The sequence below is a fragment of the Leuresthes tenuis genome, unplaced genomic scaffold, assembly GCF_036924035.1.
Source record: "Leuresthes tenuis unplaced genomic scaffold, fLeuTen1.0.hap1 SCAF_5, whole genome shotgun sequence".
Taxonomy (NCBI): domain Eukaryota; kingdom Metazoa; phylum Chordata; class Actinopteri; order Atheriniformes; family Atherinopsidae; genus Leuresthes; species Leuresthes tenuis.
Genome location: NW_027325359.1, coordinates 25925759 through 26069625, shown reverse-complemented (window position 1 = coordinate 26069625; position 143867 = coordinate 25925759). Strand labels below are relative to the sequence as shown.

The 143867-nt window shown below is 44.7% G+C and overlaps 20 non-coding genes across 20 annotated transcripts; all 20 read left to right on the top strand.

Moving 5' to 3' along the window:
• Positions 1–23913: 23913 nt before the first annotated feature.
• Positions 23914–24027, top strand: LOC140307820 (U5 spliceosomal RNA). Its single transcript, XR_011915850.1, has one exon. It is a non-coding gene; the product is annotated as a U5 spliceosomal RNA (small nuclear RNA).
• Positions 24028–24335: 308 nt separating this feature from the next.
• On the top strand, positions 24336–24526 carry LOC140308026 (U2 spliceosomal RNA). Its single transcript, XR_011916037.1, has one exon. It is a non-coding gene; the product is annotated as a U2 spliceosomal RNA (small nuclear RNA).
• Positions 24527–48792: 24266 nt separating this feature from the next.
• Positions 48793–48906, top strand: LOC140307807 (U5 spliceosomal RNA). Its single transcript, XR_011915838.1, has one exon. It is a non-coding gene; the product is annotated as a U5 spliceosomal RNA (small nuclear RNA).
• Positions 48907–49214: 308 nt separating this feature from the next.
• Positions 49215–49405, top strand: LOC140307869 (U2 spliceosomal RNA). The gene has a single exon (XR_011915894.1). It is a non-coding gene; the product is annotated as a U2 spliceosomal RNA (small nuclear RNA).
• A 411-nt stretch (positions 49406–49816) lies between these two features.
• Positions 49817–49930, top strand: LOC140308344 (U5 spliceosomal RNA). Its single transcript, XR_011916300.1, has one exon. It is a non-coding gene; the product is annotated as a U5 spliceosomal RNA (small nuclear RNA).
• A 23277-nt stretch (positions 49931–73207) lies between these two features.
• Positions 73208–73321, top strand: LOC140307806 (U5 spliceosomal RNA). Its single transcript, XR_011915837.1, has one exon. It is a non-coding gene; the product is annotated as a U5 spliceosomal RNA (small nuclear RNA).
• A 285-nt stretch (positions 73322–73606) lies between these two features.
• Positions 73607–73797, top strand: LOC140307991 (U2 spliceosomal RNA). The gene has a single exon (XR_011916006.1). It is a non-coding gene; the product is annotated as a U2 spliceosomal RNA (small nuclear RNA).
• A 411-nt stretch (positions 73798–74208) lies between these two features.
• On the top strand, positions 74209–74322 carry LOC140308249 (U5 spliceosomal RNA). Its single transcript, XR_011916213.1, has one exon. It is a non-coding gene; the product is annotated as a U5 spliceosomal RNA (small nuclear RNA).
• A 12057-nt stretch (positions 74323–86379) lies between these two features.
• LOC140308248 (U5 spliceosomal RNA) lies at positions 86380–86493 on the top strand. The gene has a single exon (XR_011916212.1). It is a non-coding gene; the product is annotated as a U5 spliceosomal RNA (small nuclear RNA).
• Positions 86494–86778: 285 nt separating this feature from the next.
• On the top strand, positions 86779–86969 carry LOC140307867 (U2 spliceosomal RNA). Its single transcript, XR_011915893.1, has one exon. It is a non-coding gene; the product is annotated as a U2 spliceosomal RNA (small nuclear RNA).
• A 411-nt stretch (positions 86970–87380) lies between these two features.
• LOC140308247 (U5 spliceosomal RNA) lies at positions 87381–87494 on the top strand. The gene has a single exon (XR_011916211.1). It is a non-coding gene; the product is annotated as a U5 spliceosomal RNA (small nuclear RNA).
• Positions 87495–87802: 308 nt separating this feature from the next.
• Positions 87803–87993, top strand: LOC140307946 (U2 spliceosomal RNA). The gene has a single exon (XR_011915964.1). It is a non-coding gene; the product is annotated as a U2 spliceosomal RNA (small nuclear RNA).
• A 411-nt stretch (positions 87994–88404) lies between these two features.
• On the top strand, positions 88405–88518 carry LOC140308342 (U5 spliceosomal RNA). The gene has a single exon (XR_011916299.1). It is a non-coding gene; the product is annotated as a U5 spliceosomal RNA (small nuclear RNA).
• A 29248-nt stretch (positions 88519–117766) lies between these two features.
• LOC140307814 (U5 spliceosomal RNA) lies at positions 117767–117882 on the top strand. Its single transcript, XR_011915844.1, has one exon. It is a non-coding gene; the product is annotated as a U5 spliceosomal RNA (small nuclear RNA).
• Positions 117883–118188: 306 nt separating this feature from the next.
• On the top strand, positions 118189–118379 carry LOC140307943 (U2 spliceosomal RNA). The gene has a single exon (XR_011915962.1). It is a non-coding gene; the product is annotated as a U2 spliceosomal RNA (small nuclear RNA).
• Positions 118380–118790: 411 nt separating this feature from the next.
• LOC140308246 (U5 spliceosomal RNA) lies at positions 118791–118904 on the top strand. Its single transcript, XR_011916210.1, has one exon. It is a non-coding gene; the product is annotated as a U5 spliceosomal RNA (small nuclear RNA).
• Positions 118905–119212: 308 nt separating this feature from the next.
• Positions 119213–119403, top strand: LOC140307955 (U2 spliceosomal RNA). The gene has a single exon (XR_011915974.1). It is a non-coding gene; the product is annotated as a U2 spliceosomal RNA (small nuclear RNA).
• Positions 119404–119815: 412 nt separating this feature from the next.
• Positions 119816–119931, top strand: LOC140308381 (U5 spliceosomal RNA). The gene has a single exon (XR_011916333.1). It is a non-coding gene; the product is annotated as a U5 spliceosomal RNA (small nuclear RNA).
• A 306-nt stretch (positions 119932–120237) lies between these two features.
• On the top strand, positions 120238–120428 carry LOC140308028 (U2 spliceosomal RNA). Its single transcript, XR_011916039.1, has one exon. It is a non-coding gene; the product is annotated as a U2 spliceosomal RNA (small nuclear RNA).
• Positions 120429–120816: 388 nt separating this feature from the next.
• LOC140308341 (U5 spliceosomal RNA) lies at positions 120817–120930 on the top strand. The gene has a single exon (XR_011916298.1). It is a non-coding gene; the product is annotated as a U5 spliceosomal RNA (small nuclear RNA).
• Positions 120931–143867: the final 22937 nt, after the last annotated feature.

The following is a 143867-nucleotide window of genomic DNA, read 5'->3' as shown; positions in this document are numbered from 1 at the left end:
TGCGTCAAATGATAAATTCTGGTCAAAAATAACTCCAAGGTTCCTCACTGTAGAACTAGAAGCCAAGGAAATACCATCTAGAGTAACTATATAACTAGACAATTTCTCCCTGAAGCGCTCAGGTCCAAAGAGAACAACTTCAGTTTTGTCTGAATTTAAAAGCAGACAGTTCTGAGTCATCCAGGTCTTTATGTCTTTAAGACAGGCTTGTAGTCTGACCAACCTGTTGGTTTCATCTGGTTTCATAGATAAGTACAGCTGAGTATCATCAGCATAACAATGGAAATTTATGCCATGCTGTCTGATAATGTTACCTAATGGAAGCATGTATAAAGTAAAAAGAATCGGTCCAAGCACAGAACCCTGAGGAACTCCATGACTTACTTCAACGTGTGAGAAAGATTCTTCATTTACAAGAACAAACTGGAATCTATCAGATAAATATGACTTAAACCAGCCTAATGCAGTTCCTTTAATCCCAATAACATGTTCAAGTCTCTGTAACAGAATGCTGTGATCGATCGTATCAAATGCAGCACTGAGATCCAACAGGACAAGCACAGAAACAAGTCCGCTATCAGAAGCTAACAGGAGATCATTGGTAACTTTCACCAGTGCTGTTTCTGTGCTATGATGCACTATGAATCCTGACAAGTATGGTGGAGAAGAAGCTGTGAATGGCCGACCATAGTAAAAAGCGGGTGAGAAAAAGTGCGAATGTCAAACCATACATGATCAAAACAGGGAGCGGAGGTGTTTGGCTGCGACAAGGAGTGAATGTCCACCCATAATTAATGAAAAGCGGGCAACAAGTAGGTTCGAATGCCCAATCATACATCATCAAAAGCAGGAGCGGAGGTGTTCCGCTGTAAGAAGTTATGAATGTCCGAGCATAGTTTGTAAAAAGCGGGTAAGAAAAGGTTAGAATGCCCGAAAATACACCATCAAAAGAGGGAGCGGACGTGTTCCGCTGTAAGAAGGTGTGAATGTCCGACCAGAGTTGGTAAAAAGCGGGTAAGAAAAGGTTAAAAAACCCGACTGTACACAATCAATAGCGGGAGCGGATGTGTTCGGCTACAAGAAGGTGTGACAGTCCGACCATGGTTTGTAAAAAGCAGGTAAGAAAAGTTGCGAATGACCGACAATGTATGATCAAAAGAGGGAGCGGAGGTTTTCGGCTGCAAGAAGGTCTGAATGTCCAACCATAATTTGTAAAAACCGGGGAAGAAAAGGCTCGAAAGCCCGACTATACACCATCAAAAGCGGGAGCGGAGGTGTTCAGCTGCAAGAAGGTGTGAATGTTCGACTAAAGTTTGTAAAAAGCTGGTAAGACAAGGTGCGAATGCCCGACAATGTATGATCAAAAGTGGGAGCGGAGGTGTTCAGCTGCAAGTAGGTCTGAATGTCCATCAATAATTGCTAGAAAAAATTAAAGTAAAAATTTCGAAAATCAAACCGCACATGATCATAAGTGGGACAGGAGGTGTTCAGCTGAAAGAAGGTGTGAATGTCCATCCATAATTCCTGAAAAATGGGTTAAAAAAAGGTGCGAATGCCCAACCATACATTATCAAAAGCAGCTGTGGATGTGTTCGGCTACAAGAATGTGTGAACGTCCAACCAAAGTTTGTAAAAAGCAGTTAAGAAAAGGTTTGAATATCCAACCAAACATAGTCAAAAGTGGGAGCAGAACTGTTCGACTGCAAGTAGGTGTGAATGTCAGATCATAATTTGCAAAAAGCTGATGAGAAAAGGTGAGAATGCCCGACTATACACCATCAGAGTTGTTCGTCTGTGAATAGGTGTGAATCTCCGACCAAAATTGCTGAAAAATGTGTTAGAAAAGGTAAGAATGTCGGTCCATACATCATCAAAAGCGAGAGAGGTGGTGTTCTGCTGAAAGTAGGTGTGAATGTCCAGCCATAATTACTCACAAACGGGTAAGAAAAGGTAGTATTGCCAGACCATACATGATCAAAACAGGGAGCGGAGGTGTTTGGCTGCGACAAGGTGTGAATGTCCACCCATAATTAATGAAAAGCGGGCAAGAAGTAGGTTCGAATGCCCAACCACACATCATCAAAAGCAGGAGTGGATGTGTTCGGCTACAAGAAGGTTTGAATGTCCGAGCATAGTTTGTAAAAAGCGGGTAAGAAAAGGTTCGAATGCCCGAAAATACACCATCAAAAGAGGGAGCGGACGTGTTCCGCTGTAAGAAGGTGTGAATGTCCGACCAGAGTTGGTAAATAGCGGGTAAGAAAAGGTTAAAAAACCCGACTGTACACAATCAATAGCGGGAGCGGATGTGTTCGGCTACAAGAAGGTGTGACAGTCCGACCATGGTTTGTAAAAAGCGGGTAAGAAAATGTTCGAATGCCCGACAATGTATGATCAAAAGAGGGAGTGGAGGTTTTCGGCTACAAGGTTTGAATGTCCGACCATAGTTTGTAAAAAGCGGGTAAGAAAAGGTTCGAATGCCCGATTATACACCATCAAAAGCGGAAGCGGAGGAGTTCCGCTGTAAGATGGTGTGAATGTCCGACCATAGTTGGTAAAAAGCGGGTAAGAAAAAGTTAAACTACCCGACTGTACACAATCAATAGCGGGAGTGGAGTTGTTCGGCTACAAGAAGGTGTGAAAGTCCGACCATGGTTTGTAAAAAGCGGGTAAGAAAAGGTTTGAATTCCCGAATATATACCATCAAAAGCGGAAGCGGAGGTGTTCGGCTGCAAGAAGGTGTGAACGTCCGACCAAAGTTTGTAAAAAGCAGTTAAGAAAAGGTTCGAATATCCAACCAAACAAAATCAAAAGCGGGAGTAGAGCTGTTCGACTGCAAGTAGGTGTGAATATCCAGCCATAATTACTCACAAACGGGTAAGAAAAGGTGGTATTGCCAGACCATACATGATCAAAACAGGGAGCGGAGGTGGTTCAGCTGCAACGTGTGAATTACTGACCATAGTTTGTAAAAAGCGGGTAAGACAAGGTGCGAATGCCCGACAATTTATGATCAAAAGAGGGAGCGGAGGTGTTCGGCTTCAAGGTCTGAATGTCCAACCATAATTTCTAAAAACCGGATAAGAAAAGGTTCGAAAGCCCGACTATACACCATCAAAAGCGGAAGCGGAGGTGTTCGGCTTCAAGAAGGTTTGAATGTCCGAGCATAGTTTGTAAAAAGCGGGTAAGAAAAGGTTCGAATGCCCGAAAATACACCATCAAAAGAGGGAGCGGACGTGTTCCGCTGTAAGAAGGTGTGAATGTCCGACCAGAGTTGGTAAATAGCGGGTAATAAAAGGTTAAAAAACCCGAATGTACACAATCAATAGCGGGAGCGGATGTGTTCGGCTACAAGAAGGTGTGACAGTCCGACCATGGTTTGTAAAAAGCGGGTAAGAAAATGTTCGAATGCCCGACAATGTATGATCAAAAGAGGGAGTGGAGGTTTTCGGCTACAAGGTTTGAATGTCCGACCATAGTTTGTAAAAAGCGGGTAAGAAAAGGTTAGAATGCCCGATTATACACCATCAAAAGCGGAAGCGGAGGAGTTCCGCTGTAAGATGGTGTGAATGTCCGACCATAGTTGGTAAAAAGCGGGTAAGAAAAGGTTAAACTACCCGACTGTACACAATCAATAGCGGGAGTGGAGTTGTTCGGCTACAAGAAGGTGTGAAAGTCCGACCATGGTTTGTAAAAAGCGGGTAAGAAAAGGTTTGAATTCCCGAATATATACCATCAAAAGCGGAAGCGGAGGTGTTCGGCTGCAAGAAGGTGTGAACGTCCGACCAAAGTTTGTAAAAAGCAGTTAAGAAAAGGTTCGAATATCCAACCAAACAAAATCAAAAGCGGGAGTAGAGCTGTTCGACTGCAAGTAGGTGTGAATGTCCAGCCATAATTACTCACAAACGGGTAAGAAAAGGTGGTATTGCCAGACCATACATGATCAAAGCAGGGAGCGGAGGTGGTTCAGCTGCAACGTGTGAATTACTGACCATAGTTTGTAAAAAGCGGGTAAGACAAGGTGCGAATGCCCGACAATTTATGATCAAAAGAGGGAGCGGAGGTGTTCGGCTTCAAGGTCTGAATGTCCAACCATAATTTCTAAAAACCGGATAAGAAAAGGTTCGAAAGCCCGACTATACACCATCAAAAGCGGAAGCGGAGGTGTTCGGCTTCAAGAAGGTTTGAATGTCCGAGCATAGTTTGTAAAAAGCGGGTAAGAAAAGGTTCGAATGCCCGAAAATACACCATCAAAAGAGGGAGCGGACGTGTTCCGCTGTAAGAAGGTGTGAATGTCCGACCAGAGTTGGTAAATAGCGGGTAATAAAAGGTTAAAAAACCCGAATGTACACAATCAATAGCGGGAGCGGATGTGTTCGGCTACAAGAAGGTGTGACAGTCCGACCATGGTTTGTAAAAAGCGGGTAAGAAAATGTTCGAATGCCCGACAATGTATGATCAAAAGAGGGAGTGGAGGTTTTCGGCTACAAGGTTTGAATGTCCGACCATAGTTTGTAAAAAGCGGGTAAGAAAAGGTTAGAATGCCCGATTATACACCATCAAAAGCGGAAGCGGAGGAGTTCCGCTGTAAGATGGTGTGAATGTCCGACCATAGTTGGTAAAAAGCGGGTAAGAAAAGGTTAAACTACCCGACTGTACACAATCAATAGCGGGAGTGGAGTTGTTCGGCTACAAGAAGGTGTGAAAGTCCGACCATGGTTTGTAAAAAGCGGGTAAGAAAAGGTTTGAATTCCCGAATATATACCATCAAAAGCGGAAGCGGAGGTGTTCGGCTGCAAGAAGGTGTGAACGTCCGACCAAAGTTTGTAAAAAGCAGTTAAGAAAAGGTTCGAATATCCAACCAAACAAAATCAAAAGCGGGAGTAGAGCTGTTCGACTGCAAGTAGGTGTGAATGTCCAGCCATAATTACTCACAAACGGGTAAGAAAAGGTGGTATTGCCAGACCATACATGATCAAAGCAGGGAGCGGAAGTGGTTCAGCTGCAACGTGTGAATTACTGACTATAGTTTGTAAAAAGCGGGTAAGACAAGGTGCGAATGCCTGACAATGTATGATCAAAAGAGGGAGCGGAGGTGTTCGGCTACAAGGTCTGAATGTCCAACCATAATTTCTAAAAACCGGGTACGGAAAGGCTCGAAAGCCCGACTATACACCATCAAAAGCGGAAGCGGAGGTGTTCGGCTTCAAGAAGACGTGTACCTCCGAACAAAGTTTGTAAAAAGCAGTTAAGAAAAGGTTCGAATATCCAACCAAACATAATCAAAAGCGGGAGCAGAGCTGTTCGACTGCAAGTAGGTGTGAATGTCAGATCATAATTTGCAAAAAGCTGATGAGAAAGGGTGAGAATGCCCGACTATACACCATCAAATGCAGTAGCGGAGTTGTTCGGCTGTGAGTAGGTGTGAATGTCCAGCCAAAATTACTCACAAACGGGTAAGAAAAGGTAGTATTGCCAGACCATACATGATCAAAACAGGGAGCGGAGGTGGTTCAGCTGCAAGAAGGTCTGAATGTCCGACTAAAGTTTGTAAAAAGCGGGTAAGACAAGGTGCGAATGCCCGACTATACACCACCAAAAGCGCGAGCAGAGGGGTTCAGCTGCAAGAAGGTCTGAATGTCCATCAATAATTTCTTTAAAACATGAAAGAAAATTTTCCAATATCAAACCGCACATGATCATAAGCGGGAGAGGTGTTCAGCTGCAAGACGGTGTGAATGTCCACCCATAATTCCTGAAAATTGGGTAAAAAAAGGTGCGAATGCCCAACCATACATTATCAAAAGCAGGTGTGAATTTCAGATCATAATTTGCAAAAAGCTGATGAGAAAGGGTGAGAATGCCTGACTATACACCATCAAATGCGGGAGCGGAGGTGTTCGGCTCGGAGTAGGTGTGAATGTCCGACCATAAGTGCTGAAAAATGTGTTAGAAAAGGTAAGAATGCCAGACCATACATCATCAAAAGCGAAAAGGTGCGAATGCCCGACAATGTATGATCAAAAGAGGGAGCGGAGGTGTTCGGCTGCAAGGTCTGAATGTCCAACCATAATTTCTAAAAACCGGGTAAGAAAAGGCTCGAAAGCCCGACTATACACCATCAAAAGCGGGAGCGGAGGTGTCCAGCTGCAAGAAGGTGTGAATGTTCGACTAAAGTTTGTAAAAAGCTGGTAAGACAAGGTGCGAATGCCCGACAATGTATGATCAAAAGCGGGAGCGGAGGTGTTCAGCTGCAAGAAGGTCTGAATGTCCATCAATAATTGCTAGAAAAAATTAAAGTAAAAATTTCGAAAATCAAACTGCACATGATCATAAGTGGGTGAGGAGGTGTTCAGCTGCAAGAAGGTGTGAATGTCCACCCATAATTCCTGAAAAATGGTTAAAAAAAAGGTAATATTGCCCAACCATACATCATCAAAAGCAGCTGTGGATGTGTTCGGCTACAAGAAGGTGTGAACGTCCAACCAAAGTTTGTAAAAAGCAGTTAAGAAAAGGTTCGAATATCCAACCAAACATAATCAAAAGCGGGAGCAGAACTGTTCGACTGCAAGTAGGTGTGAATGTCAGATCATAATTTGCAAAAAGCTGATGAGAAAGGGTGAGAATGCCCGACTATACACCATCAAATGCGGGAGCGGAGGTGTTCGTCTGTGAGTAGGTGTGAATATCCCACCATACTTGTATGGTGTGAATTGCTGACCATATTTTGCAAAAAGCAGGTTAGAAAAGGTGCGAATGTCCAACCATACATGATCAAAACAGGGAGCGGAGGTGTTTGGCTGCGACAAGGTGTGAGTGTCCACCCATAATTAATGAAAAGCGGGCAAGAAGTAGGTTCGAATGCCCAACCACACATCATCAAAAGCAGGAGTGGATGTGTTCGGCTACAAGAAGGTTTGAATGTCCAAGCATAGTTTGTAAAAAGCGGGTAAGAAAAGGTTTGAATGCACGAACATACACCATCAAAAGAGGGAGCGGAGGTGTTCCGCTGTAAGAAGGTGTGAATGTCCGACCAGAGTTGGTAAAAACCGGATAAGAAAAGGTTCGAAAGCCCGACTATACACCATCAAAAGCGGAAGCGGAGGTGTTCGGCTTCAAGAAGGTTTGAATGTCCGAGCATAGTTTGTAAAAAGCGGGTAAGAAAAGGTTCGAATGCCCGAAAATACACCATCAAAAGAGGGAGCGGAGGTGTTCCGCTCTAAGAAGGTGTGAATGTCCGACCAGAGTTGGTAAAAACCGGATAAGAAAAGGTTCGAAAGCCCGACTATACACCATCAAAAGCGGAAGCGGAGGTGTTCGGCTTCAAGAAGGTTTGAATGTCCGAGCATAGTTTGTAAAAAGCGGGTAAGAAAAGGTTCGAATGCCCGAAAATACACCATCAAAAGAGGGAGCGGACGTGTTCCGCTGTAAGAAGGTGTGAATGTCCGACCAGAGTTGGTAAATAGCGGGTAATAAAAGGTTAAAAAACCCGAATGTACACAATCAATAGCGGGAGCGGATGTGTTCGGCTACAAGAAGGTGTGACAGTCCGACCATGGTTTGTAAAAAGCGGGTAAGAAAAGGTGCGAATGCCCAACAATGTATGATCAAAAGAGGGAGCGGAGGTTTTCGGCTACAAGAAGGTTTGAATGTCCGACCATAGTTTGTAAAAAGCGGGTAAGAAAAGGTTCGAATGCCCGACTATACACCATCAAAAGCGGAAGCGGAGGTGTTCCGCTGTAAGACGGTGTGAATGTCCGACCATAGTTGGTAAAAAGCGGGTAAGAAAAGGTTAAACTACCCGTCTGTACACAATCAATAGCGGGAGTGGAGTTGTTCGGCTACAAGAAGGTGTGAAAGTCCGACCATGGTTTGTAAAAAGTGGGTAAGAAAAGGTTCGAATAACCGAATATATACCATCAAAAGCGGGAGCAGAGTTGTTCGACTGCAAGTAGGTGTGAATGTCTAGCCATAATTACTTACAAACGGGTAAGAAAAGGTAGTATTGCCAGACCATACATGATCAAAACAGGGAGCGGAGGTGGTTCAGCTGCAACGTGTGAATGTCTGACTATAGTTTGTAAAAAGCGGGTAAGACAAGGTGCGAATGCCCGACAATGTATGATCAAAAGAGGGAGCGGAGGTTTTCGGCTGCAGGGTCTGAATATCCAACCATAATTTCTAAAAACCGGGTAAGAAAAGGCTCGAAAGCCCGACTATACACCATCAAAAGCGGAAGCGGAGGTGTTCCGCTGTAAGAAGGTGTGAATGTCCGACCATAGTTGGTAAAAAGCGGGTAAGAAAAGGTTAAACTACCCGTCTGTAGACAATCAATAGCGGGAGTGGAGTTGTTCGGCTACAAGAAGGTGTGAAAGTCCGACCATGGTTTGTAAAAAGTGGGTAAGAAAAGGTTCGAATAACCGAATATATACCATCAAAAGCGGAAGCGGAGGTGTTCGGTTGCAAGAAGTTGTGAACGTCTGACCAAAGTTTGTAAAAAGCAGTTAAGAAAAGGTTCGAATATCCAACCAAACAAAATCAAAAGCGGGAGCAGAGCTGTTCGACTGCAAGTAGGTGTGAATGTCTAGCCATAATTACTTACAAATGGGTAAGAAAAGGTAGTATTGCCAGACCATACATGATCAAAACAGGGAGCGGAGGTGGTTCAGCTGCAACGTGTGAATGTCTGACTATAGTTTGTAAAAAGCGGGTAAGACAAGGTGCGAATGCCTGACAATGTATGATCAAAAGAGGGAGCGGAGGTGTTCGGCTGCAGGGTCTGAATATCCAACCATAATTTCTAAAAACCGTGTAAGAAAAGGCTCGAAAGCCCGACTTTACACCATCAAAAGCGGGAGCGGAGGTGTTCAGCTGCAAGAAGGTGTGAATGTTCGACTAAAGTTTGTAAAAATCTGGTAAGACAAGGTGCGAATGCCCGACAATGTATGATCAAAAGCGGGAGTGGAGGTGTTCAGCTGCAAGAAGGTCTGAATGTCCATCAATAATTGCTAGAAAACATGAAAGTAAAAATTCCGAAAATCAAACCGCACATGATCATAAGTAGGAGAGGAGGTGTTCAGCTGCAAGAAGGTGTGAATATCCACCCATAATTCCTGAGAAATGGATAAAAAAAAGGTGCGAATGCCCAACCATACATCATCAAAAGCAGCTGTGGATGTGTTCGGTTACAAGAAGGTGTGAACGTCCAACCAAAGTTTGTAAAAAGCAGTTAAGAAAAGGTTCGAATATCCAACCAAACATAATCAAAAGCGGGAGCAGAACTGTTCGACTGCAAGTAGGTGTGGATGTCAGATCATAATTTGCAAAAAGCTGATGAGAAAGGGTGAGAATGCCCAACTATACACCATCAAATGCGGGAGCGGAGTTGTTCGGCTGTGAGTAGGTGTGAATCTCCGACCATAATTGCTGAAAAATGTGTTAGAAAAGGTAAGAATGCCGGTCCATACATCATCAAAAGCGAGAGAGGTGGTGTTCTGCTGAAAGTAGGTGTGAATGTCCAGCCATAATTACTCACAAACAGGTAAGAAAAGGTAGTATTGACAGACCATACATGATCAAAAGAGGGAGCGGAGGTGGTTCAGCTGCAAGGTATGAATGTCCGACTAAAGTTTGTAAAAAGCGGGTAAGACAAGGTCCGAATGCCCGACATGTATGATCAAAAGAGGGAGCGGAGGTTTTCGGCTATAAGAAGGTCTGAATGTCCAACCATCATTTGTAAAAAACGGGGAAGAAAATCCTCGAAAGACAGACTATACACCATCAAAAGCGGCAGCGGAGGTGTTCGGCTGTAAGAAGGTGTGAATGTCCACCCATAATTTATTGAAAAATGAGTAAGAAAAGGTGCGAATGCCCAACCATACATCATCAAAAGCAGGAGTGGATGTCTTCAGCTACAAGAAGGTTTGAATGTCCGACTATAGTCCGACTCTAGATAGATTTCAACAAAAAAAACAACGTTGTATTTTGCAGTGAAAGAAAGAAAGTTTTAGAAATCCGAGAAAAAGCTTTTCATGAGTTCTGCATGATTTCGGATTTTGCTTATAAAATGCATTCCTTCAATCAAACTGTGTTAAAACTGCTTATTCCTTCCATATTTATCAATGTCGAGATAGATTTAAACAAAAAAAAAAACACTTTGTACTTTGCATTATAAGAAAGAGCAACACTGAAGGATCAGGAATCCGAGAATAAGCTTTTCATGAGTTCTGCATGTGTTGGGATTTTCTTTTAAAATGAATTCCTTCACTCAAACTATGTTAAAACTGCTTTGTCCTTCATATGTACCCATTTTTACATATATTTCAAGCATAAACTTCCTCATATTACCCTGAATGAGAAAGAACCACACCTGTGATTAAGCCCCTTTTGAGGAGTTCTGCATGATTTGGGATTTTATCTATAAAATGAATTCCTTCACTCAAACTATGTTAAAACTGCTTTTAAGTTCATATTTATCAATGTCAAGATCGACTTCAACAAAGAACAACATTGTATTTTGCAGTAGAAGAAAGAGCAACACTGAAGGATCAGGAATCCGAGAATAAGCTTCTTTTCATACGTTCTACATGATTTGGGATTTTATGTATAAAATTAATTCCTTCACTCAAACCAAGTTAAAACTGCTTTGTCCTTCATATTTATCAATGTCTAGATCGACTTCAACAAAGAACAACTGTATTTTGCAGTAGAAGAAAGAGCAACACTGAAGGATCAGGAATCCGAGAATAAGCTTATTTTCATACGTTCTGCATGATTTGGGATTTTATGTATAAAATTAATTCCATCACTCAAACTATGTTAAAACTGCTTTGTCCATATTTATCAATGTCTAGATCGATTTCAACTTCTTCTACTGCAAAGTCCAATGTTGTTCTTTGTACTTTTTCACACATTGATAAATATGAAGGTAAAAGCAGTTTTCACTCGGTTTGAGTGAAGGAATTTATTTAACAGCAAAATCCCAAATCATGCAGAACTCCTCAATAGGAATGTATGGCTTAATCACAAGTGTGGTCCTTTCTCATTCAGGGTAATATGAGGAAGTTTATGCTTCAAACATTTTTAGACATGGATAACTATAAAGGACAAAGCAGTTTTAACATAGTTTGAGTGAAGGAATTCATTTTAAAACAAAATTCCAAAACATACACAACACATGAAAAGCTTATTCTCGGATTCCTGATCCTTCAGTGTTGCTCTTTCTTATATTGCAAAGTACAACGTGGTTTTTTTTTTTGTTTAAATCTATCTCGACATTGATAAATATGGAAGGACAAAGCAGTTTTAACTTGGTTTGAGCAAAGCAATTAATTTTATAGCAAAATCCGAAATCGTGCAGAACTCATGAAAGCAAGCTGACACTCGGATTCCTGAAACTTTAGATTTGCTCTTTCCTTTACTGCAAAGTACAACGTTGGTTTTTTTTGTTTAAATCTTTCTAGACATGGTAAATATGAAGGACAAATCAGTTTTAACATAGTTTGAGTGAAGGAATGCATTTCATAAGCAAAATCCCAAATCATGCAGAACTCACGAAAAGCTTTTTCTCGCTTTTCACTGCTTTTTACAAACTTTGGTTGGACGTTCACACCTTCTTGCAGCCGAACACCTCCGCTTCCTCTTTTGATGGTATATATTCGGGCATTTGAACCTTTTGTTTCCCGCTTTTTACAAACCATGGGTGGACTTTCACACCTTCTAGTAGCCGAACAACTCCGCTTCCGCTATTGATTGTGTACAGTCGGGTATTTTAACCTTTTCTTACCCGCTTTTTACCAACTATGGTCGGACATTCACACCGTCTTACAGCGGAACACCTCCGCTCCCGCTTTTGATGTTGTATAGTCGGGCATTTGAACCTTGTCTTACCCGCTTTTTACAAACTATGCTCGGACATTCAAACCTTCTTGTAGCCGAACACATCCACTCCTGCTTTTGATGATGTATGGTTGGGCATTCAAACCTACTTCTTGCCCGCTTTTCATTAATTATGGGTGGACATTCACACCTTGTCGCAGCCAAACACCTCCGCTCCCTGTTTTGATCATGTATGGTTGGATATTCGCACCTTTTCTCACCCGCTTTTTGCAAACTATGGTCGGCAATTCACAGCTTCCTCTCCACCTACTTGTATGGTGGGATATTCACACCCACTTGCATCCGAAGACCTCCGCCCCCACTTTTGTTGATATTTAGTCGGTCATTCGCACCTTACCCGCTTTTGGCAAACTATGGCCTTCTTGCAGCCAAACACCTCTGATCTCGCTTTTGATGATGTAAGGTTGGGCATTCAGACCTTGCTTCCCCTGCTTTTCACCAAATGTAGTCGGACATTCACACCTTCTTGCAGCCGAACACTTCCGCTCCACCTTTTAGTGTTCTATCACACCTTTTTTTCACCGCATTTTATAGATTATGGTTGGAAATTCTCAACCAGTCTCATCCGAAGACCTCTCCTCCCGCTTTTGTTAATATATTTGAACTTTAGTCGGACATTCACACCTTCTTGCAGCTAAACCACCTCCGCTCCCTGTTTTGATTATGTATGGTCTGGCAATACTGTCTTTTCTTACCCATTTGTGAGTAATTATGGCTGGAAGTTCACACCTACTTGCAGCCGAACACCACCTCTCCCGCTTTTGACGATGTATGGACCGGCATTCTAGTCTTTTCTAACACATTTTTCAGCAATTATGGTTGGAGACTCACACCTACTCGAAGCTGAACAACTCCGCTCCCGCATTTGATGGTGTATAGTCGGGCATTCTCACCCTTTCTCATCAGCTTTTTGCAAATTATGATCTGACATTCACATCTACTTGCAGTCGAACAGCTCTACTCCCGCTTTTGATTATGTTTGGTTGGATATTCGAACCTTTTCTTAACTGCTTTTTACAAACTTTGGTCGTACGTTCACACCTTCTTGCAGCCGAACACCTCCGCTTCCGCTTTTGATGGTATATATTCGGGCATTCGAACCTTTTCTTACCCGCTTTTTACAAACCGTGGTCGGACTTTCACAACATCTTGTAGCAGAAATACTCCGCTCCCGCTATTGATTGTGTACAGTCGGGTATTTTAACCTTTCCTTACCCGCTTTTTACCAACTATGGTCAGATATTCACACCGTCTTACAGCGGAACACCTCCGCTCCCTCTTTTGATGATGTATGGTTGGGCATTCGCACGTTTTCTTACCCATTTTTCAGTAATTATGGGTGGACATTCACACCTTCTTGCAGCTGAACACTTCCTCTCCCGCTTATGATCTTGTGCGGTTTGATAATCGAAAATTTTCTTTCATGTTTTCCAGCAATTATTGATGGACATTCACACCTTCTTGCAGCCGAACACCTCCGCTTCCGCTTTTGATTGTGTACAGTCAGGTAGTTTAACCTTTTCTTACCCGCTTTTTACCACTTATGGTCGGACATTCAGACCTTCTTGCAGCTGAACACCTCCGCTCCCGCTTTTGATGGCGTATAGTCGGGCTTTTGAGCCTTTTCTTCCCCGGTTTTTACAAATTCTGGTTGGACATTCAGACCTTCTTGCAGCCGAAAACCTCCCCTCCCTCTTTTGATCATACATTGTCGGGCATTCGCACCTTTTCTTACCCGCTTTTTACAAACCATGGTCGGACTTTCACACCTTTTAGTAGCTGAACAACTCCGCTCCCGCTATTGATTGTGTACAGTCGGGTATTTTAACCTTTTCTTACCCGCTTTTTACCAACTATGGTCGGACATTCATAAGTTCTTACAGCGGAACACCTCCGCTCCTGCTTTTGACTATGTATGGTTGGGCATTCAAACCTACTTGTTGCCCGCTTTTCATTAATTATGGGTGGACATTCACACCTTGTCGCAGCCAAACACCTCCGCTCCCTGTTTTGATCATGTATGGTTTGACATTCGCACCTTTTCTCACCCGCTTTTTACTATGGTCGGCCATTCACAGCTTCCTCTCTACCATACTTGTATGGTGGGATATTCACACCCACTTGCATCCGAAGACCTCCTTCCCCACTTTTGTTGATATTTAGTCGGTCATTCGCACCTTACCCGCTTTTGGCAAACTATGGCCTTCTTGCAGCCAAACACCTCTGATCTCGCTTTTGATGATGTAAGGTTGGGCATTCAGACCTTGCTTCACCTGCTTTTCACCAAATATAGTCGGACATTCACACCTTCTTCACACTTCCGCTCCACCTTTTAGTGTTCTATCACACCTTTTTTTCACCGCATTTTATAGATAATGGTTGGAAATTCTCAAACACTCTCATCCGAAGACCTCTCCTCCCGCTTTTGTTAATATATTTGAACTTTAGTCGGACACTCACACCTTCTTGCAGCTGAACCACTTCCGCTCCCTGTTTTGATCATGTATGGTCTGGCAATACTACCTTTTCTTACCCGTTTGTGTGTAATTATGGCTGGACATTCACACCTACTTTCAGCAGAACTCTACCTCTCTCGCTTTCTATGATGTATGGACCGGCATTCTTACCTTTTCTAACACATTTTTCAGCAATTATGGTCGGAAATTCACACCTACTCACAGCCGAACAACTCCGCTCCCGCATTTGATGGTGTATAGTCGGGCATTCCCACCCTTTCTCATCAGCTTTTTGCAAATTATGATTTGACATTCACACCTACTTGCAGTCGAAGAGTTCTGCTCCCGCTTTTGATTATGTTTGGTTGGATATTCGAACCTTTTCTTAACTGCTTTTTACAAACTTTGGTTGGACGTTCACACCTTCTTGTAGCCGAACACATCCAGAGCTGCTTTTGATGATGTATGGTTGGGCATTCGCACCTTTTTTTTACCCATTTTTCAAGAATTATGGGTGGACATTCACACCTTCTTGCAGCTGAACACCTCCTCTCCCACTTATGATCATGTGCGGTTTGATTTTCGAAATTTTTACTTTCATGTTTTCTAGCAATTATTGATGGACATTCAGAACTTCTTGCAGCTGAACACCTCCGCTCCCGCTTTTGATCATACATTGTCGGGCATTCGCACCTTGTCTTACCAGCTTTTTACCAACTATGGTCGGACATTCACAACGTCTTACAGCGGAACACCTCCGCTCCCGCTTTTGATGGTGTATAGTCGGGCATTCGAACCTTTTCTTACCCGCTTTTTACAAACTTTGGTCGGACGTTCACACCTTCTTGCAGCCGAACACCTCCGCTTCCGCTTTTTATGGTATATATTCGGGAATTCGAACCTTTTCTTACCCGCTTTTTACAAACCATGGTCGGACGTTCACACATTCTTGTAGCCGAACAACTCTGCGCCCGCTATTGATTGTGTACAGTCGGGTAGTTTAACCTTTTCTTACCCGCTTTTTACCAACTATGGTCGGACATTCACATCGTCTTAGAGCGGAACACCTCCGCTTCCGCTTTTGATGGTGTATAGTCGGGCATTCGAACCTTTTCTTACCCGCTTTTTACAAACTATGGTCGGACATTCAAACCTTCTTGTAGCCGAAAACCTCCGCTCCCTCTTTTGATCATACATTGTCGGGCATTCGCAACTTTTCTCACCCGCTTTTTACAAACCATGGTCGGACTGTCACACCTTCCTGTAGCCGAACACATCCGCTCCCGCTATTGATTGTGTACAGTCGGGTTTTTTAACCTTTTCTTACCCGCTTTTTACAAACTATGGTCGAACATTCAAACCTTCTTGTATCCGAAAACCTCCGCTCCCTCTTTTGATCATACATTGTCGGGCATTCGCACCTTTTCTTACCCGCTTTTTAGAAAGCATGGTCGGACTTTCACACCTTCTTGTAGCCGAACACATCCGCTCCCGCTATTGATTGTGTACAGTCGGATATTTTAACCTTTTCTTACCCGCTTTTTACAAACTATAGTCGGACATTCACACCGTCTTACAGTGGAACACCTCCGCTCCTGCTTTTGATGGTGTATAGTCGGGCATTCAAACCTTTTCTTACCCGCTTTTTACAAACTATGGTTTGACATTCAAACCTTCTTGTATCCAAAAACCTCCGCTCCCTCTTTTGATCATACATTGTCGGGCATTCGCACCTTTTCTTACCTGCTTTTTACAAACCATGGTCAAGCATTCACACCTTCTTACAGCGGAACACCTCCGCTCCCGCTTTTGATGGTGTATGTTCGGGCATTCAAACCTTTTCTTACCCGCTTATTACAAACTATGCTCGGACATTCAAACCTTCTTGTAGCCGAACACATCCACTCCTGCTTTTTATGATGTATGGTTGGGCATTCAAACCTACTTCTTGCCCGCTTTTCATTAATTATGGGTGGACATTCACACCTTGTTGCAGCCAAACACCTCCGCTCCCTGTTTTGATCATGTATGGTTGGACATTCGCACCTTTTCTCACCCGCTTTTTGCAAACTATGGTCAGCAATTTACAGCTTCCTCTCCACCATACTTGTATGGTGGGATATTCACACCCACTTGCATCCGAAGACCTCCGCCCCCACTTTTGTTGATATTTAGTTGGTCATTTGCACCTTACCCGCTTTTGGCAAACTATGGCCTTCTTGCAGCCAAACACCTCTGATCTCGCTTTTGATGATGTAAGGTTGGGCATTCAGACCTTGCTTCACCTGCTTTTCACCAAATATAGTCGGACATTCACACCTTCTTCACACTTCCGCTCCACCTTTTAGTGTTCTATCACACCTTTTTTTCACCGCATTTTATAGATTATGGTTGGAAATTCTCAACCACTCTCATCCGAAGACCTCTCCTCCCGCTTTTGTTAATATATTTGAACTTTAGTCGGACACTCACACCTTGCAGTTGAACCACCTCCGCTCCCTGTTTGATCATGTATGGTCTGGCAATACTACCTTTTCTTACCCGTTTGTGAGTAACTATGGCTGGACATTCACACCTACTTTCAGCAGAACACTACCTCTCTCGCTTTTGATGATGTATGGACCGGCATTCTTACCTTTACATTTTTCAGCAATTATGGTCGGAAATTCACACCTACTCACAGCCGAACAACTCCGCTCCCGCATTTGATGGTGTATAGTCGGGCATTCTCACCCTTTCTCATCAGCTTTTTGCAAATTATGATCTGACAATCACACCTACTTGCAGTCGAACAGTTCTGCTCCCGCTTTTGATTATGTTTGGTTGGATATTCGAACCTTTTCTTAACTGCTTTTTACAAACTTTGGTTGGACGCTCACACCTTCTTGTAGCCGAACACATCCAGAGCTGCTTTTGATGATGTATGGTTGGGCATTCGCACCTTTTTTTACCCATTTTTCAAGAATTATGGGTGGACATTCACACCTTCTTGCAGCTTAACACCTCCTCTCCCACTTATGATCATGTGCGGTTTGATTTTCGAAATTTTTACTTTCATGTTTTCTAGCAATTATTGATGGACATTCAGACCTTCTTCCAGCTGAACACCTCCGCTCCCGCTTTTGATCATACATTGTCGGGCATTCGCACCTTGTCTTACCAGCTTTTTACCAACTATGGTCGGACATTCACAACGTCTTACAGCGGAACACCTCCGCTCCCGCTTTTGATGGTGTATAGTCGGGCATTCAAAGCTTTTTTTACCCGCTTTTTACAAACTTTGGTCGGACGTTCACACCTTCTTGAAGCCGAACACCTCCGCTTCCGCTTTTTATGGTATATATTCGGGAATTCGAACCTTTTCTTACCCGCTTTTTACAAACCATGGTCGGACTTTCACACCTTCTTGTAGCTAAGCAACTCTGCTCCCGCTATTGATTGTGTACAGTCGGGTAGTTTAACCTTTTCTTACCCGCTTTTTACCAACTATGGTCGGACATTCACACCGTCTTACAGCGGAACACCTCCGCTTCTGCTTTTGATGGTGTATAGTCGGGCATTCGAACCTTTTCTTACCCGCTTTTTCCAAACTATGGTCGGACATTCAAACCTTCTTGTAGCCGAAAACCTCCGCTCCCTCTTTTGATCATACATTGTTGGGCATTCGCACCTTTTCTTACCCGCTTTTTACAAACCATTGTCGGACTGTCACACCTTCTTGTAGCCGAACACATCCGCTCCCGCTATTGATTGTGTAAAGTCGGGTTTTTTTAACCTTTTCTTACCCGCTTTTTACCAACTCTGGTCGGACATTCACACCTTCTTACAGTGGAACACCTCCGCTCCCTCTTTTGATGGTGTATGTTCGGGCATTCGAACCTTTTCTTACCCGCTTTTTACTAACTATGCTCGGACATTCAGACCTTGCAGCCGAACACCTCCGCTCCCTCTTTTGATCATACATTGTCGGGCATTCGCACCTTTTCGCTTTTGATGATGTATGGTCCGGCATTCTTACCTTTTCTAACACATTTTTCAGCACTTATGGTCGGACATTCACACCGACTTGGAGCCGAACAACTCCGCTCCCACATTTGATGGTTAAAGTCGGGCATTCTCACCCTTTCTCATCAGCTTTTTGCAAATTATGATCTGACATTCACACCTGCTTTTGATAATGTATGGTTGAGCATTCACACCTTTTTTTACCCATTTTTCAGGAATTTTGGGTGGACATTCACACAGTCTCGCAGCTGAACACCTCCTCTCCCGCTTATGATCATGTGCAGTTTGATATTCGAAAATTTTCTTTCATGTTTTAAAGAAATTATTGATGGACATTCAGACCTTCTTGCAGCTGAACCCCTCTGCTCGCGCTTTTGATGGTGTATAGTCGGGCTTTCGAACCTTTTCTTCACGGTTTTTACAAATTATGGTTGGACATTCAGACCTTCTTGCAACCTAACACCTCCGCTCCCTCTTTTGATCATAGTTTGTCGGGCATTCGCACCTTGTCTTACCCGCTTTTTACAAACTTTAGTCGGACATTCAGACCTTCTTGCAGCTGAACCACCTCCGCTCACTGTTTTGATCATGTATGGTCTGGCAATACTACCTTTTCTTACCCGTTTGTGAGTAATTATGGTTGGACATTCACACCTACTTGCAGTCGAACAGCTCTGTTCCCGCTTTTGATGGTATATATTCGGGAATTCGAACCTTTTCTTACCCGTTTTTTACAAACCATGGTCGGACTTTCACACCTTCTTGTAGCCGAACAACTCTGCTCCCGCTATTGATTGTGTACAGTCGGGTAGTTTAACCTTTTCTTACCCGCTTTTTACCAACTATGGTCGGACATTCACACCGTCTTACAGCGGAAAACCTCCGCTTCCGCTTTTGATGGTGTATAGTCGGGCATTCGAACCTTTTCTTACCCGCTTTTTACAAACTATGGTCGGACATTCAAACCTTCTTGTAGCCGAAAACCTCCGCTCCCTCTTTTGATCATACATTGTCGGGCATTCGCACCTTTTCTTACCCGTTTTTTACAAACCATGGTCGGACTGTCACACCTTCTTGTAGCCGAACACATCCGCTCCCGCTATTGATTGTGTACAGTCGGGTTTTTTAACCTTTTCTTACCCGCTTTTTACCAACTCTGGTCGGACATTCACACCTTCTTACAGCGGAACACCTCCGCTCCCTCTTTTGATGGTGTATGTTCGGGCATTCGAACCTTTTCTTATCCGCTTTTTACAAACTATGCTCGGACATTCAAACCTTCTTGTAGCCGAACACATCCACTCCTGCTTTTGATGATGTGTGGTTGGGCATTCGAACCTACTTCTTGCCCGCTTTTCATTAATTATGGGTGGACATTCACACCTTGTCGCAGCCAAACACCTCCGCTCCCTGTTTTGATCATGTATGGTTGGACATTCGCATCTTTTCTCACCCGCTTTTTGCAAACTATGGTCAGCAATTCACAGCTTCCTCTCCACCATACTTGTATGGTGGGATATTCACACCCACTTGCATCCGAAGACCTACGCCCCCACTTTTGTTGATATTTAGTCGGTCATTCGCACCTTACCCGCTTTTGGCAAACTATGGCCTTCTTGCAGCCAAACACCTCTTATCTGGCTTTTGATGATGTAAGGTTGGGCATTCAGACCTTGCTTCACCTGCTTTTCACCAAATATAGTCGGACATTCACACCTTCTTCACACTTCCGCTCCACCTTTTAGTGTTCTATCACACCTTTTTTTCACCACATTTTATAGATTATGGTTGGAAATTCTCAAACACTCTCATCCGAAGACCTCTCCTCCCGCTTTTGTTAATATATTTGAACTTTAGTCGGACATTCACACCTTCTTGCAGCTGAACCACCTCCGCTCCCTGTTTTGATCATGTATGGTCTGGCAATACTACCTTTTCTTACCCGTTTGTGAGTAATTATGGCTGGACATTCACACCTACTTTCAGCAGAACACCACCTCTCTCGCTTTTGATGATGTATGGTCCGGCATTCTTACCTTTTCTAACACATTTTTCAGCACTTATGGTCGGACATTCACACCTACTTGGAGCCGAACAACTCCGCTCCCGCATTTGATGGTGTATAGTCGGGCATTCTCACCCTTTCTCATCAGCTTTTTGCAAATTATGATCTGACATTCACACCTACTTGCAGTCGAACAGTTCTGCTCCCGCTTTTGATTATGTTTGGTTGGATATTCGAACCTTTTCTTTACTGCTTTTTACAAACTTTGGTTGGACGTTCACACCTTCTTGTAGCCGAACACATCCAGAGCTGCTTTTGATGATGTATGGTTGGGCATTCGCACCTTTTTTTTACCCATTTTTCAGGAATTATGGGTGGACATTCACACCTTCTTGCAGCTGAACACCTCCTCTCCCACTTATGATCATGTGCGGTTTAATTTTCGAAATTTTTACTTTAATTTTTTCTAGCAATTATTGATGGACATTCAGACCTTCTTGCAGCTGAACACCTCCGCTCCCGCTTTTGATCATACATTGTCGGGCATTCGCACCTTGTCTTACCAGCTTTTTACAAACTTTAGTCGAACATTCACACCTTCTTGCAGCTGAACACCTCCGCTCCCACTTTTGATGGTGTTAAGTCGGGTTTTCGAGCCTTTTCTTACCCGGTTTTTAGAAATTATGGTTGGACATTCAGACCTTGCAGCCGAAAACCTCCGCTCCCTCTTTTGATCATACATTGTCAGGCATTCGCACCTTGTCTTACCCGCTTTTTACAAACTTTAGTCAGACATTCACACCTTGCAGCTGAACCACCTCCGCTCCCTGTTTTGATCATGTATTGTCTGGCAATATTACCTTTTCTTACCCGTTTGTGAGTAATTATGGCTGGACATTCACACCTACTTGCAGCCGAACACCACTTCTCCCGCTTTTGATTATGTTTGGTTGGATATTCGAACCTTTTCTTAACTGCTTTTCACAATCTTTGGTCGGACGTTCACACCTTCTTGCAGCCGAACACCTCCGCTTCCGCTTTTGATGGTATATATTCGGGCATTCGTACCTTTTCTTACCCATTTTTCAGTAATTATGGGTGGACATTCACACCTTCTTGCAGCTGAACACCTCCTCTCCCGCTTATAATAATGTGCGGTTTGATATTCGAAAATTTTCTTTCATGTTTTAAAGCAATTATTGATGGACATTCAAACCTTCTTGTAGCCGAACACATCCACTCCTGCTTTTGATGATGTATGGTTGGGCATTTGCACCCTTTTTTTACCCATTTTTCAGGAATTGTGGGTGGACATTCAGACCTTCTTGCAGCCGAAAACCTCCGCTCCCTCTTTTGATCATACATTGTCGGGCATTCGCACCTTGTCTTACCCGCTTTTTACAAACTTTAGTCGGACATTCACACCTTTTTGCAGCTGAACAACCTCCGCTCGCAGTTTTGATCATGTATGGTCTGGCAATACTACCTTTTCTTACCCATTTGTGAGTAATTATGGTTAGACATTCACACCTACTTGCAGTCGAACAGCTCTGCTCCCGCTTTTGATGGTGTATTTTCGGGCATTCGAACCTTTTCTTACCCGCTTTTTACAAACTATGCTCGGACATTCAAACCTTCTTGTAGCCGAACACATCCACTCCTGCTTTTGATGATGTGTGGTTGGGCATTCGAACCTACTTCTTGCCCGCTTTTCATTAATTATGGGTGGACATTCACACCTTGTCGCAGCCAAACACCTCCGCTCCCTGTTTTGATCATGTATGGTTGGACATTCGCACCTTTTCTCACCCGCTTTTTGCAAACTATGGTCAGCAATTCACAGCTTCCTCTCCACCATACTTGTGTGGTGGGATATTCACACCCACTTGCATCCGAAGACCTCCGCCCCCACTTTTGTTGATATTTAGTCGGTCATTCGCACCTTACCCGCTTTTTGGCAAACTATGGCCTTCTTGCAGCCAAACACCTCTGATCTCGCTTTTGATGATGTAAGGTTGGGCATTCAGACCTTGCTTCACCTGCTTTTCACCAAATATAGTCGGACATTCACACCTTCTTGCAGCCGAACACTTCCGCTCCACCTTTGAGTGTTCTATGTAGCATTCACACCTTTTTCTTCACCGCATTTTATAGATTATGGTTGGAAATTCTCACCCACTCTCATCCGAAGACCTCTCCTCCCGCTTTTGTTAATGTATAGTCGGGCATTCGAACCTTTTCTTACCCGCTTCTTACAAATTATGGTCGGACATTCACACCTACTTGCAGCCGAATACTGATACTGATCCTCCCGTAATAAAATGGTCGGATCTTATCAAACACACTTTGTTTCTTGTGACAATCAAGTCAGCGAAACAGCGTATACACGTCAAGACACTGAATCAAGTTTGCCACAAGAACTCATAAGTTTGGCAGTATTGCTCTGCCGTCAGCAATCATACACCCATTTTATTTTCGTGAGACATGTACAGGCACCTGTTCATCTACTGTTCTATCACTATGAATTAGTTTATCTATTATCAATAAGGATACTTCTACAACTACTATCAAAGTATGTCCGGACTTCTTATGTTGTCAGTTGCTATATATGAATAAGTGGGTAGCTACTGACAAGCATTAAGCATGTCACACATCCCAAACATATAACATTTCAGGACACACCACACAGTTAACAACCACAGTGAAGCGTGTCAAAGCCCAAACATGTAACATTCAACAGGACACTTACACAACACATTCAAATCAAACAGTCAGACAACATACAAGAACATATACCCCAGCCAGCATTGCTCCCTGCCTATTTTCCTACAGCTCACTATGTGTGCGCACACCTTTATTCACAAACTCTTCAACTTATACTCTTTTACCGAAGCTACTACAGCTCGATTGGCCGAATACCCTTAGATCCTATTTCGGTGAATTTGACATCTGCCTTACATGTAACAGATTAGCGGTTTAGCAGTTTTAATTTATTTTGAGTGAAGGAATTCATTTTATAGCAAAATCCCAAATCGTGAAGAACTCATGAAAGTAAGCTTATTCTCGGATTCCTGAAACTTTAGATTTGCTCTGTCTTTTACTGCAAAGTACAACGTTGTTTTTTTTGGTTAAATCTTTCTAGACATGGTAAATATGAAGGACAAAGCAGTTTTAACGTAGTTTGAGTGAAGGAATTAATTTTATAGATAAAATCCCAAGAGTGCTGAGAAACAAGAATGAATGCGAAGTAGACTTTAACACGGCTCTGGGAGCGAGCCGAGTGTGGGCTAACCGGGAGAATTGCTTGAAAGAAACGTGACACCGAATGAGCGGTCAGAACAAAGCCTCAATACGGTTTTCCCGTGGTGTTTTTGTTGCTGCCTTGTCTTTTGCACAGAGTAAAAGACAAGGCAGCCATAGAATAGGGCCCGTTTGTTCCTACTTGGTCAGCTGAGAAGCAAGGGGGCAGAGCAAGCGTCTCAACCAATCAAAGCTCACCATGGGGAAGGTGGCTATGCCAACTAGCCTGATGCCCCGCAGTGACGGATAATCATACTCTGGTTTCTCTTCATAACGTACAACTTTTTCGCCTTTTACTAAAGACTTCCGTGGAAAGCAGCACTAATGAGTTGTTTCTATTTTTGGCAGGCTTTACCTTTGCGGGGGAAGCCCTTTCAGTCTGTGCAAAAGAAATCTTTTTACTGTGCAGAGTGACTTCTCTGAGTAGAGTCGCCTTACTTGTTGCGACTGTGCCGATGTTCGAAGCTGGAGTGCAACGTTGTTGCTTGGATGGTGCTTGCTGGAGCGTGCGGGAGTGCAAAGTTATACCATTTAAAAGGGCTGAAGAGTGCTCAGTGCAGCGGGTGGGCGGAGGTGCAAAGTGACACTCTGGCCACCTATGGCCATAAAAAGAACACCGCTACAAGTGCGCATTGTGCCAGGAAGGGCCCTCGGACGTGAACCAGTGGACAGTTATCGCTTCTCGGCCTTTTGGCTAAGATCAAGTGTAGTACCTGTTCTTATCAGTTTAATATCTGATATGGCCTTTGTACGAAGACTACATATTAAATGGATTTTTAGCAATAGGAGTTGAAAAAGGAGCTTGCTCCGTTCACTCCAAGCATCGACACGGTACTGCAGTGCCGCTGGGAACGGTGCGCTCTTCTCTGCTCTTGTGAAAAAGCAAACAGTGGTGCAGGATGGAAGTTTCAGGGAGCCCAAGATGAAACTTTCTTTTAGTCTGCTGAGAAAAGAGAGTGAATGCGAAGTAGACTTTAACACAGCTCTGGGAGCGAGCCGAGTGCGGGCTAACCGGGAGAATTGCTTGAAAGAAACGCGACACCGAATGAGCGGTCAGAACAAAGCCTCAATACGGTGTTCCCGTGGTGTTTGTGGCTGCCTTTTCTTTTGCACAGAGTAAAAGACAAGGCAGCCATCGAATAGGGCCCGATTTTTCCTACTTGGTCAGCCATTTAAAAGGGCTAAAGAGTGCTCAGTGCAGCGGGTGGGCGGAGATGCAAAATGACACTCTGGCCACCTCGAAAACCGAGGTTACATCCAGTACCAGGGGCAGCCCAAGCTCTGCCGCAAGTGCGGTGATCATGGGCACCTGGTTGAGGCTTGTACCAAGGTGATATGTGGGAAGTGCAAAGAAATAGGGCACACTTTTGGAGAGTGTCCAAATGGCAGGAAATGTAATCTCTGTGGAGAATTAAATCACCTCTTCTGAGATTGCCCTAAATCTTTTGCCAACAAATTAAAGACGGTAAAGCCACAGTCAAGCCAACAAAGAGAAGGACCAGAGGTGGCAGTTGGTGAACAAAGTGAAGAGGTTGACCCAATAAATTCAAACTTCCCGCCAAAAGCTTGGATTGGAAGTGAGGAGCAAAAAGGAGAGGGGCCTGTAGAGGCCTCACCACTCAGTGCTGAAGTCTGTGAGAATTCACAGGCAGAGGGTGGAGCTACGCTAAATGAGGAGGAAGAGCAGACAGGTGAGTCTAGTGAAGGTACTCACCTCCCCGAAGGTCAACAGCCGAAGAGGACGGCATCTGAGTTGTCCTCTGATTCCCTTTAGCTCTGCAATCAACCCCCAGGGACTCAAAGTTAAATGCAACATTGCATCAGAGGCCAACACCGAGAGTCCGAAAAGGAGAGCTAGTTTCCCAAGAAATAATCTGAGTCTGTAATTTGTTTTGATAACTTAGAAAAACGAAAATGACATGCCTACTTTCCTTTATCCTTTTAATGGTTCTAAACTTCTCAACACTAAATGTGAGAAGTGTGAAATCAAAGACAAGAGCCCAGAGTATTATATCCTTCTTAGACTCCATAAAATCAGATGTGTTTTTAATACAAGAATGTGGACTATCTCTTTTTAAAAATCATAGACAATGGGAGGAAATGTGGCCCCATTTATCGATATGGAGTGGCTCAAATCAAAATAAAAATGATGGTGTGGCCATTCTAATTAAAAATCCGCATGTTCTGGTGTGAGACAGACGGGCACTTTTAGCACACTTGAATTTTATGGGGCAAGACTTTAACCTCTTAAATATTTATGGTTTCAATGGAAAAAATGACAGGTATGACCTTTTAGAAGATTACTCACAAACGGGTAAGAAATGGTAGTATTTCCAGACAATACATGATCAAAACAGGGAGCGGAGGTGGTTCAGCTGCAAGGTGTGAATTTCTGACTAAAGTTTGTAAAAAGCGCGTAAGACAAGGTGCGCATGCCCAACAATGTATGATCAAAAGAGGGAGCGGAGGTTTTCGGCTGCAAGGTCTGAATGTCCAACCATAATTTGTAAAACCGGGGAAGAAAAGGCTCGAAAGCCCGACTATACACAATCAAAAGCGGGAGCGGAGGTGTTCAGCTGCAAGAAGGTCTGAATGTCCACCAATAATTACTGAAAAATGGTTAAGAAAAGGTGCGAATGCCCAACCATACATCATCAAAAGCAGGAGTGGATGTGTTCGGCTACAAGAAGGTTTGAATATCAAATGCGGGAGCGGAGGTGTTCGGCTCTGAGTAGGTGGGAATGTATCCGAATGTATCCTTCTTGCAGCCGAACACCACCTCTCCCGCTTTTGATGATGTATGGGCTGGCATTCTTACCTTTTCTAACACATTTTTCAGCAACTAGGGTGGGACATTCACACCTACTCACAGACAAACACCTCCGCTCTCGCATTTGATGGTGTATAGTAGGGCATTCTCACCCTTTCTCATCAGCTTTTTGCAAATTATGATCTGACATTCACACCTACTGCTTTTTACAAACTATGGTCAGACATTCACACCGTCTTACAGTGCAACACCTCCGCTCCCGCTTTTGATGGTGTATAGTCGGGCATTCAAACCTTTCTTACCCGCTTTTTACAAACTTTGGTCGGACATTCAGACCTTCTTGTAGCCGAAAACCTCCGCTCCCTCTTTTGATCATACATTGTCGGGCATTCGCACCTTTTCTTACCCGCTTTTTACAAACCATGGTGAGACTTTCACACCTTCTTGTAGCCGAACACATCCGCTCCCGCTATTGATTGTGTACAGTTGGATATTTGAACCTTTTCTTACCTTCTTTTTACCAACTATGGTTGGGCATTCACACCTACTTACAGCGGAACACGTCCGGTCTGTCTTTTGATGGTGTATGTTCGGGCATTCGAAGCTTTTCTTACCCGCTTTTTACAAACTATGCTCGGACATTCAAACCTTCTTGTAGCCGAACACATCCACTCCTGCTTTTGATGATGTATGGTTGGGCATTGGAACCTACTTGTTGCCCGCTATTCATTAATTATGGGTGGACATTAAAACCTTGTCGCAGCCAAACACGTCCGCTCCCTGTTTTGATCATGTATGGTTGGACATTCGCACCTTTTCTCACCCGCTTTTTGCAAACAATGGTCAGCAATTCATAGCTTCCTCTCCACCATACTTGTATGGTGGAATATTCACACCCACTTGCATCCGAAGACCTCCGCCCCCACTTTTGTTGATATTTAGTCGGTCATTCGCACCTTACCCGCTTTTGGCAAACTATGGCCTTCTTGCAGCCAAACACCTCTGATCTCGCTTTTGATGATGTAAGGTTGGGCATTCAGACCTTGCTTCACATGCTTTTCACCAAATATAGTCGGACATTCACACCTTCTTGCAGCCGAACACTTCCGCTCCACCTTTTAGTGTTCTATAACACCTTTTTTTCACCGCATTTTATAGATTATGGTTGGAAATTCTCAAACACTCTCATCCGAAGACTTCTCCTCTCGCTTTTGTTAATATATTTGAACTTTAGTCGGACATTCACACCTTCTTGCAGCTGAACCACCTCCGCTCCCTGTTTTGATCATGGTCTGGCAATACTACCTTTTCTTACCCGTTTGTGAGTAATTATGGCTGGACATTCACACCTACTTTCAGCAGAACACCACTTCTCTCGCTTTTGATGATGTATGGACCGGCATTCTTACCTTTTCTAACACATTTTTCAGCAATTATGGTCGGAGATTCACACCTACTCACAGACGAACAACTCCGCTCCCGCATTTGATGGTGTATAGTCGGGCATTCTCACCCTTTCTCATCAGCTTTTTGCAAATTATGATCTGACATCCCTCCCTCCTGAGCTGTCACCTTATCGTGGTGGGGGAGTTTGCGTGCCCCAATGAGTCCGGGAGCTATGTTGCTCGGGGCTTTAAGCCCCTGGTAGGGTCACCCAAGGCAAGCAGATCCTAGATGAGGGACCAGACAAAGAACAGCTCAAAAGACCCCTTATGATGAACAAAAAATTTGGACCTCGTGATCCCTTGCCCGGATATGGGACACCGGGGCCTCCCCCCGGAGCCAGGCCCGGGGGTGGGGCCCGGCAGCGGGCGCCTGGTGGCCGGGTCTGTGCCCATGGGGCTCGGTCGGGCATAGCCCGAAATGATGACGTGGGTCCCCCTTCCGACGGGCTCACCACCCGTGGGAGGGGCCAAGGGGGTCGGGTGCGATGTGAGCTGGGTAGCGGCCGAAGGCAGAGGCCTTGGCGGTCTGATCCTCGGCTACTGAAGCTAGCTCTTGGGACGTGGAATGTCACCTCTCTGTTGGGGAAGGAGCCGGAGCTGGTGCGCGAGGCTGAGCGGTTCCGGCTAGATATAGTCGGACTCACCTCGACGCACGGCTTGGGCTCTGGAACCAGTCCTCTTGAGAGGGGTTGGACTCTCTTCCACTCTGGAGTTGCCCGTGGTGAGAGGCGCAGAGCAGGTGTGGGCATACTTATTGCCCCCCGGCTGTGTGCCAGTACATTGGGGTTTACCCCAGTGAACGAGAGGGTAGCCTCCCTCCGCCTTCGGGTGGGGGGACGAGTCCTGACTGTTGTTTGTGCCTATGCGCCAAACAGCAGTTCAGAGTACCCACCCTTTTTGGAGTCTCTGGGGGAGGCACTGGAGAATGCTCCTACCGGAGACTCCCTCGTTCTGCTGGGGGACTTCAATGCTCACGTGGGCAATGACAGTGAGACCTGGAGGGGTGTGATTGGGAGGAACGGCCCCCCCGATCTGAACCAGAGTGGTGTTATGTTGTTGGACTTCTGTGCTGGTCATGGACTGTCCATAACGAACACCATGTTCAGACATAAGGGTGTCCATATGTGCACTTGGCACCAGGACACCCTTGGCCGCAGTTCGATGATCGACTTTGTGGTTGTATCATCGGACTTGCGGCCGTATGTCCTGGACACTCGGGTGAAGAGAGGGGCGGAGCTGTCAACTGATCACCACCTGGTGGTGAGTTGGCTCCGCTGGTGGGGGAGGATGCCGATCAGACCTGGCAGGCCCAAACGTATTGTGAGGGTCTGCTGGGAGCGTTTGTCAGAATCCCCCGTCAGAAGGAGCTTTAACTCCCACCTCCGGCAGAGCTTCAACCATATCCCGGGGGAGGTGGGGGACATTGAGTCCGAATGGGCCATGTTCCGTGACTCCATTGCCGAGGCAGCTGATCGGAGTTGTGGCCGTAAGGTGGTCGGTGCCTGTCGTGGCGGCAACCCTCGAACCTGCTGGTGGACACCAGTGGTGAGGGAAGCCGTCAAGCTGAAGAAGGAGTCCTATCGGGCCTTTTTGGCCAGTGGGACCCTGGAAGCAGCTGATAGGTACCGACAGGCCAGACGGGCTGCGGCTTCGGCGGTTGCTGAGAAAAAAACTCGGGCCTGGGAGGAGTTCGGTGAGACCATGGAGAACGATTTCCGGACGGCCTCGAAGAGATTCTGGTCCACCATCCGGCGTCTCAGGGGGGGGAAGCGGCTCACAGTCAACACTGTTTACAGTGGGGACGGGGCTTTGCTGACCTCAACTAGGGATGTTGTGAGTCGGTGGGGGGAGTACTTCGAGGAACTCCTCAATCCTACCAACACGTGCTCGGAAGAGGCAGAGTCGGAGAGCTCGGAGACGGGGCCTCCCATTTCTGGGGCTGAGGTTGCCGAGGTGGTCAAAAAGCTCCTCGGTGGCAAGGCCCCGGGGGTGGATGAGGTCCGTCCTGAGTTTCTCAAGGCTCTGGATGTTGTAGGGCTGTCTTGGCTGACACACCTCTGCAGCATCGCGTGGACATCGGGGACAGTGCCTCTGGACTGGCAGATTGGGGTGGTGGTCCCCCTCTTTAAAAAGGGGGACCGGAGGGTGTGTTCCAACTATAGGGGTATCACACTCCTCAGCCTCCCTGGTAAGGTCTATTCGGGGGTATTGGAGAGGAGGATCCGTCGGATAATCGAGCCTCGGATTCAGGAGATGCAGTGTGGCTTTCGTCCTGGCCGTGGAACAGTGGACCAGCTCTATACCCTCGGCAGGATCCTGGAGGGTGCATGGGAGTTCGCCCAACCAGTCTACATGTGTTTTGTGGACTTGGAGAAAGCGTTCGACCGTGTCCCTCGTGGAGTCCTGTGGGGGGTGCTCCGGGAATATGGAGTGCCGGACCCCTTGATAGGGTCCGTTCGGTCTCTGTATGACCGGTGCCAGAGTTTGGTCCGCATTGCCGGCAGTAAGTCGGATACGTTTCCGGTGAGAGTTGGACTCCGTCAGGGCTGCCCTTTGTCACCGATTCTGTTCCTAACTTTTATGGACAGAATTTCTAGGCGCAGCCAGGGCGTTGAGGGTGTCCGATTTGGCGACCTCAGAATCGGGTCTCTGCTTTTTGCAGATGATGTGGTTCTGTTAGCGTCGTCAGGCCGTGACCTTCAGCTCTCACTGGAGCGATTCGCAGCCGAGTGTGAAGCGGCTGGGATGAGAATCAGCACCTCCAAATCCGAGACTATGGTTCTCAGCCGGAAAAGGGTGGAATGCTCTCTCCGGGTCGGGAATGAGATCCTTCCCCAAGTGGAGGAGTTCAAGTATCTCGGGGACTTGTTCACGAGTGAGGGACGAATGGAGCGGGAGATTGACGGGCGGATCGGTGCGGCGTCTGCAGTGTTGTGGGCTCTGCACCGACCCGTCGTTGTGAAGAGGGAGCTGAGCCAGAAGGCGAAGCTCTCTACTTACTGGTCAATCTACGTTCCCATCCTCACCTATGGTCACGAGTTGTGGGTAGTGACCGAAAGAACAAGATCGCGAATACAAGCGGCCGAAATGGGTTTCCTCCGCAGGGTGTCTGGGCTCTCCCTTAGAGATAGGGTGAGAAGCTCAGTCATCCGGGAGGGGCTCGGAGTAGAACCGCTGCTCCTCCGCATTGAGAGGAGTCAGATGAGGTGGCTCGGGCATCTGGTTAGGATGCCCCCTGGGCGCCTCCCTGGGGAGGTGTTCCGGGCACGTCCCACTGGGAGGAGACCCCGGGGAAGACCCAGGACACGCTGGAGAGACTATGTCTCTCGGCTGGCCTGGGAACGCCTCGGGGTCCCCCCGGAAGAGCTGGAGGAAGTGGCCGGGGACAGAGACGTCTGGGTTTCTCTGCTCAAGCTGCTGCCCCCGCGACCCGACCCCCGGATAAGCGGCAGATGATGGATGGATGGATGGATCTGACATCCACACCTACTTGCAGTCGAACAGTTCTGCTCCCGCTTTTGATTATGTTTGGTTGGATATTCGAACCTTTTCTTAACTGCTTTTTACAAACTTTGGTTGGACGTTCACACCTTCTTGTAGCCGAACACATCTACAGCTGCTTTTGATGATGTATGGTTGGGCATTCGCACCATTTTTTTCCCCTTTTTTCAGGAATTATGGGTGGATATTCACATCTTCTTGCAGCGGAACACCTCCTCTCCCACTTATGATCATGTGCGGTTTGATTTTCGAAATTTTTACTTTCATGTTTTCTAGCAATTATTGATGGACCTTCAGACCTTCTTGCAGCTAAACACCTCCGCTCCCGCTTTTGATCATACATTGTTGGGCATTCGCACCTTGTCTTACCAGATTTTTACAAACTTTAGTCGAACATTCACACCTTCTTGCAGCTGAACACCTCCGCTCCCGCTTTTGATGGTGTAAAGTCGGGCTTTCGAGCCTTTTCTTACCCGGTTTTTAGAAATTATGGCTGGACATTCAGACCTTGCAGCCAAACACCTCCGCTCCCTCTTTTGATCATACATGGCAAATGGATTTAATTTTAACAAGTCAGGGGTGAAACTGTTCACCTCCAACATATTTTATTTCCTACGTCATCCATCTGTGCTCGGGGCCAAGGCTGAGATAAACAAGGAGTTATCTCATAGAGAGGAACAAACAAATCCCAGCAGAAACCTTGAGGAGGAACTCCATCTGCCCCCACCCAAGAGGAACTTTGGAAAGGAGAGACATCAGAGGCAAGAAGAGAGGTCTTTATTTGCCCCAAACCCTCTCAACAGCACTAATGACCAGGACCAGGGACCAGGACCAGGACCTTCCCCAGCCCCCCAAACCCCTGACAGGTCATTGTGCTCCTCACCCTCCCTTTCTCCCTCCTCCTCCCCTCACCTGAAATTCACTGAGGAGATGATGGAACGGGTCAATGCTGGGCTTAGATCTACCCCCCAGCCCAATCCCTTTTTATCCCCCATAAACCCCCCACCAAAGCAGCCAAAGGTTCCCCGCCGAGCCCCGCCCCTACTAGAGCAGCCGAAGCGACGGAGCCCAGCCCCACCCCCTTCTGTCCCTTCACGCTGCCACCATGTACTGTCTCCGCAGTCTGATGTGTGATGTGTGAGGGGTCCAGGCTGTGTGAATTCTGACAGTCGTGACTTTTCCCAGGACAAGCTGGGACCCTGTTTATTAGAAGATCTTAAAATTTCTGTACTTTTAGGTGACAGAAGGAGAAATGTGACCCAGTCAAAACACAGAGAGTTGCACTCAAAAAGATCTTTAAATAAAGTAAACATACCTTGTGTGCCACAGACTGCACCCAAACACGAGGGGGCAAATAATACCTCTAAAACACTTAAGTTGGCTTTATTAAATGTTAGGTCTTTAGCTGGGAAAACATTCTTAATTGATGATTTTATCACTGAGCACACCCTGGATTTTATGTTTTTAACTGAAACTTGGTTGGAACAAAATAACAGTGCTGCTGTTCTTATTGAGTCAACCCCTCCTGGTTACAGTTTTATCAGCGAGGCCAGAGTGAGCAGGAGAGGAGGAGGGGTCGCAGTCTTATTCAATGAATCCTTTCAATGTAAGCAGTTATCTCCTGGAAGTTTTCAGTCCTTTGAATATATGGCTATACAGGTGAAGGCCTCACCCAGTGTCCTGTTTCTGAATATTTACAGGCCCCCTAAATACTGTTCAGATTTTTCTGAAGACCTCAGTGAACTGCTGTCTATGATCTGTGTTGATTTTGACTGTATAATTATTGTTGGTGATTTTAACATCCATATGGACAATCCTCAGGACAGAGGGACTAAAGACCTGAGTAACACTCTGGACAACTTTGGGCTGACTCAGCATATAACAGAGCCTACGCACAATAGGGGGCACACTCTAGACTTAGTGATCTCCAAGGGTCTAAGCATTTCAAAGATTACTGTGTCTGATGTGGGCCTGTCTGACCATTCCTGTGTTTTCTTTGAGAGTACGATTTCAGTGCACACAAATGTCTCAACAGCAGTGATCTCAAAACTGAAAACAGTAGAAAGATCTTTAACCAGGTTTTCTCCTTATCACCTGCCCTGTCCGGGGGTTCAGTCAGTGAGCTCGTCAGTAGCTTTAATACTAAAATGTTAAATGTTATGGATACTATTGCTCCCATTAAGGTGAAGGTTATCTCTGGAAGGAAGAAGTCTCCATGGCGAAATTCCACACTGGTGAAAAATGGGAAAAGAGTGTGTCGGAAAGCTGAGCGCCGATGGAGAAAAACAAATCTCCAGGTTCATTATGACATCTATAAAGAGAAACTTCACTCTTATAATTTACAACTGAGGAATGCAAGGAAATCCTACTTCCCTGACATCATCACCAAAAACAGTCATAATGCTCGGGCCTTATTTGCTACAGTTGACAGGCTAACAAACCCTCCTGTGTCAGTGGCAAATGAACTCCATTCCACCATGGCCTGCAATGACTTTGCCAAATTCTTCATAGACAAAGTCCAAAATATTAGACAAGCAGTTGGTACATCAGCAGCAGGTTCAGCATATGTACTGTGTCCACCGAAAACCGGTTTAAACACCATGACACTATTTCAACCCATTAACAGTAAAGACCTGGAGGACATCTTACGTCACCTGAAGTCCTCCTCTTGCTGTTTAGACATCCTACCAACAGGTTTTTTCAAAGGGGTCTCAAAGACTTTGGAGTCAGACCTGTTACTGATTGTGAACCTGTCCTTAACGTCAGGTGTGTTTCCAGAGCCACTAAAAACAGCTGTAATTAAACCTCTGCTGAAAAAGGACAATCTTGATAAGACGCAAATGAACAACTACAGGCCCATCTCAAATCTCCCATTTTTAAGTAAGATCATTGAAAAAGCGGTTTTTCAACAGCTTAATTACTTTTTAACACAAAATAACTGCTATGATACCTTCCAGTCAGGCTTTAGACAGCACCACAGCACTGAGACTGCTCTGACCAAAGTGTTTAATGACATATGTCTGAATACAGACAGTGGAAAAATGTCAGTCTTAGTTTTACTGGATCTCAGTGCTGCCTTTGATACAGTTGACCACAATATATTACTCAAACAACTGGAGAACTGGGCTGGTCTTTCCGGAACTGTACTAAACTGGTTCAAAACATACTTAGAGAACAGGAAGTACTTTGTGTCAATAGGTAACTTTACATCACCTAGAAATTCTGTCCATAAAAGTTAGGAACAGAATCGGTGACAAAGGGCAGCCCTGACGGAGTCCAACTCTCACCGGAAACGTATCCGACTTACTGCCGGCAATGCGGACCAAACTCTGGCACCGGTCATACAGAGACCGAACGGACCCTATCAAGGGGTCCGGCACTCCATATTTCCGGAGCACCCCCCACAGGACTCCACGAGGGACACGGTCGAACGCTTTCTCCAAGTCCACAAAACACATGTAGACTGGTTGGGCGAACTCCCATGCACCCTCCAGGATCCTGCCGAGGGTATAGAGCTGGTCCACTGTTCCACGGCCAGGACGAAAGCCACACTGCATCTCCTGAATCCGAGGCTCGATTATCCGACGGATCCTCCTCTCCAATACCCCCGAATAGACCTTACCAGGGAGGCTGAGGAGTGTGATACCCCTATAGTTGGAACACACCCTCCGGTCCCCCTTTTTAAAGAGGGGGACCACCACCCCAATCTGCCAGTCCAGAGGCACTGTCCCCGATGTCCACGCGATGCTGCAGAGGCGTGTCAGCCAAGACAGCCCTACAACATCCAGAGCCTTGAGAAACTCAGGACGGACCTCATCCACCCCCGGGGCCTTGCCACCGAGGAGCTTTTTGACCACCTCGGCAACCTCAGCCCCAGAAATGGGAGGCCCCGTCTCCGAGCTCTCCGACTCTGCCTCTTCCGAGCACGTGTTGGTAGGATTGAGGAGTTCCTCGAAGTACTCCCCCCACCGACTCACAACATCCCTAGTTGAGGTCAGCAAAGCCCCGTCCCCACTGTAAACAGTGTTGACTGTGAGCCGCTCCCCCCCCCTGAGACGCCGGATGGTGGACCAGAATCTCTTCGAGGCCGTCCGGAAATCGTTCTCCATGGTCTCACCGAACTCCTCCCAGGCCCGAGTTTTTTTCTCAGCAACCGCCGAAGCCGCAGCCCGTCTGGCCTGTCGGTACCTATCAGCTGCTTCCAGGGTCCCACTGGCCAAAAAGGCCCGATAGGACTCCTTCTTCAGCTTGACGGCTTCCCTCACCACTGGTGTCCACCAGCAGGTTCGAGGGTTGCCGCCACGACAGGCACCGACCACCTTACGGCCACAACTCCGATCAGCTGCCTCGGCAATGGAGTCACGGAACATGGCCCATTCGGACTCAATGTCCCCCACCTCCCCCGGGATATGGTTGAAGCTCTGCCGGAGGTGGGAGTTAAAGCTCCTTCTGACGGGGGATTCTGACAAACGCTCCCAGCAGACCCTCACAATACGTTTGGGCCTGCCAGGTCTGATCGGCATCCTCCCCCACCAGCGGAGCCAACTCACCACCAGGTGGTGATCAGTTGACAGCTCCGCCCCTCTCTTCACCCGAGTGTCCAGGACATACGGCCGCAAGTCCGATGATACAACCACAAAGTCGATCATCGAACTGCGGCCAAGGGTGTCCTGGTGCCAAGTGCACATATGGACACCCTTATGTCTGAACATGGTGTTCGTTATGGACAGTCCATGACCAGCACAGAAGTCCAACAACATAACACCACTCTGGTTCAGATCGGGGGGGCCGTTCCTCCCAATCACACCCCTCCAGGTCTCACTGTCATTGCCCACGTGAGCATTGAAGTCCCCCAGCAGAACGAGGGAGTCTCCGGTAGGAGCATTCTCCAGTGCCTCCCCCAGAGACTCCAAAAAGGGTGGGTACTCTGAACTGCTGTTTGGCGCATAGGCACAAACAACAGTCAGGACTCGTCCCCCCACCCGAAGGCGGAGGGAGGCTACCCTCTCGTTCACTGGGGTAAACCCCAATGTACTGGCACACAGCCGGGGGGCAATAAGTATGCCCACACCTGCTCTGCGCCTCTCACCACGGGCAACTCCAGAGTGGAAGAGAGTCCAACCCCTCTCAAGAGGACTGGTTCCAGAGCCCAAGCCGTGCGTCGAGGTGAGTCCGACTATATCTAGCCGGAACCGCTCAGCCTCGCGCACCAGCTCCGGCTCCTTCCCCAACAGAGAGGTGACATTCCACGTCCCAAGAGCTAGCTTCAGTAGCCGAGGATCAGACCGCCAAGGCCTCTGCCTTCGGCCGCTACCCAGCTCACATCGCACCCGACCCCCTTGGCCCCTCCCACGGGTGGTGAGCCCGTCGGAAGGGGGACCCACGTCATCATTTCGGGCTATGCCCGACCGAGCCCCATGGGCACAGACCCGGCCACCAGGCGCCCGCTGCCGGGCCCCACCCCCGGGCCTGGCTCCGGGGGGAGGCCCCGGTGTCCCATATCCGGGCAAGGGATCACGAGGTCCAAATTTTTTGTTCATCATAAGGGGTCTTTTGAGCTGTTCTTTGTCTGGTCCCTCATCTAGGATCTGCTTGCCTTGGGTGACCCTACCAGGGGCTTAAAGCCCCGAGCAACATAGCTCCCGGACTCATTGGGGCACGCAAACTCCCCCACCACGATAAGGTGACAGCTCAGGAGGGAGGGATGTCAGATCATAATTTGCAAAAAGCTGATGAGAAAGGGTGAGAATGCCCAACTATACACCATCAAATGCGGGAGCGGAGTTGTTCGTCTGTGAGTAGGTGTGAATCTCCGACCATAATTGCTGAAAAATGTGTTAGAAAAGGTAAGAATGCCGGTCCATACATCATCAAAAGCGAGAGAAGTGGTGTTCTGCTGAAAGTAGGTGTGAATGTCCAGCCATAATTACTCACAAACGGGTAAGAAAAGGTAGTATTGCCAGACCATACATGATCAAAACAGGGAGCGGAGGTGGTTCAGCTGCAAGAAGGTGTGAATGTCCGACTAAAGTTCAAATATATTAACAAAAGCGAGAGGAGAAGTCTTCGGATGAGAGTGTTTGAGAATTTCCAACCATAATCTATAAAATGCGGTGAAAAAAAGGTGTTATAGAACACTAAAAGGTGTAGCGGAAGTGTTCGGCTGCAAGAAGGTGTGAATGTCCGACTATATTTGGTGAAAAGCATGTGAAGCAAGGTCTGAATGCCCAACCTTACATCATCAAAAGCGAGATCAGAGGTGTTTGGCTGCAAGAAGGCCATAGTTTGCCAAAAGCGGGTAAGGTGCGAATGACCGACTAAATATCAACAAAAGAGGTCTTCGGATGCAAGTGGGTGTGAATATTCCACCATACAAGTATGGTGGAGAGGAAGCTATGAATTGCTGACCATTGTTTGCAAAAAGCGGGTGAGAAAAGGTGCGAATGTCCAACCATACATGATCAAAACAGGGAGCGGACGTGTTTGGCTGCGACAAGGTTTTAATGTCCACCCATAATTAATGAATAGCGGGCAACAAGTAGGTTCCAATGCCCAACCATACATCATCAAAAGCAGGAGTGGATGTGTTCGGCTACAAGAAGGTTTGAATGTCCGAGCATAGTTTGTAAAAAGCGGGTAAGAAAAGCTTCGAATGCCCGAACATACACCATCAAAAGACAGACCGGACGTGTTCCGCTGTAAGTAGGTGTGAATGCCCAACCATAGTTGGTAAAAAGAAGGTAAGAAAAGGTTCAAATATCCGACTGTACACAATCAATAGCGGGAGCGGATGTGTTCGGCTACAAGAAGGTGTGAAAGTCTCACCATGGTTTGTAAAAAGCGGGTAAGAAAAGGTGCGAATGCCCGACAATGTATGATCAAAAGAGGGAGCGGAGGTTTTCGGCTACAAGAAGGTCTGAATGTCCGACCAAAGTTTGTAAAAAGCGGGTAAGAAAGGTTTGAATGCCCGACTATACACCATCAAAAGCGGGAGCGGAGGTGTTGCACTGTAAGACGGTGTGAATGTCTGACCATAGTTTGTAAAAAGCAGTAGGTGTGAATGTCAGATCATAATTTGCAAAAAGCTGATGAGAAAGGGTGAGAATGCCCTACTATACACCATCAAATGCGAGAGCGGAGGTGTTTGTCTGTGAGTAGGTGTGAATGTCCCACCCTAGTTGCTGAAAAATGTGTTAGAAAAGGTAAGAATGCCAGCCCATACATCATCAAAAGCGGGAGAGGTGGTGTTCGGCTGCAAGAAGGTGTGAATATCCAGCCATAATTACTCACAAACGGGTAAGAAAAGGTAAGAATACCAAACCATAAATTATCAAAAGCGGCAGCAGAGATGTTCGGCTGGTATTTATAAATGTCTAGATAGATTTGAACAAAAAACAACGTAGTATTTTGCAGTAAAAGAAAGAAAGGTTCAGAAATCCGAGAAAAAGCTTTTCATGAGTTCTGCATGATTTGGGATTTTGCTTATAAAATGCATTCCTTCAATCAAACTATGGTAAAACGGCTTTTACCTTCATATTTATCAATGTCTAGATCGACTTCAACAAAGAACAACATTAGATTTTGCAGTAGAAGAAAGAGAGACACTGAAGGATCAGGAATCCGAGAATAAGCTTATTTTCATACGTTCTGCATGATTTGGGATTTTGCTATAAAATGAATTCCTTCACTCAAACTATGTTAAAACTGCTTTTACCTTCATATTTATCAATGTCTAGATCGACTTCAACAAAGAACAACATTGTATATTGCAGTAGAAGAAAGAGCAACACTGAAGGAACAGGAATCCGAGAATAAGCTTACTTTCATACGTTCTGCATGATTTGGGATTTTATGTATAAAATGAATTCCTTCACTCAAACCAAGTGAAAACTTCTTTGTCCTTCATATTTATCAATGTCTAGATCGACTTCAACAAAGAACAACATTGTATATTGCAGTAGAAGAAAGAGAGACACTGAAGGAACAGGAATCCGAGAATAAGCTTCTTTTCATACGTTCTGCATGATTTGGGATTTTGCTATAAAATGAATTCCTTCACTCAAACTATGTTAAAACTGCTTTTAACTTCATATTTATCAATGTCTAGATCGACTTCAACAAAGAACAACATTGTATATTGCAGTAGAAGAAAGAGCAACACTGAAGGAACAGGAATCCGAGAATAAGCTTATTTTCATACGTTCTGCATGATTTCGGATTTTCCTATAAAATGAATTGCTTTGCTCAAACCAAGTTAAAATTGCTTTGTCTTCATATTTATCAATGTCAACGCAGTTTTAACATAGTTTGAGTGAAGGAATTCATTTTAAAACAAAATCTCAAAACATGCACAACACATGAAAAGCTTATTCTCGGATTCCTGATCCTTCAGTGTTGCTATTTGTTATATTGCAAAGTACAACGTGTTTTCTTTGTTTTGTTTAAATCTATCTCGACATTGATAAATATGGAAGGACAAAGCAGGTTTAACTTGGTTTGAGCAAAGCAATTCATTTTGTAGCAAAATCCGAAATCGTGAAGAACTCATGAAAGCAAGCTTATACTCGGATTCCTGAAACTTTTAGATCTTAGATTTGCTCTTTCTTTTACTGCAAAGTACGTTGGGTTTTTTTTTTGTTTAAATCTTTCTAGACAAGGTAAATATGAAGGACAAATCAGTTTTAACATAGTTTGAGTGAAGGAATGCATTTTATAAGCAAAATCCCAAATCATGCAAAACTAACGAAAAGCTTTTTCTCGCTTTTCACTGCTTTTTACAAACTGGTCGGACGTTCACACCTTCTTGCAGCCGAACAATTCCGCTTCCACTTTTGATGGTGTATATTCGGGCATTCAAACCTTTTCTTACCCGCTTTTTACAAACCATGGTCGGACTTTCACACCTTCTTGCAGCCGAACACCACCTCTCCCGCTTTTGATGATGTATGGTCCAGCATTCTTACCTTTTCTAACACATTTTTCAGCAATTATGGTCGGACATTCACACCTACTCACAGCCAAACACTTCCGCTCCCGCATTTGATGGTGTTTAGTCAGGCATTCTCACCCTTTCTCATCAACTTTTTGCATATGATCTGATATTCACACCTACTTGCAGTCGAACACCTCTGCTTCCGCTTTTGATGGTACATATGTGGGCATTCGAACCTTTTGTTACCCGCTTTTTACATACCATGGGTGGACTTTCACACCTTCTTGTAGCCGAACAACTCTGCTCCCGCTATTGATTGTGTACAGTCGGGTATTTTAACCTTTTCTTACCCGCTTTTTACCAACTATGGTCGGACATTCACACCTTCTTACAGCGGAACACGTCCGCTCCCTCTTTTGATGGTGTATGTTCGGGCATTCGAACCTTTTCTTACCTGCTTTTTACAAACCATGGTCGGACTTTCACACCTTCTTGTAGCCGAACACCTCCGCTCCCTCTTTTGATCATACATTGTTGGGCATTCGCACCTTGTCTTACCCGCTTTTTACAAACTATAGTCAGACATTCACACGTTGCAGCTGAACCACCTCCGCTCCCTGTTTTGATCATGTATGGTCTGGCAATACTAGCTTTTCTTACCCGTTTGTGAGTAATTATGGCTGGACATTCACACCTACTTGCAGTCGAACAGCTCTGCTCCCGCTTTTGATTTTGTTTGGTTGGATATTCGACGCTTTTCTTAACTGCTTTTTACAAACTTTGGTCGGACGTTCAAACCTTCTTGCAACCGAACACCTCCGCTTCCGCTTTTGATGGTATATATTCGGGAATTCGAACCTTTTCTTACCCGCTTTTTACAAACCATGGTCGGACTTTCACACCTTCTTGTAGCCGAACAACTCCACTCACGCTATTGATTGTGTACAGTCGGGTAGTTTAACCTTTTCTTACCCGCTTTTTACCAACTATGGTTGGACATTCACACCGTCTTACAGCGGAACACCTCCGCTTCCGCTTTTGATGGTGTATAGTCGGGCATTCGAACCTTTTCTTACCCGCTTTTTACAAACTATGGTCGGACATTCAATCCTTCTTGTAGCCGAAAAGCTCCGCTCCCTCTTTTGATCATACATTGTCGGGCATTTGCAACTTTTCTTACCCGCTTTTTACAAACCATGGTCGGACTGTCACACCTTCTTGTAGCTGAACACATCCGCTCCCACTATTGATTGTGTACAGTCAGGTTTTTTAACGTTTTCTTACCCGCTTCTTACCAACTCTGGTCGGACATTCACACCTTCTTAAAGCGGAACACGTCCGCTCCCTCTTTTGATGGTGTATGTTTGGGCATTCGAACCTTTTCTTACCCGCTTTTTACAAACTATGCTCGGACATTCAAACCTTCTTGTAGCCGAACACATCCACTCCTGCTTTTGATGATGTGTGGTTGGGCATTCGAACCTACTTCTTGCCCGCTTTTCATTAATTATGGGTGGACATTCACACCTTGTCGCAGCCAAACACCTCCGCTCCCTGTTTTGATCATGTATGGTTGGACATTCGCACCTTTTCTCAACCGCTTTTTGCAAACTATGGTCAGCAATTCACAGCTTCCTCTCCACCATACTTGTATGGTGGAAGATTCACACCCACTTGCATCCGAAGACCTCCGCCCCCACTTTTGTTGATATTTAGTCGGTCATTCGCACCTTACCCGCTTTTGGCAAACTATGGCCTTCTTGCAGCCAAACACCTCTGATCTCGCTTTTGATGATGTAAGGTTGGGCATTCAGACCTTGCTTCCCCTGCTTTTCACCAAATATAGTCGGACATTCACACCTTCTTGCAGCCGAACACTTCCGCTCCACCTTTTAGTGTTCTATAACACCTTTTTTTCACCGCATTTTATAGATTATGGTTGGAAATTCTCAACCATTGTCATCCGAAGACCTCTCCTCCCGCTTTTGTTAATATATTTGAACTTTAGTCGGACATTCACACCTTCTTGCAGCTGAACCACCTCCGCTCCCTGTTTTGATCATGTATGGTCTGGCAATACTACCTTTTCTTACCCGTTTGTGAGTAATTATGGCTGGACATTCACACCTACTTTCAGCAGAACACCACCTCTCTCGCTTTTGATGATGTATGGACCGGCATTCTTACCTTTTCTAACACATTTTTCAGCAATTATGGTCGGACATTCCCACCTACTCAGAGCCGAACACCTCCGCTCCCGCATTTGATGGTGTATAGTCGGGCATTCTCACTCTTTCTCATCAGCTTTTTGCAAATTATGATCTGATATTCACAGCTGCTTTTGATAATGTATGGTTGGGCATTCGCACCTTTTTTTACCCATTTTTCAGGAATTATGGGTGGACATTCACACCGTCTTGCAGCTGAAAACATCCTCTCCCGCTTATGATCATGTGCGGTTTGATATTCGAAAATTTTCTTTCATGTTTTAAAGAAATTATTGATGGACATTCAGACCTTCTTGCAGCTGAACCCCTCTGCTCGCGCTTTTGATGGTGTATAGTAGGGCTTTCGAGCCTTTTCTTCCCGGTTTTTACAAATTATGGTTGGACATTCAGACCTTCTTGCAACCTAACACCTCCGCTCCCTCTTTTGATCATACATTGTCTGGCATTCGCACCTTGTCTTACGCGCTTTTTACAAACTTTAGTCGGACATTCAGACCTTCTTGCAGCTGAACCACCTCCGCTCCCTGTTTTGATCATGTATGGTCTGGCAATACTACCTTTTCTTACCCGTTTGTGAGTAATTTTGGCTGGACATTCACAACTACTCAAAGCCGAACAACTCCGCTACCGCATTTGATGGTGTATAGTCGGGCATTCTCACCCTTTCTCATCAGCTTTTTGCAAATTATGATCTGACATTCACACCTACTTGCAGTCGAACAGCTCTGCTCCCGCTTTTGATTATGTTTGGTTGGATATTCGAACCTTTTCTTCACTGCTTTTTACAAACTTTGTTCGGAGGTACACGTCTTCTTGAAGCCGAACACCTCCGCTTCCGCTTTTGATGGTGTATAGTCGGGCTTTCGAGCCTTTTCTTACCTGGTTTTTAGAAATTATGGTTGGACATTCAGACCTCGCAGCCGAACACCTCCGCTCCCTCTTTTGATCATACATTGTCGGTTATTCGCACCTTGTCTTACCCGCTTTTTACAAACTATAGTCAGACATTCACACGTTGCAGCTGAACCACCTCTGCTCCCTGTTTTGATTATGTATGGTCTGGCAATACTACCTTTTCTTACCCGGTTGTGAGTAATTATGGCTGGACATTCACACCTACTTGCAGTCGAACAGCTCTGCTCCCGCTTTTGATTTTGTTTGGTTGGATATTCGAACCTTTTCTTAACTGCTTTTTACAAACTTTGGTCGGACGTTCACACCTTCTTGCAGCCGAACAACTCCACTCCCGCTATTTATTGTGTACAGTCGGGTAGTTTAACCTTTTCTTACCCGCTTTTTACCAACTATGGTCGGACATTCACACCGTCTTACAGCGGAACACCTCCGCTTCCGCTTTTGATGGTGTATAGTCGGGCATTCGAACCTTTTCTTACCCGCTTTTTACAAACTATGGTCGGACATTCAAACCTTCTTGTAGCCGAAAGCCTCCGCTGCCTCTTTTGATCATACATTGTCGGGCATTCGCACCCTTTCTTACCCGCTTTTTATAAAACCATGGTCGGACTGTCACAACTTCTTGTAGCCGAACACATCTGCTCCCGCTATCGATTGTGTACAGTTGGGTTTTTTAACCTTTTCTTACCCGCTTTTTACCAGCTCTGGTCGGACATTCACACCTTCTTACAGCGGAACACGTCCGCTCCCTCTTTTGATGGTGTATTTTCGGGCATTCAAACCTTTTCTTACCCGCTTTTTACAAACTATGCTCGGACATTCAGACCTTCTTGCAGCTGAATCACCTCCGCTCCCTGTTTTGATTATGTATGGTCTGGCAATACTACCTTTTCTTACCCGTTTGTGAGTAATTATGGCTGGACATTCACACCTACTTTCAGCAGAACACCACCTCTCTCGCTTTTGATGATGTATGGACCGGCATTCTTACCTTTTCTAACACATTTTTCAGCAATTATGGTCGGACATTCCCACCTACTCAGAGCCGAACACCTCCGTTCCCGCATTTGATGGTGTATAGTCGGGCATTCTCACTCTTTCTCATCAGCTTTTTGCAAATTATGATCTGATATTCACAGCTGCTTTTGATAATGTATGGTTGGGCATTCGCACCTTTTTTTACCCATTTTTCAGGAATTATGGGTGGACATTCACACCGTCTTGCAGCTGAAAACATCCTCTCCCGCTTATGATCATGTGCGGTTTGATATTCGAAAATTTTCTTTCATGTTTTAAAGAAATTATTGATGGACATTCAGACCTTCTTGCAGCTGAACCCCTCTGCTCGCGCTTTTGATGGTGTATAGTAGGGCTTTCGAGCCTTTTCTTCCCGGTTTTTACAAATTATGGTTGGACATTCAGACCTTCTTGCAACCTAACACCTCCGCTCCCTCTTTTGATCATACATTGTCTGGCATTCGCACCTTGTCTTACGCGCTTTTTACAAACTTTAGTCGGACATTCAGACCTTCTTGCAGCTGAACCACCTCCGCTCCCTGTTTTGATCATGTATGGTCTGGCAATACTACCTTTTCTTACCCGTTTGTGAGTAATTTTGGCTGGACATTCACACCTACTCAAAGCCGAACAACTCCGCTACCGCATTTGATGGTGTATAGTCGGGCATTCTCACCCTTTCTCATCAGCTTTTTGCAAATTATGATCTGACATTCACACCTACTTGCAGTCGAACAGCTCTGCTCCCGCTTTTGATTATGTTTGGTTGGATATTCGAACCTTTTCTTAACTGCTTTTTACAAACTTTGTTCGGAGGTACACGTCTTCTTGAAGCCGAACACCTCCGCTTCCGCTTTTGATGGTGTATATTCAGGCTTTCGAGCCTTTTCTTACCTGGTTTTTAGAAATTATGGTTGGACATTCAGACCTTGCAGCCGAACACCTCCGCTCCCTCTTTTGATCATACATTGTCGGTTATTCGCACCTTGTCTTACCCGCTTTTTGCAAACTATAGTCAGACATTCACACGTTGCAGCTGAACCACCTCTGCTCCCTGTTTTGATTATGTATGGTCTGGCAATACTACCTTTTCTTACCCGGTTGTGAGTAATTATGGCTGGACATTCACACCTACTTGCAGTCGAACAGCTCTGCTCCCGCTTTTGATTTTGTTTGGTTGGATATTCGAACCTTTTCTTAACTGCTTTTTACAAACTTTGGTCGGACGTTCACACCTTCTTGCAGCCGAACACCTCCGCTTCCGCTTTTGATAGTATATATTCGGGCATTCGAACCTTTTGTTACCCGCTTTTTACAAACCATGGGTGGACTTTCACACCTTCTTGTACCCGAACAACCCTGCTCCCGCTATTGGTGGTGTACAGTCGGGTATTTGAACCTTTTCTTACCCGCTTTTTACAAACTATGGTCGGACATTCACACCTTCTTACAGCGGAACACGTCTGCTCCACCTTTTAGTGTTCTATCACACCTTTTTTTCACCGCATTTTATGGATTATGGTTGGAAATTCTCAACCACTCTCATCCGAAGACCTCTCCTCCCGCTTTTGTGAATATATTTGAACTTTAGTCGGACATTCACACCTTCTTGCAGCTGAACCACCTCCGCTCCCTGTTTTGATCATGTATGATCTGGCAATACTACATTTTCTTACCTGTTTGTGAGTAATTATGGCTGGACATTCACACCTACTTTCAGCAGAACACCACCTCTCTCGCTTTTGATGATGTATGGACCGGCATTCTTACCTTTTCTAACACATTTTTCAGCAATTATGTTCGGAGATTCACACCTACTAACAGACGAACAACTCCGCTCCCGCATTTGATGGTGTATAGTTGTTGTTTTGCAAATTATGATCTGACATTCACACTTACTTGCAGTCGAACAGTTCTGCTCCCGCTTTTGATTATGTTTGGTTGGATATTCGAAACTTTTCTTAACTGCTCTTTACAAACTTTGGTTGGACGTTCAAACCTTCTTGTAGCCGAACACATCCACAGCTGCTTTTGATGATGTATGGTTGGGTATTCGCACCTTTTTTTTACCCATTTTTCAGTAATTATGGGTGGACATTCACACCTTCTTGCAGCTGAACACCTCCTCTCCCACTTATGATCATGTGCGGTTTGATTTTCAAAATTTTTACTTTAATTTTTTCTAGCAATTATTGATGGACATTCAGACCTTCTTGCAGCTGAACAACTCCGCTCCCGCTTTTGATCATAAATTGTCGGGCATTCGAACCTTTTCTTACCCGCTTTTTACAAAACTTGGTCGGACTTTCACACCTTTTAGTAGCCGAACAACTCCGCTCCCGCTATTGATTGTGTACAGTCGGGTATTTTAACCTTTTCTTACCCGCTTTTTACCAACTATGGTCGGACATTCATAACTTCTTACAACGGAACACCTCCGCTCCTTATTTTGATGATGTATGGTTGGGCATTCAAACCTACTTGTTGCCCGCTTTTCATTAATTATGGGTGGACATTCACACCTTGTCGCAGCCAAACACCTCCGCTCCCTGTTTTGATGGTGTATAATGGTGGACATTCGCACCTTTTCTCACCCGCTTTTTACTATGGTCGGCCATTCACAGCTTCCTCTCCACCATACTTGTATGGTGGGATATTCACACCCACTTGCATCCGAAGACCTCCGCCCCCACTTTTGTTGATATTTAGTCGGTCATTCGCACCTTACCCGCTTTTGGCAAACTATGGCCTTCTTGCAGCCAAACACCTGATCTCGCTTTTGATGATGTAAGGTTGGGCATTCAGACCTTGCTTCACCTACTTTTCACCAAATATAGTCGGACATTCACACCTTCTTGCAGCCGAACACTTCCGCTCCACTTTTGAGTGTTCTATGTAGCATTCACACCTTTTTCTTCACCGCATTTTATAGATTATGGTTGGAAATTCTCACCCACTCTCATCCGAAGACCTTTCCTCCCGCTTTTGTTAATGTATAGTCGGGCATGAGAACCTTTTCTTACCCGCTTTTTACAAATTATGGTTGGACATTCACACCTACTTGCAGCCGAATACTGATACTGATCCTCCCGTAATAAAATGGTCGGATCTTATCAAACACACTTTGTTTCTTGTGACAATCAAGTCAGCGAAACAGCGTATACACGTCAAGACACTGAATCAAGTTTGCCACAAGAACTCATAAGTTTGGCAGTATTGCTCTGCCGTCAGCAATCATACAACCATTTTATTTTCGTGAGACATGTGCAGGCACCTGTTCATCTACTGTTCTATCACTATGAATTAGTTTATCTATTATCAATAAGGATACTTCTACAACTACTATCAAAGTATGTCCGGACTTCTTATGTTGTCAGTTGCTATATATGAATAAGTGGGTAGCTACTGACAAGCATTAAGCATGTCACACAGCCCAAACATATAACATTTCAGGACACACCACACAGTTAACAACCACAGTGAAGCGTGTCAAAGCCCAAACATGTAACATTCAACGGGACACTTACACAACACATTCAAATCAAACAGTCAGACAACATACAAGAACATATACCCCAGCCGGCATTGCTCCCTGCCTATTTTCCTACAGCTCACTATGTGTGCGCACACCTTTATTCACAAACTCTTCAACTTATACTCTTTTACCGAAGCTGCTACAGCTCGATTGGCCGAATACCCTTAGATCCTATTTCGGTGAATTTGACATCTGCCTTACATGTAACAGATTAGCGATTTAGTTTGAGTGAAGGAATTCATTTTATAGCAAAATCCCAAATCGTGAAGAACTCATGAAAGTAAGCTTATTCTCGGATTCATGAAACTTTAGATTTGCTCTGTCTTTTACTGCAAAGTACAACGTTGTTTTTTTTGTTTAAATCTTTCTAGACATGGTAAATATGAAGGACAAAGCAGTTTTAACATAGTTTGAGTGAAGGAATTCATTTTATAGATAAAATCCCAAGAGTCTGCTGAGAAACAAGAATGAATGCGAAGTAGACTTTAACACGGCTCTAGGAGCGAGCCGAGTGTGGGCTAACCGGGAGAATTGCTTGAAAGAAACGCGACACCGAATGAGCGGTCAGAACAAAGCCTCAATACGGTTTTCCCGTGGTGTTTTTGTTGCTGCCTTGTCTTTTGCACAGAGTAAAAGACAAGGCAGCCATCGAATAGGACCCGATTGTTCCTACTTGGTCAGCCGAGGAGCAAGGGGGGGAGCAAGCGTCTCAACCAAGCAAAGCTCACCATGGGGAAGGTGGCTATGCCAACTAGCCTGATGCCCTGCTCCCGCAGTGATGGATAATCGTACTCTGGTTTCTCTTCATAACGTACAAGTCTTTCGCCTTTTACTAAAGACATCCGTGGAAAGCAGCACTAATGAGTTGTTTCTATTTTTGGCAGGCTTTACCTTTGCGGGTGAAGCCCTTTCCGTCTGTGCAAAAGAAATCTTGTTACTGTGCAGAGTGACTTCTCTGAGTAGAGTCGCCTTACTTGTTGCAACTGTGCCGATGTTTGAAGCTGGAGTGCAACGTTGTTGCTTGGATGGTGCTTGCTGGAGCGTGCGGGAGTGCAAAGTTATACCATTTAAAAGGGCTGAAGAGTGCTCAGTGCAGCGGGTGGGCGGAGGTGCAAAGTGACACTCTGGCCACCTATGGCCATAAAAAGAACACCGCTACAAGTGCGCATTGTGCCAGGAAGGGCCCTTGGACGTGAACCAGTGGACAGATATCACTTCTCGGCCTTTTGGCTAAGATCAAGTGTAGTACCTGTTCTTATCAGTTTAATATCTGATATGGCCTTTGTACGAGGACTACATATTAAATTGATTTTTAGCAATAGGAGTTGAAAAAGGAGCTTGCTCCGTTCACTCCAAGCATCGACCCGGTACTGCAGTGCCGCTGGGAACGGTGCGCTCTTCTCTGCTCTTGTGAAAAAGCAAACAGTGGTGCAGGATGGAAGTTTCAGGGAGCCCAAGATGAAACTTTCTTTTAGTCTGCTGAGAAAAGAGAGTGAATGCGAAGTAGACTTTAACACAGCTCTGGGGGCAAGCCGAGTGCGGGCTAACCGGGAGAATTACTTGAAAGAAACGCGACACTGAATGAGCGGTCAGAACAAAGCCTCAATACAGTGTTCCCGTGGTGTTTGTGGCTGCCTTGTCTTTTGCACAGAGTAAAAGACAAGGCAGCCATCGAATAGGGCCCGATTTTTCCTACTTGGTCAGCCGAGGAGCATGGAGGGGGAGCAAGCGTCTCAACCAAGCAAAGCTCACCATGGGGAAGGTGGCTATGCCAACTAGCCTGATGCCCTGCTCCCGCAGTGACAGATAATTGTACTCTGGTTTCTCTTCATAATGTACAAGTCTTTCGCCTTTTACTAAAGACTTCCGTGGAGAGCAGCACTAATGAGTTGTTGCTATTTTTGGCAGGCTTTACCTTTGCGGGTGAAGCCCTTTCTGTCTGTGCAAAAGAAATCTTGTTACTGTGCAGAGTGACTTCTCTGAGTAGAGTTGCCTTACTTGTTGCGACTGTGCCGATGTTTGAAGCTGGAGTGCAAAGTTGTTGCTTGAATGGTGCTCGCTGGAGCGTGCGGGAGTGCAAAGTTATACCATTTAAAAGGGCTGAAGAGTGCTCAGTGCAGCGGGTGGGCGGAGATGCAAAGTGACACTCTGGCCACCTCGAAAACCGAGGTTACATCCAGTACCAGGGGCAGCCCAAGCTCTGCCGCAAGTGTGGTGAGCATGGGCACCTGGTTGAGGCTTGTACCAAGGTGATATGTGGGAAGTGCAGAGAAATTGGGGACACTTTTGGAGAGTGTCCAAATGGCAGGAAATGTAATCTCTGTGGAGAATTAAATCACCTCTTCTGAGATTGCCCTAAATCTTTTGCCAACAAATTAAAGACGGTAAAGCCACAGTCAAGCCAACAAAGAGAAGGACCAGAGGTGGCAGTTGGTGAACAAAGTGAAGAGGTTGACCCAATAAATTCAAACTTCCCGCTAAAAGCTTGGATTGGAAGTGAGGAGCAAAAAGGAGAGGGGCCTGTAGAGGCCTCACCACTCAGTGCTGAAGTCTGTGAGAATTCACAGGCAGAGGGTGGAGCTAAGCTAAATGAGGAGGAAGAGCAGACAGGTGAGTCTAGTGAAGGTACTCACCTCCCCGAAGGTCAACAGCCGAGGAGGACGGCATCTGAGTTGTCCTCTGATTCCCTTTAGCTCTGCGATCAACCCCCAGGGACTCAAAGTTAAATGCAACATTGCATCAGAGGCCAACACGAGAGTCCGAAAAGGAGAGCTAGTTTCCCAAGAAATAACCTGAGTGTGTAATTTGTTTTGATAACTTAGAAAAACGAAAATGACATACCTACTTTCCTTTATCCTTTTAATGGTTCTCACCTTCTCAACACTAAATGTGAGAAGTGTGAAATCAAAGACAAGAGCCCAGAGTATTATATCCTTCTTAGACTCCATAAAATCAGATGTATTTTTAATACAAGAATGTGGACTACCTTTTTTGAAAAACCATAGACAATGGGAGGAAATGTGGCCCAATTTATCGATATGGAGTGGCTCAAATCAAATTAAAAATGATGGTGTGGCCATTCTAATTAAAAATCCGCATGTTCTGGTGCGAGACGGACGGGCACTTTTAGCACACTTGAATTTTATGGGGCAAGACTTTAACCTCTTAAATATTTATGGTTTCAATGGAAAAAATGACAGGTATGACCTTTTAGAAGATTACTCACAAACGGGTAAGAAATGGTAGTATTGCCAGACAATACATGATCAAAACAGGGAGCGGAGGTGGTTCAGCTGCAAGGTGTGAATTTCTGACTAAAGTTTGTAAAAAGCGCGTAAGACAAGGTGCGAATGCCCAACAATGTATGATCAAAAGAGGGAGCGGAGGTTTTCGGCTGCAAGGTCTGAATGTCCAACCATAATTTGTAAAAACCGGGGAAGAAAAGGCTCGAAAGCCCGACTATACACCATCAAAAGCGGGAGCGGAGGTGTTCAGCTGCAAGAAGGTGTGAATGTCCGACCATAGTTGGTAAAAAGCGGGTAAGAAAAGGTTAAAATGCCCGACTGTACACCATCAAAAGCGGAAGCGGAGGTGTTCGGCTTCAAGAAGACGTGAACCTCCGAACAAAGTTTGTAAAAAGCAGTTAAGAAAAGGTTCGAATATCCAACCAAACATAATCAAAAGCGGGAGCAGAGCTTTTCGACTGCAAGTAGGTGTGAATGTCAGATCATGATTTGCAAAAAGCTGATGAGAAAGGGTGAGAATGCCCGACTATACACCATCAAATGCGGTAGCGGAGTTGTTTGTCTGTGAGTAGGTGTGAATCTGCGACCATAATTGCTGAAAAATGTGTTAGAAAAGGTAAGAATGCCGGTCCAGACATCATCAAAAGCGAGAGAGGTGGTGTTCTGCTGAAAGTAGGTGTGAATGTCCAGCCATAATTACTCACAAACGGGTAAGAAAAGGTAGTATTGCCAGACCATACATGATCAAAACAGGGAGCGGAGGTGGTTCAGCTGCAACGTGTGAATGTCTGACTATAGTTTGTAAAAAGCGGGTAAGACAAGGTGCGAATGCCCGACAATGTATAATCAAAAGAGGGAGCGGAGGTGTTCGGCTGCAAGGTCTGAATGTCCAACCATAATTTCTAAAAACCGGGTAAGAAAAGGCTCAAAAGCCCGACTTTACACCATCAAAAGCGGGAGCGGAGGTGTTCAGCTGCAACGTGTGAATGTCTGACTATAGTTTGTAAAAAGCGGGTAAGACAAGGTGCGAATGCCCGACAATGTATAATCAAAAGAGGGAGCGGAGGTGTTCGGCTGCAAGGTCTGAATGTCCAACCATAATTTCTAAAAACCGGGTAAGAAAAGGCTCAAAAGCCCGACTTTACACCATCAAAAGCGGGAGCGGAGGTGTTCAGCTGCAAGAAGGTGTGAATGTTCGACTAAAGTTTGTAAAAATCTGGTAAGACAAGGTATGAATGTCCGACAATGTATGATCAAAAGCGGGAGCGGAGATGTTCAGCTGCAAGAAGGTCTGAATGTCCATCAATAATTGCTAGAAAAAATTAAAGTAAAAATTTCGAAAATCAAACCGCACATGATCATAAGTGGGAGAGGAGGTGTTCAGCTGCAAGAAGGTGTGAATGTCCACCCATAATTCCTAAAAAATGGGTAAAAAAAAGGTGCGAATGCCCAACCATACATCATCAAAAGCAGCTGTGGATGTGTTCGGCTACAAGAAGGTGTGAACGTCCAACCAAAGTTTGTAAAAAGCAGTTAAGAAAAGGTTCGAATATCCAACCAAACATAATCAAAAGCGGGAGCAGAACTCTTCGACTGCAAGTAGGTGTGGATGTCAGATCATAATTTGCAAAAAGCTGATGAGAAAGGGTGAGAATGCCCGACTATACACCATCAAATGCGGGAGCGGAGTTGTTTGTCTGTGAGTAGGTGTGAATCTGCGACCATAATTGCTGAAAAATGTGTTAGAAAAGGTAAGAATGCCGGTCCATACATCATCAAAAGCGAGAGAGGTGGTGTTCTGCTGAAAGTAGGTGTGAATGTCCAGCCATAATTACTCACAAACGGGTAAGAAAAGGTAGTATTGCCAGACCATACATGATCAAAACAGGGAGCGGAGGTGGTTCAGCTGCAACGTGTGAATGTCTGACTATAGTTTGTAAAAAGCGGGTAAGACAAGGTGCGAATGCCCGACAATGTATAATCAAAAGAGGGAGCGGAGGTGTTCAGCTGCAAGAAGGTGTGAATGTTCGACTAAAGTTTGTAAAAATCTGGTAAGACAAGGTGCGAATGCCCGACAATGTATGATCAAAAGCGGGAGCGGAGGTGTTCAGCTGCAAGAAGGTCTGAATGTCCATCAATAATTGCTAGAAAAAAATAAAGTAAAAATTTCGAAAATCAAACCGCACATGATCATAAGTGGGAGAGGAGGTGTTCAGCTGCAAGAAGGTGTGAATGTCCACCCATAATTGCTGAAAAATGGGTAAAAAAAAGGTGCGAATACCCAACCATACATCATCAAAAGCAGGTGTTAATGTCAGATCATAATTTGCAAAAAGCTGATGAGAAAGGGTGAGAATGCCCGACTATACACCATCAAATGCGGGAGCGGAGTTGTTTGTCTGTGAGTAGGTGTGAATCTCCAACCATAATTGCTGAAAAATGTGTTAGAAAAGGTAAGAATGCCGGTCCATACATCATCAAAAGCGAGAGAGGTGGTGTTCTGCTGAAAGTAGGTGTGAATGTCCAGCCATAATTACTCACAAACGGGTAAGAAAAAGTAGTATTGCCAGACCATACATGATCAAAACAGGGAGCGGAGGTGGTTCAGCTGCAAGAAGGTGTGAATGTCCGACTAAAGTTCAAATATATTAACAAAAGCGGGAGAAGAGGTCTTCGGATGAGAGTGGTTGAGAATTTCCAACCATAATCTATAAAATGCGGTGAAAAAAAGGTGTGATAGAACACTAAAAGGTGGAGCGGAAGTGTTCGGCTGCAAGAAGGTGTGAATGTCCGACTATATTTGGTGAAAAGCAGGGGAAGCAAGGTCTGAATGCCCAACCTTACATCATCAAAAGCGAGATCCGAGGTGTTTGGCTGCAAGAAGGCCATAGTTTGCCAAAAGCGGGTAAGGTGCGAATGACCGACTAAATATCAACAAAAGTGGGGGCGGAGGTCTTCGGATGCAAGTGGGTGTGAATATCCCACCATACAAGTATGGTGGAGAGGAAGCTGTGAATTGCTGACCATAGTTTGCAAAAAGCGGGTGAGAAAAGGTGCGAATGTCCAACCATACGTGATCAAAACAGGGAGCGGAGGTGTTTGGCTACGACAAGGTGTGAATGTCCACCCATAATTAATGAAAAGCGGGCAAGAAGTGGGTTCGAATGCCCAACCACACATCATCAAAAGCAGGAGTGGATGTGTTCGGCTATAAGAAGGTTTGAATGTCCGAGCATAGTTTGTAAAAAGCGGGTAAGAAAAGGTTCGAATGCCCGAACATACACCATCAAAAGAGGGAGCGGAGGTGTTCCGCTGTAAGAAGGTGTGAATGTCCGACCAGAGTTGGTAAAAAGCGGGTAAGAAAAGGTTAAAAAAACCCGACTGTACACAATCAATAGCGGGAGCAGATGTGTTCGGCTACAAGAAGGTGTGACAGTCCGACCATGGTTTGTAAAAAGCGGGTAAGAAAAGGTGCAAATGCCCGACAATGTATGATCAAAAGAGGGAGCGGAGCTTTTCGGCTACAAGAAGGTTTGAATGTCCGACCATAGTTTGTAAAAAGCGGGTAAGAAAAGGTTCGAATGCCCGACTATACACCATCAAAAGCGGAAGCGGAGGTGTTCCGCTGTAGACGGTGTGAATGTCCGACCATAGTTGGTAAAAAGCGGGTAAGAAAAGGTTAAACTACACGACTGTACACAATCAATAGCGGGAGTGGAGTTGTTCGGCTACAAGAAGGTGTGAAAGTCCGACCATGGTTTGTAAAAAACGGGTAAGATAATGTTCGAATTCCCGAATATATACCATCAAAAGCGGAAGCGGAGGTGTTCGGTTGCAAGAAGGTGTGAACGTCCGACCAAAGTTTGTAAAAAGCAGTTAAGAAAAGGTTCGAATATCCAACCAAACAAAATCAAAAGCAGGAGCAGAGCTGTTCGACTGCAAGTAGGTGTGAATGTCCAGCCATAATTACTCACAAATGGGTAAGAAAAGGTAGTATTGCCACTCCATACATGATCAAAACAGGGAGCGGAGGTGGTTCAGCTGCAACGTGTGAATGTCTGACTATAGTTTGTAAAAAGCGGGTAAGACAAGGTGCGAATGCCCGACAATGTATGATCAAAAGAGGGAGCGGAGGCTGCAAGGTCTGAATATCCAACCATAATTTCTAAAAACCGGGTAAGAAAAGGCTCGAAAGCCCGACTTTACACCATCAAAAGCGGGAGCGGAGGTGTTCAGCTGCAAGAAGGTGTGAATGTTCGACTAAAGTTTGTAAAAATCTGGTAAGACAAGTTATGAATGCCCGACAATGTATGATCAAAAGCGGGAGCGGAGGTGTTCAGCTGCAAAGAAGGTCTGAATGTCCATCAATAATTGCTAGAAAACATGAAAGTAAAAATTTCTAAAATCAAACCGCGCATGATCATAAGTGGGAGAGGAGGTGTTCAGCTGCAAGAAGGTGTGAATATCCACCCATAATTCCTGAAAAATGGGTAAAAAAAAGGTGCGAATGCCCAACCATACATCATCAAAAGCAGCTGTGGATGTGTTCGGCTACAAGAAGGTGTGAACGTCCAACCAAAGTTTGTAAAAAGCAGTTAAGAAAAGGTTCGAATATCCAACCAAACATAATCAAAAGCGGGAGCAGAACTGTTCGACTGCAAGTAGGTGTGGATGTCAGATCATAATTTGCAAAAAGCTGATGAGAAAGGGTGAGAATGCCCGACTATACACCATCAAATGCGGGAGCGGAGTTGTTCGTCTGTGAGTAGGTGTGAATCTCCGAACATAATTGCTGAAAAATGTGTTAGAAAAGGTAAGAATGCCGGTCCATACATCATCAAAAGCGAGAGAGGTGGTGTTCTGCTGAAAGTAGGTGTGAATGTCCAGCCATAATTACTCACAAACGGGTAAGAAAAGGTAGTATTGCCAGACCATACATGATCAAAACAGTAAGCGGAGGTGGTTCAGCTGCAAGAAGGTGTGGATGTCTGACTATAGTTTGTAAAAAGCGGGTAAGACAAGGTGCGAATGCCCGACAATGTAAGGCAAGGCAAGACAAGGCAAGTATATTTGTATAGCACAATTCAACAACAAGGTGATTCAAAGTGCTTCACAGAGACATTAAAACAGAAGAAATAAAAAGCATGATTTAAAATTTAAACAAAAGAAGGAAATAAGAACAATAGATAAAATCAGAAAAAATTATATATATGAAAGATAAAATCAATAGTTAAAACATGATTCCGTTTTGAAACTCAAGCTTATTCAAATGCAGCTGAAAATAGATGTGTCTTCAACCTGGACTTAAATACACTGAGTGTTTCAGCTGATCTGAGGCTTTCTGGGACTTTGTTCCAGACATGTGGAGCATAGAAGCTGAATGCAGCTTCTCCATGTCTGGTTTTGACTCTGGGAACTGATAAAATACCGGATCCAGATGACCTGAGGGGTCTGGAAGGTTCATAGTGGGTCAGGAGGTCACTGATGTATTTTGGTCCTTGACCATTCAGAGCTTTATAGACCAGCATCAGAACTTTAAAGTCTATCCTCTGATGGACAGGCAGCCAGTGTAAAGACTTGAGAGCTGGACTGTGATGTGCTCCACTTTTTTGGTCTTAGTGAGGACTCGAGCAGCTGAGTTCTGGATGAGCTGCAGTTGTCTAACTGACTTTTTAGGCAGACCTGTAAAGATGCTATTACAATAATCAAGCCTACTAAAGATGAATGCATGGACTAGTTTTTCCAGGTCCTGCTGAGACATCAGATCTTTTAGCCTTGATATATTCTTAAGGTGATAGTAGGCTGACTTTGTTAATGCCTTAATGTGTTTGTCCAAATTTAGGTCTGAGTCCATCACTACACCCAGATTTCTGGCCTGGTTGGTCGTTTTTAGATTTATAGATTGAAGCTCTGTGGTGACTTTCAATCGTTTATCTTTGGCTCCAAAGACAATTACCTCAGTTTTGTTTTTGTTTAGCTGGAGGAAGTTGTGGCACATCCAGTCATTAATCTCCTCAATGCATTTTCCAAGGGCCTGTACAGGCCCTCTGTCTCCTGGTGACATTGTTATATACATCTGTGTGTCATCTGCATAGCTATGGTAGTTTATTTGGTTGTTTTTTATAATCTGTGCCAGTGGGAGCATGTAGATGTTAAACAGAAGAGGTCCCAGGATGGAACCTTGTGATTCTTGTCTGCTCAGATGTAAAGTTACCTATTGACACAAAGTACTTCCTGTTCTCTAAGTATGTTTTGAACCAGTTTAGTACAGTTCCGGAAAGACCAGCCCAGTTCTCCAGTTGTTTGAGTAATATATTGTGGTCAACTGTATCAAAGGCAGCACTGAGATCCAGTAAAACTAAGACTGACATTTTTCCACTGTCTGTGTTCAGACATATGTCATTAAACACTTTGGTCAGAGCAGTCTCAGTGCTGTGGTGCTGTCTAAAGCCTGACTGGAAGGTATCATAGCAGTTATTTTGTGTTAAAAAGTAATTAAGCTGTTGAAAAACCGCTTTTTCAATGATCTTACTTAAAAATGGGAGATTTGAGATGGGCCTGTAGTTGTTCATTTGCGTCTTATCAAGATTGTCCTTTTTCAGCAGAGGTTTAATTACAGCTGTTTTTAGTGGCTCTGGAAACACACCTGACGTTAAGGACAGGTTCACAATCAGTAACAGGTCTGACTCCAAAGTCTTTGAGACCCCTTTGAAAAAACCTGTTGGTAGGATGTCTAAACAGCAAGAGGAGGACTTCAGGTGACGTAAGATGTCCTCCAGGTCTTTACTGTTAATGGGTTGAAATAGTGTCATGGTGTTTAAACCGGTTTTCGGTGGACACAGTACATATGCTGAACCTGCTGCTGATGTACCAACTGCTTGTCTAATATTTTGGACTTTGTCTATGAAGAATTTGGCAAAGTCATTGCAGGCCATGGTGGAATGGAGTTCATTTGCCACTGACACAGGAGGGTTTGTTAGCCTGTCAACTGTAGCAAATAAGGCCCGAGCATTATGACTGTTTTTGGTGATGATGTCAGGGAAGTAGGATTTCCTTGCATTCCTCAGTTGTAAATTATAAGAGTGAAGTTTCTCTTTATAGATGTCATAATGAACCTGGAGATTTGTTTTTCTCCATCGGCGCTCAGCTTTCCGACACACTCTTTTCCCATTTTTCACCAGTGTGGAATTTCGCCATGGAGACTTCTTCCTTCCAGAGATAACCTTCACCTTAATGGGAGCAATAGTATCCATAACATTTAACATTTTAGTATTAAAGCTACTGACGAGCTCACTGACTGAACCCCCGGACAGGGCAGGTGCTAAGGAGAAAACCTGGTTAAAGATCTTACTACTGTTTTCAGTTTTGAGATCACTGCTGTTGAGACATTTGTGTGCACTGAAATCGTACTCTCAAAGAAAACACAGGAATGGTCAGACAGGCCCACATCAGACACAGTAATCTTTGAAATGCTTAGACCCTTGGAGATCACTAAGTCTAGAGTGTGCCCCCTATTGTGCGTAGGCTCTGTTATATGCTGAGTCAGCCCAAAGTTGTCCAGAGTGTTACTCAGGTCTTTAGTCCCTCTGTCCTGAGGATTGTCCATATGGATGTTAAAATCACCAACAATAATTATACAGTCAAAATCAACACAGATCATAGACAGCAGTTCACTGAGGTCTTCAGAAAAATCTGAACAGTATTTAGGGGGCCTGTAAATATTCAGAAACAGGACACTGGGTGAGGCCTTCACCTGTATAGCCATATATTCAAAGGACTGAAAACTTCCAGGAGATAACTGCTTACATTGAAAGGATTCATTGAATAAGACTGCGACCCCTCCTCCTCTCCTGCTCACTCTGGCCTCGCTGATAAAACTGTAACCAGGAGGGGTTGACTCAATAAGAACAGCAGCACTGTTATTTTGTTCCAACCAAGTTTCAGTTAAAAACATAAAATCCAGGGTGTGCTCAGTGATAAAATCATCAATTAAGAATGTTTTCCCAGCTAAAGACCTAACATTTAATAAAGCCAACTTAAGTGTTTTAGAGGTATTATTTGCCCCCTCGTGTTTGGGTGCAGTCTGTGGCACACAAGGTATGTTTACTTTATTTAAAGATCTTTTTGAGTGCAACTCTCTGTGTTTTGACTGGGTCACATTTCTCCTTCTGTCACCTAAAAGTACAGAAATTTTAAGATCTTCTAATAAACAGGGTCCCAGCTTGTCCTGGGAAAAGTCACGACTGTCAGAATTCACACAGCCTGGACCCCTCACACATCACACATCAGACTGCGGAGACAGTACATGGTGGCAGCGTGAAGGGACAGAAGGGGGTGGGGCTGGGCTCCGTCGCTTCGGCTGCTCTAGTAGGGGCGGGGCTCGGCGGGGAACCTTTGGCCGCTTTGGTGGGGGGTTTATGGGGGATAAAAAGGGATTGGGCTGGGGGGTAGATCTAAGCCCAGCATTGACCCGTTCCATCATCTCCTCAGTGAATTTCAGGTGAGGGGAGGAGGAGGGAGAAAGGGAGGGTGAGGAGCACAATGACCTGTCAGGGGTTTGGGGGGCTGGGGAAGGTCCTGGTCCTGGTCCCTGGTCCTGGTCATTAGTGCTGTTGAGAGGGTTTGGGGCAAATAAAGACCTCTCTTCTTGCCTCTGATGTCTCTCCTTTCCAAAGTTCCTCTTGGGTGGGGGCAGATGGAGTTCCTCCTCAAGGTTTCTGCTGGGATTTGTTTGTTCCTCTCTATGAGATAACTCCTTGTTTATCTCAGCCTTGGCCCCGAGCACAGATGGATGACGTAGGAAATAAAATATGTTGGAGGTGAACAGTTTCACCCCTGACTTGTTAAAATTAAATCCATTTGCCATGTATGATCAAAAGAGGGAGCGGAGGTGTTTGGCTGCAAGGTCTGAATGTCCAGCCATAATTTCTAAAAACCGGGTAAGAAAAGGCTCGAAAGCCCGACTTTACACCATCAAAAGCGGGAGCGGAGGTGTTCAGCTGCAAGAAGGTGTGAATGTTCGACTAAAGTTTGTAAAAATCTGGTAAGACAAGGTGCGAATGCCCAACAATGTATGATCAAAAGCGGGAGCGGAGGTGTTCAGCTGCAAGAAGGTCTGAATGTCCATCAATAATTGCTAGAAAACATGAAAGTAAAAATTTCGAAAATCAAACCGCACATGATCATAAGTGGGAGAGGAGGTGTTCCGCTGCAAGAAGATGTGAATATCCACCCATAATTCCTGAAAAAAGGGGAAAAAAATGGTGCGAATGCCCAACCATACATCATCAAAAGCAGCTGTAGATGTGTTCGGCTACAAGAAGGTGTGAACGTCCAACCAAAGTTTGTAAAAAGCAGTTAAGAAAAGGTTCGAATATCCAACCAAACATAATCAAAAGCGGGAGCAGAACTGTTCGACTGCAAGTAGGTGTGGATGTCAGATCCATCCATCCATCCATCATCTGCCGCTTATCCGGGGGTCGGGTCGCGGGGGCAGCAGCTTGAGCAGAGAAACCCAGACGTCTCTGTCCCCGGCTACTTCCTCCAGCTCTTCCGGGGGGACCCCGAGGCGTTCCCAGGCCAGCCGAGAGACATAGTCTCTCCAGCGTGTCCTGGGTCTTCCCCGGGGTCTCCTCCCAGTGGGACGTGCCCGGAACACCTCCCCAGGGAGGCGCCCAGGGGGCATCCTAACCAGATGCCCGAGCCACCTCATCTGACTCCTCTCAATGCGGAGGAGCAGCGGTTCTACTCCGAGCCCCTCCCGGATGACTGAGCTTCTCACCCTATCTCTAAGGGAGAGCCCAGACACCCTGCGGAGGAAACCCATTTCGGCCGCTTGTATTCGCGATCTTGTTCTTTCGGTCACTACCCACAACTCGTGACCATAGGTGAGGATGGGAACGTAGATTGACCAGTAAGTAGAGAGCTTCGCCTTCTGGCTCAGCTCCCTCTTCACAACGACGGGTCGGTGCAGAGCCCACAACACTGCAGACGCCGCACCGATCCGCCCGTCAATCTCCCGCTCCATTCGTCCCTCACTCGTGAACAAGACCCCGAGATACTTGAACTCCTCCACTTGGGGAAGGATCTCATTCCCGACCCGGAGAGAGCATTCCACCCTTTTCCGGCTGAGAACCATAGTCTCAGATTTGGAGGTGCTGATTCTCATCCCAGCCGCTTCACACTCGGCTGCGAATCGCTCCAGTGAGAGCTGAAGGTCACGGCCTGACGACGCTAACAGAACCACATCATCTGCAAAAAGCAGAGACCCGATTCTGAGGTCGCCAAATCGGACACCCTCAACGCCCTGGCTGCGCCTACAAATTCTGTCCATAAAAGTTAGGAACAGAATCGGTGACAAAGGGCAGCCCTGACGGAGTCCAACTCTCACCGGAAACGTATCCGACTTACTGCCGGCAATGCGGACCAAACTCTGGCACCGGTCATACAGAGACCGAACGGACCCTATCAAGGGGTCCGGCACTCCATATTCCCGGAGCACCCCCCACAGGACTCCACGAGGGACACGGTCGAACGCTTTCTCCAAGTCCACAAAACACATGTAGACTGGTTGGGCGAACTCCCATGCACCCTCCAGGATCCTGCCGAGGGTATAGAGCTGGTCCACTGTTCCACGGCCAGGACGAAAGCCACACTGCATCTCCTGAATCCGAGGCTCGATTATCCGACGGATCCTCCTCTCCAATACCCCCGAATAGACCTTACCAGGGAGGCTGAGGAGTGTGATACCCCTATAGTTGGAACACACCCTCCGGTCCCCCTTTTTAAAGAGGGGGACCACCACCCCAATCTGCCAGTCCAGAGGCACTGTCCCCGATGTCCACGCGATGCTGCAGAGGCGTGTCAGCCAAGACAGCCCTACAACATCCAGAGCCTTGAGAAACTCAGGACGGACCTCATCCACCCCCGGGGCCTTGCCACCGAGGAGCTTTTTGACCACCTCGGCAACCTCAGCCCCAGAAATGGGAGGCCCCGTCTCCGAGCTCTCCGACTCTGCCTCTTCCGAGCACGTGTTGGTAGGATTGAGGAGTTCCTCGAAGTACTCCCCCCACCGACTCACAACATCCCTAGTTGAGGTCAGCAAAGCCCCGTCCCCACTGTAAACAGTGTTGACTGTGAGCCGCTTCCCCCCCCTGAGACGCCGGATGGTGGACCAGAATCTCTTCGAGGCCGTCCGGAAATCGTTCTCCATGGTCTCACCGAACTCCTCCCAGGCCCGAGTTTTTTTCTCAGCAACCGCCGAAGCCGCAGCCCGTCTGGCCTGTCGGTACCTATCAGCTGCTTCCAGGGTCCCACTGGCCAAAAAGGCCCGATAGGACTCCTTCTTCAGCTTGACGGCTTCCCTCACCACTGGTGTCCACCAGCAGGTTCGAGGGTTGCCGCCACGACAGGCACCGACCACCTTACGGCCACAACTCCGATCAGCTGCCTCGGCAATGGAGTCACGGAACATGGCCCATTCGGACTCAATGTCCCCCACCTCCCCCGGGATATGGTTGAAGCTCTGCCGGAGGTGGGAGTTAAAGCTCCTTCTGACGGGGGATTCTGACAAACGCTCCCAGCAGACCCTCACAATACGTTTGGGCCTGCCAGGTCTGATCGGCATCCTCCCCCACCAGCGGAGCCAACTCACCACCAGGTGGTGATCAGTTGACAGCTCCGCCCCTCTCTTCACCCGAGTGTCCAGGACATACGGCCGCAAGTCCGATGATACAACCACAAAGTCGATCATCGAACTGCGGCCAAGGGTGTCCTGGTGCCAAGTGCACATATGGACACCCTTATGTCTGAACATGGTGTTCGTTATGGACAGTCCATGACCAGCACAGAAGTCCAACAACATAACACCACTCTGGTTCAGATCGGGGGGGCCGTTCCTCCCAATCACACCCCTCCAGGTCTCACTGTCATTGCCCACGTGAGCATTGAAGTCCCCCAGCAGAACGAGGGAGTCTCCGGTAGGAGCATTCTCCAGTGCCTCCCCCAGAGACTCCAAAAAGGGTGGGTACTCTGAACTGCTGTTTGGCGCATAGGCACAAACAACAGTCAGGACTCGTCCCCCCACCCGAAGGCGGATGGAGGCTACCCTCTCGTTCACTGGGGTAAACCCCAATGTACTGGCACACAGCCGGGGGGCAATAAGTATGCCCACACCTGCTCTGCGCCTCTCACCACGGGCAACTGCAGAGTGGAAGAGAGTCCAACCCCTCTCAAGAGGACTGGTTCCAGAGCCCAAGCCGTGCGTCGAGGTGAGTCCGACTATATCTAGCCGGAACCGCTCAGCCTCGCGCACCAGCTCCGGCTCCTTCCCCAACAGAGAGGTGACATTCCACGTCCCAAGAGCTAGCTTCAGTAGCCGAGGATCAGACCGCCAAGGCCTCTGCCTTCGGCCGCTACCCAGCTCACATCGCACCCGACCCCCTTGGCCCCTCCCACGGGTGGTGAGCCCGTCGGAAGGGGGACCCACGTCATCATTTCGGGCTATGCCCGACCGAGCCCCATGGGCACAGACCCGGCCACCAGGCGCCCGCTGCCGGGCCCCACCCCCGGGCCTGGCTCCGGGGGGAGGCCCCGGTGTCCCATATCCGGGCAAGGGATCACGAGGTCCAAATTTTTTGTTCATCATAAGGGGTCTTTTGAGCTGTTCTTTGTCTGGTCCCTCATCTAGGATCTGCTTGCCTTGGGTGACCCTACCAGGGGCTTAAAGCCCCGAGCAACATAGCTCCCGGACTCATTGGGGCACGCAAACTCCCCCACCACAATAAGGTGACAGCTCAGGAGGGAGGGATGTCAGATCATAATTTGCAAAAAGCTGATGAGAAAGGGTGAGAATGCCCAACTATAAACCATCAAATGCGGGAGCGGAGTTGTTCGTCTGTGAGTAGGTGTGAATCTCCGACCATAATTGCTGAAAAATGTGTTAGAAAAGGTAAGAATGCCGGTCCATACATCATCAAAAGTGAGAGAAGTGGTGTTCTTCTGAAAGTAGGTGTGAATGTCCAGCCATAATTACTCACAAACGGGTAAGAAAAGGTAGTATTGCCAGACCATACATGATCAAAACAGGGAGCGGAGGTGGTTCAGCTGCAAGAAGGTGTGAATGTCCGACTAAAGTTCAAATATATTAACAAAAGCGAGAGGAGAAGTCTTCGGATGAGAGTGTTTGAGAATTTCCAACCATAATCTATAAAATGCGGTGAAAAAAAGGTGTTATAGAACACTAAAAGGTGGAGCGGAAGTGTTCGGCTGCAAGAAGGTGTGAATGTCCGACTATATTTGGTGAAAAGCATGTGAAGCAAGGTCTGAATGCCCAACCTTACATCATCAAAAGCGAGATCAGAGGTGTTTGGCTGCAAGAAGGCCATAGTTTGCCAAAAGCGGGTAAGGTGCGAATGACCGACTAAATATCAACAAAAGTGGGGGCGGAGGTCTTCGGATGCAAGTGGGTGTGAATATTCCACCATACAAGTATGGTGGAGAGGAAGCTATGAATTGCTGACCATTGTTTGCAAAAAGCGGGTGAGAAAAGGTGCGAATGTCCAACCATACATGATCAAAACAGGGAGCGGACGTGTTTGGCTGCGACAAGGTTTTAATGTCCACCCATAATTAATGAATAGCGGGCAACAAGTAGGTTCCAATGCCCAACCATACATCATCAAAAGCAGGAGTGGATGTGTTCGGCTACAAGAAGGTTTGAATGTCCGAGCATAGTTTGTAAAAAGCGGGTAAGAAAAGCTTCGAATGCCCGAACATACACCATCAAAAGACAGACCGGACGTGTTCCGCTGTAAGTAGGTGTGAATGCCCAACCATAGTTGGTAAAAAGAAGGTAAGAAAAGGTTCAAATATCCGACTGTACACAATCAATAGCGGGAGCGGATGTGTTCGGCTACAAGAAGGTGTGAAAGTCTCACCATGGTTTGTAAAAAGCGGGTAAGAAAAGGTGCGAATGCCCGACAATGTATGATCAAAAGAGGGAGCGGAGGTTTTCGGCTACAAGAAGGTCTGAATGTCCGACCAAAGTTTGTAAAAAGCGGGTAAGAAAGGTTTGAATGCCCGACTATACACCATCAAAAGCGGGAGCGGAGGTGTTGCACTGTAAGACGGTGTGAATGTCTGACCATAGTTTGTAAAAAGCAGTAGGTGTGAATGTCAGATCATAATTTGCAAAAAGCTGATGAGAAAGGGTGAGAATGCCCTACTATACACCATCAAATGCGAGAGCGGAGGTGTTTGTCTGTGAGTAGGTGTGAATGTCCCACCCTAGTTGCTGAAAAATGTGTTAGAAAAGGTAAGAATGCCAGCCCATACATCATCAAAAGCGGGAGAGGTGGTGTTCGGCTGCAAGAAGGTGTGAATATCCAGCCATAATTACTCACAAACGGGTAAGAAAAGGTAAGAATACCAAACCATAAATTATCAAAAGCGGCAGCAGAGATGTTCGGCTGGTATTTATAAATGTCTAGATAGATTTGAACAAAAAACAACGTAGTATTTTGCAGTAAAAGAAAGAAAGGTTCAGAAATCCGAGAAAAAGCTTTTCATGAGTTCTGCATGATTTGGGATTTTGCTTATAAAATGCATTCCTTCAATCAAACTATGGTAAAACGGCTTTTACCTTCATATTTATCAATGTCTAGATCGACTTCAACAAAGAACAACATTAGATTTTGCAGTAGAAGAAAGAGAGACACTGAAGGATCAGGAATCCGAGAATAAGCTTATTTTCATACGTTCTGCATGATTTGGGATTTTGCTATAAAATGAATTCCTTCACTCAAACTATGTTAAAACTGCTTTTACCTTCATATTTATCAATGTCTAGATCGACTTCAACAAAGAACAACATTGTATATTGCAGTAGAAGAAAGAGCAACACTGAAGGAACAGGAATCCGAGAATAAGCTTACTTTCATACGTTCTGCATGATTTGGGATTTTATGTATAAAATGAATTCCTTCACTCAAACCAAGTGAAAACTTCTTTGTCCTTCATATTTATCAATGTCTAGATCGACTTCAACAAAGAACAACATTGTATATTGCAGTAGAAGAAAGAGAGACACTGAAGGAACAGGAATCCGAGAATAAGCTTCTTTTCATACGTTCTGCATGATTTGGGATTTTGCTATAAAATGAATTCCTTCACTCAAACTATGTTAAAACTGCTTTTAACTTCATATTTATCAATGTCTAGATCGACTTCAACAAAGAACAACATTGTATATTGCAGTAGAAGAAAGAGCAACACTGAAGGAACAGGAATCCGAGAATAAGCTTATTTTCATACGTTCTGCATGATTTCGGATTTTCCTATAAAATGAATTGCTTTGCTCAAACCAAGTTAAAATTGCTTTGTCTTCATATTTATCAATGTCAACGCAGTTTTAACATAGTTTGAGTGAAGGAATTCATTTTAAAACAAAATCTCAAAACATGCACAACACATGAAAAGCTTATTCTCGGATTCCTGATCCTTCAGTGTTGCTATTTGTTATATTGCAAAGTACAACGTGTTTTCTTTGTTTTGTTTAAATCTATCTCGACATTGATAAATATGGAAGGACAAAGCAGGTTTAACTTGGTTTGAGCAAAGCAATTCATTTTGTAGCAAAATCCGAAATCGTGAAGAACTCATGAAAGCAAGCTTATACTCGGATTCCTGAAACTTTTAGATCTTAGATTTGCTCTTTCTTTTACTGCAAAGTACGTTGGGTTTTTTTTTTGTTTAAATCTTTCTAGACAAGGTAAATATGAAGGACAAATCAGTTTTAACATAGTTTGAGTGAAGGAATGCATTTTATAAGCAAAATCCCAAATCATGCAAAACTAACGAAAAGCTTTTTCTCGCTTTTCACTGCTTTTTACAAACTGGTCGGACGTTCACACCTTCTTGCAGCCGAACAATTCCGCTTCCACTTTTGATGGTGTATATTCGGGCATTCAAACCTTTTCTTACCCGCTTTTTACAAACCATGGTCGGACTTTCACACCTTCTTGTAGCCGAACACCTCCGCTCCCTCTTTTGATCATACATTGTTGGGCATTCGCACCTTGTCTTACCCGCTTTTTACAAACTATAGTCAGACATTCACACGTTGCAGCTGAACCACCTCCGCTCCCTGTTTTGATCATGTATGGTCTGGCAATACTAGCTTTTCTTACCCGTTTGTGAGTAATTATGGCTGGACATTCACACCTACTTGCAGTCGAACAGCTCTGCTCCCGCTTTTGATTTTGTTTGGTTGGATATTCGACGCTTTTCTTAACTGCTTTTTACAAACTTTGGTCGGACGTTCAAACCTTCTTGCAACCGAACACCTCCGCTTCCGCTTTTGATGGTATATATTCGGGATTCGAACCTTTTCTTACCCGCTTTTTACAAACCATGGTCGGACTTTCACACCTTCTTGTAGCCGAACAACTCCACTCACGCTATTGATTGTGTACAGTCGGGTAGTTTAACCTTTTCTTACCCGCTTTTTACCAACTATGGTTGGACATTCACACCGTCTTACAGTGGAACACCTCCGCTTCCGCTTTTGATGGTGTATAGTCGGGCATTCGAACCTTTTCTTACCCGCTTTTTACAAACTATGGTCGGACATTCAATCCTTCTTGTAGCCGAAAAGCTCCGCTCCCTCTTTTGATCATACATTGTCGGGCATTTGCAACTTTTCTTACCCGCTTTTTACAAACCATGGTCGGACTGTCACACCTTCTTGTAGCTGAACACATCCGCTCCCACTATTGATTGTGTACAGTCAGGTTTTTTAACGTTTTCTTACCCGCTTCTTACCAACTCTGGTCGGACATTCACACCTTCTTAAAGCGGAACACGTCCGCTCCCTCTTTTGATGGTGTATGTTTGGGCATTCGAACCTTTTCTTACCCGCTTTTTACAAACTATGCTCGGACATTCAAACCTTCTTGTAGCCGAACACATCCACTCCTGCTTTTGATGATGTGTGGTTGGGCATTCGAACCTACTTCTTGCCCGCTTTTCATTAATTATGGGTGGACATTCACACCTTGTCGCAGCCAAACACCTCCGCTCCCTGTTTTGATCATGTATGGTTGGACATTCGCACCTTTTCTCAACCGCTTTTTGCAAACTATGGTCAGCAATTCACAGCTTCCTCTCCACCATACTTGTATGGTGGAAGATTCACACCCACTTGCATCCGAAGACCTCCGCCCCCACTTTTGTTGATATTTAGTCGGTCATTCGCACCTTACCCGCTTTTGGCAAACTATGGCCTTCTTGCAGCCAAACACCTCTGATCTCGCTTTTGATGATGTAAGGTTGGGCATTCAGACCTTGCTTCCCCTGCTTTTCACCAAATATAGTCGGACATTCACACCTTCTTGCAGCCGAACACTTCCGCTCCACCTTTTAGTGTTCTATAACACCTTTTTTTCACCGCATTTTATAGATTATGGTTGGAAATTCTCAACCATTGTCATCCGAAGACCTCTCCTCCCGCTTTTGTTAATATATTTGAACTTTAGTCGGACATTCACACCTTCTTGCAGCTGAACCACCTCCGCTCCCTGTTTTGATCATGTATGGTCTGGCAATACTACCTTTTCTTACCCGTTTGTGAGTAATTATGGCTGGACATTCACACCTACTTTCAGCAGAACACCACCTCTCTCGCTTTTGATGATGTATGGACCGGCATTCTTACCTTTTCTAACACATTTTTCAGCAATTATGGTCGGACATTCCCACCTACTCAGAGCCGAACACCTCCGCTCCCGCATTTGATGGTGTATAGTCGGGCATTCTCACTCTTTCTCATCAGCTTTTTGCAAATTATGATCTGATATTCACAGCTGCTTTTGATAATGTATGGTTGGGCATTCGCACCTTTTTTTACCCATTTTTCAGGAATTATGGGTGGACATTCACACCGTCTTTCAGCTGAAAACATCCTCTCCCGCTTATGATCATGTGCGGTTTGATATTCGAAAATTTTCTTTCATGTTTTAAAGAAATTATTGATGGACATTCAGACCTTCTTGCAGCTGAACCCCTCTGCTCGCGCTTTTGATGGTGTATAGTAGGGCTTTCGAGCCTTTTCTTCCCGGTTTTTACAAATTATGGTTGGACATTCAGACCTTCTTGCAACCTAACACCTCCGCTCCCTCTTTTGATCATACATTGTCTGGCATTCGCACCTTGTCTTACGCGCTTTTTACAAACTTTAGTCGGACATTCAGACCTTCTTGCAGCTGAACCACCTCCGCTCCCTGTTTTGATCATGTATGGTCTGGCAATACTACCTTTTCTTACCCGTTTGTGAGTAATTTTGGCTGGACATTCACACCTACTCAAAGCCGAACAACTCCGCTACCGCATTTGATGGTGTATAGTCGGGCATTCTCACCCTTTCTCATCAGCTTTTTGCAAATTATGATCTGACATTCACACCTACTTGCAGTCGAACAGCTCTGCTCCCGCTTTTGATTATGTTTGGTTGGATATTCGAACCTTTTCTTCACTGCTTTTTACAAACTTTGTTCGGAGGTACACGTCTTCTTGAAGCCGAACACCTCCGCTTCCGCTTTTGATGGTGTATAGTCGGGCTTTCGAGCCTTTTCTTACCTGGTTTTTAGAAATTATGGTTGGACATTCAGACCTCGCAGCCGAACACCTCCGCTCCCTCTTTTGATCATACATTGTCGGTTATTCGCACCTTGTCTTACCCGCTTTTTACAAACTATAGTCAGACATTCACACGTTGCAGCTGAACCACCTCTGCTCCCTGTTTTGATTATGTATGGTCTGGCAATACTACCTTTTCTTACCCGGTTGTGAGTAATTATGGCTGGACATTCACACCTACTTGCAGTCGAACAGCTCTGCTCCCGCTTTTGATTTTGTTTGGTTGGATATTCGAACCTTTTCTTAACTGCTTTTTACAAACTTTGGTCGGACGTTCACACCTTCTTGCAGCCGAACACCTCCGCTTCCGCTTTTGATAGTATATATTCGGGCATTCGAACCTTTTGTTACCCGCTTTTTACAAACCATGGGTGGACTTTCACACCTTCTTGTACCCGAACAACCCTGCTCCCACTATTGGTGGTGTACAGTCGGGTATTTTAACCTTTTCTTACCCGCTTTTTACAAACTATGGTCGGACATTCACACCTTCTTACAGCGGAACACGTCTGCTCCACCTTTTAGTGTTCTATCACACCTTTTTTTCACCGCATTTTATGGATTATGGTTGGAAATTCTCAACCACTCTCATCCGAAGACCTCTCCTCCCGCTTTTGTGAATATATTTGAACTTTAGTCGGACATTCACACCTTCTTGCAGCTGAACCACCTCCGCTCCCTGTTTTGATCATGTATGATCTGGCAATACTACATTTTCTTACCTGTTTGTGAGTAATTATGGCTGGACATTCACACCTACTTTCAGCAGAACACCACCTCTCTCGCTTTTGATGATGTATGGACCGGCATTCTTACCTTTTCTAACACATTTTTCAGCAATTATGGTCGGAGATTCACACCTACTAACAGACGAACAACTCCGCTCCCGCATTTGATGGTGTATAGTTGTTGTTTTGCAAATTATGATCTGACATTCACACTTACTTGCAGTCGAACAGTTCTGCTCCCGCTTTTGATTATGTTTGGTTGGATATTCGAAACTTTTTTTTACCCATTTTTCAGTAATTATGGGTGGACATTCACACCTTCTTGCAGCTGAACACCTCCTCTCCCACTTATGATCATGTGCGGTTTGATTTTCAAAATTTTTACTTTAATTTTTTCTAGCAATTATTGATGGACATTCAGACCTTCTTGCAGCTGAACAACTCCGCTCCCTCTTTTGATCATAAATTGTCGGGCATTCGAACCTTTTCTTACCCGCTTTTTACAAAACTTGGTCGGACTTTCACACCTTTTAGTAGCCGAACAACTCCGCTCCCGCTATTGATTGTGTACAGTCGGGTATTTTAACCTTTTCTTACCCGCTTTTTACCAACTATGGTCGGACATTCATAACTTCTTACAACGGAACACCTCCGCTCCTTATTTTGATGATGTATGGTTGGGCATTCAAACCTACTTGTTGCCCGCTTTTCATTAATTATGGGTGGACATTCACACCTTGTCGCAGCCAAACACCTCCGCTCCCTGTTTTGATGGTGTATAATGGTGGACATTCGCACCTTTTCTCACCCGCTTTTTACTATGGTCGGCCATTCACAGCTTCCTCTCCACCATACTTGTATGGTGGGATATTCACACCCACTTGCATCCGAAGACCTCCGCCCCCACTTTTGTTGATATTTAGTCGGTCATTCGCACCTTACCCGCTTTTGGCAAACTATGGCCTTCTTGCAGCCAAACACCTGATCTCGCTTTTGATGATGTAAGGTTGGGCATTCAGACCTTGCTTCACCTACTTTTCACCAAATATAGTCGGACATTCACACCTTCTTGCAGCCGAACACTTCCGCTCCACTTTTGAGTGTTCTATGTAGCATTCACACCTTTTTCTTCACCGCATTTTATAGATTATGGTTGGAAATTCTCACCCACTCTCATCCGAAGACCTCTCCTCCCGCTTTTGTTAATGTATAGTCGGGCATGAGAACCTTTTCTTACCCGCTTTTTACAAATTATGGTTGGACATTCACACCTACTTGCAGCCGAATACTGATACTGATCCTCCCGTAATAAAATGGTCGGATCTTATCAAACACACTTTGTTTCTTGTGACAATCAAGTCAGCGAAACAGCGTATACACGTCAAGACACTGAATCAAGTTTGCCACAAGAACTCATAAGTTTGGCAGTATTGCTCTGCCGTCAGCAATCATACACCCATTTTATTTTCGTGAGACATGTGCAGGCACCTGTTCATCTACTGTTCTATCACTATGAATTAGTTTATCTATTATCAATAAGGATACTTCTACAACTACTATCAAAGTATGTCCGGACTTCTTATGTTGTCAGTTGCTATATATGAATAAGTGGGTAGCTACTGACAAGCATTAAGCATGTCACACAGCCCAAACATATAACATTTCAGGACACACCACACAGTTAACAACCACAGTGAAGCGTGTCAAAGCCCAAACATGTAACATTCAACGGGACACTTACACAACACATTCAAATCAAACAGTCAGACAACATACAAGAACATATACCCCAGCCGGCATTGCTCCCTGCCTATTTTCCTACAGCTCACTATGTGTGCGCACACCTTTATTCACAAACTCTTCAACTTATACTCTTTTACCGAAGCTGCTACAGCTCGATTGGCCGAATACCCTTAGATCCTATTTCGGTGAATTTGACATCTGCCTTACATGTAACAGATTAGCGATTTAGTTTGAGTGAAGGAATTCATTTTATAGCAAAATCCCAAATCGTGAAGAACTCATGAAAGTAAGCTTATTCTCGGATTCATGAAACTTTAGATTTGCTCTGTCTTTTACTGCAAAGTACAACGTTGTTTTTTTTGTTTAAATCTTTCTAGACATGGTAAATATGAAGGACAAAGCAGTTTTAACATAGTTTGAGTGAAGGAATTCATTTTATAGATAAAATCCCAAGAGTCTGCTGAGAAACAAGAATGAATGCGAAGTAGACTTTAACACGGCTCTAGGAGCGAGCCGAGTGTGGGCTAACCGGGAGAATTGCTTGAAAGAAACGCGACACCGAATGAGCGGTCAGAACAAAGCCTCAATACGGTTTTCCCGTGGTGTTTTTGTTGCTGCCTTGTCTTTTGCACAGAGTAAAAGACAAGGCAGCCATCGAATAGGACCCGATTGTTCCTACTTGGTCAGCCGAGGAGCAAGGGGGGGAGCAAGCGTCTCAACCAAGCAAAGCTCACCATGGGGAAGGTGGCTATGCCAACTAGCCTGATGCCCTGCTCCCGCAGTGATGGATAATCGTACTCTGGTTTCTCTTCATAACGTACAAGTCTTTCGCCTTTTACTAAAGACATCCGTGGAAAGCAGCACTAATGAGTTGTTTCTATTTTTGGCAGGCTTTACCTTTGCGGGTGAAGCCCTTTCCGTCTGTGCAAAAGAAATCTTGTTACTGTGCAGAGTGACTTCTCTGAGTAGAGTCGCCTTACTTGTTGCAACTGTGCCGATGTTGCTTGGATGGTGCTTGCTGGAGCGTGCGGGAGTGCAAAGTTATACCATTTAAAAGGGCTGAAGAGTGCTCAGTGCAGCGGGTGGGCGGAGGTGCAAAGTGACACTCTGGCCACCTATGGCCATAAAAAGAACACCGCTACAAGTGCGCATTGTGCCAGGAAGGGCCCTTGGACGTGAACCAGTGGACAGATATCACTTCTCGGCCTTTTGGCTAAGATCAAATGTAGTACCTGTTCTTATCAGTTTAATATCTGATATGGCCTTTGTACGAGGACTACATATTAAATTGATTTTTAGCAATAGGAGTTGAAAAAGGAGCTTGCTCCGTTCACTCCAAGCATCGACCCGGTACTGCAGTGCCGCTGGGAACGGTGCGCTCTTCTCTGCTCTTGTGAAAAAGCAAACAGTGGTGCAGGATGGAAGTTTCAGGGAGCCCAAGATGAAACTTTCTTTTAGTCTGCTGAGAAAAGAGAGTGAATGCGAAGTAGACTTTAACACAGCTCTGGGGGCAAGCCGAGTGCGGGCTAACCGGGAGAATTACTTGAAAGAAACGCGACACTGAATGAGCGGTCAGAACAAAGCCTCAATACAGTGTTCCCGTGGTGTTTGTGGCTGCCTTGTCTTTTGCACAGAGTAAAAGACAAGGCAGCCATCGAATAGGGCCCGATTTTTCCTACTTGGTCAGCCGAGGATCATGGAGGGGGAGCAAGCGTCTCAACCAAGCAAAGCTCACCATGGGGAAGGTGGCTATGCCAACTAGCCTGATGCCCTGCTCCCGCAGTGACGGATAATCGTACTCTGGTTTCTCTTCATAACGTACAAGTCTTTCGCCTTTTACTAAAGACTTCCGTGGAAAGCAGCACTAATGAGTTGTTTCTATTTTTGGCAGGCTTTACCTTTGCGGGTGAAGCCCTTTCCGTCTGTGCAAAAGAAATCTTGTTACTGTGCAGAGTGACTTCTCTGAGTAGAGTTGCCTTACTTGTTGCGACTGTGCCGATGTTTGAAGCTGGAGTGCAACGTTGTTGCTTGGATGGTGCTTGCTGGAGCGTGCGGGAGTGCAAAGTTATACCATTTAAAAGGGCTGAAGAGTGCTCAGTGCAGCGGGTGGGCGGAGGTGCAAAGTGACACTCTGGCCACCTCGAAAACCGAGGTTACATCCAGTACCAGGGGCAGCCCAAGCTCTGCCGCAAGTATGGTGAGCATGGGCACCTGGTTGAGGCTTGTACCAAGGTGATATGTGGGAAGTGCAGAGAAATTGGGGACACTTTTGGAGAGTGTCCAAATGGCAGGAAATGTAATCTCTGTGGAGAATTAAATCACCTCTTCTGAGATTGCCCTAAATCTTTTGCCAACAAATTAAAGACGGTAAAGCCACAGTCAAGCCAACAAAGAGAAGGACCAGAGGTGGCAGTTGGTGAACAAAGTGAAGAGGTTGACCCAATAAATTCAAACTTCCCGCTAAAAGCTTGGATTGGAAGTGAGGAGCAAAAAGGAGAGGGGCCTGTAGAGGCCTCACCACTCAGTGCTGAAGTCTGTGAGAATTCACAGGCAGAGGGTGGAGCTAAGCTAAATGAGGAGGAAGAGCAGACAGGTGAGTCTAGTGAAGGTACTCACCTCCCCGAAGGTCAACAGCCGAGGAGGACGGCATCTGAGTTGTCCTCTGATTCCCTTTAGCTCTGCAATCAACCCCCAGGGACTCAAAGTTAAATGCAACATTGCATCAGAGGCCAACACGAGAGTCCGAAAAGGAGAGCTAGTTTCCCAAGAAATAACCTGAGTGTGTAATTTGTTTTGATAACTTAGAAAAACGAAAATGACATACCTACTTTCCTTTATCCTTTTAATGGTTCTCACCTTCTCAACACTAAATGTGAGAAGTGTGAAATCAAAGACAAGAGCCCAGAGTATTATATCCTTCTTAGACTCCATAAAATCAGATGTGTTTTTAATACAAGAATGTGGACTACCTTTTTTGAAAAACCATAGACAATGGGAGGAAATGTGGCCCAATTTATCGATATGGAGTGGCTCAAATCAAATTAAAAATGATGGTGTGGCCATTCTAATTAAAAATCCGCATGTTCTGGTGCGAGACGGACGGGCACTTTTAGCACACTTGAATTTTATGGGGCAAGACTTTAACCTCTTAAATATTTATGGTTTCAATGGAAAAAATGACAGGTATGACCTTTTAGAAGATTACTCACAAACGGGTAAGAAATGGTAGTATTGCCAGACAATACATGATCAAAACAGGGAGCGGAGGTGGTTCAGCTGCAAGGTGTGAATTTCTGACTAAAGTTTGTAAAAAGCGCGTAAGACAAGGTGCGAATGCCCAACAATGTATGATCAAAAGAGGGAGCGGAGGTTTTCGGCTGCAAGGTCTGAATGTCCAACCATAATTTGTAAAAACCGGGGAAGAAAAGGCTCGAAAGCCCGACTATACACCATCAAAAGCGGGAGCGGAGGTGTTCAGCTGCAAGAAGGTGTGAATGTCCGACCATAGTTGGTAAAAAGCGGGTAAGAAAAGGTTAAAATGCCCGACTGTACACCATCAAAAGCGGAAGCGGAGGTGTTCGGCTTCAAGAAGACGTGAACCTCCGAACAAAGTTTGTAAAAAGCAGTTAAGAAAAGGTTCGAATATCCAACCAAACATAATCAAAAGCGGGAGCAGAGCTTTTCGACTGCAAGTAGGTGTGAATGTCAGATCATGATTTTCAAAAAGCTGATGAGAAAGGGTGAGAATGCCCGACTATACACCATCAAATGCGGGAGCGGAGTTGTTTGTCTGTGAGTAGGTGTGAATCTGCGACCATAATTGCTGAAAAATGTGTTAGAAAAGGTAAGAATGCCGGTCCATACATCATCAAAAGCGAGAGAGGTGGTGTTCTGCTGAAAGTAGGTGTGAATGTCCAGCCATAATTACTCACAAACGGGTAAGAAAAGGTAGTATTGCCAGACCATACATGATCAAAACAGGGAGCGGAGGTGGTTCAGCTGCAACGTGTGAATGTCTGACTATAGTTTGTAAAAAGCGGGTAAGACAAGGTGCGAATGCCCGACAATGTATAATCAAAAGAGGGAGCGGAGGTGTTCGGCTGCAAGGTCTGAATGTCCAACCATAATTTCTAAAAACCGGGTAAGAAAAGGCTCAAAAGCCCGACTTTACACCATCAAAAGCGGGAGCGGAGGTGTTCAGCTGCAAGAAGGTGTGAATGTTCGACTAAAGTTTGTAAAAATCTGGTAAGACAAGGTATGAATGTCCGACAATGTATGATCAAAAGCGGGAGCGGAGATGTTCAGCTGCAAGAAGGTCTGAATGTCCATCAACAATTGCTAGAAAAAATTAAAGTAAAAATTTCGAAAATCAAACCGCACATGATCATAAGTGGGAGAGGAGGTGTTCAGCTGCAAGAAGGTGTGAATGTCCACCCATAATTCCTTAAAAATGGGTAAAAAAAAGCGAATACCCAACCATACATCATCAAAAGCAGGTGTTAATGTCAGATCATAATTTGCAAAAAGCTGATGAGAAAGGGTGAGAATGCCCGACTATACACCATCAAATGCGGGAGCGGAGTTGTTTGTCTGTGAGTAGGTGTGAATCTCCGACCATAATTGCTGAAAAATGTGTTAGAAAAGGTAAGAATGCCGGTCCATACATCATCAAAAGCGAGAGAGGTGGTGTTCTGCTGAAAGTAGGTGTGAATGTCCAGCCATAATTACTCACAAACGGGTAAGAAAAGGTAGTATTGCCAGACCATACATGATCAAAACAGGGAGCGGAGGTGGTTCAGCTGCAAGAAGGTGTGAATGTCCGACTAAAGTTCAAATATATTAACAAAAGCGAGAGGAGAAGTCTTCGGATGAGAGTGTTTGAGAATTTCCAACCATAATCTATAAAATGCGGTGAAAAAAAGGTGTTATAGAACACTAAAAGGTGGAGCGGAAGTGTTCGGCTGCAAGAAGGTGTGAATGTCCGACTATATTTGGTGAAAAGCATGTGAAGCAAGGTCTGAATGCCCAACCTTACATCATCAAAAGCGAGATCAGAGGTGTTTGGCTGCAAGAAGGCCATAGTTTGCCAAAAGCGGGTAAGGTGCGAATGACCGACTAAATATCAACAAAAGTGGGGGCGGAGGTCTTCGGATGCAAGTGGGTGTGAATATTCCACCATACAAGTATGGTGGAGAGGAAGCTATGAATTGCTGACCATTGTTTGCAAAAAGCGGGTGAGAAAAGGTGCGAATGTCCAACCATACATGATCAAAACAGGGAGCGGACGTGTTTGGCTGCGACAAGGTTTTAATGTCCACCCATAATTAATGAATAGCGGGCAACAAGTAGGTTCCAATGCCCAACCATACATCATCAAAAGCAGGAGTGGATGTGTTCGGCTACAAGAAGGTTTGAATGTCCGAGCATAGTTTGTAAAAAGCGGGTAAGAAAAGCTTCGAATGCCCGAACATACACCATCAAAAGACAGACCGGACGTGTTCCGCTGTAAGTAGGTGTGAATGCCCAACCATAGTTGGTAAAAAGAAGGTAAGAAAAGGTTCAAATATCCGACTGTACACAATCAATAGCGGGAGCGGATGTGTTCGGCTACAAGAAGGTGTGAAAGTCTCACCATGGTTTGTAAAAAGCGGGTAAGAAAAGGTGCGAATGCCCGACAATGTATGATCAAAAGAGGGAGCGGAGGTTTTCGGCTACAAGAAGGTCTGAATGTCCGACCAAAGTTTGTAAAAAGCGGGTAAGAAAGGTTTGAATGCCCGACTATACACCATCAAAAGCGGGAGCGGAGGTGTTGCACTGTAAGACGGTGTGAATGTCTGACCATAGTTGGTAAAAAGCAGTAGGTGTGAATGTCAGATCATAATTTGCAAAAAGCTGATGAGAAAGGGTGAGAATGCCCTACTATACACCATCAAATGCGAGAGCGGAGGTGTTTGTCTGTGAGTAGGTGTGAATGTCCCACCCTAGTTGCTGAAAAATGTGTTAGAAAAGGTAAGAATGCCAGCCCATACATCATCAAAAGCGGGAGAGGTGGTGTTCGGCTGCAAGAAGGTGTGAATATCCAGCCATAATTACTCACAAACGGGTAAGAAAAGGTAAGAATACCAAACCATAAATTATCAAAAGCGGCAGCAGAGATGTTCGGCTGGTATTTATAAATGTCTAGATAGATTTGAACAAAAAACAACGTAGTATTTTGCAGTAAAAGAAAGAAAGGTTCAGAAATCCGAGAAAAAGCTTTTCATGAGTTCTGCATGATTTGGGATTTTGCTTATAAAATGCATTCCTTCAATCAAACTATGGTAAAACGGCTTTTACCTTCATATTTATCAATGTCTAGATCGACTTCAACAAAGAACAACATTAGATTTTGCAGTAGAAGAAAGAGAGACACTGAAGGATCAGGAATCCGAGAATAAGCTTATTTTCATACGTTCTGCATGATTTGGGATTTTGCTATAAAATGAATTCCTTCACTCAAACTATGTTAAAACTGCTTTTACCTTCATATTTATCAATGTCTAGATCGACTTCAACAAAGAACAACATTGTATATTGCAGTAGAAGAAAGAGCAACACTGAAGGAACAGGAATCCGAGAATAAGCTTACTTTCATACGTTCTGCATGATTTGGGATTTTATGTATAAAATGAATTCCTTCACTCAAACCAAGTGAAAACTTCTTTGTCCTTCATATTTATCAATGTCTAGATCGACTTCAACAAAGAACAACATTGTATATTGCAGTAGAAGAAAGAGAGACACTGAAGGAACAGGAATCCGAGAATAAGCTTCTTTTCATACGTTCTGCATGATTTGGGATTTTGCTATAAAATGAATTCCTTCACTCAAACTATGTTAAAACTGCTTTTAACTTCATATTTATCAATGTCTAGATCGACTTCAACAAAGAACAACATTGTATATTGCAGTAGAAGAAAGAGCAACACTGAAGGAACAGGAATCCGAGAATAAGCTTATTTTCATACGTTCTGCATGATTTCGGATTTTCCTATAAAATGAATTGCTTTGCTCAAACCAAGTTAAAATTGCTTTGTCTTCATATTTATCAATGTCAAAGCAGTTTTAACATAGTTTGAGTGAAGGAATTCATTTTAAAACAAAATCTCAAAACATGCACAACACATGAAAAGCTTATTCTCGGATTCCTGATCCTTCAGTGTTGCTATTTGTTATATTGCAAAGTACAACGTGTTTTCTTTGTTTTGTTTAAATCTATCTCGACATTGATAAATATGGAAGGACAAAGCAGGTTTAACTTGGTTTGAGCAAAGCAATTCATTTTGTAGCAAAATCCGAAATCGTGAAGAACTCATGAAAGCAAGCTTATACTCGGATTCCTGAAACTTTTAGATCTTAGATTTGCTCTTTCTTTTACTGCAAAGTACGTTGGGTTTTTTTTTTGTTTAAATCTTTCTAGACAAGGTAAATATGAAGGACAAATCAGTTTTAACATAGTTTGAGTGAAGGAATGCATTTTATAAGCAAAATCCCAAATCATGCAAAACTAACGAAAAGCTTTTTCTCGCTTTTCACTGCTTTTTACAAACTGGTCGGACGTTCACACCTTCTTGCAGCCGAACAATTCCGCTTCCACTTTTGATGGTGTATATTCGGGCATTCAAACCTTTTCTTACCCGCTTTTTACAAACCATGGTCGGACTTTCACACCTTCTTGCAGCCGAACACCACCTCTCCCGCTTTTGATGATGTATGGTCCAGCATTCTTACCTTTTCTAACACATTTTTCAGCAATTATGGTCGGACATTCACACCTTCTTACAGCGGAACACGTCCGCTCCCTCTTTTGATGGTGTATGTTCGGGCATTCGAACCTTTTCTTACCTGCTTTTTACAAACCATGGTCGGACTTTCACACCTTCTTGTAGCCGAACACCTCCGCTCCCTCTTTTGATCATACATTGTTGGGCATTCGCACCTTGTCTTACCCGCTTTTTACAAACTATAGTCAGACATTCACACGTTGCAGCTGAACCACCTCCGCTCCCTGTTTTGATCATGTATGGTCTGGCAATACTAGCTTTTCTTACCCGTTTGTGAGTAATTATGGCTGGACATTCACACCTACTTGCAGTCGAACAGCTCTGCTCCCGCTTTTGATTTTGTTTGGTTGGATATTCGACGCTTTTCTTAACTGCTTTTTACAAACTTTGGTCGGACGTTCAAACCTTCTTGCAACCGAACACCTCCGCTTCCGCTTTTGTTGGTATATATTCGGGAATTTGAACCTTTTCTTACCCGCTTTTTACAAACCATGGTCGGACTTTCACACCTTCTTGTAGCCGAACAACTCCACTCACGCTATTGATTGTGTACAGTCGGGTAGTTTAACCTTTTCTTACCCGCTTTTTACCAACTATGGTTGGACATTCACACCGTCTTACAGCGGAACACCTCCGCTTCCGCTTTTGATGGTGTATAGTCGGGCATTCGAACCTTTTCTTACCCGCTTTTTACAAACTATGGTCGGACATTCAATCCTTCTTGTAGCCGAAAAGCTCCGCTCCCTCTTTTGATCATACATTGTCGGGCATTTGCAACTTTTCTTACCCGCTTTTTACAAACCATGGTCGGACTGTCACTCCTTCTTGTAGCTGAACACATCCGCTCCCACTATTGATTGTGTACAGTCAGGTTTTTTAACGTTTTCTTACCCGCTTCTTACCAACTCTGGTCGGACATTCACACCTTCTTAAAGCGGAACACGTCCGCTCCCTCTTTTGATGGTGTATGTTTGGGCATTCGAACCTTTTCTTACCCGCTTTTTACAAACTATGCTCGGACATTCAAACCTTCTTGTAGCCGAACACATCCACTCCTGCTTTTGATGATGTGTGGTTGGGCATTCGAACCTACTTCTTGCCCGCTTTTCATTAATTATGGGTGGACATTCACACCTTGTCGCAGCCAAACACCTCCGCTCCCTGTTTTGATCATGTATGGTTGGACATTCGCACCTTTTCTCAACCGCTTTTTGCAAACTATGGTCAGCAATTCACAGCTTCCTCTCCACCATACTTGTATGGTGGAAGATTCACACCCACTTGCATCCGAAGACCTCCGCCCCCACTTTTGTTGATATTTAGTCGGTCATTCGCACCTTACCCGCTTTTGGCAAACTATGGCCTTCTTGCAGCCAAACACCTCTGATCTCGCTTTTGATGATGTAAGGTTGGGCATTCAGACCTTGCTTCCCCTGCTTTTCACCAAATATAGTCGGACATTCACACCTTCTTGCAGCCGAACACTTCCGCTCCACCTTTTAGTGTTCTATAACACCTTTTTTTCACCGCATTTTATAGATTATGGTTGGAAATTCTCAACCATTGTCATCCGAAGACCTCTCCTCCCGCTTTTGTTAATATATTTGAACTTTAGTCGGACATTCACACCTTCTTGCAGCTGAACCACCTCCGCTCCCTGTTTTGATCATGTATGGTCTGGCAATACTACCTTTTCTTACCCGTTTGTGAGTAATTATGGCTGGACATTCACACCTACTTTCAGCAGAACACCACCTCTCTCGCTTTTGATGATGTATGGACCGGCATTCTTACCTTTTCTAACACATTTTTCAGCAATTATGGTCGGACATTCCCACCTACTCAGAGCCGAACACCTCCGCTCCCGCATTTGATGGTGTATAGTCGGGCATTCTCACTCTTTCTCATCAGCTTTTTGCAAATTATGATCTGATATTCACAGCTGCTTTTGATAATGTATGGTTGGGCATTCGCACCTTTTTTTACCCATTTTTCAGGAATTATGGGTGGACATTCACACCGTCTTTCAGCTGAAAACATCCTCTCCCGCTTATGATCATGTGCGGTTTGATATTCGAAAATTTTCTTTCATGTTTTAAAGAAATAATTGATGGACATTCAGACCTTCTTGCAGCTGAACCCCTCTGCTCGCGCTTTTGATGGTGTATAGTAGGGCTTTCGAGCCTTTTCTTCCCGGTTTTTACAAATTATGGTTGGACATTCAGACCTTCTTGCAACCTAACACCTCCGCTCCCTCTTTTGATCATACATTGTCTGGCATTCGCACCTTGTCTTACGCGCTTTTTACAAACTTTAGTCAGACATTCAGACCTTCTTGCAGCTGAACCACCTCCGCTCCCTGTTTTGATCATGTATGGTCTGGCAATACTACCTTTTCTTACCCGTTTGTGAGTAATTTTGGCTGGACATTCACACCTACTCAAAGCCGAACAACTCCGCTACCGCATTTGATGGTGTATAGTCGGGCATTCTCACCCTTTCTCATCAGCTTTTTGCAAATTATGATCTGACATTCACACCTACTTGCAGTCGAACAGCTCTGCTCCCGCTTTTGATTATGTTTGGTTGGATATTCGAACCTTTTCTTCACTGCTTTTTACAAACTTTGTTCGGAGGTACACGTCTTCTTGAAGCCGAACACCTCCGCTTCCGCTTTTGATGGTGTATAGTCGGGCTTTCGAGCCTTTTCTTACCTGGTTTTTAGAAATTATGGTTGGACATTCAGACCTCGCAGCCGAACACCTCCGCTCCCTCTTTTGATCATACATTGTCGGTTATTCGCACCTTGTCTTACCCGCTTTTTACAAACTATAGTCAGACATTCACACGTTGCAGCTGAACCACCTCTGCTCCCTGTTTTGATTATGTATGGTCTGGCAATACTACCTTTTCTTACCCGGTTGTGAGTAATTATGGCTGGACATTCACACCTACTTGCAGTCGAACAGCTCTGCTCCCGCTTTTGATTTTGTTTGGTTGGATATTCGAACTTTTTCTTAACTGCTTTTTACAAACTTTGGTCGGACGTTCACACCTTCTTGCAGCCGAACACCTCCGCTTCCGCTTTTGATAGTATATATTCGGGCATTCGAACCTTTTGTTACCCGCTTTTTACAAACCATGGGTGGACTTTCACACCTTCTTGTACCCGAACAACCCTGCTCCCGCTATTGGTGGTGTACAGTCGGGTATTTTAACCTTTTCTTACCCGCTTTTTACAAACTATGGTCGGACATTCACACCTTCTTACAGCGGAACACGTCTGCTCCACCTTTTAGTGTTCTATCACACCTTTTTTTCACCGCATTTTATGGATTATGGTTGGAAATTCTCAACCACTCTCATCCGAAGACCTCTCCTCCCGCTTTTGTGAATATATTTGAACTTTAGTCGGACATTCACACCTTCTTGCAGCTGAACCACCTCCGCTCCCTGTTTTGATCATGTATGATCTGGCAATACTACATTTTCTTACCTGTTTGTGAGTAATTATGGCTGGACATTCACACCTACTTTCAGCAGAACACCACCTCTCTCGCTTTTGATGATGTATGGACCGGCATTCTTACCTTTTCTAACACATTTTTCAGCAATTATGGTCGGAGATTCACACCTACTAACAGACGAACAACTCCGCTCCCGCATTTGATGGTGTATAGTTGTTGTTTTGCAAATTATGATCTGACATTCACACTTACTTGCAGTCGAACAGTTCTGCTCCCGCTTTTGATTATGTTTGGTTGGATATTCGAAACTTTTCTTAACTGCTTTTTACAAACTTTGGTTGGACGTTCAAACCCTCTTGTAGCCGAACACATCCACAGCTGCTTTTGATGATGTATGGTTGGGTATTCGCACCTTTTTTTTACCCATTTTTCAGTAATTATGGGTGGACATTCACACCTTCTTGCAGCTGAACACCTCCTCTCCCACTTATGATCATGTGCGGTTTGATTTTCAAAATTTTTACTTTAATTTTTTCTAGCAATTATTGATGGACATTCAGACCTTCTTGCAGCTGAACAACTCCGCTCCCTCTTTTGATCATAAATTGTCGGGCATTCGAACCTTTTCTTACCCGCTTTTTACAAAACTTGGTCGGACTTTCACACCTTTTAGTAGCCGAACAACTCCGCTCCCGCTATTGATTGTGTACAGTCGGGTATTTTAACCTTTTCTTACCCGCTTTTTACCAACTATGGTCGGACATTCATAACTTCTTACAACGGAACACCTCCGCTCCTTATTTTGATGATGTATGGTTGGGCATTCAAACCTACTTGTTGCCCGCTTTTCATTAATTATGGGTGGACATTCACACCTTGTCGCAGCCAAACACCTCCGCTCCCTGTTTTGATGGTGTATAATGGTGGACATTCGCACCTTTTCTCACCCGCTTTTTACTATGGTCGGCCATTCACAGCTTCCTCTCCACCATACTTGTATGGTGGGATATTCACACCCACTTGCATCCGAAGACCTCCGCCCCCACTTTTGTTGATATTTAGTCGGTCATTCGCACCTTACCCGCTTTTGGCAAACTATGGCCTTCTTGCAGCCAAACACCTGATCTCGCTTTTGAGGATGTAAGGTTGGGCATTCAGACCTTGCTTCACCTACTTTTCACCAAATATAGTCGGACATTCACACCTTCTTGCAGCCGAACACTTCCGCTCCACTTTTGAGTGTTCTATGTAGCATTCACACCTTTTTCTTCACCGCATTTTATAGATTATGGTTGGAAATTCTCACCCACTCTCATCCGAAGACCTCTCCTCCCGCTTTTGTTAATGTATAGTCGGGCATGAGAACCTTTTCTTACCCGCTTTTTACAAATTATGGTTGGACATTCACACCTACTTGCAGCCGAATACTGATACTGATCCTCCCGTAATAAAATGGTCGGATCTTATCAAACACACTTTGTTTCTTGTGACAATCAAGTCAGCGAAACAGCGTATACACGTCAAGACACTGAATCAAGTTTGCCACAAGAACTCATAAGTTTGGCAGTATTGCTCTGCCGTCAGCAATCATACACCCATTTTATTTTCGTGAGACATGTGCAGGCACCTGTTCATCTACTGTTCTATCACTATGAATTAGTTTATCTATTATCAATAAGGATACTTCTACAACTACTATCAAAGTATGTCCGGACTTCTTATGTTGTCAGTTGCTATATATGAATAAGTGGGTAGCTACTGACAAGCATTAAGCATGTCACACAGCCCAAACATATAACATTTCAGGACACACCACACAGTTAACAACCACAGTGAAGCGTGTCAAAGCCCAAACATGTAACATTCAACGGGACACTTACACAACACATTCAAATCAAACAGTCAGACAACATACAAGAACATATACCCCAGCCGGCATTGCTCCCTGCCTATTTTCCTACAGCTCACTATGTGTGCGCACACCTTTATTCACAAACTCTTCAACTTATACTCTTTTACCGAAGCTGCTACAGCTCGATTGGCCGAATACCCTTAGATCCTATTTCGGTGAATTTGACATCTGCCTTACATGTAACAGATTAGCGATTTAGTTTGAGTGAAGGAATTCATTTTATAGCAAAATCCCAAATCGTGAAGAACTCATGAAAGTAAGCTTATTCTCGGATTCATGAAACTTTAGATTTGCTCTGTCTTTTACTGCAAAGTACAACGTTGTTTTTTTTGTTTAAATCTTTCTAGACATGGTAAATATGAAGGACAAAGCAGTTTTAACATAGTTTGAGTGAAGGAATTCATTTTATAGATAAAATCCCAAGAGTCTGCTGAGAAACAAGAATGAATGCGAAGTAGACTTTAACACGGCTCTAGGAGCGAGCCGAGTGTGGGCTAACCGGGAGAATTGCTTGAAAGAAACGCGACACCGAATGAGCGGTCAGAACAAAGCCTCAATACGGTTTTCCCGTGGTGTTTTTGTTGCTGCCTTGTCTTTTGCACAGAGTAAAAGACAAGGCAGCCATCGAATAGGGCCCGATTGTTCCTACTTGGTCAGCCGAGGAGCAAGGGGGGGAGCAAGCGTCTCAACCAAGCAAAGCTCACCATGGGGAAGGTGGCTATGCCAACTAGCCTGATGCCCTGCTCCCGCAGTGATGGATAATCGTACTCTGGTTTCTCTTCATAACGTACAAGTCTTTCGCCTTTTACTAAAGACTTCCGTGGAAAGCAGCACTAATGAGTTGTTTCTATTTTTGGCAGGCTTTACCTTTGCGGGTGAAGCCCTTTCCGTCTGTGCAAAAGAAATCTTGTTACTGTGCAGAGTGACTTCTCTGAGTAGAGTCGCCTTACTTGTTGCAACTGTGCCGATGTTGCTTGGATGGTGCTTGCTGGAGCGTGCGGGAGTGCAAAGTTATACCATTTAAAAGGGCTGAAGAGTGCTCAGTGCAGCGGGTGGGCGGAGGTGCAAAGTGACACTCTGGCCACCTATGGCCATAAAAAGAACACCGCTACAAGTGCGCATTGTGCCAGGAAGGGCCCTTGGACGTGAACCAGTGGACAGATATCACTTCTCGGCCTTTTGGCTAAGATCAAGTGTAGTACCTGTTCTTATCAGTTTAATATCTGATATGGCCTTTGTACGAGGACTACATATTAAATTGATTTTTAGCAATAGGAGTTGAAAAAGGAGCTTGCTCCGTTCACTCCAAGCATCGACCCGGTACTGCAGTGCCGCTGGGAACGGTGCGCTCTTCTCTGCTCTTGTGAAAAAGCAAACAGTGGTGCAGGATGGAAGTTTCAGGGAGCCCAAGATGAAACTTTCTTTTAGTCTGCTGAGAAAAGAGAGTGAATGCGAAGTAGACTTTAACACAGCCCTGGGGGCAAGCCGAGTGCGGGCTAACCGGGAGAATTACTTGAAAGAAACGCGACACTGAATGAGCGGTCAGAACAAAGCCTCAATACAGTGTTCCCGTGGTGTTTGTGGCTGCCTTGTCTTTTGCACAGAGTAAAAGACAAGGCAGCCATCGAATAGGGCCCGATTTTTCCTACTTGGTCAGTCGAGGATCATGGAGGGGGAGCAAGCGTCTCAACCAAGCAAAGCTCACCATGGGGAAGGTGGCTATGCCAACTAGCCTGATGCCCTGCTCCCGCAGTGACGGATAATCGTACTCTGGTTTCTCTTCATAACGTACAAGTCTTTCGCCTTTTACTAAAGACTTCCGTGGAAAGCAGCACTAATGAGTTGTTTCTATTTTTGGCAGGCTTTACCTTTGCGGGTGAAGCCCTTTCCGTCTGTGCAAAAGAAATCTTGTTACTGTGCAGAGTGACTTCTCTGAGTAGAGTCGCCTTACTTGTTGCGACTGTGCCGATGTTTGAAGCTGGAGTGCAACGTTGTTGCTTGGATGGTGCTTGCTGGAGCGTGCGGGAGTGCAAAGTTATACCATTTAAAAGGGCTGAAGAGTGCTCAGTGCAGCGGGTGGGCGGAGGTGCAAAGTGACACTCTGGCCACCTATGGCCATAAAAAGAACACCGCTACAAGTGTGCATTGTGCCAGGAAGGGCCCTCGGACGTGAACCAGTGGACAGTTATCGCTTCTCGGCCTTTTGGCTAAGATCAAGTGTAGTACCTGTTCTTATCAGTTTAATATCTGATATGGCCTTTGTACGAGGACTACATATTAAATGGATTTTTAGCAATAGGAGTTGAAAAAGGAGCTTGCTCCGTTCACTCCAAGCATCGACCCGGTACTGCAGTGCCGCTGGGAACGGTGCGCTCTTCTCTGCTCTTGTGAAAAAGCAAACAGTGGTGCAGGATGGAAGTTTCAGGGAGCCCAAGATGAAACTTTCTTTTAGTCTGCTGAGAAAAGAGAGTGAATGCGAAGTAGACTTTAACACAGCTCTGGGGGCGAGCCGAGTGCGCGCTAACCGGGAGAATTGCTTGAAAGAAACGCGACACTGAATGAGCAGTCAGAACAAAGCCTCAATACGGTGTTCCCGTGGTGTTTGTGGCTGCCTTGTCTTTTGCACAGAGTAAAAGACAAGGCAGCCATCGAATAGGGCCCGATTTTTCCTACTTGGTCAGCCGAGGAGCAAGGAGGGGGAGCAAGCGTCTCAACCAAGCAAAGCTCACCATGGGGAAGGTGGCTATGCCAACTAGCCTGATGCCCTGCTCCCGCAGTGACAGATAATCGTACTCTGGTTTCTCTTCATAATGTACAAGTCTTTCGCCTTTTACTAAAGACTTCCGTGGAGAGCAGCACTAATGAGTTGTTGCTATTTTTGGCAGGCTTTACCTTTGCGGGTGAAGCCCTTTCTGTCTGTGCAAAAGAAATCTTGTTACTGTGCAGAGTGACTTCTCTGAGTAGAGTTGCCTTACTTGTTGTGACTGTGCCGATGTTTGAAGCTGGAGTGCAAAGTTGTTGCTTGAATGGTGCTCGCTGGAGCGTGCGGGAGTGCAAAGTTATACCATTTAAAAGGGCTGAAGAGTGCTCAGTGCAGCGGGTGGGCGGAGATGCAAAGTGACACTCTGGCCACCTCGAAAACCGAGGTTACATCCAGTACCAGGGGCAGCCCAAGCTCTGCCGCAAGTGTGGTGAGCATGGGCACCTGGTTGAGGCTTGTACCAAGGTGATATGTGGGAAGTGCAGAGAAATTGGGGACACTTTTGGAGAGTGTCCAAATGGCAGGAAATGTAATCTCTGTGGAGAATTAAATCACCTCTTCTGAGATTGCCCTAAATCTTTTGCCAACAAATTAAAGACGGTAAAGCCACAGTCAAGCCAACAAAGAGAAGGACCAGAGGTGGCAGTTGGTGAACAAAGTGAAGAGGTTGACCCAATAAATTCAAACTTCCCGCTAAAAGCTTGGATTGGAAGTGAGGAGCAAAAAGGAGAGGGGCCTGTAGAGGCCTCACCACTCAGTGCTGAAGTCTGTGAGAATTCACAGGCAGAGGGTGGAGCTAAGCTAAATGAGGAGGAAGAGCAGACAGGTGAGTCTAGTGAAGGTACTCACCTCCCCGAAGGTCAACAGCCGAGGAGGACGGCATCTGAGTTGTCCTCTGATTCCCTTTAGCTCTGCAATCAACCCCCAGGGACTCAAAGTTAAATGCAACATTGCATCAGAGGCCAACACGAGAGTCCGAAAAGGAGAGCTAGTTTCCCAAGAAATAACCTGAGTGTGTAATTTGTTTTGATAACTTAGAAAAACGAAAATGACATACCTACTTTCCTTTATCCTTTTAATGGTTCTCACCTTCTCAACACTAAATGTGAGAAGTGTGAAATCAAAGACAAGAGCCCAGAGTATTATATCCTTCTTAGACTCCATAAAATCAGATGTGTTTTTAATACAAGAATGTGGACTACCTTTTTTGAAAAACCATAGACAATGGGAGGAAATGTGGCCCAATTTATCGATATGGAGTGGCTCAAATCAAATTAAAAATGATGGTGTGGCCATTCTAATTAAAAATCCGCATGTTCTGGTGCGAGACGGACGGGCACTTTTAGCACACTTGAATTTTATGGGGCAAGACTTTAACCTCTTAAATATTTATGGTTTCAATGGAAAAAATGACAGGTATGACCTTTTAGAAGATTACTCACAAACGGGTAAGAAATGGTAGTATTGCCAGACAATACATGATCAAAACAGGGAGCGGAGGTGGTTCAGCTGCAAGGTGTGAATTTCTGACTAAAGTTTGTAAAAAGCGCGTAAGACAAGGTGCGAATGCCCAACAATGTATGATCATAAGTGGGAGAGGAGGTGTTCAGCTGCAAGAAGGTGTGAATGTCCACCCATAATTCCTTAAAAATGGGTAAAAAAAAGGTGCGAATACCCAACCATACATCATCAAAAGCAGGTGTTAATGTCAGATCATAATTTGCAAAAAGCTGATGAGAAAGGGTGAGAATGCCCGACTATACACCATCAAATGCGGGAGCGGAGTTGTTTGTCTGTGAGTAGGTGTGAATCTCCGACCATAATTGCTGAAAAATGTGTTAGAAAAGGTAAGAATGCCGGTCCATACATCATCAAAAGCGAGAGAGGTGGTGTTCTGCTGAAAGTAGGTGTGAATGTCCAGCCATAATTACTCACAAACGGGTAAAAAAAAGTAGTATTGCCAGACCATACATGATCAAAACAGGGAGCGGAGGTGGTTCAGCTGCAAGAAGGTGTGAATGTCTGACTAAAGTTCAAATATATTAACAAAAGCGGGAGGAGAGGTCTTCGGATAGATTGGTTGAGAATTTCCAACCATAATCTATAAAATGCGGTGAAAAAAAGGTGTGATAGAACACTAAAAGGTGGAGCGGAAGTGTTCGGCTGCAAGAAGGTGTGAATGTCCGACTATATTTGGTGAAAAGCATGTGAAGCAAGGTCTGAATGCCCAACCTTACATCATCAAAAGTGAGATCAGAGGTGTTTGGCTGCAAGAAGGCCATAGTTTGCCAAAAGCGGGTAAGGTGCGAATGACCGACTAAATATCAACAAAAGTGGGGGCGGAGGTCTTCGGATGCAAGTGGGTGTGAATATCCCACCATACAAGTATGGTGGAGAGGAAGCTGTGAATTGCTGACCATAGTTTGCAAAAAGCGGGTGAGAAAAGGTGCGAATGTCCAACCATACACCATCAAAACAGGGAGCGGAGGTGTTTGGCTGCGACAAGGTGTGAATGTCCACCCATAATTAATGAAAAGCGGGCAAGAAGTAGGTTCGAATGCCCAACCACTCATCATCAAAAGCAGGAGTGGATGTGTTCGGCTATAAAAAGGTTTGAATGTCCGAGCATAATTTGTAAAAAGCGGGTAAGAAAAGGTTCGAATGCCCGAACATACACCATCAAAAGAGGGAGCGGAGGTGTTCCGCTGTAAGAAGGTGTGAATGTCCGACCAGAGTTGGTAAAAAGCGGGTAAGAAAAGGTTAAAAAACCCGACTGTACACAATCAATAGCGGGAGCAGATGTGTTCGGCTACAAGAAGGTGTGACAGTCCGACCATGGTTTGTAAAAAGCGGGTAAGAAAAGGTGCAAATGCCCGACAATGTATGATCAAAAGAGGGAGCAGAGCTTTTCGGCTACAAGAAGGTTTGAATGTCCGACCATAGTTTGTAAAAAGCGGGTAAGAAAAGGTTCGAATGCCCGACTATACACCATCAAAAGCGGAAGCGGAGGTGTTCCGCTGTAGACGGTGTGAATGTCCGACCATAGTTGTTAAAAAGCGGGTAAGAAAAGGTTAAACTACACGACTGTACACAATCAATAGCGGGAGTGGAGTTGTTCGGCTACAAGAAGGTGTGAAAGTCCGACCATGGTTTGTAAAAAACGGGTAAGAAAAGGTTCGAATTCCCGAATATATACCATCAAAAGCGGAAGCGGAGGTGTTCGGTTGCAAGAAGGTGTGAACGTCCGACCAAAGTTTGTAAAAAGCAGTTAAGAAAAGGTTCGAATATCCAACCAAACAAAATCAAAAGCAGGAGCAGAGCTGTTCGACTGCAAGTAGGTGTGAATGTCCAGCCATAATTACTCACAAACGGGTAAGAAAAGGTAGTATTGCCACTCCATACATGATCAAAACAGGGAGCGGAGGTGGTTCAGCTGCAACGTGTGAATGTCTGACTATAGTTTGTAAAAAGCGGGTAAGACAAGGTGCGAATGCCCGACAATGTATGATCAAAAGTGGGAGCGGAGGTGTTCGGCTGCAAGGTCTGAATATCCAACCATAATTTCTAAAAACCGGGTAAGAAAAGGCTCGAAAGCCCGACTTTACACCATCAAAAGCGGGAGCGGAGGTGTTCAGCTGCAAGAAGGTGTGAATGTTCGACTAAAGTTTGTAAAAATCTGGTAAGACAAGGTATGAATGTCCGACAATGTATGATCAAAAGCGGGAGCGGAGGTGTTCATCTGCAAGCAGGTCTGAATGTCCATCAATAATTGCTAGAAAACATGAAAGTAAAAATTTCTAAAATCAAACCACACATGATCATAAGTGGGAGAGGAGGCGTTCAGCTGCAAGAAGGTGTGAATATCCACCCCAAATTCCTGAAAAATGGGTAAAAAAAAGGTGCGAATGCCCAACCATACATCATCAAAAGCAGCTGTGGATGTGTTCGGCTACAAGAAGGTGTGAACGTCCAACCAAAGTTTGTAAAAAGCAGTTAAGAAAAGGTTCGAATATCCAACCAAACATAATCAAAAGCGGGAGCAGAACTCTTCGACTGCAAGTAGGTGTGGATGTCAGATCATAATTTGCAAAAAGCTGATGAGAAAGGGTGAGAATGCCCGACTATACACCATCAAATGCGGGAGCGGAGTTGTTTGTCTGTGATTAGGTGTGAATCTGCGACCATAATTGCTGAAAAATGTGTTAGAAAAGGTAAGAATGCCGGTCCATACATCATCAAAAGCGAGAGAGGTGGTGTTCTGCTGAAAGTAGGTGTGAATGTCCAGCCATAATTACTCACAAACGGGTAAGAAAAGGTAGTATTGCCAGACCATACATGATCAAAACAGGGAGCGGAGGTGGTTCAGCTGCAACGTGTGAATGTCTGACTATAGTTTGTAAAAAGCGGGTAAGACAAGGTGCGAATGCCCGACAATGTATAATCAAAAGAGGGAGCGGAGGTGTTCAGCTGCAAGAAGGTGTGAATGTTCGACTAAAGTTTGTAAAAATCTGGTAAGACAAGGTGCGAATGCCCGACAATGTATGATCAAAAGCGGGAGCGGAGGTGTTCAGCTGCAAGAAGGTCTGAATGTCCATCAATAATTGCTAGAAAAAAATAAAGTAAAAATTTCGAAAATCAAACCGCACATGATCATAAGTGGGAGAGGAGGTGTTCAGCTGCAAGAAGGTGTGAATGTCCACCCATAATTGCTGAAAAATGGGTAAAAAAAAGGTGCGAATACCCAACCATACATCATCAAAAGCAGGTGTTAATGTGAGATCATAATTTGCAAAAAGCTGATGAGAAAGGGTGAGAATGCCCGACTATACACCATCAAATGCGGGAGCGGAGTTGTTTGTCTGTGAGTAGGTGTGAATCTCCGACCATAATTGCTGAAAAATGTGTTAGAAAAGGTAAGAATGCCGGTCCATACATCATCAAAAGCGAGAGAGGTGGTGTTCTGCTGAAAGTAGGTGTGAATGTCCAGCCATAATTACTCACAAACGGGTAAGAAAAAGTAGTATTGCCAGACCATACATGATCAAAACAGGGAGCGGAGGTGGTTCAGCTGCAAGAAGGTGTGAATGTCCGACTAAAGTTCAAATATATTAACAAAAGCGGGAGGAGAGGTCTTCGGATGAGAGTGGTTGAGAATTTCCAACCATAATCTATAAAATGCGGTGAAAAAAAGGTGTGATAGAACACTAAAAGGTGGAGCGGAAGTGTTCGGCTGCAAGAAGGTGTGAATGTCCGACTATATTTGGTGAAAAGCAGGGGAAGCAAGGTCTGAATGCCCAACCTTACATCATCAAAAGCGAGATCAGAGGTGTTTGGCTGCAAGAAGGCCATAGTTTGCCAAAAGCGGGTAAGGTGCGAATGACCGACTAAATATCAACAAAAGTGGGGGCGGAGGTCTTCGGATGCAAGTGGGTGTGAATATCCCACCATACAAGTATGGTGGAGAGGAAGCTGTGAATTGCTGACCATAGTTTGCAAAAAGCGGGTGAGAAAAGGTGCGAATGTCCAACCATACACCATCAAAACAGGGAGCGGAGGTGTTTGGCTGCGACAAGGTGTGAATGTCCACCCATAATTAATGAAAAGCGGGCAAGAAGTAGGTTCGAATGCCCAACCACTCATCATCAAAAGCAGGAGTGGATGTGTTCGGCTATAAAAAGGTTTGAATGTCCGAGCATAATTTGTAAAAAGCGGGTAAGAAAAGGTTCGAATGCCCGAACATACACCATCAAAAGAGGGAGCGGAGGTGTTCCGCTGTAAGAAGGTGTGAATGTCCGACCAGAGTTGGTAAAAAGCGGGTAAGAAAAGGTTAAAAAACCCGACTGTACACAATCAATAGCGGGAGCAGATGTGTTCGGCTACAAGAAGGTGTGACAGTCCGACCATGGTTTGTAAAAAGCGGGTAAGAAAAGGTGCAAATGCCCGACAATGTATGATCAAAAGAGGGAGCAGAGCTTTTCGGCTACAAGAAGGTTTGAATGTCCGACCATAGTTTGTAAAAAGCGGGTAAGAAAAGGTTCGAATGCCCGACTATACACCATCAAAAGCGGAAGCGGAGGTGTTCCGCTGTAGACGGTGTGAATGTCCGACCATAGTTGTTAAAAAGCGGGTAAGAAAAGGTTAAACTACACGACTGTACACAATCAATAGCGGGAGTGGAGTTGTTCGGCTACAAGAAGGTGTGAAAGTCCGACCATGGTTTGTAAAAAACGGGTAAGAAAAGGTTCGAATTCCCGAATATATACCATCAAAAGCGGAAGCGGAGGTGTTCGGTTGCAAGAAGGTGTGAACGTCCGACCAAAGTTTGTAAAAAGCAGTTAAGAAAAGGTTCGAATATCCAACCAAACAAAATCAAAAGCAGGAGCAGAGCTGTTCGACTGCAAGTAGGTGTGAATGTCCAGCCATAATTACTCACAAACGGGTAAGAAAAGGTAGTATTGCCACTCCATACATGATCAAAACAGGGAGCGGAGGTGGTTCAGCTGCAACGTGTGAATGTCTGACTATAGTTTGTAAAAAGCGGGTAAGACAAGGTGCGAATGCCCGACAATGTATGATCAAAAGTGGGAGCGGAGGTGTTCGGCTGCAAGGTCTGAATATCCAACCATAATTTCTAAAAACCGGGTAAGAAAAGGCTCGAAAGCCCGACTTTACACCATCAAAAGCGGGAGCGGAGGTGTTCAGCTGCAAGAAGGTGTGAATGTTCGACTAAAGTTTGTAAAAATCTGGTAAGACAAGGTATGAATGTCCGACAATGTATGATCAAAAGCGGGAGCGGAGGTGTTCATCTGCAAGCAGGTCTGAATGTCCATCAATAATTGCTAGAAAACATGAAAGTAAAAATTTCTAAAATCAAACCACACATGATCATAAGTGGGAGAGGAGGCGTTCAGCTGCAAGAAGGTGTGAATATCCACCCCAAATTCCTGAAAAATGGGTAAAAAAAAGGTGCGAATGCCCAACCATACATCATCAAAAGCAGCTGTGGATGTGTTCGGCTACAAGAAGGTGTGAACGTCCAACCAAAGTTTGTAAAAAGCAGTTAAGAAAAGGTTCGAATATCCAACCAAACATAATCAAAAGCGGGAGCAGAACTCTTCGACTGCAAGTAGGTGTGGATGTCAGATCATAATTTGCAAAAAGCTGATGAGAAAGGGTGAGAATGCCCGACTATACACCATCAAATGCGGGAGCGGAGTTGTTTGTCTGTGATTAGGTGTGAATCTGCGACCATAATTGCTGAAAAATGTGTTAGAAAAGGTAAGAATGCCGGTCCATACATCATCAAAAGCGAGAGAGGTGGTGTTCTGCTGAAAGTAGGTGTGAATGTCCAGCCATAATTACTCACAAACGGGTAAGAAAAGGTAGTATTGCCAGACCATACATGATCAAAACAGGGAGCGGAGGTGGTTCAGCTGCAACGTGTGAATGTCTGACTATAGTTTGTAAAAAGCGGGTAAGACAAGGTGCGAATGCCCGACAATGTATAATTAAAAGAGGGAGCGGAGGTGTTCAGCTGCAAGAAGGTGTGAATGTTCGACTAAAGTTTGTAAAAATCTGGTAAGACAAGGTGCGAATGCCCGACAATGTATGATCAAAAGCGGGAGCGGAGGTGTTCAGCTGCAAGAAGGTCTGAATGTCCATCAATAATTGCTAGAAAAAAATAAAGTAAAAATTTCGAAAATCAAACCGCACATGATCATAAGTGGGAGAGGAGGTGTTCAGCTGCAAGAAGGTGTGAATGTCCACCCATAATTGCTGAAAAATGGGTAAAAAAAAGGTGCGAATACCCAACCATACATCATCAAAAGCAGGTGTTAATGTGAGATCATAATTTGCAAAAAGCTGATGAGAAAGGGTGAGAATGCCCGACTATACACCATCAAATGCGGGAGCGGAGTTGTTTGTCTGTGAGTAGGTGTGAATCTCCGACCATAATTGCTGAAAAATGTGTTAGAAAAGGTAAGAATGCCGGTCCATACATCATCAAAAGCGAGAGAGGTGGTGTTCTGCTGAAAGTAGGTGTGAATGTCCAGCCATAATTACTCACAAACGGGTAAGAAAAAGTAGTATTGCCAGACCATACATGATCAAAACAGGGAGCGGAGGTGGTTCAGCTGCAAGAAGGTGTGAATGTCCGACTAAAGTTCAAATATATTAACAAAAGCGGGAGGAGAGGTCTTCGGATGAGAGTGGTTGAGAATTTCCAACCATAATCTATAAAATGCGGTGAAAAAAAGGTGTGATAGAACACTAAAAGGTGGAGCGGAAGTGTTCGGCTGCAAGAAGGTGTGAATGTCCGACTATATTTGGTGAAAAGCAGGGGAAGCAAGGTCTGAATGCCCAACCTTACATCATCAAAAGCGAGATCAGAGGTGTTTGGCTGCAAGAAGGCCATAGTTTGCCAAAAGCGGGTAAGGTGCGAATGACCGACTAAATATCAACAAAAGTGGGGGCGGAGGTCTTCGGATGCAAGTGGGTGTGAATATCCCACCATACAAGTATGGTGGAGAGGAAGCTGTGAATTGCTGACCATAGTTTGCAAAAAGCGGGTGAGAAAAGGTGCGAATGTCCAACCATACGTGATCAAAACAGGGAGCGGAGGTGTTTGGCTGCGACAAGGTGTGAATGTCCACCCATAATTAATGAAAAGCGGGCAAGAAGTGGGTTCGAATGCCCAACCACACATCATCAAAAGCAGGAGTGGATGTGTTCGGCTATAAGAAGGTTTGAATGTCCGAGCATAGTTTGTAAAAAGCGGGTAAGAAAAGGTTCGAATGCCCGAACATACACCATCAAAAGAGGGAGCGGAGGTGTTCCGCTGTAAGAAGGTGTGAATGTCCGACCAGAGTTGGTAAAAAGCGGGTAAGAAAAGGTTAAAAAAACCCGACTGTACACAATCAATAGCGGGAGCAGATGTGTTCGGCTACAAGAAGGTGTGACAGTCCGACCATGGTTTGTAAAAAGCGGGTAAGAAAAGGTGCAAATGCCCGACAATGTATGATCAAAAGAGGGAGCGGAGCTTTTCGGCTACAAGAAGGTTTGAATGTCCGACCATAGTTTGTAAAAAGCGGGTAAGAAAAGGTTCGAATGCCCGACTATACACCATCAAAAGCGGAAGCGGAGGTGTTCCGCTGTAGACGGTGTGAATGTCCGACCATAGTTGGTAAAAAGCGGGTAAGAAAAGGTTAAACTACACGACTGTACACAATCAATAGCGGGAGTGGAGTTGTTCGGCTACAAGAAGGTGTGAAAGTCCGACCATGGTTTGTAAAAAACGGGTAAGAAAAGGTTAAACTACACGACTGTACACAATCAAAAGCGGAAGCGGAGGTGTTCGGTTGCAAGAAGGTGTGAACGTCCGACCAAAGTTTGTAAAAAGCAGTTAAGAAAAGGTTCGAATATCCAACCAAACAAAATCAAAAGCAGGAGCAGAGCTGTTCGACTGCAAGTAGGTGTGAATGTCCAGCCATAATTACTCACAAATGGGTAAGAAAAGGTAGTATTGCCACTCCATACATGATCAAAACAGGGAGCGGAGGTGGTTCAGCTGCAACGTGTGAATGTCTGACTATAGTTTGTAAAAAGCGGGTAAGACAAGGTGCGAATGCCCGACAATGTATGATCAAAAGAGGGAGCGGAGGTGTTCGGCTGCAAGGTCTGAATATCCAACCATAATTTCTAAAAACCGGGTAAGAAAAGGCTCGAAAGCCCGACTTTACACCATCAAAAGCGGGAGCGGAGGTGTTCAGCTGCAAGAAGGTGTGAATGTTCGACTAAAGTTTGTAAAAATCTGGTAAGACAAGTTATGAATGCCCGACAATGTATGATCAAAAGCGGGAGCGGAGGTGTTCAGCTGCAAAGAAGGTCTGAATGTCCATCAATAATTGCTAGAAAACATGAAAGTAAAAATTTCTAAAATCAAACCGCACATGATCATAAGTGGGAGAGGAGGTGTTCAGCTGCAAGAAGGTGTGAATATCCACCCATAATTCCTGAAAAATGGGTAAAAAAAAGGTGCGAATGCCCAACCATACATCATCAAAAGCAGCTGTGGATGTGTTCGGCTACAAGAAGGTGTGAACGTCCAACCAAAGTTTGTAAAAAGCAGTTGAGAAAAGGTTCGAATATCCAACCAAACATAATCAAAAGCGGGAGCAGAACTGTTCGACTGCAAGTAGGTGTGGATGTCAGATCATAATTTGCAAAAAGCTGATGAGAAAGGGTGAGAATGCCCGACTATACACCATCAAATGCGGGAGCGGAGTTGTTCGTCTGTGAGTAGGTGTGAATCTCCGAACATAATTGCTGAAAAATGTGTTAGAAAAGGTAAGAATGCCGGTCCATACATCATCAAAAGCGAGAGAGGTGGTGTTCTGCTGAAAGTAGGTGTGAATGTCCAGCCATAATTACTCACAAACGGGTAAGAAAAGGTAGTATTGCCAGACCATACATGATCAAAACAGTAAGCGGAGGTGGTTCAGCTGCAAGAAGGTGTGGATGTCTGACTATAGTTTGTAAAAAGCGGGTAAGACAAGGTGCGAATGCCCGACAATGTAAGGCAAGGCAAGACAAGGCAAGTATATTTGTATAGCACAATTCAACAACAAGGTGATTCAAAGTGCTTCACAGAGACATTAAAACAGAAGAAATAAAAAGCATGATTTAAAATTTAAACAAAAGAAGGAAATAAGAACAATAGATAAAATCAGAAAAAATTATATATATGAAAGATAAAATCAATAGTTAAAACATGATTCCGTTTTGAAACTCAAGCTTATTCAAATGCAGCTGAAAATAGATGTGTCTTCAACCTGGACTTAAATACACTGAGTGTTTCAGCTGATCTGAGGCTTTCTGGGACTTTGTTCCAGACATGTGGAGCATAGAAGCTGAATGCAGCTTCTCCATGTCTGGTTTTGACTCTGGGAACTGATAAAATACCGGATCCAGATGACCTGAGGGGTCTGGAAGGTTCATAGTGGGTCAGGAGGTCACTGATGTATTTTGGTCCTTGACCATTCAGAGCTTTATAGACCAGCATCAGAACTTTAAAGTCTATCCTCTGATGGACAGGCAGCCAGTGTAAAGACTTGAGAGCTGGACTGTGATGTGCTCCACTTTTTTGGTCTTAGTGAGGACTCGAGCAGCTGAGTTCTGGATGAGCTGCAGTTGTCTAACTGACTTTTTAGGCAGACCTGTAAAGATGCTATTACAATAATCAAGCCTACTAAAGATGAATGCATGGACTAGTTTTTCCAGGTCCTGCTGAGACATCAGATCTTTTAGCCTTGATATATTCTTAAGGTGATAGTAGGCTGACTTTGTTAATGCCTTAATGTGTTTGTCCAAATTTAGGTCTGAGTCCATCACTACACCCAGATTTCTGGCCTGGTTGGTCGTTTTTAGATTTATAGATTGAAGCTCTGTGGTGACTTTCAATCGTTTATCTTTGGCTCCAAAGACAATTACCTCAGTTTTGTTTTTGTTTAGCTGGAGGAAGTTGTGGCACATCCAGTCATTAATCTCCTCAATGCATTTTCCAAGGGCCTGTACAGGCCCTCTGTCTCCTGGTGACATTGTTATATACATCTGTGTGTCATCTGCATAGCTATGGTAGTTTATTTGGTTGTTTTTTATAATCTGTGCCAGTGGGAGCATGTAGATGTTAAACAGAAGAGGTCCCAGGATGGAACCTTGGGGAACTTGTGATTCTTGTCTGCTCAGATGTAAAGTTACCTATTGACACAAAGTACTTCCTGTTCTCTAAGTATGTTTTGAACCAGTTTAGTACAGTTCCGGAAAGACCAGCCCAGTTCTCCAGTTGTTTGAGTAATATATTGTGGTCAACTGTATCAAAGGCAGCACTGAGATCCAGTAAAACTAAGACTGACATTTTTCCACTGTCTGTATTCAGACATATGTCATTAAACACTTTGGTCAGAGCAGTCTCAGTGCTGTGGTGCTGTCTAAAGCCTGACTGGAAGGTATCATAGCAGTTATTTTGTGTTAAAAAGTAATTAAGCTGTTGAAAAACCGCTTTTTCAATGATCTTACTTAAAAATGGGAGATTTGAGATGGGCCTGTAGTTGTTCATTTGCGTCTTATCAAGATTGTCCTTTTTCAGCAGAGGTTTAATTACAGCTGTTTTTAGTGGCTCTGGAAACACACCTGACGTTAAGGACAGGTTCACAATCAGTAACAGGTCTGACTCCAAAGTCTTTGAGACCCCTTTGACAAAACCTGTTGGTAGGATGTCTAAACAGCAAGAGGAGGACTTCAGGTGACGTAAGATGTCCTCCAGGTCTTTACTGTTAATGGGTTGAAATAGTGTCATGGTGTTTAAACCGGTTTTCGGTGGACACAGTACATATGCTGAACCTGCTGCTGATGTACCAACTGCTTGTCTAATATTTTGGACTTTGTCTATGAAGAATTTGGCAAAGTCATTGCAGGCCATGGTGGAATGGAGTTCATTTGCCACTGACACAGGAGGGTTTGTTAGCCTGTCAACTGTAGCAAATAAGGCCCGAGCATTATGACTGTTTTTGGTGATGATGTCAGGGAAGTAGGATTTCCTTGCATTCCTCAGTTGTAAATTATAAGAGTGAAGTTTCTCTTTATAGATGTCATAATGAACCTGGAGATTTGTTTTTCTCCATCTGCGCTCAGCTTTCCGACACTCTCTTTTCCCATTTTTCACCAGTGTGGAATTTCGCCATGGAGACTTCTTCCTTCCAGAGATAACCTTCACCTTAATGGGAGCAATAGTATCCATAACATTTAACATTTTAGTATTAAAGCTACTGACGAGCTCACTGACTGAACCCCCGGACAGGGCAGGTGTTAAGGAGAAAACCTGGTTAAAGATCTTACTACTGTTTTCAGTTTTGAGATCACTGCTGTTGAGACATTTGTGTGCACTGAAATCGTACTCTCAAAGAAAACACAGGAATGGTCAGACAGGCCCACATCAGACACAGTAATCTTTGAAATGCTTAGACCCTTGGAGATCACTAAGTCTAGAGTGTGCCCCCTATTGTGCGTGGGCTCTGTTATATGCTGAGTCAGCCCAAAGTTGTCCAGAGTGTTACTCAGGTCTTTAGTCCCTCTGTCCTGAGGATTGTCCATATGGATGTTAAAATCACCAACAATAATTATACAGTCAAAATCAACACAGATCATAGACAGCAGTTCACTGAGGTCTTCAGAAAAATCTGAACAGTATTTAGGGGGCCTGTAAATATTCAGAAACAGGACACTGGGTGAGGCCTTCACCTGTATAGCCATATATTCAAAGTACTGAAAACTTCCAGGAGATAACTGCTTACATTGAAAGGATTCATTGAATAAGACTGCGACCCCTCCTCCTGTCCTGCTCACTCTGGCCTCGCTGATAAAACTGTAACCAGGAGGGGTTGACTCAATAAGAACAGCAGCACTGTTATTTTGTTCCAACCAAGTTTCAGTTAAAAACATAAAATCCAGGGGGTGCTCAGTGATAAAATCATCAATTAAGAATGTTTTCCCAGCTAAAGACCTAACATTTAATAAAGCCAACTTAAGTGTTTTAGAGGTATTATTTGCCCCCTCGTGTTTGGGTGCAGTCTGTGGCACACAAGGTATGTTTACTTTATTTAAAGATCTTTTTGAGTGCAACTCTCTGTGTTTTGACTGGGTCACATTTCTCCTTCTGTCACCTAAAAGTACAGAAATTTTAAGATCTTCTAATAAACAGGGTCCCAGCTTGTCCTGGGAAAAGTCACGACTGTCAGAATTCACACAGCCTGGACCCCTCACACATCACACATCAGACTGCGGAGACAGTACATGGTGGCAGCGTGAAGGGACAGAAGGGGGTGGGGCTGGGCTCCGTCGCTTCGGCTGCTCTAGTAGGGGCGGGGCTCGGCGGGGAACCTTTGGCCGCTTTGGTGAGGGGTTTATGGGGGATAAAAAGGGATTGGGCTGGGGGGTAGATCTAAGGCCAGCATTGACCCGTTCCATCATCTCCTCAGTGAATTTCAGGTGAGGGGAGGAGGAGGGAGAAAGGGAGGGTGAGGAGCACAATGACCTGTCAGGGGTTTGGGGGGCTGGGGAAGGTCCTGGTCCTGGTCCCTGGTCCTGGTCATTAGTGCTGTTGAGAGGGTTTGGGGCAAATAAAGACCTCTCTTCTTGCCTCTGATGTCTCTCCTTTCCAAAGTTCCTCTTGGGTGGGGGCAGATGGAGTTCCTCCTCAAGGTTTCTGCTGGGATTTGTTTGTTCCTCTCTATGAGATAACTCCTTGTTTATCTCAGCCTTGGCCCCGAGCACAGATGGATGACGTAGGAAATAAAATATGTTGGAGGTGAACAGTTTCACCCCTGACTTGTTAAAATTAAATCCATTTGCCATGTATGATCAAAAGAGGGAGCGGAGGTGTTCGGCTGCAAGGTCTGAATGTCCAACCATAATTTCTAAAAACCGGGTAAGAAAAGGCTCGAAAGCCCGACTTTACACCATCAAAAGCGGGAGCGGAGGTGTTCAGCTGCAAGAAGGTGTGAATGTTCGACTAAAGTTTGTAAAAATCTGGTAAGACAAGGTGCGAATGCCCGACAATGTATGATCAAAAGCGGGAGCGGAGGTGTTCAGCTGCAAGAAGGTCTGAATGTCCATCAATAATTGCTAGAAAACATGAAAGTAAAAATTTCGAAAATCAAACCGCACATGATCATAAGTGGGAGAGGAGGTGTTCAGCTGCAAGAAGGTGTGAATATCCACCCATAATTCCTGAAAAAAGGGGAAAAAAATGGTGCGAATGCCCAACCATACATCATCAAAAGCAGCTGTAGATGTGTTCGGCTACAAGAAGGTGTGAACGTCCAACCAAAGTTTGTAAAAAGCAGTTAAGAAAAGGTTTGAATATCCAACCAAACATAATCAAAAGCGGGAGCAGAACTGTTCGACTGCAAGTAGGTGTGGATGTCAGATCATAATTTGCAAAAAGCTGATGAGAAAGGGTGAGAATGCCCAACTATACACCATCAAATGCGGGAGCGGAGTTTTTCGTCTGTGAGTAGGTGTGAATCTCCGACCATAATTGCTGAAAAATGTGTTAGAAAAGGTAAGAATGCCGGTCCATACATCATCAAAAGCGAGAGAAGTGGTGTTCTGCTGAAAGTAGGTGTGAATGTCCAGCCATAATTACTCACAAACGGGTAAGAAAAGGTAGTATTGCCAGACCATACATGATCAAAACAGGGAGCGGAGGTGGTTCAGCTGCAAGAAGGTGTGAATGTCCGACTAAAGTTCAAATATATTAACAAAAGCGAGAGGAGAAGTCTTCGGATGAGAGTGTTTGAGAATTTCCAACCATAATCTATAAAATGCGGTGAAAAAAAGGTGTTATAGAACACTAAAAGGTGGAGCGGAAGTGTTCGGCTGCAAGAAGCTGTGAATGTCCGACTATATTTGGTGAAAAGCAGGTGAAGCAAGGTCTGAATGCCCAACCTTATATCAACAAAAGTGGGGGCGGAGGTATTCGGATGCAAGTGGCTGTGAATATCCCACCATACAAGTATGGAGGAGAGGAAGCTGTGAATTATTGACCATAGTTTGCAAAAAGCGGGTGAGAAAAGGTGCGAATGTCCAACCATACATGATCAAAACAGGGAGCGGAGGTGTTTGGCTGCGACAAGGTTTGAATGTCCACCCATAATTAATGAAAAGCGGGCAAGAAGTGGGTTCGAATGCCCAACCACACATCATCAAAAGCAGGAGTGGATGTGTTCGGCTACAAGAAGGTTTGAATGTCCGAGCATAGTTTGTAAAAAGCGGGTAAGAAAAGGTTAGAATGCCCGACCATACACCATCAAAAGAGGGAGCGGAGGTGTTCCGCTGTAAGAAGGTATGAATGTCCGACAAGAGTTGGTAAAAAGCGGGTAAGACAAGGTTAAAAAACCCGACTCTACACAATCAATAGCGGGAGCGGATGTGTTCGGCTACAAGAAGGTGTGACAGTCCGACCATGGTTTGTAAAAATCGGGTAAGAAAAGGTGCGAATGCCCGACAATGTATGATCAAAAGCGGAAGCGGAGGTGTTCGGCTGCAAGAAGGTGTGAACGTCCGACCAAAGTTTGTAAAAAGCAGTTAAGAAAAGGTTCGAATATCCAACCAAACAAAATCAAAAGCGGGAGCAGAGCTGTTCGACTGCAAGTAGGTGTAAATGTCCAGCCATAATTACTCACAAACGGGTAAGAAAAGGTAGAATTGCCAGACTAAACATGATCAAAATAGGGAGCGGAGGTGGTTCAGCTGCAACGTGTGAATGTCTGACTATAGTTTGTGAAAAGCGGGTAAGACAAGGTGCGAATGCCCGACAATGTATGATCAAAAGAGGGAACGGAGGTGTTCGGCTGCAAGGTCTGAATGTCCAACCATAATTTCTAAAAACCGGGTAAGAAAAGGCTCGAAAGCCCGTCTATACACCATCAAAAGCGGGAGCGGAGGTGTTCAGCTGCAAGAAGGTGTGAATGTCCATCAATAATTGCTAGAAAACATGAATGTAAAAATTTCGAAAATCAAACCGCACATGATAATAAGTGGGAGAGGAGGTGTTCAGCTGCAAGAAGGTGTGAATGTCCACCCATAATTACTGAAAAATGGGTAAAAAAAAATGTGCGAATGCCCATCCATACATCATCAAAAGCAGCTGTGGATGAGCAAACCAAAGTTTGTAAAAAGCAGTTAAAAAAGGTTCGAATATCCAACCAAACATAATCAAAAGCGGGAGCAGAACTGTTCGACTGCAAATAGGTGTGAATGTCAGATCATAATTTGCAAAAAGCTGATGAGAAAGGGTGAGAATGCCCAACTATACACCATCAAATGCGGGAGCGGAGTTGTTCGGCTGTGAGTAGGTGTGAATCTCCGACCATAATTGCTGAAAAATGTGTTAGAAAAGGTAAGAATGCCGGTCCATACATCATCAAAAGCGAGAGAGGTGGTGTTCTGCTGAAAGTAGGTGTGAATGTCCAGCCATAATTACTCACAAACGGGTAAGAAAAGGTAGTATTGCAAGACCATACATGATCAAAACAGGGAGCGGAGGTGGTTCAGCTGCAAGAAGGTGTGAATGTCCGACTAAAGTTCAAATATATTAACAAAAGCGGGAGGAGAGGTCTTCGGATGAGAGTGGTTGAAAATTTCCAACCATAATCTATAAAATGCGGTGAAAAAAAGGTGTTATAGAACACTAAAAGGTGGAGCGGAAGTGTGAAGAAGGTGTGAATGTCCGACTATATTTGGTGAAAAGCAGGTGAAGCAAGGTCTGAATGCTCAACCTTACATCATCAAAAGCGAGATCAGAGGTGTTTGGCTGCAAGAAGGCCATAGTTTGCCAAAAGCGGGTAAGGTGCAAATGACCAACTCAATATCAACAAAAGTGGGGGCGGAGGTCTTCGGATGCAAGTGGGTGTGAATATCCCACCATACAAGTATGGTGGAGAGGAAGCTATGAATTGCTGAACATTGTTTGCAAAAAGCGGGTGAGAAAAGGTGCGAATGTCCAACCATACATGATCAAAACAGGGAGCGGACGTGTTTGGCTGCGACAAGGTTTTAATGTCCACCCATAATTAATGAATAGCGGGCAACAAGTAGGTTCCAATGCCCAACCATACACCATCAAAAGCGGGAGCGGAGGTGTTCAGCTGCAAGAAGGTGTGAATGTCCATCAATAATTGCTAGAAAACATGAATGTAAAAATTTCGAAAATCAAACCGCACATGATAATAAGTGGGAGAGGAGGTGTTCAGCTGCAAGAAGGTGTGAATGTCCACCCATAATTACTGAAAAATGGGTAAAAAAAATGTGCGAATGCCCATCCATACATCATCAAAAGCAGCTGTGGATGAGCAAACCAAAGTTTGTAAAAAGCAGTTAAAAAAGGTTCGAATATCCAACCAAACATAATCAAAAGCGGGAGCAGAACTGTTCGACTGCAAATAGGTGTGAATGTCAGATCATAATTTGCAAAAAGCTGATGAGAAAGGGTGAGAATGCCCGACTATACACCATCAAATGCGGGAGCGGAGTTGTTCGGCTGTGAGTAGGTGTGAATCTCCGACCATAATTGCTGAAAAATGTGTTAGAAAAGGTAAGAATGCCGGTCCATACATCATCAAAAGCGAGAGAGGTGGTGTTCTGCTGAAAGTAGGTGTGAATGTCCAGCCATAATTACTCACAAACGGGTAAGAAAAGGTAGTATTGCAAGACCATACATGATCAAAACAGGGAGCGGAGGTGGTTCAGCTGCAAGAAGGTGTGAATGTCCGACTAAAGTTCAAATATATTAACAAAAGCGGGAGGAGAGGTCTTCGGATGAGAGTGGTTGAAAATTTCCAACCATAATCTATAAAATGCGGTGAAAAAAAGGTGTTATAGAACACTAAAAGGTGGAGCGGAAGTGTGAAGAAGGTGTGAATGACCGAATATATTTGGTGAAAAGCAGGTGAAGCAAGGTCTGAATGCTCAACCTTACATCATCAAAAGCGAGATCAGAGGTGTTTGGCTGCAAGAAGGCCATAGTTTGCCAAAAGCGGGTAAGGTGCAAATGACCAACTCAATATCAACAAAAGTGGGGGCGGAGGTCTTCGGATGCAAGTGGGTGTGAATATCCCACCATACAAGTATGGTGGAGAGGAAGCTATGAATTGCTGAACATTGTTTGCAAAAAGCGGGTGAGAAAAGGTGCGAATGTCCAACCATACATGATCAAAACAGGGAGCGGACGTGTTTGGCTGCGACAAGGTTTTAATGTCCACCCATAATTAATGAATAGCGGGCAACAAGTAGGTTCCAATGCCCAACCATACATCATCAAAAGCAGGAGTGGATGTGTTCGGCTACAAGAAGGTTTGAATGTCCGAGCATAGTTTGTAAAAAGCGGGTAAGAAAAGCTTCGAATGCCCGAACATACACCATCAAAAGACAGACCGGACGTGTTCCGCTGTAAGTAGGTGTGAATGCCCGACCATAGTTGGTAAAAAGAAGGTAAGAAAAGGTTCAAATATCCGACTGTACACAATCAATAGCGGGAACGGATGTGTTCGGCTACAAGAAGGTGTGAAAGTATCACCATGGTTTGTAAAAAGCGGGTAAGAAAAGGTGCGAATGCCCGACAATGTATGATCAAAAGAGGGAGCGGAGGTTTTCGGCTACAGGCGGAGGTTTTCGGCTTTGGTCTGAATGTCCGACCAAAGTTTGTAAAAAGCGGGTAAGAAAGGTTTGAATGCCCGACTATACACCATCAAAAGCGGGAGCGGAGGTGTTGCACTGTAAGACGGTGTGAATGTCCGACCATAGTTTGTAAAAAGCAGTAGGTGTGAATGTCAGATCATAATTTGCAAAAAGCTGATGAGAAAGGGTGAGAATGCCCTACTATACACCATCAAATGCGAGAGCGGAGGTGTTTGTCTGTGAGTAGGCGTGAATGTCCCACCCTAGTTGCTGAAAAATGTGTTAGAAAAGGTAAGAATGCCGGCCCATACATCATCAAAAGCGGGAGAGGTGGTGTTCGGCTGCAAGAAGGTGTGAATATCCAGCCATAATTACTCACAAACGGGTAAGAAAAGGTAAGAATGCCAAACCATAAATTATCAAAAGCGGCAGCAGAGATGTTCGGCTGGTATTTATAAATGTCTAGATAGATTTGAACAAAAAACAACGTAGTATTTTGCAGTAAAAGAAAGAAAGGTTCAGAAATCCGAGAAAAAGCTTTTCATGAGTTCTGCATGATTTGGGATTTTGCTTATAAAATGCATTCCTTCAATCAAACTATGGTAAAACGGCTTTTACCTTCATATTTATCAATGTCTAGATCGACTTCAACAAAGAACAACATTAGATTTTGCAGTAGAAGAAAGAGAGACACTGAAGGATCAGGAATCCGAGAATAAGCTTATTTTCATACGTTCTGCATGATTTGGGATTTTGCTATAAAATGAATTCCTTCACTCAAACTATGTTAAAACTGCTTTTACCTTCATATTTATCAATGTCTAGATCGACTTCAACAAAGAACAACATTGTATATTGCAGTAGAAGAAAGAGTAACACTGAAGGAACAGGAATCCGAAAATAAGCTTATTTTTATACGTTCTGCATGATTTGGGATGTTGCTATAAAATGAATTCCTTCACTCAAACCAAGTGAAAACTTCTTTGTCCTTCATATTTATCAATGTCTAGATCGACTTCAACAAAGAACAACATTGTATATTGCAGTAGAAGAAAGAGAGACACTGAAGGATCAGGAATCCGAGAATAAGCTTCTTTTCATGAGTTCTGCATGATTTGGGATTTTGCTTATAAAATGCATTCCTTCAATCAAACTATGGTAAAACGGCTTTTACCTTCATATTTATCAATGTCTAGATCGACTTCAACAAAGAACAACATTAGATTTTGCAGTAGAAGAAAGAGAGACACTGAAGGATCAGGAATCCGAGAATAAGCTTCTTTTCATGAGTTCTGCATGATTTGGGATTTTGCTATAAAATGAATTCCTTCACTCAAACTATGTTAGAACTGCTTTTAACTTCATATTTATCAATATCTAGATCGACTTCAACAAAGAACAACATTGGATTTTGCAGTAGAAGAAAGAGCAACACTGAAGGATCAAGAATCCGAGAATAAGCTTACTTTCATACGTTCTGCATGATTTGGGATTTTATGTATAAAATGAATTCCTTCACTCAAACCAAGTGAAAACTTCTTTGTCCTTCATATTTATCAATGTCTAGATCGACTTCAACAAAGAACAACATTGTATATTGCAGTAGAAGAAAGAGAGACACTGAAGGATCAGGAATCCGAGAATAAGCTTCTTTTCATACGTTCTGCATGATTTGGGATTTTGCTATAAAATGAATTCCTTCACTCAAACTATGTTAAAACTGCTTTTAACTTCATATTTATCAATGTCTAGATCGACTTCAACAAAGAACAACATTGTATATTGCAGTAGAAGAAAGAGCAACACTGAAGGCACAGGAATCCGAGAATAAGCTTATTTTCATACGTTCTGCATGATTTCGGATTTTCCTATAAAATGAATTGCTTTGCTCAAACCAAGTTAAAATTGCTTTGTCTTCATATTTATCAATGTCAAAGCAGTTTTAACATAGTTTGAGTGAATAGTTTGAGTGAATATTGCAAAGTACAACGTGTTTTTTTTGTTTTGTTTAAATCTATCTCGACATTGATAAATATGGAAGGACAAAGCAGGTTTAACTTGGTTTGAGCAAAGCAATTCATTTTGTAGCAAAATCCGAAATCGTGAAGAACTCATGAAAGCAAGCTTATACTCGGATTCCTGAAACTTTTAGATCTTAGATTTGCTCTTTCTTTTACTGCAAAGTACGTTGGGTTTTTTTTTGTTTAAATCTTTCTAGACAAGGTAAATATGAAGGACAAATCAGTTTTAACATAGTTTGAGTGAAGGAATGCATTTTATAAGCAAAATCCCAAATCATGCAAAACTAACGAAAAGCTTTTTCTCGCTTTTCACTGCTTTTTACAAACTGGTCGGACGTTCACACCTTCTTGCAGCCGAACAATTCCGCTTCCACTTTTGATGGTGTATATTCGGGCATTCAAACCTTTTCTTACCCGCTTTTTACAAACCATGGTCGGACTTTCACACCTTCTTGCAGCCGAACACCACCTCTCCCGCTTTTGATGATGTATGGTCCAGCATTCTTACCTTTTCTAACACATTTTTAAGCAATTATGGTCGGACATTCACACCTACTCACAGCCAAACACTTCCGCTCCCGCATTTGATGGTGTTTAGTCAGGCATTCTCACCCTTTCTCATCAACTTTTTGCATATGATCTGATATTCACACCTACTTGCAGTCGAACAGCTCTGCTCCCGCTTTTGATTTTGTTTGGTTGGATATTCGAACCTTTTCTTAACTGCTTTTTACAAACTTTGGTCGGACGTTCACACCTTCTTGCAGCCGAACACCTCCGCTTCCGCTTTTGATAGTATATATTCGGGCATTCGAACCTTTTGTTACCCGCTTTTTACAAACCATGGGTGGACTTTCACACCTTCTTGTACCCGAACAACCCTGCTCCCGCTATTGGTGGTGTACAGTCGGGTATTTTAACCTTTTCTTACCCGCTTTTTACAAACTATGGTCGGACATTCACACCTTCTTACAGCGGAACACGTCTGCTCCACCTTTTAGTGTTCTATCACACCTTTTTTTCACCGCATTTTATGGATTATGGTTGGAAATTCTCAACCACTCTCATCCGAAGACCTCTCCTCCCGCTTTTGTGAATATATTTGAACTTTAGTCGGACATTCACACCTTCTTGCAGCTGAACCACCTCCGCTCCCTGTTTTGATCATGTATGGTCTGGCAATACTACCTTTTCTTACCCGTTTGTGAGTAATTATGGCTGGACATTCACACCTACTTTCAGCAGAACACCACCTCTCTCGCTTTTGATGATGTATGGACCGGCATTCTTACCTTTTCTAACACATTTTTCAGCAATTATGGTCGGACATTCACACCTACTCAGAGCCGAACACCTCCGCTCCCGCATTTGATGGTGTATAGTCGGGCATTCTCACTCTTTCTCATCAGCTTTTTGCAAATTATGATCTGATATTCACAGCTGCTTTTGATAATGTATGGTTGGGCATTCGCACCTTTTTTTACCCATTTTTCAGGAATTATGGGTGGACATTCACACCGTCTTGCAGCTGAAAACATCCTCTCCCGCTTATGATCATGTGCGGTTTGATATTCGAAAATTTTCTTTCATGTTTTAAAGAAATTATTGATGGACATTCAGACCTTCTTGCAGCTGAACCCCTCTGCTCGCGCTTTTGATGGTGTATAGTAGGGCTTTCGAGCCTTTTCTTCACGGTTTTTACAAATTATGGTTGGACATTCAGACCTTCTTGCAACCTAACACCTCCGCTCCCTCTTTTGATCATACATTGTCTGGCATTCGCACCTTGTCTTACGCGCTTTTTACAAACTTTAGTCGGACATTCAGACCTTCTTGCAGCTGAACCACCTTCGCTTTCTGTTTTGATCATGTATGGTCTGGCAATACTACCTTTTCTTACCCGTTTGTGAGTAATTTTGGCTGGACATTCACACCTACTCAAAGCCGAAAAACTCCGCTACCGCATTTGATGGTGTATAGTCGGGCATTCTCACCCTTTCTCATCAGCTTTTTGCAAATTATGATCTGACATTCACACCTACTTGCAGTCGAACAGCTCTGCTCCCGCTTTTGATTATGTTTGGTTGGATATTCGAACCTTTTCGTAACTGCTTTTTACAAATTTTGTTCGGAAGTACACGTCTTCTTGAAGCCGAACACCTCCGCTTCCGCTTTTGATGGTGTATAGTCGGGCATTCGAGCCTTTTCTTACCTGGTTTTTAGAAATTATGGTTGGACATTCAGACCTTGCAGCCGAACACCTCCGCTCCCTCTTTTGATCATACATTGTCGGGCATTCGCACCTTGTCTTACCCGCTTTTTACAAACTATAGTCAGACATTCACACGTTGCAGCTGAACCACCTCTGCTCCCTGTTTTGATTATGTATGGTCTGGCAATACTACCTTTTCTTACCCGGTTGTGAGTAATTATGGCTGGACATTCACACCTACTTGCAGTCGAACAGCTCTGCTCCCACTTTTCATTTTGTTTGGTTGGATATTCGAACCTTTTCTTAACTGCTTTTTACAAACTTTGGTCGGACGTTCACACCTTCTTGCAGCCGAACAACTCCGCATCCGCTTTTGATGGTGTACAGTCGGGCATTTTAACCTTTTCTTACCCGCTTTTTACCAACTATGGTCGGACATTCACACCTTCTTACAGCGGAACACCTCCGCTCCCTCTTTTGATGTTGTATGATCGGGCATTCGAACCTTTTCTTACCCGCCTTTTAAAAACTATGGTCGGACATTCAAACCTTCTTGTAGCCGAACACATCCACTCCTGCTTTTGATGATGTATGGTTGGGCATTCGCGCCTTTTCTTAACCATTATTCAGTAATTATTGGTGGACATTCAGACCTTCTAGCAGCTGAACACCTCCGCTCCCGCTTTTGATGGTGTATAGTCGGGCTTTCGAGCCTTTTCTTCCCGGTTTTTACAAATTATGGTTGGACATTCAGACCTTCTTGCAACCTAACAGCTCCGCTCCCTCTTTTGATCATACATTGTCGGGCATTCGCACCTTGTCTCACCCGCTTTTTACAAACTTTAGTCGGACATTCAGACCTTCTTGCAGCTGAACCACCTCCGCTCCCTGTTTTGATCATGTATGGTCTGGCAATACTACCTTTTCTTACCCGTTTGTGAGTAATTTTGGCTGGACATTCACACCTACTCACAGCCGAACAACTCCGCTACCGCATTTGATAGTGTATAGTCGGGCATTCTCACCCTTCCTCATCAGCTTTTTGCAAATTATGATCTGACATTCACACCTACTTGCAGTCGAACAGCTCTGCTCCCGCTTTTGATTATGTTTGGTTGGATATTCGAACCTTTTCTTAACTGCTTTTTACTTACTTTGTTCGGAGGTTCACGTCTTCTTGAAGCCAAACACCTCCGCTTTTGATGGTGTACAGTCGGGCATTTTAATCTTTTCTTACCCGCTTTTTACCAACTATGGTCGGACATTCACACCTTCTTACAGCGGAACACCTCCGCTCCCTCTTTTGATGGTGTATGTTCGGGCATTCGAACCTTTTCTTACCCGCCTTTTAAAAACTATGGTCGGACATTCAAACCTTCTTGTAGCCGAACACATCCACTCCTGCTTTTTATGATGTATGGTTGGGCATTCGCACCTTTTCTTAACCATTTTTCAGTAATTATTGGTGGACATTCAGACCTTCTTGCAGCTGAACACCTCCGCTCCCGCTTTTGATGGTGTATAGTCGGGCTTTCGAGCCTTTTCTTCCCCGGTTTTTACAAATTATGGTTGGACATTCAGACCTTGCAGCCGAAAACCTCCGCTCCCTCTTTTGATCATACATTGTTGGGCATTCGCACCTTGTCTTACGCGCTTTTTACAAACTTTAGTCAGAAATTCACACCTTGCAGCTGAACCACCTCCGCTCCCTGTTTTGATCATGTATTGTCTGGCAATACTACCATTTCTTACCCGTTTGTGAGTAATCTTCTAAAAGGTCATACCTGTCATTTTTTCCATTGAAACCATAAATATTTAAGAGGTTAAAGTCTTGCCCCATAAAATTCAAGTGTGCTAAAAGTGCCCGTCCGTCTCTCACCACTGTGCTACCTTTCACCAGAACATGCAGATTTTTAATTAGAATGGCCACACCATCATTTTTATTTTTATTTGAGCCACTCCATATCGATAAATGGGGCCACATTTCTTCCCATTGTCTATGGTTTTTCAAAAAAGGTAGTCCACATTCTTGTATTAAAAACACATCTGATTTTATGGAGTCTAAGAAGGATATAATACTCTGGGCTATTGTCTTTGATTTCACACTTCTCACATTTAGTGTTGAGAAGGTGAGAACCATTAAAAGGATAAAGTCGGGTGGTTTGGAATTGGTTTGAGCAAAGCAAGTCATTTTATAGCAAAATCCGAAATCGTGCAGAACTCATGAAAGCAAGCTTATACTCGGATTCCTAAAACTTTAGATTTGCTCTTTCTTTTACTGCAAAGTACAACGTTGTTTTTTTTGTTTAAATCTTTCTAGACATGGTAAATATGAAGGACAAATCGGTTTTAACATAGTTTGAGTGAAGGAATGCATTTTATAAGCAAAATCCCAAATCATGCAAAACTCACGAAAAGCTTTTTCTACCTTTTCACTACTTTTTACAAACTTTGGTTTCTTTTGGTTTCTTACCCGCTTTTTACAAACCAAGGTCGGACTTTCACACCTTCTTGCAGCCGAACACCACCTCTCCCGCTTTTGATGATGTATGGTCCAGCATTCTTACCTTTTCTAACACATGTTTCAGCAATTATGGTCGGACATTCACACCTACTCACAGCCAAACACTTCCGCTCCCGCATTTGATGGTGTATAGTCTGGTATTCTCACCCTTTCTCATCAGCTTTTCGCATATTATGATCTGACATTCACACCTACTTGCAGTCGAACAGCTCTGCTCCCGCTTTTGATTATGTTTGGTTGGATATTCGAACCTTTTCTTAACTGCTTTTTACGAACTTTGGTCGGACGTTCACACCTTCTTGCAGCCGAACACCTCCGCTTCCGCTTTTGATAGTATATATTCGGGCATTCGAACCTTTTCTTACCCGCTTTTTACAAACCATGGGTGGACTTTCACACCTTCTTGTACCCGAACAACCCTGCTCCCGCTATTGGTGGTGTACAGTCGGGTATTTTAACCTTTTCTTACCCGCTTTTTACAAACTATGGTCGGACATTCACACCTTCTTACAGCGGAACACGTCTGCTCCACCTTTTAGTGTTCTATCACACCTTTTTTTCACCGCATTTTATGGATTATGGTTGGAAATTCTCAACCACTCTCATCCGAAGACCTCTCCTCCCGCTTTTGTGAATATATTTGAACTTTAGTCGGACAGTCACACCTTCTTGCAGCTGAACCACCTCCGCTCCCTGTTTTGATCATGTATGGTCTGGCAATACTACCTTTTCTTACCCGTTTGTGAGTAATTATGGCTGGACATTCACACCTACTTTAAGCAGAACACCACCTCTCTCGCTTTTGATGATGTATGGACCGGCATTCTTACCTTTTCTAACACATTTTTCAGCAATTATGGTCGGAGATTCACACCTACTAACAGACGAACAACTCCGCTCCCGCATTTGATGGTGTATAGTCGGGCATTCTCACCCTTTCTCATCAGCTTTTTGCAAATTATGATCTGACATTCACACTTACTTGCAGTCGAACAGTTCTGCTCCCGCTTTTGATTATGTTTGGTTGGATATTCGAAACTTTTCTTAACTGCTTTTTACAAACTTTGGTTGGACGTTCAAACCTTCTTGTAGCCGAACACATCCACAGCTGCTTTTGATGATGTATGGTTGGGTATTCGCACCTTTTTTTTACCCATTTTTCAGTAATTATGGGTGGACATTCACACCTTGTTGCAGCCGAACACCTCCTCTCATGTGCGGTTTGATTTTCAAAATTTTTACTTTAATTTTTTCTAGCAATTATTGATGGACATTCAGACCTTCTTGCAGCTGAACAACTCCGCTCCCTCTTTTGATCATAAATTGTCGGGCATTCGCACCTTTTCTTACCCGCTTTTTACAAAACTTGGTCGGACTTTCACACCTTTTAGTAGCCGAACAACTCCGCTCCCGCTATTGATTGTGTACAGTCGGGTATTTTAACCTTTTCTTACCCGCTTTTTACCAACTATGGTCGGACATTCATAACTTCTTACAACGGAACACCTCCGCTCCTTATTTTGATGATGTATGGTTGGGCATTCAAACCTACTTGTTGCCCGCTTTTCATTAATTATGGGTGGACATTCACACCTTGTCGCAGCCAAACACCTCCGCTCCCTGTTTTGATGGTGTATAATGGTGGACATTCGCACCTTTTCTCACCCGCTTTTTACTATGGTCGGCCATTCACAGCTTCCTCTCCACCATACTTGTATGGTGGGATATTCACACCCACTTGCATCCGAAGACCTCCACCCCCACTTTTGTTGATATTTAGTCGGTCATTCGCACCTTTTGGCAAACTATGGCCTTCTTGCAGCCAAACACCTGATCTCGCTTTTGATGATGTAAGGTTGGGCATTCAGACCTTGCTTCACCTACTTTTCACCAAATATAGTCGGACATTCACACCTTCTTGCAGCCGAACACTTCCGCTCCACTTTTGAGTGTTCTATGTAGCATTCACACCTTTTTCTTCACCGCATTTTATAGATTATGGTTGGAAATTCTTACCCACTCTCATCCGAAGACCTCTCCTCCCGCTTTTGTTAATGTATAGTCGGGCATGAGAACCTTTTCTTACCCGCTTTTTACAAATTATGGTTGGACATTCACACCTACTTGCAGCCGAATACTGATACTGATCCTCCCGTAATAAAATGGTCGGATCTTATCAAACACACTTTGTTTCTTGTGACAATCAAGTCAGCGAAACAGCGTATACACGTCAAGACACTGAATCAAGTTTGCCACAAGAACTCATAAGTTTGGCAGTATTGCTCTGCCGTCAGCAATCATACACCCATTTTATTTTCGTGAGACATGTGCAGGCACCTGTTCATCTACTGTTCTATCACTATGAATTAGTTTATCTATTATCAATAAGGATACTTCTACAACTACTATCAAAGTATGTCCGGACTTCTTATGTTGTCAGTTGCTATATATGAATAAGTGGGTAGCTACTGACAAGCATTAAGCATGTCACACAGCCCAAACATATAACATTTCAGGACACACCACACAATTAACAACCACAGTGAAGCGTGTCAAAGCCCAAACATGTAACATTCAACAGGACACTTACACAACACATTCAAATCAAACAGTCAGACAACATACAAGAACATATACCCCAGCCGGCATTGCTCCCTGCCTATTTTCCTACAGCTCACTATGTGTGCGCACACCTTTATTCACAAACTCTTCAACTTATACTCTTTTACCGAAGCTGCTACAGCTCGATTGGCCGAATACCCTTAGATCCTATTTCGGTGAATTTGACATCTGCCTTACATGTAACAGATTAGCGGTTTAGCAGTTTTAATTTAGTTTGAGTGAAGGAATTCATTTTATAGCAAAATCCCAAATCGTGAAGAACTCATGAAAGTAAGCTTATTCTCGGATTCATGAAACTTTAGATTTGCTCTGTCTTTTACTGCAAAGTACAACGTTGTTTTTTTTGTTTAAATCTTTCTAGACATGGTAAATATGAAGAACAAAGCAGTTTTAACATAGTTTGAGTGAAGGAATTCATTTTATAGATAAAATCCCAAGAGTCTGCTGAGAAACAAGAATGAATGCGAAGTAGACTTTAACACGGCTCTAGGAGCGAGCCGAGTGTGGGCTAACCGGGAGAATTGCTTGAAAGAAACGCGACACCGAATGAGCGGTCAGAACAAAGCCTCAATACGGTTTTCCTGTGGTGTTTTTGTTGCTGCCTTGTCTTTTGCACAGAGTAAAAGACAAGGCAGCCATCGAATAGGGCCCGATTGTTCCTACTTGGTCAGCCGAGGAGCAAGGGGGGGAGCAAGCGTCTCAACCAAGCAAAGCTCACCATGGGGAAGGTGGCTATGCCAACTAGCCTGATGCCCTGCTCCCGCAGTGACGGATAATCGTACTCTGGTTTCTCTTCATAACGTACAAGTCTTTCGCCTTTTACTAAAGACTTCTGTGGAAAGCAGCACTAATGAGTTGTTTCTATTTTTGGCAGGCATTACCTTTGCGGGTGAAGCCCTTTCCGTCTGTGCAAAAGAAATCTTGTTACTGTGCAGAGTGACTTCTCTGAGTAGAGTCGCCTTACTTGTTGCAAATGTGCCGATGTTTGAAGCTGGAGTGCAACGTTGTTGCTTGGATGGTGCTTGCTGGAGCGTGCGGGAGTGCAAAGTTATACCATTTAAAAGGGCTGAAGAGTGCTCAGTGCAGCGGGTGGGCGGAGGTGCAAAGTGACACTCTGGCCACCTATGGCCATAAAAAGAACACCGCTACAAGTGCGCATTGTGCCAGGAAGGGCCCTCGGACGTGAACCAGTGGACAGTTATCGCTTCTCGGCCTTTTGGCTAAGATCAAGTGTAGTACCTGTTCTTATCAGTTTAATATCTGATATGGCCTTTGTACGAGGACTACATATTAAATGGATTTTTAGCAATAGGAGTTGAAAAAGGAGCTTGCTCCGTTCACTCCAAGCATCGACCCGGTACTGCAGTGCCGCTGGGAACGGTGCGCTCTTCTCTGCTCTTGTGAAAAAGCAAACAGTGGTGCAGGATGGAAGTTTCAGGGAGCCCAAGATGAAACTTTCTTTTAGTCTGCTGAGAAAAGAGAGTGAATGCGAAGTAGACTTTAACACAGCTCTGGGGGCGAGCCGAGTGCGGGCTAACCGGGAGAATTACTTGAAAGAAACGCGACACTGAATGAGCGGTCAGAACAAAGCCTCAATACGGTGTTCCCGTGGTGTTTGTGGCTGCCTTGTCTTTTGCACAGAGTAAAAGACAAGGCAGCCATCGAATAGGGCCCGATTTTTCCTACTTGGTCAGCCGAGGAGCAAGGAGGGGGAGCAAGCGTCTCAACCAAGCAAAGCTCACCATGGGGAAGGTGGCTATGCCAACTAGCCTGATGCCCTGCTCCCGCAGTGACGGATAATCGTACTCTGGTTTCTCTTCATAACGTACAAGTCTTTCGCCTTTTACTAAAGACTTCCGTGGAAAGCAGCACTAATGAGTTGTTTCTATTTTTGGCAGGCTTTACCTTTGCGGGTGAAGCCCTTTCTGTCTGTGCAAAAGAAATCTTGTTACTGTGCAGAGTGACTTCTCTGAGTAGAGTCGCCTTACTTGTTGCGACTGTGCCGATGTTTGAAGCTGGAGTGCAACGTTGTTGCTTGAATGGTGCTTGCTGGAGCGTGCGGGAGTGCAAAGTAATACCATTTAAAAGGGCTGAAGAGTGCTCAGTGCAGCGGGTGGGCGGAGGTGCAAAGTGACACTCTGGCCACCTCTGGCCATAAAAAGAACACCGCTACAAGTGCGCATTGTGCCAGGAAGGGCCCTCGGACGTGAACCAGTGGACAGTTATCGCTTCTCTGCCTTTTGGCTAAGATCAAGTGTAGTACCTGTTCTTATCAGTTTAATATCTGATATGGCCTTTGTACGAGGACTACATATTAAATGGATTTTTAGCAATAGGAGTTGAAAAAGGAGCTTGCTCCGTTCACTCCAAGCATCGACCCGGTACTGCAGTGCCGCTGGGAACGGTGCGCTCTTCTCTGCTCTTGTGAAAAAGCAAACAGTGGTGCAGGATGGAAGTTTCAGGGAGCCCAAGATGAAACTTTCTTTTAGTCTGCTGAGAAAAGAGAGTGAATGCGAAGTAGACTTTAACACAGCTCTGGGGGTGAGCCGAGTGCGGGCTAACCGGGAGAATTGCTTGAAAGAAACGCAACACTGAATGAGCGGTCAGAACAAAGCCTCAATACGGTTTTCCCGTGGTGTTTTTGTTGCTGCCTTGTCTTTTGCACAGAGTAAAAGACAAGGCAGCCATCGAATAGGGCCCGATTGTTCCTACTTGGTCAGCCGAGGAGCAAGGGGGGGAGCAAGCGTCTCAACCAAGCAAAGCTCACCATGGGGAAGGTGGCTATGCCAACTAGCCTGATGCCCTGCTCCCGCAGTGACGGATAATCGTACTCTGGTTTCTCTTCATAGCGTACAAGTCTTTCGCCTTTTACTAAAGACTTCCGTGGAAAGCAGCACTAATGAGTTGTTTCTATTTTTGGCAGGCATTACCTTTGCGGGTGAAGCCCTTTCCGTCTGTGCAAAATAAATCTTGTTACTGTGCAGAGTGACTTCTCTGAGTAGAGTCGCCTTACTTGTTGCAACTGTGCCGATGTTTGAAGCTGGAGTGCAACGTTGTTGCTTGGATGGTGCTTGCTGGAGCGTGCGGGAGTGCAAAGTTATACCATTTAAAAGGGCTGAAGAGTGCTCAGTGCAGCGGGTGGGCGGAGGTGCAAAGTGACACTCTGGCCACCTCTGGCCATAAAAAGAACACCGCTACAAGTGCGCATTGTGCCAGGAAGGGCCCTCGGACGTGAACCAGTGGACAGTTATCGCTACTCGGCCTTTTGGCTAAGATCAAGTGTAGTACCTGTTCTTATCAGTTTAATATCTGATATGGCCTTTGTACGAGGACTACATATTAAATGGATTTTTAGCAATAGGAGTTGAAAAAGGAGCTTGCTCCGTTCACTCCAAGCATCGACCCAGTACTGCAGTGCCGCTGGGAACGGTGCGCTCTTCTCTGCTCTTGTGAAAAAGCAAACAGTGGTGCAGGATGGAAGTTTCTTTTAGTCTGCTGAGAAAAGAGAGTGAATGCGAAGTAGACTTTAACACAGCTCTGGGGGCGAGCCGAGTGCGGGCTAACCGGGAGAATTGCTTGAAAGAAACGCGACACTGAATGAGCGGTCAGAACAAAGCCTCAATACGGTGTTCCCGTGGTGTTTGTGGCTGCCTTGTCTTTTGCACAGAGTAAAAGACAAGGCAGCCATCGAATAGGGCCCGATTTTTCCTACTTGGTCAGCCGAGGAGCAAGGAGGGGGAGCAAGCGTCTCAACCAAGCAAAGCTCACCATGGGGAAGGTGGCTATGCCAACTAGCCTGATGCCCTGCTCCCGCAGTGACAGATAATCGTACTCTGGTTTCTCTTCATAATGTACAAGTCTTTCGCCTTTTACTAAAGACTTCCGTGGAGAGCAGCACTAATGAGTTGTTGCTATTTTTGGCAGGCTTTACCTTTGCGGGTGAAGCCCTTTCTGTCTGTGCAAAAGAAATCTTGTTACTGTGCAGAGTGACTTCTCTGAGTAGAGTCGCCTTACTTGTTGCGACTGTGCCGATGTTTGAAGCTGGAGTGCAAAGTTGTTGCTTGAATGGTGCTCGCTGGAGCGTGCGGGAGTGCAAAGTTATACCATTTAAAAGGGCTGAAGAGTGCTCAGTGCAGCGGGTGGGCGGAGATGCAAAGTGACACTCTGGCCACCTCGAAAACCGAGGTTACATCCAGTACCAGGGGCAGCCCAAGCTCTGCCGCAAGTGTGGTGAGCATGGGCACCTGGTTGAGGCTTGTACCAAGGTGATATGTGGGAAGTGCAGAGAAATTGGGGACACTTTTGGAGAGTGTCCAAATGGCAGGAAATGTAATCTCTGTGGAGAATTAAATCACCTCTTCTGAGATTGCCCTAAATCTTTTGCCAACAAATTAAAGACGGTAAAGCCACAGTCAAGCCAACAAAGAGAAGGACCAGAGGTGGCAGTTGGTGAACAAAGTGAAGAGGTTGACCCAATAAATTCAAACTTCCCGCTAAAAGCTTGGATTGGAAGTGAGGAGCAAAAAGGAGAGGGGCCTGTAGAGGCCTCACCACTCAGTGCTGAAGTCTGTGAGAATTCACAGGCAGAGGGTGGAGCTACGCTAAATGAGGAGGAAGAGCAGACAGGTGAGTCTAGTGAAGGTACTCACCTCCCCGAAGGTCAACAGCCGAGGAGGACCTTTTAGAAGATTACTCACAAACGGGTAAGAAATGGTAGTATTGCCAGACAATACATGATCAAAACAGGGAGCGGAGGTGGTTCAGCTGCAAGGTGTGAATTTCTGACTAAAGTTTGTAAAAAGCGCGTAAGACTAGGTGCGAATGCCCAACAATGTATGATCAAAAGAGGGAGCGGAGGTTTTCGGCTGCAAGGTCTGAATGTCCAACCATAATTTCTAAAAACCGGGGAAGAAAAGGCTCGAAAGCCCGACTATACACCATCAAAAGCGGGAGCGGAGGTGTTCAGCTGCAAGAAGGTCTGAATGTCCACCAATAATTACTGAAAAATGGTTAAGAAAAGGTGCGAATGCCCAACCATACATCATCAAAAGCAGGAGTGGATGTGTTCGGCTACAAGAAGGTTTGAATGTCCGACCATAGTTTTTAAAAGGCGGGTAAGAAAAGGTTCGAATGCCCGAATATACACCATCAAAAGAGGGAGCGGAGGTGTTCCGCTGTAAGGTGTGAATGTCCGACCATAGTTGGTAAAAAGCGGGTAAGAAAAGGTTAAAATGCCCGACTGTACACCATCAAAAGCGGAAGCGGAGGTGTTCGGCTTCAAGAAGACGTGAACCTCCGAACAAAGTTTGTAAAAAGCAGTTAAGAAAAGGTTCGAATATCCAACCAAACATAATCAAAAGCGGGAGCAGAGCTTTTCGACTGCAAGTAGGTGTGAATGTCAGATCATAATTTGGAAAAAGCTGATGAGAAAGGGTGAGAATGCCCGACTATACACCATCAAATGCGGTAGCGGAGTTGTTCGGTTGTGAGTAGGTGTGAATGTCCAGCCAAAATTACTCACAAACGGGTAAGAAAAGGTAGTATTGCCAGACCATACATGATCAAAACAGGGAGCGGAGGTGGTTCAGCTGCAAGAAGGTCTGAATGTCCGACTAAAGTTTGTAAAAAGCGGGTAAGACAAGGTGCGAATGCCCGACTATACACCATCAAAAGCGCGAGCAGAGGGGTTCAGCTGCAAGAAGGTCTGAATGTCCATCAATAATTTCTTTAAAACATGAAAGAAAATTTTCGAATATCAAACCGCACATGATCATAAGCGGGAGAGGAGGTGTTCAGCTGCAAGACGGTGTGAATGTCCACCCATAATTCCTGAAAAATGGGTAAAAAAAGGTGCCAATGCCCAACCATACATTATCAAAAGCAGGTCTGAATGTCAGATCATAATTTGCAAAAAGCTGATGAGAAAGGGTGACAATGCCCGACTCTACACCATCAAATGCGGGAGCGGAGGTGTTCGGCTCTGAGTAGGTGTGAATGTCCGACCATAAGTGCTGAAAAATGTATTAGAAAAGGTAAGAATGCCGGACCATACATCATCAAAAGCGAAAAGGTAAGAATGCCCGACAATGTATGATCAAAAGAGGGAGCGGAGGTGTTCGGCTGCAAGGTCTGAATGTCCAACCATAATTTCTAAAAACCGGGTAAGAAAAGGCTCGAAAGCCCGACTATACACCATCAAAAGCGGGAGCGGAGGTGTTCAGCTGCAAGAAGGTGTGAATGTTCGACTAAAGTTTGTAAAAAGCTGGTAAGACAAGGTGCGAATGCCCGACAATGTATGATCAAAAGCGGGAGCGGAGGTGTTCAGCTGCAAGAAGGTCTGAATGTCCATCAATAATTGCTAGAAAAAATTAAAGTAAAAATTTCGAAAATCATTCCGCACATGATCATAAGTGGGAGAGGAGGTGTTCAGCTGCAAGAAGGTGTGAATGTCCACCCATAATTCCTGAAAAATGGATAAAAAAAAGATGCGAATGCCCAACCATACATCATCAAAAGCAGCTCTGTATGTGTTCGGCTACAAGAAGGTGTGAACGTCCAACCAAAGTTTGTAAAAAGCAGTTAAGAAAAGGTTCGAATATCCAACCAAACATAATCAAAAGCGGGAGCAGAACTGTTCGACTGCAAGTAGGTGTGGATGTCAGATCATAATTTGCAAAAAGCTGATGAGAAAGGGTGAGAATGCCCAACTATACACCATCAAATGCGGGAGCGGAGTTTTTCGTCTGTGAGTAGGTGTGAATCTCCGACCATAATTGCTGAAAAATGTGTTAGAAAAGGTAAGAATGCCGGTCCATACATCATCAAAAGCGAGAGAGGTGGTGTTCTGCTGAAAGTAGGTGTGAATGTCCAGCCATAATTACTCACAAACGGGTAAGAAAAGGTAGTATTGCCAGACCATACATGATCAAAACAGGGAGCGGAGGTGGTTCAGCTGCAACGTGTGAATGTCTGACTATAGTTTGTAAAAAGCGGGTAAGACAAGGTGCGAATGCCCGACAATGTATAATCAAAAGAGGGAGCGGAGGTGTTCGGCTGCAAGGTCTGAATGTCCAACCATAATTTCTAAAAAACGGGTAAGAAAAGGCTCGAAAGCCCGACTTTACACCATCAAAAGCGGGAGCGGAGGTGTTCAGCTGCAAGAAGGTGTGAATGTTCGACTAAAGTTTGTAAAAATCTGGTAAGACAAGGTGCGAATGCCCGACAATGTATGATCAAAAGCGGGAGCGGAGGTGTTCAGCTGCAAGAAGGTCTGAATGTCCATCAATAATTGCTAGAAAAAATTAAAGTAAAAATTTCGAAAATCAAACCGCACGTGATCATAAGTGGGAGAGGAGGTGTTCAGCTGCAAGAAGGTGTGAATGTCCACCCATAATTCCTGAAAAATGGGTAAAAAAAAGGTGCGAATACCCAACCATACATCATCAAAAGCAGGTGTTAATGTCAGATCATAATTTGCAAAAAGCTGATGAGAAAGGGTGAGAATGCCCGACTATACACCATCAAATGCGGGAGCGGAGTTGTTTGTCTGTGAGTAGGTGTGAATCTCCGACCATAATTGCTGAAAAATGTGTTAGAAAAGGTAAGAATGCCGGTCCATACATCATCAAAAGCGAGAGAGGTGGTGTTCTGCTGAAAGTAGGTGTGAATGTCCAGCCATAATTACTCACAAACGGGTAAGAAAAAGTAGTATTGCCAGACCATACATGATCAAAACAGGGAGCGGAGGTGGTTCAGCTGCAAGAAGGTGTGAATGTCTGACTAAAGTTCAAATATATTAACAAAAGCGGGAGGAGAGGTCTTCGGATAGAGTGGTTGAGAATTTCCAACCATAATCTATAAAATGCGGTGAAAAAAAGGTGTGATAGAACACTAAAAGGTGGAGCGGAAGTGTTCGGCTGCAAGAAGGTGTGAATGTCCGACTATATTTGGTGAAAAGCAGGTGAAGCAAGGTCTGAATGCCCAACCTTACATCATCAAAAGCGAGATCAGAGGTGTTTGGCTGCAAGAAGGCCATAGTTTGCCAAAAGCGGGTAAGGTGCGAATGACCGACTAAATATCAACAAAAGTGGGGGCGGAGGTCTTCGGATGCAAGTGGGTGTGAATATCCCACCATACAAGTATGGTGGAGAGGAAGCTGTGAATTGCTGACCATAGTTTGCAAAAAGCGGGTGAGAAAAGGTGCGAATGTCCAACCATACACCATCAAAACAGGGAGCGGAGGTGTTTGGCTGCGACAAGGTGTGAATGTCCACCCATAATTAATGAAAAGCGGGCAAGAAGTAGGTTCGAATGCCCAACCACTCATCATCAAAAGCAGGAGTGGATGTGTTCGGCTATAAGAAGGTTTGAATGTCCGAGCATAATTTGTAAAAAGCGGGTAAGAAAAGGTTCGAATGCCTGAACATACACCATCAAAAGAGGGAGCGGAGGTGTTCCGCTGTAAGAAGGTGTGAATGTCCGACCAGAGTTGGTAAAAAGCGGGTAAGAAAAGGTTAAAAAACCCGACTGTACACAATCAATAGCGGGAGCAGATGTGTTCGGCTACAAGAAGGTGTGACAGTCCGACCATGGTTTGTAAAAAGCGGGTAAGAAAAGGTGCAAATGCCCGACAATGTATGATCAAAAGAGGGAGCGGAGCTTTTCGGCTACAAGAAGGTTTGAATGTCCGACCATAGTTTGTAAAAAGCGGGTAAGAAAAGGTTCGAATGCCCGACTATACACCATCAAAAGCGGAAGCGGAGGTGTTCCGCTGTAGACGGTGTGAATGTCCGACCATAGTTGTTAAAAAGCGGGTAAGAAAAGGTTAAACTACCCTACTGTACACAATCAATAGCGGGAGTGGAGTTGTTTGGCTACAAGAAGGTGTGAAAGTCCGACCATGGTTTGTAAAAAACGGGTAAGAAAAGGTTCGAATTCCCGAATATATACCATCAAAAGCGGAAGCGGAGGTGTTCGGTTGCAAGAAGGTGTGAACGTCCGACCAAAGTTTGTAAAAAGCAGTTAAGAAAAGGTTCGAATATCCAACCAAACAAAATCAAAAGCAGGAGCAGAGCTGTTCGACTGCAAGTAGGTGTGAATGTCCAGCCATAATTACTCACAAACGGGTAAGAAAAGGTAGTATTGCCACTCCATACATAATCAAAACAGGGAGCGGAGGTGGTTCTGCTGCAACGTGTGAATGTCTGACTATAGTTTGTAAAAAGCGGGTAAGACAAGGTGCGAATGCCCGACAATGTATGATCAAAAGAGGGAGCGGAGGTGTTCGGCTGCAAGGTCTGAATATCCAACCATAATTTCTAAAAACCGGGTAAGAAAAGGCTCGAAAGCCCGACTTTACACCATCAAAAGCGGGAGCGGAGGTGTTCAGCTGCAAGAAGGTGTGAATGTTCGACTAAAGTTTGTAAAAATCTGGTAAGACAAGGTATGAATGCCCGACAATGTATGATCAAAAGCGGGAGCGGAGGTGTTCAGCTGCAAAGAAGGTCTGAATGTCCATCAATAATTGCTAGAAAACATGAAAGTAAATATTTCTAAAATCAAACCGCACATGATCATAAGTGGGAGAGGAGGTGTTCAGCTGCAAGAAGGTGTGAATGTCCACCCATAATTCCTGAAAAATGGGTTAAAAAAAGGTGCGAATACCCAACCATACATCATCAAAAGCAGGTGTTAATGTCAGATCATAATTTGCAAAAAGCTGATGAGAAAGGGTGAGAATGCCCGACTATACACCATCAAATGCGGGAGCGGAGTTGTTTGTCTGTGAGTAGGTGTGAATCTCCGACCATAATTGCTGAAAAATGTGTTAGAAAAGGTAAGAATGCCGGTCCATACATCATCAAAAGCGAGAGAGGTGGTGTTCTGCTGAAAGTAGGTGTGAATGTCCAGCCATAATTACTCACAAACGGGTAAGAAAAAGTAGTATTGCCAGACCATACATGATCAAAACAGGGAGCGGAGGTGGTTCAGATGCAAGAAGGTGTGAATGTCTGACTAAAGTTCAAATATATTAACAAAAGCGGGAGGAGAGGTCTTCGGATGAGAGTGGTTGAGAATTTCCAACCATAATCTATAAAATGCGGTGAAAAAAAGGTGTGATAGAACACTAAAAGGTGGAGCGGAAGTGTTCGGCTGCAAGAAGGTGTGAATGTCCGACTATATTTGGTGAAAAGCAGGGGAAGCAAGGTCTGAATGCCCAACCTTACATCATCAAAAGCGAGATCAGAGGTGTTTGGCTGCAAGAAGGCCATAGTTTGCCAAAAGCGGGTAAGGTGCGAATGACCGACTAAATATCAACAAAAGTGGGGGCGGAGGTCTTCGGATGCAAGTGGGTGTGAATATCCCACCATACAAGTATGGTGGAGAGGAAGCTGTGAATTGCTGACCATAGTTTGCAAAAAGCGGGTGAGAAAAGGTGCGAATGTGCAACCATACACCATCAAAACAGGGAGCGGAGGTGTTTGGCTGCGACAAGGTGTGAATGTCCACCCATAATTAATGAAAAGCGGGCAAGAAGTGGGTTCGAATGCCCAACCACACATCATCAAAAGCAGGAGTGGATGTGTTCGGCTATAAGAAGGTTTGAATGTCCGAGCATAGTTTGTAAAAAGCGGGTAAGAAAAGGTTCGAATGCCCGAACATACACCATCAAAAGAGGGAGCGGAGGTGTTCCGCTGTAAGAAGGTGTGAATGTCCGACCAGAGTTGGTAAAAAGCGGGTAAGAAAAGGTTAAAAAACCCGACTGTACACAATCAATAGCGGGAGCAGATGTGTTCGGCTACAAGAAGGTGTGACAGTCCGACCATGGTTTGTAAAAAGCGGGTAAGAAAAGGTGCAAATGCCCGACAATGTATGATCAAAAGAGGGAGCGGAGCTTTTCGGCTACAAGAAGGTTTGAATGTCCGACCATAGTTTGAAAAAAGCGGGTAAGAAAAGGTTCGAATGCACGACTATACACCATCAAAAGCGGAAGCGGAGGTGTTCCGCTGTAGACGGTGTGAATGTCCGACCATAGTTGGTTAAAAGCGGGTAAGAAAAGGTTAAACTACACGACTGTACACAATCAATAGCGGGAGTGGAGTTGTTCGGCTACAAGAAGGTGTGAAAGTCCGACCATGGTTTGTAAAAAACGGGTAAGATAATGTTCGAATTCCCGAATATATACCATCAAAAGCGGAAGCGGAGGTGTTTGGTTGCAAGAAGGTGTGAACGTCCGACCAAAGTTTGTAAAAAGCAGTTAAGAAAAGGTTCGAATATCCAACCAAACAAAATCAAAAGCAGGAGCAGAGCTGTTCGACTGCAAGTAGGTGTGAATGTCCAGCCATAATTACTCACAAATGGGTAAGAAAAGGTAGTATTGCCACTCCATACATGATCAAAACAGGGAGCGGAGGTGGTTCAGCTGCAACGTGTGAATGTCTGACTATAGTTTGTAAAAAGCGGGTAAGACAAGGTGCGAATGCCCGACAATGTATGATCAAAAGAGGGAGCGGAGGTGTTCGGCTGCAAGGTCTGAATATCCAACCATAATTTCTAAAAACCGGGTAAGAAAAGGCTCGAAAGCCCGACTTTACACCATCAAAAGCGGGAGCGGAGGTGTTCAGCTGCAAGAAGGTGTGAATGTTCGACTAAAGTTTGTAAAAATCTGGTAAGACAAGGTATGAATGCCCGACAATGTATGATCAAAAGCGGGAGCGGAGGTGTTCAGCTGCAAAGAAGGTCTGAATGCCCATCAATAATTGCTAGAAAACATGAAAGTAAATATTTCTAAAATCAAACCGCACATGATCATAAGTGGGAGAGGAGGTGTTCAGCTGCAAGAAGGTGTGAATATCCACCCATAATTCCTGAAAAATGGGTAAAAAAAAGGTGCGAATGCCCAACCATACATCATCAAAAGCAGCTGTGGATGTGTTCGGCTACAAGAAGGTGTGAACGTCCAACCAAAGTTTGTAAAAAGCAGTTAAGAAAAGGTTCGAATATCCAACCAAACATAATCAAAAGCGGGAGCAGAACTGTTCGACTGCAAGTAGGTGTGGATGTCAGATCATAATTTGCAAAAAGCTGATGAGAAAGGGTGAGAATGCCCGACTATACACCATCAAATGCGGGAGCGGAGTTGTTCGTCTGTGAGTAGGTGTGAATCTGCGACCATAATTGCTGAAAAATGTGTTAGAAAAGGTAAGAATGCCGGTCCATACATCATCAAAAGCGAGAGAGGTGGTGTTCTGCTGAAAGTAGGTGTGAATGTCCAGCCATAATTACTCACAAACGGGTAAGAAAAGGTAGTATTGCCAGACCATACATGATCAAAACAGTAAGCGGAGGTGGTTCAGCTGCAAGAAGGTGTGGATGTCTGACTATAGTTTGTAAAAAGCGGGTAAGACAAGGTGCGAATGCCCGACAATGTAAGGCAAGGCAAGACAAGGCAAGTATATTTGTATAGCACAATTCAACAACAAGGTGATTCAAAGTGCTTCACAGAGACATTAAAACAGAAGAAATAAAAAGCATGATTTAAAATTTAAACAAAAGAAGGAAATAAGAACAATAGATAAAATCAGAAAAAATTATATATATGAAAGATAAAATCAATAGTTAAAACATGATTCCGTTTTGAAACTCAAGCTTATTCAAATGCAGCTGAAAATAGATGTGTCTTCAACCTGGACTGAAATACACTGAGTGTTTCAGCTGATCTGAGGCTTTCTGGGACTTTGTTCCAGACATGTGGAGCATAGAAGCTGAATGCAGCTTCTCCATGTCTGGTTTTGACTCTGGGAACTGATAAAATACCGGATCCAGATGACCTGAGGGGTCTGGAAGGTTCATAGTGGGTCAGGAGGTCACTGATGTATTTTGGTCCTTGACCATTCAGAGCTTTATAGACCAGCATCAGAACTTTAAAGTCTATCCTCTGATGGACAGGCAGCCAGTGTAAAGACTTGAGAGCTGGACTGTGATGTGCTCCACTTTTTTGGTCTTAGTGAGGACTCGAGCAGCTGAGTTCTGGATGAGCTGCAGTTGTCTAACTGACTTTTTAGGCAGACCTGTAAAGATGCTATTACAATAATCAAGCCTACTAAAGATGAATGCATGGACTAGTTTTTCCAGGTCCTGCTGAGACATCAGATCTTTTAGCCTTGATATATTCTTAAGGTGATAGTAGGCTGACTTTGTTAATGCCTTAATGTGTTTGTCCAAATTTAGGTCTGAGTCCATCACTACACCCAGATTTCTGGCCTGGTTGGTCGTTTTTAGATTTATAGATTGAAGCTCTGTGGTGACTTTCAATCGTTTATCTTTGGCTCCAAAGACAATAACCTCAGTTTTGTTTTTGTTTAGCTGGAGGAAGTTGTGGCACATCCAGTCATTAATCTCCTCAATGCATTTTCCAAGGGCCTGTACAGGCCCTCTGTCTCCTGGTGACATTGTTATATACATCTGTGTGTCATCTGCATAGCTATGGTAGTTTATTTGGTTGTTTTTTATAATCTGTGCCAGTGGGAGCATGTAGATGTTAAACAGAAGAGGTCCCAGGATGGAACCTTGGGGAACTTGTGATTCTTGTCTGCTCAGATGTAAAGTTACCTATTGACACAAAGTACTTCCTGTTCTCTAAGTATGTTTTGAACCAGTTTAGTACAGTTCCGGAAAGACCAGCCCAGTTCTCCAGTTGTTTGAGTAATATATTGTGGTCAACTGTATCAAAGGCAGCACTGAGATCCAGTAAAACTAAGACTGACATTTTTCCACTGTCTGTGTTCAGACATATGTCATTAAACACTTTGGTCAGAGCAGTCTCAGTGCTGTGGTGCTGTCTAAAGCCTGACTGGAAGGTATCATAGCAGTTATTTTGTGTTAAAAAGTAATTAAGCTGTTGAAAAACCGCTTTTTCAATGATCTTACTTAAAAATGGGAGATTTGAGATGGGCCTGTAGTTGTTCATTTGCGTCTTATCAAGATTGTCCTTTTTCAGCAGAGGTTTAATTACAGCTGTTTTTAGTGGCTCTGGAAACACACCTGACGTTAAGGACAGGTTCACAATCAGTAACAGGTCTGACTCCAAAGTCTTTGAGACCCCTTTGAAAAAACCTGTTGGTAGGATGTCTAAACAGCAAGAGGAGGACTTCAGGTGACGTAAGATGTCCTCCAGGTCTTTACTGTTAATGGGTTGAAATAGTGTCATGGTGTTTAAACCGGTTTTCGGTGGACACAGTACATATGCTGAACCTGCTGCTGATGTACCAACTGCTTGTCTAATATTTTGGACTTTGTCTATGAAGAATTTGGCAAAGTCATTGCAGGCCATGGTGGAATGGAGTTCATTTGCCACTGACACAGGAGGGTTTGTTAGCCTGTCAACTGTAGCAAATAAGGCCCGAGCATTATGACTGTTTTTGGTGATGATGTCAGGGAAGTAGGATTTCCTTGCATTCCTCAGTTGTAAATTATAAGAGTGAAGTTTCTCTTTATAGATGTCATAATGAACCTGGAGATTTGTTTTTCTCCATCGGCGCTCAGCTTTCCGACACACTCTTTTCCCATTTTTCACCAGTGTGGAATTTCGCCATGGAGACTTCTTCCTTCCAGAGATAACCTTCACCTTAATGGGAGCAATAGTATCCATAACATTTAACATTTTAGTATTAAAGCTACTGACGAGCTCACTGACTGAACCCCCGGACAGGGCAGGTGCTAAGGAGAAAACCTGGTTAAAGATCTTACTACTGTTTTCAGTTTTGAGATCACTGCTGTTGAGACATTTGTGTGCACTGAAATCGTACTCTCAAAGAAAACACAGGAATGGTCAGACAGGCCCACATCAGACACAGTAATCTTTGAAATGCTTAGACCCTTGGAGATCACTAAGTCTAGAGTGTGCCCCCTATTGTGCGTAGGCTCTGTTATATGCTGAGTCAGCCCAAAGTTGTCCAGAGTGTTACTCAGGTCTTTAGTCCCTCTGTCCTGAGGATTGTCCATATGGATGTTAAAATCACCAACAATAATTATACAGTCAAAATCAACACAGATCATAGACAGCAGTTCACTGAGGTCTTCAGAAAAATCTGAACAGTATTTAGGGGGCCTGTAAATATTCAGAAACAGGACACTGGTTGAGGCCTTCACCTGTATAGCCATATATTCAAAGGACTGAAAACTTCCAGGAGATAACTGCTTACATTGAAAGGATTCATTGAATAAGACTGCGACCCCTCCTCCTTTCCTGCTCACTCTGGCCTCGCTGATAAAACTGTAACCAGGAGGGGTTGACTCAATAAGAACAGCAGCACTGTTATTTTGTTCCAACCAAGTTTCAGTTAAAAACATAAAATCCAGGGTGTGCTCAGTGATAAAATCATCAATTAAGAATGTTTTCCCAGCTAAAGACCTAACATTTAATAAAGCCAACTTAAGTGTTTTAGAGGTATTATTTGCCCCCTCGTGTTTGGGTGCAGTCTGTGGCACACAAGGTATGTTTACTTTATTTAAAGATCTTTTTGAGTGCAACTCTCTGTGTTTTGACTGGGTCACATTTCTCCTTCTGTCACCTAAAAGTACAGAAATTTTAAGATCTTCTAATAAACAGGGTCCCAGCTTGTCCTGGGAAAAGTCACGACTGTCAGAATTCACACAGCCTGGACCCCTCACACATCACACATCAGACTGCGGAGACAGTACATGGTGGCAGCGTGAAGGGACAGAAGGGGGTGGGGCTGGGCTCCGTCGCTTCGGCTGCTCTAGTAGGGGCGGGGCTCGGCGGGGAACCTTTGGCCGCTTTGGTGGGGGGTTTATGGGGGATAAAAAGGGATTGGGCTGGGGGGTAGATCTAAGCCCAGCATTGACCCGTTCCATCATCTCCTCAGTGAATTTCAGGTGAGGGGAGGAGGAGGGAGAAAGGGAGGGTGAGGAGCACAATGACCTGTCAGGGGTTTGGGGGGCTGGGGAAGGTCCTGGTCCTGGTCCCTGGTCCTGGTCATTAGTGCTGTTGAGAGGGTTTGGGGCAAATAAAGACCTCTCTTCTTGCCTCTGATGTCTCTCCTTTCCAAAGTTCCTCTTGGGTGGGGGCAGATGGGGTTCCTCCTCAAGGTTTCTGCTGGGATTTGTTTGTTCCTCTCTATGAGATAACTCCTTGTTTATCTCAGCCTTGGCCCCGAGCACAGATGGATGACGTAGGAAATAAAATATGTTGGAGGTGAACAGTTTCACCCCTGACTTGTTAAAATTAAATCCATTTGCCATGTATGATCAAAAGAGGGAGCGGAGGTGTTTGGCTGCAAGGTCTGAATGTCCAGCCATAATTTCTAAAAACCGGGTAAGAAAAGGCTCGAAAGCCCGACTTTACACCATCAAAAGCGGGAGCGGAGGTGTTCAGCTGCAAGAAGGTGTGAATGTTCGACTAAAGTTTGTAAAAATCTGGTAAGACAAGGTGCGAATGCCCGACAATGTATGATCAAAAGCGGGAGCGGAGGTGTTCAGCTGCAAGAAGGTCTGAATGTCCATCAATAATTGCTAGAAAACATGAAAGTAAAAATTTCGAAAATCAAACCGCACATGATCATAAGTGGGAGAGGAGGTGTTCCGCTGCAAGAAGATGTGAATATCCACCCATAATTCCTGAAAAAAGGGGAAAAAAATGGTGCGAATGCCCAACCATACATCATCAAAAGCAGCTGTAGATGTGTTTGGCTACAAGAAGGTGTGAACGTCCAACCAAAGTTTGTAAAAAGCAGTTAAGAAAAGGTTCGAATATCCAACCAAACATAATCAAAAGCGGGAGCAGAACTGTTCGACTGCAAGTAGGTGTGGATGTCAGATCCATCCATCCATCCATCATCTGCCGCTTATCCGGGGGTCGGGTCGCGGGGGCAGCAGCTTGAGCAGAGAAACCCAGACGTCTCTGTCCCCGGCCACTTCCTCCAGCTCTTCCGGGGGGACCCCGAGGCGTTCCCAGGCCAGCCGAGAGACATAGTCTCTCCAGCGTGTCCTGGGTCTTCCCCGGGGTCTCCTCCCAGTGGGACGTGCCCGGAACACCTCCCCAGGGAGGCGCCCAGGGGGCATCCTAACCAGATGCCCGAGCCACCTCATCTGACTCCTCTCAATGCGGAGGAGCAGCGGTTCTACTCCGAGCCCCTCCCGGATGACTGAGCTTCTCACCCTATCTCTAAGGGAGAGCCCAGACACCCTGCGGAGGAAACCCATTTCGGCCGCTTGTATTCGCGATCTTGTTCTTTCGGTCACTACCCACAACTCGTGACCATAGGTGAGGATGGGAACGTAGATTGACCAGTAAGTAGAGAGCTTCGCCTTCTGGCTCAGCTCCCTCTTCACAACGACGGGTCGGTGCAGAGCCCGCAACACTGCAGACGCCGCACCGATCCGCCCGTCAATCTCCCGCTCCATTCGTCCCTCACTCGTGAACAAGACCCCGAGATACTTGAACTCCTCCACTTGGGGAAGGATCTCATTCCCGACCCGGAGAGAGCATTCCACCCTTTTCCGGCTGAGAACCATAGTCTCGGATTTGGAGGTGCTGATTCTCATCCCAGCCGCTTCACACTCGGCTGCGAATCGCTCCAGTGAGAGCTGAAGGTCACGGCCTGACGACGCTAACAGAACCACATCATCTGCAAAAAGCAGAGACCCGATTCTGAGGTCGCCAAATCGGACACCCTCAACGCCCTGGCTGCGCCTAGAAATTCTGTCCATAAAAGTTAGGAACAGAATCGGTGACAAAGGGCAGCCCTGACGGAGTCCAACTCTCACCGGAAACGTATCCGACTTACTGCCGGCAATGCGGACCAAACTCTGGCACCGGTCATACAGAGACCGAACGGACCCTATCAAGGGGTCCGGCACTCCATATTCCCGGAGCACCCCCCACAGGACTCCACGAGGGACACGGTCGAACGCTTTCTCCAAGTCCACAAAACACATGTAGACTGGTTGGGCGAACTCCCATGCACCCTCCAGGATCCTGCCGAGGGTATAGAGCTGGTCCACTGTTCCACGGCCAGGACGAAAGCCACACTGCATCTCCTGAATCCGAGGCTCGATTATCCGACGGATCCTCCTCTCCAATACCCCCGAATAGACCTTACCAGGGAGGCTGAGGAGTGTGATACCCCTATAGTTGGAACACACCCTCCGGTCCCCCTTTTTAAAGAGGGGGACCACCACCCCAATCTGCCAGTCCAGAGGCACTGTCCCCGATGTCCACGCGATGCTGCAGAGGCGTGTCAGCCAAGACAGCCCTACAACATCCAGAGCCTTGAGAAACTCAGGACGGACCTCATCCACCCCCGGGCCCTTGCCACCGAGGAGCTTTTTGACCACCTCGGCAACCTCAGCCCCAGAAATGGGAGGCCCCGTCTCCGAGCTCTCCGACTCTGCCTCTTCCGAGCACGTGTTGGTAGGATTGAGGAGTTCCTCGAAGTACTCCCCCCACCGACTCACAACATCCCTAGTTGAGGTCAGCAAAGCCCCGTCCCCACTGTAAACAGTGTTGACTGTGAGCCGCTTCCCCCCCCTGAGACGCCGGATGGTGGACCAGAATCTCTTCGAGGCCGTCCGGAAATCGTTCTCCATGGTCTCACCGAACTCCTCCCAGGCCCGAGTTTTTTTCTCAGCAACCGCCGAAGCCGCAGCCCGTCTGGCCTGTCGGTACCTATCAGCTGCTTCCAGGGTCCCACTGGCCAAAAAGGCCCGATAGGACTCCTTCTTCAGCTTGACGGCTTCCCTCACCACTGGTGTCCACCAGCAGGTTCGAGGGTTGCCGCCACGACAGGCACCGACCACCTTACGGCCACAACTCCGATCAGCTGCCTCGGCAATGGAGTCACGGAACATGGCCCATTCGGACTCAATGTCCCCCACCTCCCCCGGGATATGGTTGAAGCTCTGCCGGAGGTGGGAGTTAAAGCTCCTTCTGACGGGGGATTCTGACAAACGCTCCCAGCAGACCCTCACAATACGTTTGGGCCTGCCAGGTCTGATCGGCATCCTCCCCCACCAGCGGAGCCAACTCACCACCAGGTGGTGATCAGTTGACAGCTCCGCCCCTCTCTTCACCCGAGTGTCCAGGACATACGGCCGCAAGTCCGATGATACAACCACAAAGTCGATCATCGAACTGCGGCCAAGGGTGTCCTGGTGCCAAGTGCACATATGGACACCCTTATGTCTGAACATGGTGTTCGTTATGGACAGTCCATGACCAGCACAGAAGTCCAACAACATAACACCACTCTGGTTCAGATCGGGGGGGCCGTTCCTCCCAATCACACCCCTCCAGGTCTCACTGTCATTGCCCACGTGAGCATTGAAGTCCCCCAGCAGAACGAGGGAGTCTCCGGTAGGAGCATTCTCCAGTGCCTCCCCCAGAGACTCCAAAAAGGGTGGGTACTCTGAACTGCTGTTTGGTGCATAGGCACAAACAACAGACAGGACTCGTCCCCCCACCCGAAGGCGGAGGGAGGCTACCCTCTCGTTCACTGGGGTAAACCCCAATGTACTGGCACACAGCCGGGGGGCAATAAGTATGCCCACACCTGCTCTGCGCCTCTCACCACGGGCAACTCCAGAGTGGAAGAGAGTCCAACCCCTCTCAAGAGGACTGGTTCCAGAGCCCAAGCCGTGCGTCGAGGTGAGTCCGACTATATCTAGCCGGAACCGCTCAGCCTCGTGCACCAGCTCCGGCTCCTTCCCCAACAGAGAGGTGACATTCCACGTCCCAAGAGCTAGCTTCAGTAGCCGAGGATCAGACCGCCAAGGCCTCTGCCTTCGGCCGCTACCCAGCTCACATCGCACCCGACCCCCTTGGCCCCTCCCACGGGTGGTGAGCCCGTCGGAAGGGGGACCCACGTCATCATTCCTGGCTCCGGGGGGAGGCCCCGGTGTCCCATATCCGGGCAAGGGATCACGAGGTCCAAATTTTTTGTTCATCATAAGGGGTCTTTTGAGCTGTTCTTTGTCTGGTCCCTCATCTAGGATCTGCTTGCCTTGGGTGACCCTACCAGGGGCTTAAAGCCCCGAGCAACATAGCTCCCGGACTCATTGGGGCACGCAAACTCCCCCACCACGATAAGGTGACAGCTCAGGAGGGAGGGATGTCAGATCATAATTTGCAAAAAGCTGATGAGAAAGGGTGAGAATGCCCAACTATACACCATCAAATGCGGGAGCGGAGTTGTTCGTCTGTGAGTAGGTGTGAATCTCCGACCATAATTGCTGAAAAATGTGTTAGAAAAGGTAAGAATGCCGGTCCATACATCATCAAAAGCGAGAGAAGTGGTGTTCTGCTGAAAGTAGGTGTGAATGTCCAGCCATAATTACTCACAAACGGGTAAGAAAAGGTAGTATTGCCAGACCATACATGATCAAAACAGGGAGCGGAGGTGGTTCAGCTGCAAGAAGGTGTGAATGTCCGACTAAAGTTCAAATATATTAACAAAAGCGAGAGGAGAAGTCTTCGGATGAGAGTGTTTGAGAATTTCCAACCATAATCTATAAAATGCGGTGAAAAAAAGGTGTTATAGAACACTAAAAGGTGGAGCGGAAGTGTTCGGCTGCAAGAAGGTGTGAATGTCCGACTATATTTGGTGAAAAGCATGTGAAGCAAGGTCTGAATGCCCAACCTTACATCATCAAAAGCGAGATCAGAGGTGTTTGGCTGCAAGAAGGCCATAGTTTGCCAAAAGCGGGTAAGGTGCGAATGACCGACTAAATATCAACAAAAGTGGGGGCGGAGGTCTTCGGATGCAAGTGGGTGTGAATATTCCACCATACAAGTATGGTGGAGAGGAAGCTATAAATTGCTGACCATTGTTTGCAAAAAGCGGGTGAGAAAAGGTGCGAATGTCCAACCATACATGATCAAAACAGGGAGCGGACGTGTTTGGCTGCGACAAGGTTTTAATGTCCACCCATAATTAATGAATAGCGGGCAACAAGTAGGTTCCAATGCCCAACCATACATCATCAAAAGCAGGAGTGGATGTGTTCGGCTACAAGAAGGTTTGAATGTCCGAGCATAGTTTGTAAAAAGCGGGTAAGAAAAGCTTCGAATGCCCGAACATACACCATCAAAAGACAGACCGGACGTGTTCCGCTGTAAGTAGGTGTGAATGCCCAACCATAGTTGGTAAAAAGAAGGTAAGAAAAGGTTCAAATATCCGACTGTACAAAATCAATAGCGGGAGCGGATGTGTTCGGCTACAAGAAGGTGTGAAAGTCTCACCATGGTTTGTAAAAAGCGGGTAAGAAAAGGTGCGAATGCCCGACAATGTATGATCAAAAGAGGGAGCGGAGGTTTTCGGCTACAAGAAGGTCTGAATGTCCGACCAAAGTTTGTAAAAAGCGGGTAAGAAAGGTTTGAATGCCCGACTATACACCATCAAAAGCAGGAGCGGAGGTGTTGCACTGTAAGACGGTGTGAATGTCTGACCATAGTTTGTAAAAAGCAGTAGGTGTGAATGTCAGATCATAATTTGCAAAAAGCTGATGAGAAAGGGTGAGAATGCCCTACTATACACCATCAAATGCGAGAGCGGAGGTGTTTGTCTGTGAGTAGGTGTGAATGTCCCACCCTAGTTGCTGAAAAATGTGTTAGAAAAGGTAAGAATGCCAGCCCATACATCATCAAAAGCGGGAGAGGTGGTGTTCGGCTGCAAGAAGGTGTGAATATCCAGCCATAATTACTCACAAACGGGTAAGAAAAGGTAAGAATACCAAACCATAAATTATCAAAAGCGGCAGCAGAGATGTTCGGCTGGTATTTATAAATGTCTAGATAGATTTGAACAAAAAACAACGTAGTATTTTGCAGTAAAAGAAAGAAAGGTTCAGAAATCCGAGAAAAAGCTTTTCATGAGTTCTGCATGATTTGGGATTTTGCTTATAAAATGCATTCCTTCAATCAAACTATGGTAAAACGGCTTTTACCTTCATATTTATCAATGTCTAGATCGACTTCAACAAAGAACAACATTAGATTTTGCAGTAGAAGAAAGAGAGACACTGAAGGATCAGGAATCCGAGAATAAGCTTATTTTCATACGTTCTGCATGATTTGGGATTTTGCTATAAAATGAATTCCTTCACTCAAACTATGTTAAAACTGCTTTTACCTTCATATTTATCAATGTCTAGATCGACTTCAACAAAGAACAACATTGTATATTGCAGTAGAAGAAAGAGCAACACTGAAGGAACAGGAATCCGAGAATAAGCTTACTTTCATACGTTCTGCATGATTTGGGATTTTATGTATAAAATGAATTCCTTCACTCAAACCAAGTGAAAACTTCTTTGTCCTTCATATTTATCAATGTCTAGATCGACTTCAACAAAGAACAACATTGTATATTGCAGTAGAAGAAAGAGAGACACTGAAGGAACAGGAATCCGAGAATAAGCTTCTTTTCATACGTTCTGCATGATTTGGGATTTTGCTATAAAATGAATTCCTTCACTCAAACTATGTTAAAACTGCTTTTAACTTCATATTTATCAATGTCTAGATCGACTTCAACAAAGAACAACATTGTATATTGCAGTAGAAGAAAGAGCAACACTGAAGGAACAGGAATCCGAGAATAAGCTTATTTTCATACGTTCTGCATGATTTCGGATTTTCCTATAAAATGAATTGCTTTGCTCAAACCAAGTTAAAATTGCTTTGTCTTCATATTTATCAATGTCAAAGCAGTTTTAACATAGTTTGAGTGAAGGAATTCATTTTAAAACAAAATCTCAAAACATGCACAACACATGAAAAGCTTATTCTCGGATTCCTGATCCTTCAGTGTTGCTATTTGTTATATTGCAAAGTACAACGTGTTTTCTTTGTTTTGTTTAAATCTATCTCGACATTGATAAATATGGAAGGACAAAGCAGGTTTAACTTGGTTTGAGCAAAGCAATTCATTTTGTAGCAAAATCCGAAATCGTGAAGAACTCATGAAAGCAAGCTTATACTCGGATTCCTGAAACTTTTAGATCTTAGATTTGCTCTTTCTTTTACTGCAAAGTACGTTGGGGTTTTTTTTTGTTTAAATCTTTCTAGACAAGGTAAATATGAAGGACAAATCAGTTTTAACATAGTTTGAGTGAAGGAATGCATTTTATAAGCAAAATCCCAAATCATGCAAAACTAACGAAAAGCTTTTTCTCGCTTTTCACTGCTTTTTACAAACTGGTCGGACGTTCACACCTTCTTGCAGCCGAACAATTCCGCTTCCACTTTTGATGGTGTATATTCGGGCATTCAAACCTTTTCTTACCCGCTTTTTACAAACCATGGTCGGACTTTCACACCTTCTTGCAGCCGAACACCACCTCTCCCGCTTTTGATGATGTATGGTCCAGCATTCTTACCTTTTCTAACACATTTTTAAGCAATTATGGTCGGACATTCACACCTACTCACAGCCAAACACTTCCGCTCCCGCATTTGATGGTGTTTAGTCAGGCATTCTTGCCCTTTCTCATCAACTTTTTGCATATGATCTGATATTCACACCTACTTGCAGTCGAACACCTCTGCTTCCGCTTTTGATGGTACATATTTGGGCATTCGAACCTTTTGTTACCCGCTTTTTACATACCATGGGTGGACTTTCACACCTTCTTGTAGCCGAACAACTCTGCTCCCGCTATTGATTGTGTACAGTCGGGTATTTTAACCTTTTCTTACCCGCTTTTTACCAACTATGGTCGGACATTCACACCTTCTTACAGCGGAACACGTCCGCTCCCTCTTTTGATGGTGTATGTTCGGGCATTCGAACCTTTTCTTACCTGCTTTTTACAAACCATGGTCGGACTTTCACACCTTCTTGTAGCCGAACACCTCCGCTCCCTCTTTTGATCATACATTGTTGGGCATTCGCACCTTGTCTTACCCGCTTTTTACAAACTATAGTCAGACATTCACACGTTGCAGCTGAACCACCTCCGCTCCCTGTTTTGATCATGTATGGTCTGGCAATACTAGCTTTTCTTACCCGTTTGTGAGTAATTATGGCTGGACATTCACACCTACTTGCAGTCGAACAGCTCTGCTCCCGCTTTTATTTTGTTTGGTTGGATATTCGACGCTTTTCTTAACTGCTTTTTACAAACTTTGGTCGGACGTTCAAACCTTCTTGCAACCGAACACCTCCGCTTCCGCTTTTGATGGTATATATTCGGGAATTCGAACCTTTTCTTACCCGCTTTTTACAAACCATGGTCGGACTTTCACACCTTCTTGTAGCCGAACAACTCCACTCACGCTATTGATTGTGTACAGTCGGGTAGTTTAACCTTTTCTTACCCGCTTTTTACCAACTATGGTTGGACATTCACACCGTCTTACAGCGGAACACCTCCGCTTCCGCTTTTGATGGTGTATAGTCGGGCATTCGAACCTTTTCTTACCCGCTTTTTACAAACTATGGTCGGACATTCAATCCTTCTTGTAGCCGAAAAGCTCCGCTCCCTCTTTTGATCATACATTGTCGGGCATTTGCAACTTTTCTTACCCGCTTTTTACAAACCATGGTCGGACTGTCACACCTTCTTGTAGCTGAACACATCCGCTCCCACTATAGATTGTGTACATTCAGGTTTTTTAACGTTTTCTTACCCGCTTCTTACCAACTCTGGTCGGACATTCACACCTTCTTAAAGCGGAACACGTCCGCTCCCTCTTTTGATGGTGTATGTTTGGGCATTCGAACCTTTTCTTACCCGCTTTTTACAAACTATGCTCGGACATTCAAACCTTCTTGTAGCCGAACACATCCACTCCTGCTTTTGATGATGTGTGGTTGGGCATTCGAACCTACTTCTTGCCCGCTTTTCATTAATTATGGGTGGACATTCACACCTTGTCGCAGCCAAACACCTCCGCTCCCTGTTTTGATCATGTATGGTTGGACATTCGCACCTTTTCTCAACCGCTTTTTGCAAACTATGGTCAGCAATTCACAGCTTCCTCTCCACCATACTTGTATGGTGGAAGATTCACACCCACTTGCATCCGAAGACCTCCGCCCCCACTTTTGTTGATATTTAGTCGGTCATTCGCACCTTACCCGCTTTTGGCAAACTATGGCCTTCTTGCAGCCAAACACCTCTGATCTCGCTTTTGATGATGTAAGGTTGGGCATTCAGACCTTGCTTCCCCTGCTTTTCACCAAATATAGTCGGACATTCACACCTTCTTGCAGCCGAACACTTCCGCTCCACCTTTTAGTGTTCTATAACACCTTTTTTTCACCGCATTTTATAGATTATGGTTGGAAATTCTCAACCATTGTCATCCGAAGACCTCTCCTCCCGCTTTTGTTAATATATTTGAACTTTAGTCGGACATTCACACCTTCTTGCAGCTGAACCACCTCCGCTCCCTGTTTTGATCATGTATGGTCTGGCAATACTACCTTTTCTTACCCGTTTGTGAGTAATTATGGCTGGACATTCACACCTACTTTCAGCAGAACACCACCTCTCTCGCTTTTGATGATGTATGGACCGGCATTCTTACCTTTTCTAACACATTTTTCAGCAATCATGGTCGGACATTCCCACCTACTCAGAGCCGAACACCTCCGTTCCCGCATTTGATGGTGTATAGTCGGGCATTCTCACTCTTTCTCATCAGCTTTTTGCAAATTATGATCTGATATTCACAGCTGCTTTTGATAATGTATGGTTGGGCATTCGCACCTTTTTTTACCCATTTTTCAGGAATTATGGGTGGACATTCACACCGTCTTGCAGCTGAAAACATCCTCTCCCGCTTATGATCATGTGCGGTTTGATATTCGAAAATTTTCTTTCATGTTTTAAAGAAATTATTGATGGACATTCAGACCTTCTTGCAGCTGAACCCCTCTGCTCGCGCTTTTGATGGTGTATAGTAGGGCTTTCGAGCCTTTTCTTCACGGTTTTTACAAATTATGGTTGGACATTCAGACCTTCTTGCAACCTAACACCTCCGCTCCCTCTTTTGATCATACATTGTCTGGCAATCGCACCTTGTCTTACGCGCTTTTTACAAACTTTAGTCGGACATTCAGACCTTCTTGCAGCTGAACCACCTCCGCTCCCTGTTTTGATCATGTATGGTCTGGCAATACTACCTTTTCTTACCCGTTTGTGAGTAATTTTGGCTGGACATTCACACCTACTCAAAGCCGAACAACTCCGCTACCGCATTTGATGGTGTATAGTCGGGCATTCTCACCCTTTCTCATCAGCTTTTTGCAAATTATGATCTGACATTCACACCTACTTGCAGTCGAACAGCTCTGCTCCCGCTTTTGATTATGTTTGGTTGGATATTCGAACCTTTTCTTAACTGCTTTTTACAAACTTTGTTCGGAGGTACACATCTTCTTGAAGCCGAACACCTCCGCTTCCGCTTTTGATGGTGTATAGTCGGGCTTTCGAGCCTTTTCTTACCTGGTTTTTAGAAATTATGGTTGGACATTCAGACCTTGCAGCCGAACACCTCCGCTCCCTCTTTTGATCATACATTGTCGGTTATTCGCACCTTGTCTTACCCGCTTTTTGCAAACTATAGTCAGACATTCACACGTTGCAGCTGAACCACCTCTGCTCCCTGTTTTGATTATGTATGGTCTGGCAATACTACCTTTTCTTACCCGGTTGTGAGTAATTATGGCTGGACATTCACACCTACTTGCAGTCGAACAGCTCTGCTCCCGCTTTTGATTTTGTTTGGTTGGATATTCGAACCTTTTCTTAACTGCTTTTTACAAACTTTGGTCAGACGTTCACACCTTCTTGCAGCCGAACACCTCCGCTTCCGCTTTTGATAGTATATATTCGGGCATTCGAACCTTTTG